Source organism: Aptenodytes patagonicus, chromosome 3 (assembly GCF_965638725.1).
Source record: "Aptenodytes patagonicus chromosome 3, bAptPat1.pri.cur, whole genome shotgun sequence".
In the NCBI taxonomy this organism is placed as follows: domain Eukaryota; kingdom Metazoa; phylum Chordata; class Aves; order Sphenisciformes; family Spheniscidae; genus Aptenodytes; species Aptenodytes patagonicus.
Genome location: NC_134951.1, coordinates 132154579 through 132279464, shown reverse-complemented (window position 1 = coordinate 132279464; position 124886 = coordinate 132154579). Strand labels below are relative to the sequence as shown.

The window sequence follows — 124886 nt, the reverse complement described above, 5'->3', positions numbered from 1 at the left end:
AAAGAAGCAACAGGGAGAGAGGAAGGGAGTCAGCAGAAAGAGGGAGAAGGAGCAGGACAGAGACCGATAAAGAAGGGTGGGGAGCAGGATGGAGATGCAGAAAAAACCAGGGATGGGCAGCATGACAGAGAGGGAGGAAACAAGCATAGGGGCAGGGAGCCAGGACAGCAAAGGATGGAGGGAAGGGGCGGGGCAAGGGGAACAACACAAAACAAACCACATAGCTACACGCTACAGGGCAGAGAGGGAAGAATTAAGAAACAGGGACAGGGAGCCAGAAAAAAAAAAAAAAAAGAGAGCTGGAGAGCAAAAGGAAGAGCAATGTGTACAGAAAGAAGAGGGGGGAAATTCTAAAATAGGGTCAGAGCCAGAGACAGTGAGATGGAGAAAGGACAAAAGCGACAGGCTACAGGGCGGAGAGGGAGGAATTAACGAATAGGGACAGAGAGCTGGCCAGAGAGAGACGGAGAAAAGCAAAAGATCGCACAGGCAACAGGGCAGAGAGGGAGGAATTAAAAAAACAGGGACAGGGAGCCAGACAGAGAGAAAGGCAGAAATAAAATGGGGAAAAGAGACGGGCCACAGGGCAGAGAGGGAGGAATTGATAAATATGGACAGGGGACCAGACAGAGCACGATCACGACTGAGAACAGAAAAAAAACAGTGGTGGGCTACAGGGAAGAGGGAGGAATTAAAGAACAGGAACCGGGAGCCAGACAGAGAGACATGGAGAAAGAAAAGAAATAAAACAGCGATGGGCTACAAGATGGATAAGGAGGAAATAAAAAACAGCAGCGGGGAGCTAGCCAAAGAGAGGTGGAGAAAGACAAACAAATAGCGTGGGGCTATGGGACAGAGAACGTGGAATTAAAACACAGAGAGGGGGAGCCGGACAGAGAGAGAGACCGAGGCAAAAGTCCAGACAGGCTACAGGGGGCAGAGGGAGGAATGAAAAACTGGGGACAGGGAGGTGGACAGAGAGAGATGGAGATCGCAGGGAATAGCGGCGGGTGCAGGAAGAAGAGGAAGGAATTAATAAATAGGGAGAGGGAGCTGGACAGAGAGGGATGGAGACATGCAAAAATAGCGGCAGGGTACAGGGCAGAGAGGAAGACTTAAAAAATGGGGGCAGCGAGACGGACCTAGAGAGATGGAGAAAAGAAAAAAGCGACACAGCAGGCAGGGAGGAATTAAAAAACAGGGACAGGAAGCAAGAAAGAGTGAGCTGGAGAAAGGCGGGGGGGAACCCAAGGGGCACTAGGACAGAGAGGGAGGAATTAGTAAGGGACGGGGACCTGGGAAAGGAAAGGCGGAGAAAGAAACAGAATCGCAACATGCTACAGGGCTGAGAAGGAAGAAACTGAGCAACAGGGACAGGGAGCTGGACAAAGAGAGACGCAGACAGACAAATAATAGCATCGGGCTACAGTGCCGAGAGGGAGAAACTGAAAAATAGAGACCACGAGCCAGAAAAAGGAGAGACACAGAAAGAACAAATCACGATAGGCTACAGGACAGAGAGGGAGGAATTAAAAAAACGGGACTGAGAGCAATCTACAGAGAGACATCGGGGAATGAAAATTAAAAGAGCGACGCATACAAGACAGAGAGGGAGGAATTAAAAACACATAGGGAGCCAGACAGAGACACACAGAGAAAGAAAAAACAGCAATGGGCTCCAAGACAGATAGGGACAAATTAAAAAATCCTGGCAGAGAGCCAGACAGGGAGAGCTGGATGAACAAATGAAATAGCAATGTGGCACAGAGCCAAGAAGGACAAAATTGAAAAACAGGGCCTGGGAGCTGGAAAGAGAAAGCCAGAGAAAGAAAAAAAATACCAATAGGCTCTAAGGCAGAGAAGGAGGAATTTTAAAAATCAGGGTCTTGAGCTGTACCGAGAGAGATGGAGAAACTAAACATGGTGATGGGTAACAGGGCAGAGAGGGAGGAATTAAAGAACAAGGACAGGGAGCTGGACAGAGAGACTGAGAAGGGGAAAAGTCCAAACAGGCTTCCAGAGAGAGAGGGAAGAATTAAAAATTAGAGACAGGGAGTTGGACAGAGAGAGACGGAGAAAGACAAAACTGTGGCGGGCTACTGGAGAAAGGAGAGTTTAAAAATGGGGACAGCAAGACAGACGGAGAAGAAGGGAGAAAGGAGACGCTCTGGGCGACACGGCAGAGAGGGAGGAATGAAGAAAGTGGGACAGGGAGCCAGACAAACTGAGACAAGGAAAGAAGACTAGAGCAACGGGCTAGGGGGCAGAGAGGGAAGACTTAGGAAAACAGGGACAGGGAATAAGACAGAGTGACACGGAGAAAGGACAAAATAGTGATGGGCGACAGGACAGAGGGAGGAATTCAAAATAAGGGGCAGGGAGCAGGATAAAGAGAGATGGAGAAAGACATAGACTCGCGACGTGCTACAGGGCCGAGAAGGAAGACCTTGAACAACAGGGACAAGGGGCCGGACACAGAGAGCCAAAGACAGCAAAAATACCGACGGGCTACAGGACAGAGAGGGAGGAACGCAAAAATAGTGGCCGGGAGCCGGACAGAGAGAGACGGAGAAGGAAAAAATAGCCATGGGCTACAGGGCAGAGAGAGAGTGAGGACCTAAAACATGGGGACAGGGAGCCGCTCAGAGCGAGATGGAGAAAGGAAGTACAGAGGAGCGCGCAAAAAAACCAAACCAAAACAAAAAATCGCATCAGCATGGGAAAGAGGAGGGGCCGGGGAAGGACTGGGATGCAGAAGAGGGGCGACAGGGTCCTGAGGGCCCAGGACTCACCGCAGCTCTCGCTCTCACCTTTGCCAGGAGAATTTGCCAGTTCAAACGCTTCTTTCTCCTGCTCTCGTACCCTCCTCTTCTATAACTCCGGTCGCGTGGCTGTCCTCCACCGAAGAGAATACGTGGGTGTCTTACAGCTCTTACGAGATGAGGCTTCCTAGACACGTAGCCTTGCGCACTACGCGCAGCAGTAGGACAGAGGGAAAGAGAGAGAAAATGATGAGCAGGGAGCAGAACAGATGGATAGGGAGAGAAACTGAATGAGAGGAATAAGGAAGAAGGGAGGGAGAGAAAAAGATAGGGAACAAGCCAGAGGGATTGAGGGAAAAGAAGAGGGAGACAGATCAGGACCAAGAGATGGAGAAAGAAAAACCAGCGCTGGGCTGCAGGGTGAGAAAAAAGGCCAGGGAGCAGGACAGAGGGGAATAACGGGGCAGCGAGCTGGGCAGGGGGATATAGCGAGACAGGCAGTGGTACGGAGATATACAGACAAAAAGTTAGGGGGAGGATGGAAGACAGAGAATAAGAGAAAAGGGACAGGGAGCGGGGCAGAGATGGAGAAGAAATGTTTGAGACAGAGAAAGAGGGACAGGTAAGACAACAGATAACGGGAGAAAAAAAGGAAAGGGAACAGCACAGAGGGTCACAGAAAAAAAGAGAGGGATGGCAGAAAGAAAAAGAAGACAAGGGAAAAGGACGGAGGAGCAGAGAGAAAAAGGTACAGGGAAAAGGGCAGAGATGGAGAAAACAAAGAAAGACTGGAGGCAGAACAAAGAGAAAGACTGACAAGGACAGGGAGCAGGACAAAGGGACGGAGGAGGGAAAAAATAGTGACGGGCAGCGAATAGGACAGAGGAAGAGAGAGAGAAAGAGCAAGAAGAGCAAGAGACGGAGAATGACAGAAGGCTGTAGAGAAAGACCAGGACACGGAAAAGGGGGCGGGGAGGGGGACACACACCGGAAGGGTAGAAAGAAAAAAAGGAGAGGGGTGGAGAGCAAGACAGTGTGATAGAGAGAGACGGAGGGAGGGGGGGGGACGCAAGGATAGAGAAAAACAGACCTACAAGGAAGAGGAAAGAACGACAGAGCGAGAAAGGGGAGGATGGGGAGCAAGAGAGAGAGAGAGAGAGAACAAAAAATGCAATGTGCAGAAGAACAGAAATACAGAGAATTCAAAAAATACTTCTAGGGAGCAGGACAGAGGGATACAGCAAGAGGAAAAAATCAACAGGGAGAAGGACGGGTAACACACAGAAGGACACACACAGGGAGCGAGAGGGAGGGGACACAGAGCAGGACAGAGGGATGAAGAGAGACAAAAAATAGGGACAGGACAAAAAGCAGAGTAACCAAGAGAGGAAAAAAAACAGAAAGGGAACTGGAGAGAGATGAGCAACGGGACAGAGAGACGGAGAAAGAAAAAACAGCGACAAGGTCAGGAACAGAGAGAGAGAGAGAGAAAGAGAGAGGCAAAGAGACGGACGGGGACCAGGACAGTGGGATATAAACAGGGAGGGACAGAGAGCGCGGGACACAGGATTGCAGAGAGAAAGGTACAGGGAAGTGGAAAGAATGCCAGAGGGAACAAGAGAGGGGTGGGGAGCAGGTGAGAGAGCTGGAGAAAGAAAAAGTCCTGCTGGGGAGCAGGACAGGAGGACAGAGCCGAAAGAGACGATGCAGACAGCAAAAACAACGACAGGCAACAGGACAGAGGGACTGACAGAGAAGTAAGGGACAGGGAGCAGGACAGAGGAGTGGGAGGAAAAAATACTGGTGAACAACAAGACAAAGGGATGCAAAGAAAAAGAAGGAGGGAAAAGGAAGGAGGGAGACAGAGGGAAAGATGGGGATAGAGCGCGGGACACGAAGAGACCAAAAGCAGGGCAAGGAACAGGACAGAGGGACTGGGGATCGGGGGCAGGGACAGATGCAGATTAAAACAAAGAGATGGAGAAGGGGGAAAGAAGAAACCGCTGAGGGGCTGCTGGACAGAGACGAAGGAAGAAAAAGCAGGGCCAGAGTAGGGAAGAGAGAAAGGAAAAAAGGGACAGCTGGCTGGACAGGGGGATATAACCAGAAACAATGAGACAGGCAGTGGGACAGAGCGATAAAGGCAGAATAACCAGGGAGAGGAAGGAGGACAGATGGACAGCGAGAGGAAAAAAGGGGCAGGGAACGGGACCGAGAGGTGGAGGAAGCAGCATTAGGGGCAGAGGGATAGAGAGAGGGAAATACAGGTTGGAGGAAGGACAGAGGGACAGAGGGAGAAAGAGAGTGACAGAACTTGGACAGAGAGCCGGAGCAAGAAAAAACAGTGACAAGAAGCAGGCCAGAGGCAGGGGGGCAGGGGGAAGGAAGGACAGGAGGAAGGAGAGAGGGATACAGAAAACAAGTGAGGGACAGAAATGGGATACAGAGAAAAACAGGGATGGGGAGCAGGACATCGGGATAGAGAGCAAGCGAGAGCAACAGGGAGAATGACAGGGAGATGGAGCCAGAGGAAAAACAGGGACCAAAAGCAGGACAGAGAAATGGAAAAGGAAAATTAGGGATGGGGAGCAGGACAGAGGAATGGAGAGACAACGAGGGACGCAAGGATAACGACAGGGAGGGAGGGAGGGAGGGAGGGAGGGGGATCTGCATAAAGGTGTATGGAGAAAGAAAGAGAAGAATGGGGAGCAGGGCAGAGAAATGAAGAAAGAAAATACAGTGATGAGGAGCAGGACAGAAGACTAGAAAGAGAAAATGATGGGCAGGGAGCAGAACAGATGGATTGGGAGAGAAATTGAATGAGAGGAATAAAGAAGCGGGAGGGAGAGAAAAAGATAGGGAACAAGCCAGAGGAACTGAGGGAAAAGAAGAGGGAGACAGATCAGGATAAAGAGACGGAGAAAGAAAAAACAGTGACGGACTGCAGGATGAGAAAAAGGGCCAGGGAGCAGGACAGAGGGGAATAACGGGGCAGTGAGCTGGGCAGGGGGATATAGCGAGACAGGCAGTGGTACGGAGATATACAGACAAAAATGTTAGAGGGAGAATGGAGGACAGAATAAAAGAAAAGGGACAGGGAGCGGGGCAGAGATGGAGAAAGAAACATTCGAGGCAGAGAAAGAGGGACAGGTAAGACAACAGATAACTGGAGAAAGAGAGAGGGAGGGAGAGGGAGGGAGAGGGAGGAAGAGGGAGGGAGAGGGAGGGAGAGGGAGGGAGAGGGAGGGAGAGGGAGGGAGAGGGAAGGAGAGGGAGGAGGGAACAGCGCAGAAGGTCACAGACAAAAAGAGAGGGATGGCAGAAAGAGAAAAAGAAGACAAGGGAAAAGGACTGAGGAGCAGAGAGAAAAAGGTACGGGGAAAAGGACAGAGATGGAGAAAACAAAGACAGGCTAGAGGCAGAACAAAAAGAAAGATTGACAAGGACAGGGAGCAGGACAAAGGGATGGAGGAGGAAAGAAAATAGTGACGGGCAGCGAATAGGACAGAGGAAGAGAGAGAGAAAGAGCAAGAAGAGCAAGAGAAGGAGAATGACAGAAGGATGTAGAGAGAAAGACCAGGACACGTAAAAGGGGTGGGGTAGGAGGACACACACCAGAAGGGTAGAAAGAAAAAACGAGAGGGGTGGAGAGCAAGACAGTGTGATAGGGAGAGACGGAGGGAGAGACGGAGGGAGAGACGGAGGGAGAGACGGAGGGAGGGGCGGGGGGGGGGGGGGATGCAAGGATACAGAAAAACAGAGGTACAGGGAAGAGGAAAGAACGATAGAGAGAAAGGGGAGGATGGGGAGCAGGAGAGAGAGACAGAGAACAAAAAATGCGATGGGCGGAAGAACAGAAATACAGAGAATTCAAAAAATACTTCTAGGGAGCAGGACAGAGGGATACAGCAAGAGGAAAAAATCAACAGGGAGAAGGACGGGTAACACACAGAAGGACACACACAGGGAGCGAGAGGGAGGGGACACAGAGCAGGACAGAGGGATGAAGAGAGACAAAAAATAGGGACAGGACAAAAAGCAGAGTAACCAAGAGAGGAAAAAAAACAGAAAGGGAACTGGAGAGAGATGAGCAACAGGACAGAGAGACGGAGAAAGAAAAAACAGCGACAAGGTCAGGAACAGAGAGAGAGAGAGAGAGAAAGAGAGAGGCAAAGAGACGGACGGGGACCAGGACAGTGGGATATAAACAGGGAGGGACAGAGAGCGCGGGACACAGGATTGCAGAGAGAAAGGTACAGGGAAGTGGAAAGAATGCCAGAGGGAACAAGAGAGGGGTGGGGAGCAGGTGAGAGAGCTGGAGAAAGAAAAAGTCCTGCTGGGGAGCAGGACAGGAGGACAGAGCCGAAAGAGACGATGCAGACAGCAAAAACAACGACAGGCAACAGGACAGAGGGACTGACAGAGAAGTAAGGGACAGGGAGCAGGACAGAGGAGTGGGAGGAAAAAATACTGGTGAACAACAAGACAAAGGGATGCAAAGAAAAAGAAGGAGGGAAAAGGAAGGAGGGAGACAGAGGGAAAGATGGGGATAGAGCGCGGGACACGAAGAGACCAAAAGCAGGGCAAGGAACAGGACAGAGGGACTGGGGATCGGGGGCAGGGACAGATGCAGATTAAAACAAAGAGATGGAGAAGGGGGAAAGAAGAAACCGCTGAGGGGCTGCTGGACAGAGACGAAGGAAGAAAAAGCAGGGCCAGAGTAGGGAAGAGAGAAAGGAAAAAAGGGACAGCTGGCTGGACAGGGGGATATAACCAGAAACAATGAGACAGGCAGTGGGACAGAGCGATAAAGGCAGAATAACCAGGGAGAGGAAGGAGGACAGATGGACAGCGAGAGGAAAAAAGGGGCAGAGAACGGGACCGAGAGGTGGAGGAAGCAGCATTAGGGGCAGAGGGATAGAGAGAGGGAAATACAGGTTGGAGGAAGGACAGAGGGACAGAGGGAGAAAGAGAGTGACAGAACTTGGACAGAGAGCCGGAGCAAGAAAAAACAGTGACAAGAAGCAGGCCAGAGGCAGGGGGGCAGGGGGAAGGAAGGACAGGAGGAAGGAGAGAGGGATACAGAAAACAAGTGAGGGACAGAAATGGGATACAGAGAAAAACAGGGATGGGGAGCAGGACATCGGGATAGAGAGCAAGCGAGAGCAACAGGGAGAATGACAGGGAGATGGAGCCAGAGGAAAAACAGGGACCAAAAGCAGGACAGAGAAATGGAAAAGGAAAATTAGGGATGGGGAGCAGGACAGAGGAATGGAGAGACAATGAGGGACGCAAGGATAACGACAGAGAGGGAGGGAGGGAGGGATGGGGATCTGCATAAAGGTGTATGGAGAAAGAAAGAGAAGAATGGGGAGCAGGGCAGAGAAATGAAGAAAGAAAATACAGTGATGAGGAGCAGGACAGAAGACTAGAAAGAGAAAAATAAGACAAGGGAGAAGACAGAGGAGCAGAGAGAGAAAGAAAGGTCGAAAGAAAAGGTCAGAGAGGTAGAGAAATCAAGAAAAATAGGGACGAGGAGCCCTGCAGAGAGAGCGAGCAAGAAAACGTCGGGTCGGTGAGAGGGACAGAGGGATAGACAGATTGCGGGGTCAGGAGAGGAAGAAGAAAGAAGGGTTAAAGACGGTAACAGGGCACAGGACACAGACAGAGAGAGAAAAAGGACAGGGACCAGGACAAAGGGAAAATTGAGAAATGAAGAAATAAAGAAATAAAAATCACAGCAGCGTGGGAAAGAGGGGGGGGCCAGGGGAGGGGCAGGGAGGGCCCGGGACTCACCGCAGCGCTCGCTCTCGGCGCTGCCAGGAGAATTTGCCAGTTCGGACGCTTCTTTCTCCTTCCCTCCTCCCTTCCTCTTCTGTAACTCTGGTCGCTTGGCTGTCCTCCACCTAAGAGAATACGTGGGTGTCTTACAGCTCTCACAAGATGAGGCTTCCTAGACATGTAGCCTCGCTCGCTCGCGCACTACGTGGCCGTACCATGCTGCTGGTGACACATACAGACCCTGCGGTGCATGTGGGCAGCCTGACCTGCTGCGGACTACAAAGCAGGATCCTTCCTCACCCGGAGAGGCAGGCTGTCTCTTGCCTGCAGCGGGAGGCAGCTGCCACCTGGATGGCCTTCAGTTTCTTCTTCTTACCTTTCTCTGGCCTCTCCAGCTTCAGCTGCGGCAGCTCCTGTCCACAGCCAGTAAGCGCTCCGCCTGTCCCTTTTCGCCCCCACGCCGCGAGGAAAGCGAGGCCGGGCAGACAACCCACGCAAGCCTGAGGCAGGTGCAGTCAACGGCATCCCCAAGGGAGAAATGGAAAACTGCGTCCTCAGCACGCCTCTGGGAGAGGGAAAGAAGAAGCAGCACCCGTTATTACCGTAGATGGCCCCTGGCCAGACCCCCTGCTTCCGCAGGGGCTTCTGGAGATGCCGCTCTTTCCTCGCGCTGGTAATGGCACCCGCGTTAAGGGAGAATCACGCACATTCGAGGGCCAGCTTGCGGCCTTCACTACAGGGCTTGGGGGCAGCCTGGGGCTATGGGACAGGCTTCAGGGGAAGTGCTGGAGCTGGGGGCAGCTACACAGAGCGAGCGGGGCCGGGGGAGGCTCAGAGGGAGCTCTGGTGAGTTGGGCAGGTGCCCTGCGCCTGGGAGGGTGTCCACCTCCTTCCCCTCTTCCCTTCTGTCAGCTCTCGGCTAAGTCCCTGGGGCTGATCTGACCCGGCTCGCCTGCAGTGGATCGGGAGCCTGCCGCAGCAGGCGGTTTGAAGCTTCCCGTCCCGCCACCCTCGGGCAGCCATCGGGCAAGAGACGCGCCGAAGGGGCTCACTCACCTCACCGGTTGCCAGCGCGCCGCCATGCTGCTGCCGGGCAGTGCGCATGCGCAGGACGCCGACGGCGCGCCGGAGGGATCAGAGCCGGCGTGCGATCGCCGGGCTGCAGTACCGCATTTCGGCCACCAGGGGCAGCAGGGAAGGCGGCGGCGGCGCTGCTGCGTACCTGGGCAGTGGCGGCGCTGCAGTACCGGGCTGCGGCCACCAGGCGGCAGCAGCAGGGAGAGCCCGCCGGGCGGCGCGTGCCCGGGGCCGGCACCGGCGCCGCAGTCCCGCGCTTTGCGCGCCGAGCGGCCGCCGACGCTGCGCACGTGGGGCGGCAGCGGCGTTTCCTTACCGGGAGGCAGCAACGAGCGCGGCGGCATCGCCTCGCGAGCACCGCAGCGTCGCATCGCCGTTACCGGCGGACGGCAACGTGGAGCGCGGTGGCGCCGCCGCCCATGCGCAGCGCCTACCCGCAGTACCGCTCCTTGGTTGTCGGGCGGCAACAGCGAACGCAGCGGGGGCGCGCACCACCGCCCATGTGCGGCACCCGTGCTGCAGTACCGCATCTTGGTCTCTGGGCGGCAGCAGCGAGAGCGCAGTTTAGCGACCCACCCACCGCGCGCCACTGCGCATGCGTAGCACCCGGGCTGCACTACCGCGCTTCGGTTGCCCGGCGGCAGCAGCCAGCGCGGCAGCGTGCTCAAGCGCACATGCGCGGCACTCGTTCTGCAGTACCGACTTTTGGTCACCAGGTGGCGGCAGCATGCCCGGCGCTCTACCTGCAGTACCACGTTCCTGTCACCGGGAGGCAGCAGCGAGCACGGGGAACGAGCCACCGCGCATGCGCGGCACCTGTGCTGCAGTACCGACCTGTGGTCGCTGGGAGGCAGTAGCGAGCGCGGCGTGACACCCCCACCGCGCATGCGCGCCGTTCTACCTGCAGTACCACGTTCCCGTCACCGGGAGGCAGCAGCGAGCACGGGAACGAGCCACCGCGCATGCGCGGCACCTGTGCTGCAGTACCGATCTGTGGTCGCTGGGAGGCAGTAGCGAGCGCGGCGTGACACCCCCACCGCGCATGCGCGCCGTTCCACCTGCAGTACCACGTTCCCGTCACCGGGAGGCAGCAGCGAGCACGGGAACGTGCCACCGCGCATGCGCGGCACCTGAGCTGCAGTACCGACCTTTGGTCGCTGGGAGGCAGTAGCGAGCGCGGCGTGACACCCCCACCGCGCACGCGCGCCGCTCCACCTGCAGTACCGGATTTTGGCCGCCCGGCGGCAGCAGCGAGCACTAGGGCATGCGCCACCCCGCATATACAGCGCCGCACCTGCAGTGCCGCAAGTTGCTCATCAGGGGGCAGCAGCGAGCACGGGGGGGGGGGTCGCGCGCCATCGGGCATGCACGATTCCCCACCTGCAGTACCGCATTATTGTCGCCCGGCGGCAGCAGCGAGCCGGGCGTCGCGGCGCTCGTTCTGCAGTACCGGCTTTTGATCGCCGGGCAGCAGGAGCGAACGCGGTGTAGCACTCAACTCCGCGTGAGCGGCGCCCCTGCTGCAGTGCTGCGTTTCGGTCGCCGGGCGGCACTGCGAGCGGGGCGGCCTCGCGACAGCGCATTCGCAGCGCTGGAGCTGAAGTACCACATTTTGGTCGCTGGGCGGCAGCAGCAAGGGCAGGGGCATGCGCTCGCGAGGCGCGGCCGCACGGCTTGTCGGGGACCGGGCGCAGCGGGAAGGCCGCAGAAAACCACACGAAACCAGCAACGAAACTACACCTCGTACCCCACCGCGGGAGCCGCGGCGGTAGCAAGGGCTACGCCGCGCCGCACGCGCCCGAGAGCCATGCGACTGCCCGGCAGCCGCGTCCGCGAAAACTACACCTCCCGGCAAGCACCGGCAGACACAGCACGGCCGCCCGGTCCCCGAGTGACGGAAGACTACACCTCCCGGCATGCTCCGGGGAACAAACATGGCCGACCGGAAGTCCGTGCCCCAGGACTACAGCTCCCGGCATGCCGCGGGAGGCAGCCGTCCCCGCTCTCTGACCCTGCGGGGACACCGTTCTCCCCCCACCGACGCACCCGGAAGCCCCGCCCAGCCCCCAGCGCAGCCCCGCGTTCCCCAGCGTGGCTCCGGACGGCCACTGCCGCCCGGCTCCGAGGCGGCGCGACCCTCCTGCCGGCCTCGCCGCCCCCCTCGCTCAGCGACCGCTCCGCTCCTCCCTTGGCTCACACCGGCCCCTCCACGGCCACCCGGGGCACGGCAGCCCCAGCACCAGCCCCACAGCCTGCAGCTACTCTGGCAACACAGCCCCTTTACAGGGAGGGGCCGTCGCCATCAGCCTCACTGCCCGCACCTGGGGCTCCTCTGGCCCAAGCCCAGAGCTGGAGCCCGGCAGGAACAGGGAGCCATCACCCAGCCCCCACCGTGCGTCACCCCCTCCCCTGGGCTCCATCACAGCCCCTTGCCCGGTGCAAAGGAAGCGCAAACGCAGCCGTGAGGGCAAAGGAGGCGGCGAGTGTTTATTCAGTCATGCACGTAACAAGTCCCGGGAGCAAGTCTGCTCCGGGGCTTGGAGCCTCCAATGCTCCCCCTGCCCCTGGGACACCTCAGCAGTCATTCCTGGAGCCGTGCTCGTCAGTCCGGCGGGGAACAGACAGTCGGTCGGTCAGCTCCTGGAGCGATGGAACGCTGGGCAGAGGCGGAGGCCACTAGAAAAGAAAAGTGGCAGCCTGTTGGACAGCGGGGGTGTAGTGAGAAAGCATGAGGCAGGGAACAGGACAGCCAAAGAAAGATAGGGACAAGGAGCCTGACAGAGATGGAGAAAGAAGCAACAGGGAGAGAGGAAGGGAGTCAGCAGAAAGAGGGAGAAGGAGCAGGACAGAGACCGATAAAGAAGGGTGGGGAGCAGGATGGAGATGCAGAAAAAACCAGGGATGGGCAGCATGACAGAGAGGGAGGAAACAAGCATAGGGGCAGGGAGCCAGGACAGCAAAGGATGGAGGGAAGGGGCGGGGCAAGGGGAACAACACAAAACAAACCACATAGCTACACGCTACAGGGCAGAGAGGGAAGAATTAAGAAACAGGGACAGGGAGCCAGAAAAAAAAAAAAAAAGAGAGCTGGAGAGCAAAAGGAAGAGCAATGTGTACAGAAAGAAGAGGGGGGAAATTCTAAAATAGGGTCAGAGCCAGAGACAGTGAGATGGAGAAAGGACAAAAGCGACAGGCTACAGGGCGGAGAGGGAGGAATTAACGAATAGGGACAGAGAGCTGGCCAGAGAGAGACGGAGAAAAGCAAAAGATCGCACAGGCAACAGGGCAGAGAGGGAGGAATTAAAAAAACAGGGACAGGGAGCCAGACAGAGAGAAAGGCAGAAATAAAATGGGGAAAAGAGACGGGCCACAGGGCAGAGAGGGAGGAATTGATAAATATGGACAGGGGACCAGACAGAGCACGATCACGACTGAGAACAGAAAAAAAACAGTGGTGGGCTACAGGGAAGAGGGAGGAATTAAAGAACAGGGACCGGGAGCCAGACAGAGAGACATGGAGAAAGAAAAGAAATAAAACAGCGATGGGCTACAAGATGGATAAGGAGGAAATAAAAAACAGCAGCGGGGAGCTAGCCAAAGAGAGGTGGAGAAAGACAAACAAATAGCGTGGGGCTATGGGACAGAGAACGTGGAATTAAAACACAGAGAGGGGGAGCCGGACAGAGAGAGAGACCGAGGCAAAAGTCCAGACAGGCTACAGGGGGCAGAGGGAGGAATGAAAAACTGGGGACAGGGAGGTGGACAGAGAGAGATGGAGATCGCAGGGAATAGCGGCGGGTGCAGGAAGAAGAGGAAGGAATTAATAAATAGGGAGAGGGAGCTGGACAGAGAGGGATGGAGACATGCAAAAATAGCGGCAGGGTACAGGGCAGAGAGGAAGACTTAAAAAATGGGGGCAGCGAGACGGACCTAGAGAGATGGAGAAAAGAAAAAAGCGACACAGCAGGCAGGGAGGAATTAAAAAACAGGGACAGGAAGCAAGAAAGAGTGAGCTGGAGAAAGGCGGGGGGGAACCCAAGGGGCACTAGGACAGAGAGGGAGGAATTAGTAAGGGACGGGGACCTGGGAAAGGAAAGGCGGAGAAAGAAACAGAATCGCAACATGCTACAGGGCTGAGAAGGAAGAAACTGAGCAACAGGGACAGGGAGCTGGACAAAGAGAGACGCAGACAGACAAATAATAGCATCGGGCTACAGTGCCGAGAGGGAGAAACTGAAAAATAGAGACCACGAGCCAGAAAAAGGAGAGACACAGAAAGAACAAATCACGATAGGCTACAGGACAGAGAGGGAGGAATTAAAAAAACGGGACTGAGAGCAATCTACAGAGAGACATCGGGGAATGAAAATTAAAAGAGCGACGCATACAAGACAGAGAGGGAGGAATTAAAAACACATAGGGAGCCAGACAGAGACACACAGAGAAAGAAAAAACAGCAATGGGCTCCAAGACAGATAGGGACAAATTAAAAAATCCTGGCAGAGAGCCAGACAGGGAGAGCTGGATGAACAAATGAAATAGCAATGTGGCACAGAGCCAAGAAGGACAAAATTGAAAAACAGGGCCTGGGAGCTGGAAAGAGAAAGCCAGAGAAAGAAAAAAAATACCAATAGGCTCTAAGGCAGAGAAGGAGGAATTTTAAAAATCAGGGTCTTGAGCTGTACCGAGAGAGATGGAGAAACTAAACATGGTGATGGGTAACAGGGCAGAGAGGGAGGAATTAAAGAACAAGGACAGGGAGCTGGACAGAGAGACTGAGAAGGGGAAAAGTCCAAACAGGCTTCCAGAGAGAGAGGGAAGAATTAAAAATTAGAGACAGGGAGTTGGACAGAGAGAGACGGAGAAAGACAAAACTGTGGCGGGCTACTGGAGAAAGGAGAGTTTAAAAATGGGGACAGCAAGACAGACGGAGAAGAAGGGAGAAAGGAGACGCTCTGGGCGACACGGCAGAGAGGGAGGAATGAAGAAAGTGGGACAGGGAGCCAGACAAACTGAGACAAGGAAAGAAGACTAGAGCAACGGGCTAGGGGGCAGAGAGGGAAGACTTAGGAAAACAGGGACAGGGAATAAGACAGAGTGACACGGAGAAAGGACAAAATAGTGATGGGCGACAGGACAGAGGGAGGAATTCAAAATAAGGGGCAGGGAGCAGGATAAAGAGAGATGGAGAAAGACATAGACTCGCGACGTGCTACAGGGCCGAGAAGGAAGACCTTGAACAACAGGGACAAGGGGCCGGACACAGAGAGCCAAAGACAGCAAAAATACCGACGGGCTACAGGACAGAGAGGGAGGAACGCAAAAATAGTGGCCGGGAGCCGGACAGAGAGAGACGGAGAAGGAAAAAATAGCCATGGGCTACAGGGCAGAGAGAGAGTGAGGACCTAAAACATGGGGACAGGGAGCCGCTCAGAGCGAGATGGAGAAAGGAAGTACAGAGGAGCGCGCAAAAAAACCAAACCAAAACAAAAAATCGCATCAGCATGGGAAAGAGGAGGGGCCGGGGAAGGACTGGGATGCAGAAGAGGGGCGACAGGGTCCTGAGGGCCCAGGACTCACCGCAGCTCTCGCTCTCACCTTTGCCAGGAGAATTTGCCAGTTCAAACGCTTCTTTCTCCTGCTCTCGTACCCTCCTCTTCTATAACTCCGGTCGCGTGGCTGTCCTCCACCGAAGAGAATACGTGGGTGTCTTACAGCTCTTACGAGATGAGGCTTCCTAGACACGTAGCCTTGCGCACTACGCGCAGCAGTAGGACAGAGGGAAAGAGAGAGAAAATGATGAGCAGGGAGCAGAACAGATGGATAGGGAGAGAAACTGAATGAGAGGAATAAGGAAGAAGGGAGGGAGAGAAAAAGATAGGGAACAAGCCAGAGGGATTGAGGGAAAAGAAGAGGGAGACAGATCAGGACCAAGAGATGGAGAAAGAAAAACCAGCGCTGGGCTGCAGGGTGAGAAAAAAGGCCAGGGAGCAGGACAGAGGGGAATAACGGGGCAGCGAGCTGGGCAGGGGGATATAGCGAGACAGGCAGTGGTACGGAGATATACAGACAAAAAGTTAGGGGGAGGATGGAAGACAGAGAATAAGAGAAAAGGGACAGGGAGCGGGGCAGAGATGGAGAAGAAATGTTTGAGACAGAGAAAGAGGGACAGGTAAGACAACAGATAACGGGAGAAAAAAAGGAAAGGGAACAGCACAGAGGGTCACAGAAAAAAAGAGAGGGATGGCAGAAAGAAAAAGAAGACAAGGGAAAAGGACGGAGGAGCAGAGAGAAAAAGGTACAGGGAAAAGGGCAGAGATGGAGAAAACAAAGAAAGACTGGAGGCAGAACAAAGAGAAAGACTGACAAGGACAGGGAGCAGGACAAAGGGACGGAGGAGGGAAAAAATAGTGACGGGCAGCGAATAGGACAGAGGAAGAGAGAGAGAAAGAGCAAGAAGAGCAAGAGACGGAGAATGACAGAAGGCTGTAGAGAAAGACCAGGACACGGAAAAGGGGGCGGGGAGGGGGACACACACCGGAAGGGTAGAAAGAAAAAAAGGAGAGGGGTGGAGAGCAAGACAGTGTGATAGAGAGAGACGGAGGGAGGGGGGGGGACGCAAGGATAGAGAAAAACAGACCTACAAGGAAGAGGAAAGAACGACAGAGCGAGAAAGGGGAGGATGGGGAGCAAGAGAGAGAGAGAGAGAGAACAAAAAATGCAATGTGCAGAAGAACAGAAATACAGAGAATTCAAAAAATACTTCTAGGGAGCAGGACAGAGGGATACAGCAAGAGGAAAAAATCAACAGGGAGAAGGACGGGTAACACACAGAAGGACACACACAGGGAGCGAGAGGGAGGGGACACAGAGCAGGACAGAGGGATGAAGAGAGACAAAAAATAGGGACAGGACAAAAAGCAGAGTAACCAAGAGAGGAAAAAAAACAGAAAGGGAACTGGAGAGAGATGAGCAACGGGACAGAGAGACGGAGAAAGAAAAAACAGCGACAAGGTCAGGAACAGAGAGAGAGAGAGAGAAAGAGAGAGGCAAAGAGACGGACGGGGACCAGGACAGTGGGATATAAACAGGGAGGGACAGAGAGCGCGGGACACAGGATTGCAGAGAGAAAGGTACAGGGAAGTGGAAAGAATGCCAGAGGGAACAAGAGAGGGGTGGGGAGCAGGTGAGAGAGCTGGAGAAAGAAAAAGTCCTGCTGGGGAGCAGGACAGGAGGACAGAGCCGAAAGAGACGATGCAGACAGCAAAAACAACGACAGGCAACAGGACAGAGGGACTGACAGAGAAGTAAGGGACAGGGAGCAGGACAGAGGAGTGGGAGGAAAAAATACTGGTGAACAACAAGACAAAGGGATGCAAAGAAAAAGAAGGAGGGAAAAGGAAGGAGGGAGACAGAGGGAAAGATGGGGATAGAGCGCGGGACACGAAGAGACCAAAAGCAGGGCAAGGAACAGGACAGAGGGACTGGGGATCGGGGGCAGGGACAGATGCAGATTAAAACAAAGAGATGGAGAAGGGGGAAAGAAGAAACCGCTGAGGGGCTGCTGGACAGAGACGAAGGAAGAAAAAGCAGGGCCAGAGTAGGGAAGAGAGAAAGGAAAAAAGGGACAGCTGGCTGGACAGGGGGATATAACCAGAAACAATGAGACAGGCAGTGGGACAGAGCGATAAAGGCAGAATAACCAGGGAGAGGAAGGAGGACAGATGGACAGCGAGAGGAAAAAAGGGGCAGGGAACGGGACCGAGAGGTGGAGGAAGCAGCATTAGGGGCAGAGGGATAGAGAGAGGGAAATACAGGTTGGAGGAAGGACAGAGGGACAGAGGGAGAAAGAGAGTGACAGAACTTGGACAGAGAGCCGGAGCAAGAAAAAACAGTGACAAGAAGCAGGCCAGAGGCAGGGGGGCAGGGGGAAGGAAGGACAGGAGGAAGGAGAGAGGGATACAGAAAACAAGTGAGGGACAGAAATGGGATACAGAGAAAAACAGGGATGGGGAGCAGGACATCGGGATAGAGAGCAAGCGAGAGCAACAGGGAGAATGACAGGGAGATGGAGCCAGAGGAAAAACAGGGACCAAAAGCAGGACAGAGAAATGGAAAAGGAAAATTAGGGATGGGGAGCAGGACAGAGGAATGGAGAGACAACGAGGGACGCAAGGATAACGACAGGGAGGGAGGGAGGGAGGGAGGGAGGGGGATCTGCATAAAGGTGTATGGAGAAAGAAAGAGAAGAATGGGGAGCAGGGCAGAGAAATGAAGAAAGAAAATACAGTGATGAGGAGCAGGACAGAAGACTAGAAAGAGAAAATGATGGGCAGGGAGCAGAACAGATGGATTGGGAGAGAAATTGAATGAGAGGAATAAAGAAGCGGGAGGGAGAGAAAAAGATAGGGAACAAGCCAGAGGAACTGAGGGAAAAGAAGAGGGAGACAGATCAGGATAAAGAGACGGAGAAAGAAAAAACAGTGACGGACTGCAGGATGAGAAAAAGGGCCAGGGAGCAGGACAGAGGGGAATAACGGGGCAGTGAGCTGGGCAGGGGGATATAGCGAGACAGGCAGTGGTACGGAGATATACAGACAAAAATGTTAGAGGGAGAATGGAGGACAGAATAAAAGAAAAGGGACAGGGAGCGGGGCAGAGATGGAGAAAGAAACATTCGAGGCAGAGAAAGAGGGACAGGTAAGACAACAGATAACTGGAGAAAGAGAGAGGGAGGGAGAGGGAGGGAGAGGGAGGAAGAGGGAGGGAGAGGGAGGGAGAGGGAGGGAGAGGGAGGGAGAGGGAGGGAGAGGGAAGGAGAGGGAGGAGGGAACAGCGCAGAAGGTCACAGACAAAAAGAGAGGGATGGCAGAAAGAGAAAAAGAAGACAAGGGAAAAGGACTGAGGAGCAGAGAGAAAAAGGTACGGGGAAAAGGACAGAGATGGAGAAAACAAAGACAGGCTAGAGGCAGAACAAAAAGAAAGATTGACAAGGACAGGGAGCAGGACAAAGGGATGGAGGAGGAAAGAAAATAGTGACGGGCAGCGAATAGGACAAAGGAAGAGAGAGAGAAAGAGCAAGAAGAGCAAGAGAAGGAGAATGACAGAAGGATGTAGAGAGAAAGACCAGGACACGTAAAAGGGGTGGGGTAGGAGGACACACACCAGAAGGGTAGAAAGAAAAAACGAGAGGGGTGGAGAGCAAGACAGTGTGATAGGGAGAGACGGAGGGAGAGACGGAGGGAGAGACGGAGGGAGGGGCGGGGGGGGGGGGGGATGCAAGGATACAGAAAAACAGAGGTACAGGGAAGAGGAAAGAACGATAGAGAGAAAGGGGAGGATGGGGAGCAGGAGAGAGAGACAGAGAACAAAAAATGCGATGGGCGGAAGAACAGAAATACAGAGAATTCAAAAAATACTTCTAGGGAGCAGGACAGAGGGATACAGCAAGAGGAAAAAATCAACAGGGAGAAGGACGGGTAACACACAGAAGGACACACACAGGGAGCGAGAGGGAGGGGACACAGAGCAGGACAGAGGGATGAAGAGAGACAAAAAATAGGGACAGGACAAAAAGCAGAGTAACCAAGAGAGGAAAAAAAACAGAAAGGGAACTGGAGAGAGATGAGCAACAGGACAGAGAGACGGAGAAAGAAAAAACAGCGACAAGGTCAGGAACAGAGAGAGAGAGAGAGAGAAAGAGAGAGGCAAAGAGACGGACGGGGACCAGGACAGTGGGATATAAACAGGGAGGGACAGAGAGCGCGGGACACAGGATTGCAGAGAGAAAGGTACAGGGAAGTGGAAAGAATGCCAGAGGGAACAAGAGAGGGGTGGGGAGCAGGTGAGAGAGCTGGAGAAAGAAAAAGTCCTGCTGGGGAGCAGGACAGGAGGACAGAGCCGAAAGAGACGATGCAGACAGCAAAAACAACGACAGGCAACAGGACAGAGGGACTGACAGAGAAGTAAGGGACAGGGAGCAGGACAGAGGAGTGGGAGGAAAAAATACTGGTGAACAACAAGACAAAGGGATGCAAAGAAAAAGAAGGAGGGAAAAGGAAGGAGGGAGACAGAGGGAAAGATGGGGATAGAGCGCGGGACACGAAGAGACCAAAAGCAGGGCAAGGAACAGGACAGAGGGACTGGGGATCGGGGGCAGGGACAGATGCAGATTAAAACAAAGAGATGGAGAAGGGGGAAAGAAGAAACCGCTGAGGGGCTGCTGGACAGAGACGAAGGAAGAAAAAGCAGGGCCAGAGTAGGGAAGAGAGAAAGGAAAAAAGGGACAGCTGGCTGGACAGGGGGATATAACCAGAAACAATGAGACAGGCAGTGGGACAGAGCGATAAAGGCAGAATAACCAGGGAGAGGAAGGAGGACAGATGGACAGCGAGAGGAAAAAAGGGGCAGAGAACGGGACCGAGAGGTGGAGGAAGCAGCATTAGGGGCAGAGGGATAGAGAGAGGGAAATACAGGTTGGAGGAAGGACAGAGGGACAGAGGGAGAAAGAGAGTGACAGAACTTGGACAGAGAGCCGGAGCAAGAAAAAACAGTGACAAGAAGCAGGCCAGAGGCAGGGGGGCAGGGGGAAGGAAGGACAGGAGGAAGGAGAGAGGGATACAGAAAACAAGTGAGGGACAGAAATGGGATACAGAGAAAAACAGGGATGGGGAGCAGGACATCGGGATAGAGAGCAAGCGAGAGCAACAGGGAGAATGACAGGGAGATGGAGCCAGAGGAAAAACAGGGACCAAAAGCAGGACAGAGAAATGGAAAAGGAAAATTAGGGATGGGGAGCAGGACAGAGGAATGGAGAGACAATGAGGGACGCAAGGATAACGACAGAGAGGGAGGGAGGGAGGGATGGGGATCTGCATAAAGGTGTATGGAGAAAGAAAGAGAAGAATGGGGAGCAGGGCAGAGAAATGAAGAAAGAAAATACAGTGATGAGGAGCAGGACAGAAGACTAGAAAGAGAAAAATAAGACAAGGGAGAAGACAGAGGAGCAGAGAGAGAAAGAAAGGTCGAAAGAAAAGGTCAGAGAGGTAGAGAAATCAAGAAAAATAGGGACGAGGAGCCCTGCAGAGAGAGCGAGCAAGAAAACGTCGGGTCGGTGAGAGGGACAGAGGGATAGACAGATTGCGGGGTCAGGAGAGGAAGAAGAAAGAAGGGTTAAAGACGGTAACAGGGCACAGGACACAGACAGAGAGAGAAAAAGGACAGGGACCAGGACAAAGGGAAAATTGAGAAATGAAGAAATAAAGAAATAAAAATCACAGCAGCGTGGGAAAGAGGGGGGGGCCAGGGGAGGGGCAGGGAGGGCCCGGGACTCACCGCAGCGCTCGCTCTCGGCGCTGCCAGGAGAATTTGCCAGTTCGGACGCTTCTTTCTCCTTCCCTCCTCCCTTCCTCTTCTGTAACTCTGGTCGCTTGGCTGTCCTCCACCTAAGAGAATACGTGGGTGTCTTACAGCTCTCACAAGATGAGGCTTCCTAGACATGTAGCCTCGCTCGCTCGCGCACTACGTGGCCGTACCATGCTGCTGGTGACACATACAGACCCTGCGGTGCATGTGGGCAGCCTGACCTGCTGCGGACTACAAAGCAGGATCCTTCCTCACCCGGAGAGGCAGGCTGTCTCTTGCCTGCAGCGGGAGGCAGCTGCCACCTGGATGGCCTTCAGTTTCTTCTTCTTACCTTTCTCTGGCCTCTCCAGCTTCAGCTGCGGCAGCTCCTGTCCACAGCCAGTAAGCGCTCCGCCTGTCCCTTTTCGCCCCCACGCCGCGAGGAAAGCGAGGCCGGGCAGACAACCCACGCAAGCCTGAGGCAGGTGCAGTCAACGGCATCCCCAAGGGAGAAATGGAAAACTGCGTCCTCAGCACGCCTCTGGGAGAGGGAAAGAAGAAGCAGCACCCGTTATTACCGTAGATGGCCCCTGGCCAGACCCCCTGCTTCCGCAGGGGCTTCTGGAGATGCCGCTCTTTCCTCGCGCTGGTAATGGCACCCGCGTTAAGGGAGAATCACGCACATTCGAGGGCCAGCTTGCGGCCTTCACTACAGGGCTTGGGGGCAGCCTGGGGCTATGGGACAGGCTTCAGGGGAAGTGCTGGAGCTGGGGGCAGCTACACAGAGCGAGCGGGGCCGGGGGAGGCTCAGAGGGAGCTCTGGTGAGTTGGGCAGGTGCCCTGCGCCTGGGAGGGTGTCCACCTCCTTCCCCTCTTCCCTTCTGTCAGCTCTCGGCTAAGTCCCTGGGGCTGATCTGACCCGGCTCGCCTGCAGTGGATCGGGAGCCTGCCGCAGCAGGCGGTTTGAAGCTTCCCGTCCCGCCACCCTCGGGCAGCCATCGGGCAAGAGACGCGCCGAAGGGGCTCACTCACCTCACCGGTTGCCAGCGCGCCGCCATGCTGCTGCCGGGCAGTGCGCATGCGCAGGACGCCGACGGCGCGCCGGAGGGATCAGAGCCGGCGTGCGATCGCCGGGCTGCAGTACCGCATTTCGGCCACCAGGGGCAGCAGGGAAGGCGGCGGCGGCGCTGCTGCGTACCTGGGCAGTGGCGGCGCTGCAGTACCGGGCTGCGGCCACCAGGCGGCAGCAGCAGGGAGAGCCCGCCGGGCGGCGCGTGCCCGGGGCCGGCACCGGCGCCGCAGTCCCGCGCTTTGCGCGCCGAGCGGCCGCCGACGCTGCGCACGTGGGGCGGCAGCGGCGTTTCCTTACCGGGAGGCAGCAACGAGCGCGGCGGCATCGCCTCGCGAGCACCGCAGCGTCGCATCGCCGTTACCGGCGGACGGCAACGTGGAGCGCGGTGGCGCCGCCGCCCATGCGCAGCGCCTACCCGCAGTACCGCTCCTTGGTTGTCGGGCGGCAACAGCGAACGCAGCGGGGGCGCGCACCACCGCCCATGTGCGGCACCCGTGCTGCAGTACCGCATCTTGGTCTCTGGGCGGCAGCAGCGAGAGCGCAGTTTAGCGACCCACCCACCGCGCGCCACTGCGCATGCGTAGCACCCGGGCTGCACTACCGCGCTTCGGTTGCCCGGCGGCAGCAGCCAGCGCGGCAGCGTGCTCAAGCGCACATGCGCGGCACTCGTTCTGCAGTACCGACTTTTGGTCACCAGGTGGCGGCAGCATGCCCGGCGCTCTACCTGCAGTACCACGTTCCTGTCACCGGGAGGCAGCAGCGAGCACGGGGAACGAGCCACCGCGCATGCGCGGCACCTGTGCTGCAGTACCGACCTGTGGTCGCTGGGAGGCAGTAGCGAGCGCGGCGTGACACCCCCACCGCGCATGCGCGCCGTTCTACCTGCAGTACCACGTTCCCGTCACCGGGAGGCAGCAGCGAGCACGGGAACGAGCCACCGCGCATGCGCGGCACCTGTGCTGCAGTACCGATCTGTGGTCGCTGGGAGGCAGTAGCGAGCGCGGCGTGACACCCCCACCGCGCATGCGCGCCGTTCCACCTGCAGTACCACGTTCCCGTCACCGGGAGGCAGCAGCGAGCACGGGAACGTGCCACCGCGCATGCGCGGCACCTGAGCTGCAGTACCGACCTTTGGTCGCTGGGAGGCAGTAGCGAGCGCGGCGTGACACCCCCACCGCGCACGCGCGCCGCTCCACCTGCAGTACCGGATTTTGGCCGCCCGGCGGCAGCAGCGAGCACTAGGGCATGCGCCACCCCGCATATACAGCGCCGCACCTGCAGTGCCGCAAGTTGCTCATCAGGGGGCAGCAGCGAGCACGGGGGGGGGGGTCGCGCGCCATCGGGCATGCACGATTCCCCACCTGCAGTACCGCATTATTGTCGCCCGGCGGCAGCAGCGAGCCGGGCGTCGCGGCGCTCGTTCTGCAGTACCGGCTTTTGATCGCCGGGCAGCAGGAGCGAACGCGGTGTAGCACTCAACTCCGCGTGAGCGGCGCCCCTGCTGCAGTGCTGCGTTTCGGTCGCCGGGCGGCACTGCGAGCGGGGCGGCCTCGCGACAGCGCATTCGCAGCGCTGGAGCTGAAGTACCACATTTTGGTCGCTGGGCGGCAGCAGCAAGGGCAGGGGCATGCGCTCGCGAGGCGCGGCCGCACGGCTTGTCGGGGACCGGGCGCAGCGGGAAGGCCGCAGAAAACCACACGAAACCAGCAACGAAACTACACCTCGTACCCCACCGCGGGAGCCGCGGCGGTAGCAAGGGCTACGCCGCGCCGCACGCGCCCGAGAGCCATGCGACTGCCCGGCAGCCGCGTCCGCGAAAACTACACCTCCCGGCAAGCACCGGCAGACACAGCACGGCCGCCCGGTCCCCGAGTGACGGAAGACTACACCTCCCGGCATGCTCCGGGGAACAAACATGGCCGACCGGAAGTCCGTGCCCCAGGACTACAGCTCCCGGCATGCCGCGGGAGGCAGCCGTCCCCGCTCTCTGACCCTGCGGGGACACCGTTCTCCCCCCACCGACGCACCCGGAAGCCCCGCCCAGCCCCCAGCGCAGCCCCGCGTTCCCCAGCGTGGCTCCGGACGGCCACTGCCGCCCGGCTCCGAGGCGGCGCGACCCTCCTGCCGGCCTCGCCGCCCCCCTCGCTCAGCGACCGCTCCGCTCCTCCCTTGGCTCACACCGGCCCCTCCACGGCCACCCGGGGCACGGCAGCCCCAGCACCAGCCCCACAGCCTGCAGCTACTCTGGCAACACAGCCCCTTTACAGGGAGGGGCCGTCGCCATCAGCCTCACTGCCCGCACCTGGGGCTCCTCTGGCCCAAGCCCAGAGCTGGAGCCCGGCAGGAACAGGGAGCCATCACCCAGCCCCCACCGTGCGTCACCCCCTCCCCTGGGCTCCATCACAGCCCCTTGCCCGGTGCAAAGGAAGCGCAAACGCAGCCGTGAGGGCAAAGGAGGCGGCGAGTGTTTATTCAGTCATGCACGTAACAAGTCCCGGGAGCAAGTCTGCTCCGGGGCTTGGAGCCTCCAATGCTCCCCCTGCCCCTGGGACACCTCAGCAGTCATTCCTGGAGCCGTGCTCGTCAGTCCGGCGGGGAACAGACAGTCGGTCGGTCAGCTCCTGGAGCGATGGAACGCTGGGCAGAGGCGGAGGCCACTAGAAAAGAAAAGTGGCAGCCTGTTGGACAGCGGGGGTGTAGTGAGAAAGCATGAGGCAGGGAACAGGACAGCCAAAGAAAGATAGGGACAAGGAGCCTGACAGAGATGGAGAAAGAAGCAACAGGGAGAGAGGAAGGGAGTCAGCAGAAAGAGGGAGAAGGAGCAGGACAGAGACCGATAAAGAAGGGTGGGGAGCAGGATGGAGATGCAGAAAAAACCAGGGATGGGCAGCATGACAGAGAGGGAGGAAACAAGCATAGGGGCAGGGAGCCAGGACAGCAAAGGATGGAGGGAAGGGGCGGGGCAAGGGGAACAACACAAAACAAACCACATAGCTACACGCTACAGGGCAGAGAGGGAAGAATTAAGAAACAGGGACAGGGAGCCAGAAAAAAAAAAAAAAAGAGAGCTGGAGAGCAAAAGGAAGAGCAATGTGTACAGAAAGAAGAGGGGGGAAATTCTAAAATAGGGTCAGAGCCAGAGACAGTGAGATGGAGAAAGGACAAAAGCGACAGGCTACAGGGCGGAGAGGGAGGAATTAACGAATAGGGACAGAGAGCTGGCCAGAGAGAGACGGAGAAAAGCAAAAGATCGCACAGGCAACAGGGCAGAGAGGGAGGAATTAAAAAAACAGGGACAGGGAGCCAGACAGAGAGAAAGGCAGAAATAAAATGGGGAAAAGAGACGGGCCACAGGGCAGAGAGGGAGGAATTGATAAATATGGACAGGGGACCAGACAGAGCACGATCACGACTGAGAACAGAAAAAAAACAGTGGTGGGCTACAGGGAAGAGGGAGGAATTAAAGAACAGGGACCGGGAGCCAGACAGAGAGACATGGAGAAAGAAAAGAAATAAAACAGCGATGGGCTACAAGATGGATAAGGAGGAAATAAAAAACAGCAGCGGGGAGCTAGCCAAAGAGAGGTGGAGAAAGACAAACAAATAGCGTGGGGCTATGGGACAGAGAACGTGGAATTAAAACACAGAGAGGGGGAGCCGGACAGAGAGAGAGACCGAGGCAAAAGTCCAGACAGGCTACAGGGGGCAGAGGGAGGAATGAAAAACTGGGGACAGGGAGGTGGACAGAGAGAGATGGAGATCGCAGGGAATAGCGGCGGGTGCAGGAAGAAGAGGAAGGAATTAATAAATAGGGAGAGGGAGCTGGACAGAGAGGGATGGAGACATGCAAAAATAGCGGCAGGGTACAGGGCAGAGAGGAAGACTTAAAAAATGGGGGCAGCGAGACGGACCTAGAGAGATGGAGAAAAGAAAAAAGCGACACAGCAGGCAGGGAGGAATTAAAAAACAGGGACAGGAAGCAAGAAAGAGTGAGCTGGAGAAAGGCGGGGGGGAACCCAAGGGGCACTAGGACAGAGAGGGAGGAATTAGTAAGGGACGGGGACCTGGGAAAGGAAAGGCGGAGAAAGAAACAGAATCGCAACATGCTACAGGGCTGAGAAGGAAGAAACTGAGCAACAGGGACAGGGAGCTGGACAAAGAGAGACGCAGACAGACAAATAATAGCATCGGGCTACAGTGCCGAGAGGGAGAAACTGAAAAATAGAGACCACGAGCCAGAAAAAGGAGAGACACAGAAAGAACAAATCACGATAGGCTACAGGACAGAGAGGGAGGAATTAAAAAAACGGGACTGAGAGCAATCTACAGAGAGACATCGGGGAATGAAAATTAAAAGAGCGACGCATACAAGACAGAGAGGGAGGAATTAAAAACACATAGGGAGCCAGACAGAGACACACAGAGAAAGAAAAAACAGCAATGGGCTCCAAGACAGATAGGGACAAATTAAAAAATCCTGGCAGAGAGCCAGACAGGGAGAGCTGGATGAACAAATGAAATAGCAATGTGGCACAGAGCCAAGAAGGACAAAATTGAAAAACAGGGCCTGGGAGCTGGAAAGAGAAAGCCAGAGAAAGAAAAAAAATACCAATAGGCTCTAAGGCAGAGAAGGAGGAATTTTAAAAATCAGGGTCTTGAGCTGTACCGAGAGAGATGGAGAAACTAAACATGGTGATGGGTAACAGGGCAGAGAGGGAGGAATTAAAGAACAAGGACAGGGAGCTGGACAGAGAGACTGAGAAGGGGAAAAGTCCAAACAGGCTTCCAGAGAGAGAGGGAAGAATTAAAAATTAGAGACAGGGAGTTGGACAGAGAGAGACGGAGAAAGACAAAACTGTGGCGGGCTACTGGAGAAAGGAGAGTTTAAAAATGGGGACAGCAAGACAGACGGAGAAGAAGGGAGAAAGGAGACGCTCTGGGCGACACGGCAGAGAGGGAGGAATGAAGAAAGTGGGACAGGGAGCCAGACAAACTGAGACAAGGAAAGAAGACTAGAGCAACGGGCTAGGGGGCAGAGAGGGAAGACTTAGGAAAACAGGGACAGGGAATAAGACAGAGTGACACGGAGAAAGGACAAAATAGTGATGGGCGACAGGACAGAGGGAGGAATTCAAAATAAGGGGCAGGGAGCAGGATAAAGAGAGATGGAGAAAGACATAGACTCGCGACGTGCTACAGGGCCGAGAAGGAAGACCTTGAACAACAGGGACAAGGGGCCGGACACAGAGAGCCAAAGACAGCAAAAATACCGACGGGCTACAGGACAGAGAGGGAGGAACGCAAAAATAGTGGCCGGGAGCCGGACAGAGAGAGACGGAGAAGGAAAAAATAGCCATGGGCTACAGGGCAGAGAGAGAGTGAGGACCTAAAACATGGGGACAGGGAGCCGCTCAGAGCGAGATGGAGAAAGGAAGTACAGAGGAGCGCGCAAAAAAACCAAACCAAAACAAAAAATCGCATCAGCATGGGAAAGAGGAGGGGCCGGGGAAGGACTGGGATGCAGAAGAGGGGCGACAGGGTCCTGAGGGCCCAGGACTCACCGCAGCTCTCGCTCTCACCTTTGCCAGGAGAATTTGCCAGTTCAAACGCTTCTTTCTCCTGCTCTCGTACCCTCCTCTTCTATAACTCCGGTCGCGTGGCTGTCCTCCACCGAAGAGAATACGTGGGTGTCTTACAGCTCTTACGAGATGAGGCTTCCTAGACACGTAGCCTTGCGCACTACGCGCAGCAGTAGGACAGAGGGAAAGAGAGAGAAAATGATGAGCAGGGAGCAGAACAGATGGATAGGGAGAGAAACTGAATGAGAGGAATAAGGAAGAAGGGAGGGAGAGAAAAAGATAGGGAACAAGCCAGAGGGATTGAGGGAAAAGAAGAGGGAGACAGATCAGGACCAAGAGATGGAGAAAGAAAAACCAGCGCTGGGCTGCAGGGTGAGAAAAAAGGCCAGGGAGCAGGACAGAGGGGAATAACGGGGCAGCGAGCTGGGCAGGGGGATATAGCGAGACAGGCAGTGGTACGGAGATATACAGACAAAAAGTTAGGGGGAGGATGGAAGACAGAGAATAAGAGAAAAGGGACAGGGAGCGGGGCAGAGATGGAGAAGAAATGTTTGAGACAGAGAAAGAGGGACAGGTAAGACAACAGATAACGGGAGAAAAAAAGGAAAGGGAACAGCACAGAGGGTCACAGAAAAAAAGAGAGGGATGGCAGAAAGAAAAAGAAGACAAGGGAAAAGGACGGAGGAGCAGAGAGAAAAAGGTACAGGGAAAAGGGCAGAGATGGAGAAAACAAAGAAAGACTGGAGGCAGAACAAAGAGAAAGACTGACAAGGACAGGGAGCAGGACAAAGGGACGGAGGAGGGAAAAAATAGTGACGGGCAGCGAATAGGACAGAGGAAGAGAGAGAGAAAGAGCAAGAAGAGCAAGAGACGGAGAATGACAGAAGGCTGTAGAGAAAGACCAGGACACGGAAAAGGGGGCGGGGAGGGGGACACACACCGGAAGGGTAGAAAGAAAAAAAGGAGAGGGGTGGAGAGCAAGACAGTGTGATAGAGAGAGACGGAGGGAGGGGGGGGGACGCAAGGATAGAGAAAAACAGACCTACAAGGAAGAGGAAAGAACGACAGAGCGAGAAAGGGGAGGATGGGGAGCAAGAGAGAGAGAGAGAGAGAACAAAAAATGCAATGTGCAGAAGAACAGAAATACAGAGAATTCAAAAAATACTTCTAGGGAGCAGGACAGAGGGATACAGCAAGAGGAAAAAATCAACAGGGAGAAGGACGGGTAACACACAGAAGGACACACACAGGGAGCGAGAGGGAGGGGACACAGAGCAGGACAGAGGGATGAAGAGAGACAAAAAATAGGGACAGGACAAAAAGCAGAGTAACCAAGAGAGGAAAAAAAACAGAAAGGGAACTGGAGAGAGATGAGCAACGGGACAGAGAGACGGAGAAAGAAAAAACAGCGACAAGGTCAGGAACAGAGAGAGAGAGAGAGAAAGAGAGAGGCAAAGAGACGGACGGGGACCAGGACAGTGGGATATAAACAGGGAGGGACAGAGAGCGCGGGACACAGGATTGCAGAGAGAAAGGTACAGGGAAGTGGAAAGAATGCCAGAGGGAACAAGAGAGGGGTGGGGAGCAGGTGAGAGAGCTGGAGAAAGAAAAAGTCCTGCTGGGGAGCAGGACAGGAGGACAGAGCCGAAAGAGACGATGCAGACAGCAAAAACAACGACAGGCAACAGGACAGAGGGACTGACAGAGAAGTAAGGGACAGGGAGCAGGACAGAGGAGTGGGAGGAAAAAATACTGGTGAACAACAAGACAAAGGGATGCAAAGAAAAAGAAGGAGGGAAAAGGAAGGAGGGAGACAGAGGGAAAGATGGGGATAGAGCGCGGGACACGAAGAGACCAAAAGCAGGGCAAGGAACAGGACAGAGGGACTGGGGATCGGGGGCAGGGACAGATGCAGATTAAAACAAAGAGATGGAGAAGGGGGAAAGAAGAAACCGCTGAGGGGCTGCTGGACAGAGACGAAGGAAGAAAAAGCAGGGCCAGAGTAGGGAAGAGAGAAAGGAAAAAAGGGACAGCTGGCTGGACAGGGGGATATAACCAGAAACAATGAGACAGGCAGTGGGACAGAGCGATAAAGGCAGAATAACCAGGGAGAGGAAGGAGGACAGATGGACAGCGAGAGGAAAAAAGGGGCAGGGAACGGGACCGAGAGGTGGAGGAAGCAGCATTAGGGGCAGAGGGATAGAGAGAGGGAAATACAGGTTGGAGGAAGGACAGAGGGACAGAGGGAGAAAGAGAGTGACAGAACTTGGACAGAGAGCCGGAGCAAGAAAAAACAGTGACAAGAAGCAGGCCAGAGGCAGGGGGGCAGGGGGAAGGAAGGACAGGAGGAAGGAGAGAGGGATACAGAAAACAAGTGAGGGACAGAAATGGGATACAGAGAAAAACAGGGATGGGGAGCAGGACATCGGGATAGAGAGCAAGCGAGAGCAACAGGGAGAATGACAGGGAGATGGAGCCAGAGGAAAAACAGGGACCAAAAGCAGGACAGAGAAATGGAAAAGGAAAATTAGGGATGGGGAGCAGGACAGAGGAATGGAGAGACAACGAGGGACGCAAGGATAACGACAGGGAGGGAGGGAGGGAGGGAGGGAGGGGGATCTGCATAAAGGTGTATGGAGAAAGAAAGAGAAGAATGGGGAGCAGGGCAGAGAAATGAAGAAAGAAAATACAGTGATGAGGAGCAGGACAGAAGACTAGAAAGAGAAAATGATGGGCAGGGAGCAGAACAGATGGATTGGGAGAGAAATTGAATGAGAGGAATAAAGAAGCGGGAGGGAGAGAAAAAGATAGGGAACAAGCCAGAGGAACTGAGGGAAAAGAAGAGGGAGACAGATCAGGATAAAGAGACGGAGAAAGAAAAAACAGTGACGGACTGCAGGATGAGAAAAAGGGCCAGGGAGCAGGACAGAGGGGAATAACGGGGCAGTGAGCTGGGCAGGGGGATATAGCGAGACAGGCAGTGGTACGGAGATATACAGACAAAAATGTTAGAGGGAGAATGGAGGACAGAATAAAAGAAAAGGGACAGGGAGCGGGGCAGAGATGGAGAAAGAAACATTCGAGGCAGAGAAAGAGGGACAGGTAAGACAACAGATAACTGGAGAAAGAGAGAGGGAGGGAGAGGGAGGGAGAGGGAGGAAGAGGGAGGGAGAGGGAGGGAGAGGGAGGGAGAGGGAGGGAGAGGGAGGGAGAGGGAAGGAGAGGGAGGAGGGAACAGCGCAGAAGGTCACAGACAAAAAGAGAGGGATGGCAGAAAGAGAAAAAGAAGACAAGGGAAAAGGACTGAGGAGCAGAGAGAAAAAGGTACGGGGAAAAGGACAGAGATGGAGAAAACAAAGACAGGCTAGAGGCAGAACAAAAAGAAAGATTGACAAGGACAGGGAGCAGGACAAAGGGATGGAGGAGGAAAGAAAATAGTGACGGGCAGCGAATAGGACAGAGGAAGAGAGAGAGAAAGAGCAAGAAGAGCAAGAGAAGGAGAATGACAGAAGGATGTAGAGAGAAAGACCAGGACACGTAAAAGGGGTGGGGTAGGAGGACACACACCAGAAGGGTAGAAAGAAAAAACGAGAGGGGTGGAGAGCAAGACAGTGTGATAGGGAGAGACGGAGGGAGAGACGGAGGGAGAGACGGAGGGAGGGGCGGGGGGGGGGGGGGATGCAAGGATACAGAAAAACAGAGGTACAGGGAAGAGGAAAGAACGATAGAGAGAAAGGGGAGGATGGGGAGCAGGAGAGAGAGACAGAGAACAAAAAATGCGATGGGCGGAAGAACAGAAATACAGAGAATTCAAAAAATACTTCTAGGGAGCAGGACAGAGGGATACAGCAAGAGGAAAAAATCAACAGGGAGAAGGACGGGTAACACACAGAAGGACACACACAGGGAGCGAGAGGGAGGGGACACAGAGCAGGACAGAGGGATGAAGAGAGACAAAAAATAGGGACAGGACAAAAAGCAGAGTAACCAAGAGAGGAAAAAAAACAGAAAGGGAACTGGAGAGAGATGAGCAACAGGACAGAGAGACGGAGAAAGAAAAAACAGCGACAAGGTCAGGAACAGAGAGAGAGAGAGAGAGAAAGAGAGAGGCAAAGAGACGGACGGGGACCAGGACAGTGGGATATAAACAGGGAGGGACAGAGAGCGCGGGACACAGGATTGCAGAGAGAAAGGTACAGGGAAGTGGAAAGAATGCCAGAGGGAACAAGAGAGGGGTGGGGAGCAGGTGAGAGAGCTGGAGAAAGAAAAAGTCCTGCTGGGGAGCAGGACAGGAGGACAGAGCCGAAAGAGACGATGCAGACAGCAAAAACAACGACAGGCAACAGGACAGAGGGACTGACAGAGAAGTAAGGGACAGGGAGCAGGACAGAGGAGTGGGAGGAAAAAATACTGGTGAACAACAAGACAAAGGGATGCAAAGAAAAAGAAGGAGGGAAAAGGAAGGAGGGAGACAGAGGGAAAGATGGGGATAGAGCGCGGGACACGAAGAGACCAAAAGCAGGGCAAGGAACAGGACAGAGGGACTGGGGATCGGGGGCAGGGACAGATGCAGATTAAAACAAAGAGATGGAGAAGGGGGAAAGAAGAAACCGCTGAGGGGCTGCTGGACAGAGACGAAGGAAGAAAAAGCAGGGCCAGAGTAGGGAAGAGAGAAAGGAAAAAAGGGACAGCTGGCTGGACAGGGGGATATAACCAGAAACAATGAGACAGGCAGTGGGACAGAGCGATAAAGGCAGAATAACCAGGGAGAGGAAGGAGGACAGATGGACAGCGAGAGGAAAAAAGGGGCAGAGAACGGGACCGAGAGGTGGAGGAAGCAGCATTAGGGGCAGAGGGATAGAGAGAGGGAAATACAGGTTGGAGGAAGGACAGAGGGACAGAGGGAGAAAGAGAGTGACAGAACTTGGACAGAGAGCCGGAGCAAGAAAAAACAGTGACAAGAAGCAGGCCAGAGGCAGGGGGGCAGGGGGAAGGAAGGACAGGAGGAAGGAGAGAGGGATACAGAAAACAAGTGAGGGACAGAAATGGGATACAGAGAAAAACAGGGATGGGGAGCAGGACATCGGGATAGAGAGCAAGCGAGAGCAACAGGGAGAATGACAGGGAGATGGAGCCAGAGGAAAAACAGGGACCAAAAGCAGGACAGAGAAATGGAAAAGGAAAATTAGGGATGGGGAGCAGGACAGAGGAATGGAGAGACAATGAGGGACGCAAGGATAACGACAGAGAGGGAGGGAGGGAGGGATGGGGATCTGCATAAAGGTGTATGGAGAAAGAAAGAGAAGAATGGGGAGCAGGGCAGAGAAATGAAGAAAGAAAATACAGTGATGAGGAGCAGGACAGAAGACTAGAAAGAGAAAAATAAGACAAGGGAGAAGACAGAGGAGCAGAGAGAGAAAGAAAGGTCGAAAGAAAAGGTCAGAGAGGTAGAGAAATCAAGAAAAATAGGGACGAGGAGCCCTGCAGAGAGAGCGAGCAAGAAAACGTCGGGTCGGTGAGAGGGACAGAGGGATAGACAGATTGCGGGGTCAGGAGAGGAAGAAGAAAGAAGGGTTAAAGACGGTAACAGGGCACAGGACACAGACAGAGAGAGAAAAAGGACAGGGACCAGGACAAAGGGAAAATTGAGAAATGAAGAAATAAAGAAATAAAAATCACAGCAGCGTGGGAAAGAGGGGGGGGCCAGGGGAGGGGCAGGGAGGGCCCGGGACTCACCGCAGCGCTCGCTCTCGGCGCTGCCAGGAGAATTTGCCAGTTCGGACGCTTCTTTCTCCTTCCCTCCTCCCTTCCTCTTCTGTAACTCTGGTCGCTTGGCTGTCCTCCACCTAAGAGAATACGTGGGTGTCTTACAGCTCTCACAAGATGAGGCTTCCTAGACATGTAGCCTCGCTCGCTCGCGCACTACGTGGCCGTACCATGCTGCTGGTGACACATACAGACCCTGCGGTGCATGTGGGCAGCCTGACCTGCTGCGGACTACAAAGCAGGATCCTTCCTCACCCGGAGAGGCAGGCTGTCTCTTGCCTGCAGCGGGAGGCAGCTGCCACCTGGATGGCCTTCAGTTTCTTCTTCTTACCTTTCTCTGGCCTCTCCAGCTTCAGCTGCGGCAGCTCCTGTCCACAGCCAGTAAGCGCTCCGCCTGTCCCTTTTCGCCCCCACGCCGCGAGGAAAGCGAGGCCGGGCAGACAACCCACGCAAGCCTGAGGCAGGTGCAGTCAACGGCATCCCCAAGGGAGAAATGGAAAACTGCGTCCTCAGCACGCCTCTGGGAGAGGGAAAGAAGAAGCAGCACCCGTTATTACCGTAGATGGCCCCTGGCCAGACCCCCTGCTTCCGCAGGGGCTTCTGGAGATGCCGCTCTTTCCTCGCGCTGGTAATGGCACCCGCGTTAAGGGAGAATCACGCACATTCGAGGGCCAGCTTGCGGCCTTCACTACAGGGCTTGGGGGCAGCCTGGGGCTATGGGACAGGCTTCAGGGGAAGTGCTGGAGCTGGGGGCAGCTACACAGAGCGAGCGGGGCCGGGGGAGGCTCAGAGGGAGCTCTGGTGAGTTGGGCAGGTGCCCTGCGCCTGGGAGGGTGTCCACCTCCTTCCCCTCTTCCCTTCTGTCAGCTCTCGGCTAAGTCCCTGGGGCTGATCTGACCCGGCTCGCCTGCAGTGGATCGGGAGCCTGCCGCAGCAGGCGGTTTGAAGCTTCCCGTCCCGCCACCCTCGGGCAGCCATCGGGCAAGAGACGCGCCGAAGGGGCTCACTCACCTCACCGGTTGCCAGCGCGCCGCCATGCTGCTGCCGGGCAGTGCGCATGCGCAGGACGCCGACGGCGCGCCGGAGGGATCAGAGCCGGCGTGCGATCGCCGGGCTGCAGTACCGCATTTCGGCCACCAGGGGCAGCAGGGAAGGCGGCGGCGGCGCTGCTGCGTACCTGGGCAGTGGCGGCGCTGCAGTACCGGGCTGCGGCCACCAGGCGGCAGCAGCAGGGAGAGCCCGCCGGGCGGCGCGTGCTCGGGGCCGGCACCGGCGCCGCAGTCCCGCGCTTTGCGCGCCGAGCGGCCGCCGACGCTGCGCACGTGGGGCGGCAGCGGCGTTTCCTTACCGGGAGGCAGCAACGAGCGCGGCGGCATCGCCTCGCGAGCACCGCAGCGTCGCATCGCCGTTACCGGCGGACGGCAACGTGGAGCGCGGTGGCGCCGCCGCCCATGCGCAGCGCCTACCCGCAGTACCGCTCCTTGGTTGTCGGGCGGCAACAGCGAACGCAGCGGGGGCGCGCACCACCGCCCATGTGCGGCACCCGTGCTGCAGTACCGCATCTTGGTCTCTGGGCGGCAGCAGCGAGAGCGCAGTTTAGCGACCCACCCACCGCGCGCCACTGCGCATGCGTAGCACCCGGGCTGCACTACCGCGCTTCGGTTGCCCGGCGGCAGCAGCCAGCGCGGCAGCGTGCTCAAGCGCACATGCGTGGCACTCGTTCTGCAGTACCGACTTTTGGTCACCAGGTGGCGGCAGCATGCCCGGCGCTCTACCTGCAGTACCACGTTCCTGTCACCGGGAGGCAGCAGCGAGCACGGGGAACGAGCCACCGCGCATGCGCGGCACCTGTGCTGCAGTACCGACCTGTGGTCGCTGGGAGGCAGTAGCGAGCGCGGCGTGACACCCCCACCGCGCATGCGCGCCGTTCCACCTGCAGTACCACGTTCCCGTCACTGGGAGGCAGCAGCGAGCACGGGAACGTGCCACCGCGCATGCGCGGCACCTGAGCTGCAGTACCGATCTGTGGTCGCTGGGAGGCAGTAGCGAGCGCGGCGTGACACCCCCACCGCGCATGCGCGCCGTTCTACCTGCAGTACCACGTTCCTGTCACCGGGAGGCAGCAGCGAGCACGGGGAACGAGCCACCGCGCATGCGCGGCACCTGTGCTGCAGTACCGACCTGTGGTCGCTGGGAGGCAGTAGCGAGCGCGGCGTGACACCCCCACCGCGCATGCGCGCCGTTCCACCTGCAGTACCACGTTCCCGTCACCGGGAGGCAGCAGCGAGCACGGGAACGTGCCACCGCGCATGCGCGGCACCTGAGCTGCAGTACCGACCTTTGGTCGCTGGGAGGCAGTAGCGAGCGCGGCGTGACACCCCCACCGCGCATGCGCGCCGTTCCACCTGCAGTACCACGTTCCCGTCACCGGGAGGCAGCAGCGAGCACGGGAACGAGCCACCGCGCATGCGCGGCACCTGAGCTGCAGTACCGACCTTTGGTCGCTGGGAGGCAGTAGCGAGCGCGGCGTGACACCCCCACCGCGCACGCGCGCCGCTCCACCTGCAGTACCGGATTTTGGCCGCCCGGCGGCAGCAGCGAGCACTAGGGCATGCGCCACCCCGCATATACAGCGCCGCACCTGCAGTGCCGCAAGTTGCTCATCAGGGGGCAGCAGCGAGCACGGGGGGGGGGTCGCGCGCCATCGGGCATGCACGATTCCCCACCTGCAGTACCGCATTATTGTCGCCCGGCGGCAGCAGCGAGCCGGGCGTCGCGGCGCTCGTTCTGCAGTACCGGCTTTTGATCGCCGGGCAGCAGGAGCGAACGCGGTGTAGCACTCAACTCCGCGTGAGCGGCGCCCCTGCTGCAGTGCTGCGTTTCGGTCGCCGGGCGGCACTGCGAGCGGGGCGGCCTCGCGACAGCGCATTCGCAGCGCTGGAGCTGAAGTACCACATTTTGGTCGCTGGGCGGCAGCAGCAAGGGCAGGGGCATGCGCTCGCGAGGCGCGGCCGCACGGCTTGTCGGGGACCGGGCGCAGCGGGAAGGCCGCAGAAAACCACACGAAACCAGCAACGAAACTACACCTCGTACCCCACCGCGGGAGCCGCGGCGGTAGCAAGGGCTACGCCGCGCCGCACGCGCCCGAGAGCCATGCGACTGCCCGGCAGCCGCGTCCGCGAAAACTACACCTCCCGGCAAGCACCGGCAGACACAGCACGGCCGCCCGGTCCCCGAGTGACGGAAGACTACACCTCCCGGCATGCTCCGGGGAACAAACATGGCCGACCGGAAGTCCGTGCCCCAGGACTACAGCTCCCGGCATGCCGCGGGAGGCAGCCGTCCCCGCTCTCTGACCCTGCGGGGACACCGTTCTCCCCCCACCGACGCACCCGGAAGCCCCGCCCAGCCCCCAGCGCAGCCCCGCGTTCCCCAGCGTGGCTCCGGACGGCCACTGCCGCCCGGCTCCGAGGCGGCGCGACCCTCCTGCCGGCCTCGCCGCCCCCCTCGCTCAGCGACCGCTCCGCTCCTCCCTTGGCTCACACCGGCCCCTCCACGGCCACCCGGGGCACGGCAGCCCCAGCACCAGCCCCACAGCCTGCAGCTACTCTGGCAACACAGCCCCTTTACAGGGAGGGGCCGTCGCCATCAGCCTCACTGCCCGCACCTGGGGCTCCTCTGGCCCAAGCCCAGAGCTGGAGCCCGGCAGGAACAGGGAGCCATCACCCAGCCCCCACCGTGCGTCACCCCCTCCCCTGGGCTCCATCACAGCCCCTCGCCCGGTGCAAAGAAAGCGCAAACGCGGCCGCGCGGGCAAAGGAGGCGGCGAGTGTTTATTCAGTCGCGCGTAACAAGTCCCGGGAGCGAGTCTGCTCCAGGGCTTGGAGCCTCCAACGCTCCCCCTGCCCCTGGGACACCTCAGCAGTCGTTCCCGGAGCCACGCTCGTCGGTCCGGCGGGGAACGGACAGGCGGTCGGACAGCTCCTGGAGCGATGGGCTGCTGGGCAGAGGTGGAAGCCGCCAAAAATAAGGAGCCAGGCACAGGACATTAGAAGAGAAAAGCAGCAGCCGGCTGGACAGCGGGGGTGTAGCGAGAAAGCACGAGGCAGGGAACGGAACAGCGAGAAAAAGACACAAAAGACACGGGCAAGAAAAAAGACAGAGGCACAGCGGGGGGTGGGGGTGGGGGGGAAGGGAGCAGGACAGATGGAGAAAGGAGCAGCAGGGACAGTAGGAGAGGCAGAAAGAGGTAGTGGGAGCAGGACAGAGAAAGAAAAGTAAGGACGGGGAGCAGGATGAAGAAAAAAACTGGGATAGGCAGCATGACAGAGGGATTAAAAAAGAATAGGGTCAGGAAGCAAGACAGGACACAATCAGAAACGATGGCACAGAGAGCAGGACAGAGCAACAGAGAATAAAAAAGGAAGAGGGAGCACGAGAGAAATGGGGGGGGGAGAAGGACAGATAAAAGGACAGAGCAACAGAGGGGAAAGAGCATCAGGGAGCGGGACACTGGGACTGAATGAGAAAAAGAGGGGCAGCGAGCAGGACAGAGTGATAAGAGACATAAGAAGGACAGAGGGATAGAGAGACAAAGAGGGAGACAAGGACAGCGAGAGATAATGTCCCGGGGGGGGGAGAAAGACAGGGGCAAGGAGCAGCAGAGGCGGATGGAGAAAGAGAGGGATGGGGAGCAGACAGAGGGTTATAAAGATAAAAGTAAGACGAGGGAGAAGGACTGAGGAGCAGAGACAGAAAGGTACAGGGAAAAGGACGGTGAGATGGAGGAAAAAATAGGGTCAAGGAGCAGGACAAAAGGACAGACAAAGGAAAAGGAGAGGAAGAAGGAAGGCAAGATAAAGATGGGGACAGGCAGTGGGACATACGGAGGCAGAAAAAGTAGGACAAAGAACGGGGGAGAGGGATTGAGTACGGCTGAGCCCGCCTGCGGTGAGGGAGGAGCGGTGTGGCCGGGCCGGCAGGGCTGCAGTGCCGGGAGGCGCTCGGAGCCTGGCTCCGGGGGGCAGGGAGAGCTTGTGCAGCGCCCAACGACAGCCCCGTGGTGAGCCCCGGGACGCGCACACACGCAGCCCCCCGAGAACCACCGCCGGCAGCAGAGGCTGAAACCTGGGTTCCTTTAGCTTTATCTTTCCGTCTAAAAAGGGCGGTCTCACGAAAACTCTCTAACAAACAGTATTTTACGAAAAAATACAGCGTTCTCTCTGCTTTAGCAGCTTGATTTGGGTTACTTTCCCTTACCCCCCGCCTGTATTTCCGCAATCCTGGCAAGAGCTACGAGAGCAGCACAGGAACTTTTTTCTTTTTCTTTTTTTTAAATCGGGCTAATCTATCTGCCAGTTTACACACAGCAGGCTTTGTGCACTCTTAGTTTTCTGGAATAACAGAAATGCCCCCCCCCCGGTAATGAATCCTCACCCCATTTGTGATGCTGCAACTCCAGCAGAGAAAGAACAATCCACTGAACGTAAGACTTGCCTGGAAGGCTGAAACTGCAAGGAAGGATGACAGCCTTTAAGATGAAAAACAAGAAAAAAAACACGGGGAAATGACAAGAAGTTAAGATATGATTTAAGCTGCTGCAGGTGGCATTTTATGATTTTTGCAGTATGTACTTTTTGTGAATTCACACACAATCCCCTAATTTAGTATTAGATTTTCTGTTAAGCCTCTTTTATTAGTACGATTTAGGGATTTAATACCTCCAGCTTTCTTTCCTTTAGCCTTTCCAGTTACTTCTCTATTTGAAAAAGAGGGAGTAATAAATAAAGAGACCACCTCAACTGTAAGCTTTTTCTTGCTTTTCAGTATTTCATAACCTCCAACACCTCACATTGGAGAAGACAGAATAGCTTATTTTTACAAATCCAAATTCCTGCCAAAGTTTTTGTATCATCTGTTTCCTGGCATTATGAGAAGTGAGAAGAGTTTTGCACAGCACAGTGAATAAAATGTTCCAATTTTCAAAAGAAACAATTGCACAAGAATAGATAGCGGAATCATCTTGAGGTGGTTTGGGCATGCATTTCCCTTTTTGCACTCTTTGCTTTCCTTCATTTCACGCCTGAAATTCTGAGTTTCTTGATACTTTGCCTCCCTGCCGCAGTCCTTCCCTCCTCTAGCAGAGCTGCCATCATATGAAAATAGTGGAATTTTCTTTAGCACTGAATGTCAGTCTTAACTTTGCAAGAAGCGGTTCAGCAGTCAAGATACCTGCCTGCTGCTTCTACTGACTGTTCAGGTCAAGCACATTAACTAGATAATAATCTTATTGCATCCTTCCTTTGCAAAGAGTTTAAAGTGGGCCGAGCAGTATGAAAAGCGGCATCATCAGAGTCTACTGATACACAAAACATTCAAGTGTGAACCATTTCTTTAAAAAAAAAAAAAAAGAAAAAACACCCCAAAAACCACAGCACACAACATCCCGAATGATAGTTCAGTATTACAATGTATTATTATGTGCAAAACTCACCATTTACAAAATGAAATACAAACACGTGTGAGGGGTTTCAGATACATGGCAAACTGACAAAAATGCTACAGATCTCTGTATGTACAATACGCATGCTGCTCATGACATTTTTGTAATAATCTGCCTTATGTTACACTGCTCACACTAGACTTGGGGAGAACCCCATGTCCCTCTAAAGAGAGTAGCCCTAATTGACTTAAGTAGGGTCCAGAGCATCACCCACGGCATCAGCTACCTTGGACAAATCTATAGAACACACACGTTTAACACCATTTTATCTTTGCATATGTAGGACTGCCTTTCACATCTCACCTGAGTAACTTAGAACCATGAAATGCTACAACACATTCTTCAGTCCAAGACACATTTTGATGTTGGTGACAGACTATACAAAATAGTTAGTGTTCTCCTTCACCTTACTGATATATTTAATCCTCTGCTAACACAAATAGTATCTGGGATAGGTGCTGTCAAATCCCTCTGCAAATGTACAATACTGCTTACATAAAAGTTCCTTACCAACCTCCTTTGCTTATTTTCGGCAAGGAGCCTGAACCAGCAGACTAACACATTTTAATCCTAAATTAGGTTCGCTGCATTCTTTCTCTGCCCCTTCTCTACATCCTTTTCTTTCAATTTCCTCTTCCAACCCCCTAGTTCTGTCTAAAACAATGCATATAAACAATAATCCAGATAACAGTACATCAAGTTCAGATAAAGGCACTGAAATTGCCAGTACCAATGTTACAATCTTCTTACAGATAACAGAAGTTTCATAAAAACTCCCCTGTAACAGGAAAAGAAGAGAAACCACAGAGACTTTTAATGCAATACTCTAAAACCAGCAAGAGATTTATTCTTGTATATTAAATGTTAAAATCACATGCATAATTATAGAATACTTTATAGTTAAAAAAATATTTAAAAAAACCAACCCTGACAGTTTACCTGCAACTGCTATAAAATTTCTATTATATATATATATATATATATAAAAAAACACGGCAATTTTCTGTAATTAAAAAAAAATTAGGAAAGGATGCAATCATCCAGGTAATTGTGAGTTAACTGATGCCCTGCATCGGACAGTCTTGTCAAACTCATGCTGGTGAAACTGAGCTCATACCAGCCAGTTTACTGAAATACTCATCTAGCGTACATATATTTAAATCAGAATGACATTTGGCTAAAGGATGAGTGTAAGAAAATAGATTTTTGCACACTACAGCGGAAGACCTGCAGAGGGCCACCGTAATATGCTTCAAAAGAGAGTCTGTGGTACAAGAAATTCAGCCTCATGGGCTGTTTATTCAAACATGCTGGTGGAATATCCCGCATAACTGGCCATATGCATGGTTTACATGGGTTTTTGTAAGCAATGCTAGAGGTGTCTACACGTGTTTTACTAGGCTTTATGGTTTAAGACCTGTTTTAGCTCCTAAGGAAGGCAGCCAGCAAAGATGTTTTCAATAGTTAACAAGGAACAGAAATTAAATGATGAGTTGCTGGTTTTAAGAAGCTGAGTCATCGTTGTTTTGAAAAATGGCACCATACGGATCACTGTTAATGCGCTTGTAGACAAAGTGAAAGACCTGGGGTTGCGGACGGCTGTGCAACTCTGCCTTAATTTTCTGAGGGTAAGTATCCTCTGTCAGCTGCTGCCAGGTGTCATCAACAAAAAGAAACAGGCTATATTCTTCTGGATTGTCCACTTTAAACTTTTCAGCACAAAGCTGACATACATCTTCGGTAGTGATATATGGTCTTACTAGTAAGGTCTTTCCTGTACATCCACTGTTAACTTCCTGGAATGCAACACGAAGGTAGTTCTGTAGAATGAGAAAACAGACATCAGAAACTCAAAAAACCAAAACTCATCCTCTGAAAACTGAAGAGTCAGCAACAAACAGCAAGCCTCTCCATGTTCTAGTTGTGAAACACACACCGGTGATTCCTGTACATTATGGCCACCTTGCGAACTGCAATGTTCACGGTAAAACTGTGGCAAGCCTGTGGTGGGCATAACAAATTCATAAGCCGACATCCTCCTTTCCTTGGCTTACATTCTAACCCTGCAATTAAGAGTGAACAGATACAGCCTTAAAGCCACATGGAAAACACCAGTGGTTTTAACGGGACTTGACGTTTGGTCTCACTAGAAAACAAAATGCTGTGAAGCAAAACAGACGTCTGAGGCAGCACACACGAGAGATGATGCTGCCAGTGCTGCCACTGCCACCCACTGCTGGGTCAATACTAGAGAACAGAAGCTTCACGCAGTATGTTAGTCAGAAGGAAAAAGAAAAAAAAAAGCCTCTGCCAGCAGCACACAAGGGTGTTGATCCACAAGTTACTGCACGATAAACTGTTTGCGCTCTCATGCTGCAGTATGCAAAAGGTAATCAATCCTCACATAGGACATTTTCATCATGTTAACCGGTGGCAATTTGGTGTCTGAGCCTGATGTAACCAAGTTTCATGTGACAGCATTTTCTTTCTTTAAATAAGGCTTAGAAGGATGCAGAAAGAAAATTTACTCTGCAACGTTAGAGTAAATCCATATGATCTTGAGGCAAAAGCTGGGTCTTTTTTCGCTGTTGAAATTGACACGTGCCCACAACTGATAACATGGATAAATTCTAAATATGCCCTACAAGGAAATGCAGTTCTACCTTTCAAAAAACATTTAAAATGTAAAATAAAAAGCACCAACTGGGGAAAAAAACCCAAAACCTTTTGGACACATGAACAAAGCAGCCTGCTGCCACGTGCTTTTTTTAAAAAGAAATTAACTGCAATTAAACTCTAAAAAGCAGTAAAATTAAAGAAGGTGGAAAAAAATGACAGGGAGAAAGACCTGTTTATTGACTGGAACAGGTTGCCCAGAGAGGTGGTAGATGCCCCATCCCTGGAAACATTCAAGGTCAGGTCGGACGGGGCTCTGAGCAACCTGATCTAGTTGAAGATGTCCCTGCCCACGGCAGGGGAGCTGGACTAGATGACCTTTAAAGGTCCCTTCCAACCCAAACTATTCTATGATTCTATGATAAATATCAAAATTATTTATGCAGTATCAGAAATTTGTGTTTAATCATCATCAAAATATGGGATTTTTTGCTTTTCCATCCTTTTGAGGGAGGGAGGATAAAGGCCTTCCAGGGCCCAAAAGCTGATAAGGCTGTGAGACTGCATCACAGAAATGCAGCGATCGCATCCTGGTTCAATGTGGGAAAGATGAGTTGAGCTAAAGTTGTGTTACACGTTGGTTGTAGGGAAGGTGCGTCATTTCAGGACTGCAGGATGTGGAGAAAGGAGATGGAAAACTGGCGTTCTGAGCAGGCCGCAAAATGCTTGAATTTGTGCCAAGCGTAGCCTGGAGGTGGTGTGATCTTACTGATTTGAGGCTCTCTTTTGAAAGAGACAACAGAAGGAGAAGCACTGGACACACACAGTGCCAGCTCTTCCCCCACCCCCCTGCATCTTCCTGCATCCAGCATGGCATCCAGCTGTACAATTAGCTTGGCTGAAGTTCATTTGCTGAGGAAGAGAAGTTGAAATGGAATACAAGATCCTGCTGAAAGAATCTTCTGTCATTTAGTCATCCAGCAGAAATACAAGGTGATGAATTTTCCTATGAAACAGTGTAGTGTTTTGCTAGAAAGAACAAAGACTCAAGCTACTTGAATCTGATACCTAACTACAGGTAAGCAGAATATAAAATGGATCCCAGTACGATGGACTAGCTTTTTGCACTGGCCATAGTTTGGAATTTCTGTTAATCAGTTCTCCTCTTCCTAAAAGAGGCAAATTGTGGAAGACTGCTTCTTTTCCCAACTCCTTCCTGTTCAGTGTTGTGCTGTAGTCGTTTGCACGGACACTGATAAAGCAGAAGGAACCTCAGCTGAAAGGTTTCATTATCTCCTGATGACCCCGCACCTTCATTTCTCAAGCTCTTAACTACAACAACTAATTGATGGTTGTCATTAGCCTCTCTGGCTGTGGTATGAACTGTAAACAAGCGAACACAAAGGAGTAAATCCTTTCTTCTCCATTCCAACATCCTCCTTGCTTCAGTCCACAAACTGATGCATCTGAACAATCAACAGCATACTATATGAAAGACATGCAGGCCTGGTTTTAAAAGATGAAGTAATCCCGACTGTTCTGTTATTCTTCAGCTGAAGTTACTGCCCTACTCTGAAAGAGCAGTAAGAAATGGAGGGGAGGGAAAAAACACAAACAAACGTGAAGACATCCATAGTATAGAACTCTACTCCTTGCTTAAACTTTAAAACTGTAGGCAAGCTTTTTTCCCACCTCTCCTCTCTATTACCGTGCTCTATGCCACCATTAGCTACTGGGGAGTTGTGCCGATTTATACCACTGGAAATCTGGATTTGTTCTTTTTAACAGTAAAGCATACAAAAAAGCTGAATCTAAGATATGATTCAGTTTGTCCTCGCTCTGCATGACTTAAATAAAAGGGAGGGTGGGAAAGTTCCACTATTTAGTGTTTTCTTTAGACCATCATAATCAAACTCTATATTAGTGCAAAGACTTCAAAACCAAGGCAAATTTGCCAGCCATATCCTCAGCACTGCATCACTCCACTTACCTTGTGGCCCCAAGGGAATCGTTATGAATCATACCTCTTAAATGGGGATTTCCAACAAAACAATCATCCCCCGTTTTTTTCTTCAGCCCTAAGCTCTACCTGAAAATCATCAACTGAAGGTATTGTCCTGTTAGTTGTCCTCCTCTTGTGCCATTGCCGGAGAGTATCTCTGGCTTCTGAACTTAGCAGTCGGGCAGCTTGTTCTTCCTGGAAGTTCTTGATCAGTGAAAGTGCTCCATAAGCGCTTGTCAAGTAATAGCCTCCTGTGAAGGACAGCAAGGGAAGAACTTCTCAGAGCGGTCACAAACACCACGCTAGTTCCGACTGGTCACAGAAGTACCAACACAATTATTTTTTTTTATATGTATATACACATACACACACACATATATAAAAGTCCGTGTACTCTATTGCCCAAATATTTATACATAAAGAAAAACAGCTCACTGGCCTGCAAAATACCGGATGGTGTGTTCTCAACTGCTAAGACACATGCAGTAGTTGCAGGTGCTCCATATTATCAAGTGGTGCAATAGTATCTAACTCTGGGTCCGCTAGTGCTGGGGATAGCTGGTTACTTAAATGACTGGTGTCACTCCTTTACTCCCGAGTGTTTTTACAAAATTGGAACATGAGTTTTCTTCTAAACAATTTTCAAACAGTGATTTGTTTTCTTCCTGAGCTTCAAGTGTGGATGAAATAAACATAGCTGTTTAAACAAAGTAAAAGACAATCTACCACTGTTCAGGAACTTAAAAGCAACCACCCTTAGTGGCAATAAAGCAACGACTGACTGTGTGATTTGTACCCTGGAAGCGTCCCAAAGAGTTTGCTTTTGTTTTTAAAAGGAGGACTGCGTTTGTCACCTTTTTAGCGTTCCCCATAATGTCCAACTAGTTCAGGAGGTGACGTGTACAGTCCTCCATACCTCACCTTTATTACATGAGTGGAGAACAAATTAAAGCCAAGACAGAGTTGCCAATGTACAAAAGAAGCTGCAGGTCACAAAGGAAAAGGAGTCTCAACAGGAGTTAACAGACCTCAACAACCAGGAGAAACAAAAGACATGCTGTCATTTATTTCTCTTGCCTTTTTTTTTTTTTTTTTTAAAAGTAAACTATTTGAGTGGGAGTGTCCAATTAAGAGGCAGCACAGACTATTCATGGAGTCATTCAAAGACGCATTCTATGCTCACAGTAGCATTTTCTGTATTACTGATAGCATCCTCTTGGCCTTTAGCTTTGCAACAAGTTTAATATGTAAAACACATGCAAGACCCATGAGACAAATCGGACAATAAATTACATTTGAACCGCACAATCCCAAAGCACTAAATGATTTTTCCTGCATAGTATAGTTCAGCTGGTACCAAAGACAGGGCCAGCCAATGGATGGACTTCTACTGCATTAAAAACAACATGACTTAATAGTCCAGTAAATGTTTCTGCCTTTCAAGCATGTTAATGATCTCCAGCTTCACATCTCAAGTATTTTCCGTGCTAAGATTCCTGAACAATGCACTAGAGGATGCTCTGTACACAAAGCAGGGAACAGACTAGTGCCAAATTGGAGGAATCCTAGCATAGTTCTCCCATGCATACCAGCATGTAAGAGGATACAGCAATTTCAGCAAGCTAAGAGATAGCAGGAATGGGAAACATACACATATACTTAAACTCACAGCTGAGCTTGGTCACAAGAACCTTTAAACTTCCTCATAAACTGGCAGATTCTGGGGCCTACCAAGGGCTTGCAGAATACCTCTTTGTTAAAAACACCACCATGAAAACAGAAAGGAGGGAGATTTCTTTCCTTGCCTCTAGCAGACGTCAGCCGTCATTCAAGAGTGCCTTAGGAAATGTATTGCTAGGGCTCATAAAAATACTTTGTGAGAAGCAAATATTGGGAAGAAGCAAAGATCATTAAGGGGGGCAATATTCTCAAAAGCACTTCCCCGGCAGAGAATTTCCCCGGAAGCTTTTACAAAGCACCTAACCCAAGTCCCATTATGTGTTTCTCAATTTAACTGAATGGTACAAGCCCTATAAATACTCTCAGGATATTTTCAGGCACAGAAGGATAAACACATTTGGCGCCTGCACAGTGAACGTGTTTGCTTGCTAAGTCATAATGCCTCCCCCCTCTTGGTTGAAAACAACGTATTCTCTCATAAGGTAGCATACATCAGTAGATTCCCAGGTCACTTAAGCCTGTACTCTGCAAGCTAACCAGCTTTCTCTTTAAGGTGGAAATAATCATGAGATACTTTTGTTAACACTACCGACATCGCTGACTTTAGGACTCCCCTTGAAAGGATTTCTACTCAAACAACGTTAACGGCAACTGTGCTATAAGGAATAATCCCCCTATCCTAGTCCTTCACTCAATTCTAATAAAAATAAATAAATAGATTACCTTCTCCATGCAGCAAAGATGGATCCAGCAATTCCATCATGTATTCAATTTCAGTATCCAGCTCCAGCATATCACACTGGGCTAGTACATATGTCAACACAGGCAAGAAGTCATCCGCTCCATACAGCCTCCCTGGGTTGAAGGGAACACAGACAGTGATAGACAAACCGCACCCTTTTACCAGTTTCAGTGTTTAAAAGGAAAGCATTATTTTGCTGCCTTCGCTGACCAGTACATTTGTATTACTCTAGAGCCTCCTGTTATCAATGTGCAGCAAAGGGATCATCTGACACTTGCTGGACAGGAGACCAACACCAGTTTCATCCCGTGCTTCTAACAAGCACAAATCTGTGCACACCTTGAGGCATGCAAGGGAATTTAAAGACTGGGCTCACCTTGGCACCAGCTCAACTGGTCAACTCACAAAAGGCTGCCATGCCGGTCTGGCCTGACCTCCACTGCACTTCTATCACTAGCTAAGAGATGATGAATAAGCGTTTTCTTTATACATGCAGAGACGACATGTGGCTGGATCCTTCCAGAAAGTAACACCAGTTTCTGAGTCTGAGTCCCAGCAGAGAAGCCTGAATATAAAAGCCTATTAGATTTGACATGAAAACTCAGCTCATTTCCTTGACAGAGCATAGTTAAAAACACCAGCGAGCAGAACCTCATATCATTCCCAACTAGCTGGTGAAGCATCATTGGCAATGGCAGCACGCAGCTAACCCACAGAGACTATGCTGTACCTAAGTCTGTCTGTGCTCCTGTTTATCAAGTTTATTGCATTTAAACTTTCTGTTTAGAAAATACTGTGTGGCCAAATCTCTGGGTCTGGCCAAACTGTGTTCATTGCAGAGCTGGTGTGATGGTCATTTAAAACCACCAAGAGCAGGAGCCAACTTAAACTTTGGTGAAACTCCAGATGACTGAAGGGCTGATATCTGAAGTTATACCAGCTAAGGCTTACCCTCCAAGTATTACGCTATTATCTGGCTGAGAGTACATGACAAAGCAGATACTCAAACAGCTGCTGGCTCAATGCCATGTTTTACAAACTCCACATGACAAAACAAGACAACCCAAGGAGCATTTGCCACATCTTATCCCAAGCCCCTCAGTGCAACAGTTAAGCGGCAGCAGCCTCTCAGTATTTTTCTTCTGCGTGTTGGAAATACCTTACTCAATGTGATAACACAGCATGGAGAAAAGAGTTTACAGCACTTCAGGCCAAGATTCCTATATGCATTTTAAAATGCAGGATTTTGCACAGAAATAATAAGCTGGGCAGGAGCTCAGACCTAAATCTTGCAAAAGTGCCTGGGGGTCTTTAACAGCCACGAGCTTTCACCATTCATCTCAAATCTCAAAAGCAAGTAGGCATCTTGATCAGCACCAGACCCAACTGCACATTCAATGCTCACTTGGAAAGAAAACTGCCAACCACCTGAAGCAGCTTATACTTGCTTAGGGAAAAAAAATCTCCCACTACCACCAGCATTGCTTCACCTTAGCTCGTGACCTACCACAGCAGTGTACGATAAGACGTCAGGCAACAGAGCTGCACCTATGGATTCATGCTGTCTAGCACAGCATTTTAATTGTGCCACTAACTACTCAGTAGGTCTTACTGATCTGTAGTTCCATTTAATTATCTGGGTTTCAAGGTCACTTTTGGACTCTTGCTACAGTGTAGAAATAGATGTTATTTCTGTTGCAAAAACACCAAAGGAAGCGTCCAAATGAGAACATTCAGAGGCACAGCAAGCCAAAAATACTGGATCAGAGGCTGCTTTGCTCCACCCATTAACACAGAGGCCTTGTAGTCATCATATTGCATTACACGCTATTGAATTACTATAGCTAAATACAGGGTGTTACCTCTATTACAATTTCCAGAAAAATATTCATTTAGAACCAGTATCACATTCAAGGCTCACAGGACAGCCTGTCCGACAGCCAACTTCAAAAGCCTACAGTTAAACAAAGCTGTTTTTTTTAAGCTTCACAACTCTGCTTCAGACTGAATTTGTTAAGATGGGCTTCCAGATGCATCAGAGATATCAGGAAAGAAGCAGAGAGGAAGAATGCCTCTCAAAAGGGCAAGGAGATGCTACAAGAGCTCCAGGAGAAGGAGACATATCTGCAGAACCAGGTGGTCTGATTTCCTCCACCAAAAGACAACCCCAGGTTTGGAATATCAGTGAACTTGAACCATGAGAAGCACCATACCTGAGTTATTCTCCATAACCGTGTAAATCAATTTGCAAACTCTCAGCAGCAGCATGACTTTCTTTTCAGGTGAATACATTTTCTGCATAGTCATGAACTTGACTTTAATCTTTTCAACGTCCACAAAGTCTGGTGTTGGAACAAACACGCCCAGTTCCTGAGGATTCCTCTGCCGCACCAACTGCAGGTTTTCCTTTAGCTGTTTCCAAGAACCATCCGCGGTATGAAACTCTTTCAACATTGCTTCAATGTGGCTCTTCAATGGCTTCAGAATGCACTTATGCATGGCCTTCTCTAGGACAACATCTGCAATGGGAAAACACAAGTCCAGCTGACTTCCTCCTCTAGAGCAGAGCCAATATTAATATAACCATTCCCAAAAGAGACACTGTAGAGCAAAACCTACTTGCTAAGGCCTGAGTTTCCAGATGTTTGTTAACAAGAAAACAAAAGGCAGAGCAGAATCTGTACTCCATTTTAATTTATGGCAATGTGGTAAATACAAAAAAAACCCCACAAAGACAGACTACAGACTGTCACACACACACACAAAAAAAAAGGCAAAAAAAAGCAAGCTGTGGCAGCTCCAGTTAACTTTTTCTTTTGTTGGCCGGAAGTCTCAGAGTTTTATTTTACTTTAAGCTCAGACTTTAACTCCCAAACTTAAAGTAAACCACAGTCAAAACTATAACTTTTGTCTGCTTTGGCATGAAAGCCCATCCTTTTTGCATAGTTTCCATCAGAAACTATAACTCAAACACGGTCTCCTAAAACTTGGCTCAACTTTATCAAGATCTTTATGAACTCGGACAGATTATGGGCTTTAAACTATAAATGAAAACCAAGCTGTGTTTGTCCAGCTTCAGATTTCATCATGCAAGCTTATATACAGCTTTGTCATCAAGTTTGAAGTTCTTTGTTTGGCAATAGTGCGCACATGGCGCAGTAACCACTAACTCAGGGTTTTTTTTATTGTTCTACTCAAGTTTTTCTTTAACGGTCATTCTCCATTTTCAAAGTATGGACCACATCAACAGAGAAAACTCTTTGCTAAACATTTCTCTGCAAACCTTTACTTTATAAGCTAATTTTCTCTCGCACTCAGCATCCCTATGGCAACATAGCTAACATTAATAATTAGCTCGCATCAATTATTTGTACCATAGTGAACTCCCACAAGCACAAAAGAAACTGGGGACCCTTCAGCCTGGCCACTGCACCAACACTCTGACGGTGGAGCAGGACCAGAGCCTAGAGTAGGCAGATGTACTAGGCGAGCACAGGGACCAAGAGCAGAAAGAGGAGAGACTGTGTCGCTGCTAGATCACGCATTTATACAAGTGGACATTCCTGCTACTAGTGGTGACTCATTAAAGTTCCATTAAACCTCATGCCCTTTCCAGGTTCTTTGCCTGTTCTTATGTGTTTTTCTTAGATCATGGTCTCTTTTCTTTTCTCCCCCTTGCTTTTTTTTTTTTTTTTTTTTTTTTTAATTGCAGGCTGTTTCTAAGGCTTGGGATTTACACCCCCCCCCCAAACAAGCACTACCTACTTCTGTTTTCTTGCTTTTGCTTTATGCTTTCATTTATTTTATCCTTGTGTTCAGTCATTTTTCCTTTCGGGTCTTCATACATCTCTTTCCCATCAAACACGCCCTTCACACACTCCTCCTCTTATGGTGCCTTTGCTTCAAATGTAGCATTTATTTTGTGTTTGTCTGGCATGCAGTTCCCAAATGTCCAACTCTATTGGGAGCTCCCATCTCCCCTGTCCCAATTCTGCTGGGGCTTCTGTAGCTTCTCTTGCTCTTTTCCCCTCCTGAGACCCTGATAGAGGCAACAAAGCCATGTCTGCTTCATTCCTGGATGCCTTAAATGCATCTGGGCTCTCTTTCACAACGGAGACTGCAAAAGCTGCTGGAAGGGAGAAAGGGTGAACTTGAGGAGCAGCATTTGCCCTCTGATTTTCCAGATTTCTCTATGGCCATCAGTAAAGGCATAACCAGTCTGACACATGTTCTCGATGGCCTGTCACACAGTGTTAAGGGTGGATCCAGCTTCCCACTGGACCAGAGCCACCAATTATACATAACAAGTGGCAACATTTCAAATGACTGATCCTTATCTATTGTACTTGGTAAAGCCACACAATCACGACTGGCAGCACTACCAAATGCAGTCAGGAGAGTAGAAGCATCGCCCTTCTTGCACAGTGACAGAAACTGCCTCTCCCTGCCGTCAAAGCCATTCTCAGGGCTCATGGGGCAGAAATGTTTTTCCACCAAGAAAAATGCACAAATCTCACACATGGATATGTTAGCTAGCTAAATTTCTAGAGGGTACACATAGTTCCTTGCTAGCTTCACTGATGATGTTTTTTTTTTTTTTTTTGACAATTCAGCTTGCTTTATTTATTTCTACTGCCCGTTCAGTTTTTTAAATAGCAAAAACTCCAGCTGCTTTGCTTGTAAGTGGATCACCTCTGCAGTTTGCATTCCAACCGCCTGGTCTTGTTTAAGTCAAAATTAAAGCAGTTGGTGCTGCCAAACATTACGTTAAGTGAGAAAACCCTCTATCCTCATGAAATTTTAACTCCCACAGGCTTCCAGTGGAAGTTCTACACATGAATAGTTAGGGTTAGCCATCCTTCACCTCAATAAAGCAGGGTCACCACCACATTTGGTCACAGGAGGCTCAATAAATTGTAAAGAATTCAGCATGGATCCTCAGAGCCCTTGATCTGATAATGAGAGAGGACCTAGCCTGGGATGGGAGATCGGAAAACTCAGTACGCTTCTGTAACTGATCCCTATAGGCTCCAGGCTGGAGCTAGTTCAGCTGCTGCCTGCAGTATCAGTATGGAGGGAGCTGCAGAAGCAGTCCTTTCCCAGAGGCTACAGGAACTGGATGCTCTCAGGAGGGAAAATTCCTCCACAGAGCCCCTGTCCTTGGTTGGGGCCAGGCTTGTTATCTGTAGACGAGAAGTGGAAGCCTTAAGTCTTCTGCCCTCAACCCTTAGTAAGTTAGTGCCACTCCCACAGCTTCCCGTACAGATGAATCGCACAGATTTTCACAGCTGTGCAAAATGGCGAGGAGGCATTCTTTCATATTTGCAATTTGTCACAGGCTCCAAAAGCAGTGCCTGGAAATTACTTTGAAATTTACTCGATCACATTCCACAATCTCTCTGGGAACTTAAATTGATTTGAAGCAGCACAGAGGAAGAGAGCAGATAGCTCACGTGGCTGCGCTCAAAGCTCCACACAGGGTCCAAGTACTTATTGCTGAAGGCTGCTCCCAATGGTTTCTGTGCTGTTAACATTCAGGTAACTAAAAATAGGATGGGATATTTAGTAAAGCATCCTTCAGTGCTGTTCAGCGACTGTATTACAGCTAATAGGAGACAAATGAAATAAAAGACATATAGCTGTCATTCCAAAGAGATACCAACTACCTCGGCTTGGTAAGGGTAGACAGAGAAACTGCCATTTTAATGCAGCATGTTTGCACAGAACTAGCCAGCAAACGAGGAAGTGACTAAGATATGACAGTTTTACAAAACAAAAAACAACAACAGCAAAACAAAACCCCCACCAACACAAAAAAAAAGCCCAAAACAACACAACCTTTTCTTCTCCCTTATAGATTCTTGGCACAGACATAAGAACCACAGAGTTCTGCCCTCAAATTAAAAAGTGGCAAATTCTAGCAAGCTGATGAAGCCAACAACATAGCAAGATTGATAAGGACTGGACTGTGGTTTTTTTTTTAACGGTCAATAGTAACACCCATATGTATCCTAATTAATATAAAACCTATTTAAATATTTATATTATTACTAAAGCCTGGAAGGACAGCATTTCTTGTGATCTGAGTCTTAGACCAATATTCAGTGTCAAAAAGACACCTATAAGCATGTTTGGGATCAGACCATCCAACTATCTACCCCTTTCTTCTGAACTGCCATTACTGGCCCCTTTCAGAGAAAGGTGTTTCTGAATATGATCCCACAAAACAATTCCCAGCCAGCAGCAGCTTTCACTGTTTAACTTCTAATGGTCACAAAAAGTATAGGAGGGTCTCCCAAGCAAACTAGCGTTGTGAATTGAGGACTGATCCTTTGCATTAACATCTCTGTATATTTCTCAGATCCAAATCGGCAACAAAAATTCCTGTTTACTTCAGCATACGCAAAGCATTTTCGGATATCCTCCCAGGATGCTTAATACTCCAAAACCAAAACAGACACTCTTCAGATGTTTTTTTTTTAATTGAATATCATTTGAGCTGAGCGCCATGTAGTGTTCCTGAAATGATACTTATAATTAGCCTCTAGCCTCAAAATGGGAACTGGAAATGCTTTGATAAATGAATTGTAAAGGCCAGCCAGCTAGTTTCGTTGTGACTTGTGGAAACACATCTGTATCCTGTGCTGACATGCTATTTTGTTTTGCTGCAAACCACACAAGTCTGCATCTAGAGAGGACAACGTGTTAGTCATCGCAAGTGTCCTTACGCAGCCTCTTTACAACCCTTGCTGTCTGAAATTGCTCTCACCTTTTCCAGGCTGTCAGTTTACCTGTTACCAACTGTTGTCACTCCACTGAGATTGCCTGTCAGTTTCCAGTCCCTGGATTTACACACAAGCCCTGTTTATCATCTACGATGGCCCAACCAATCATCAGTAAAAGAAGGGCTCAGTAAGCAATGGAGCAAGCCTGGGAACCATCACAGAAAGGCGCAGTCTTGCACTAGTAAAATTGCCTGGGAGGCTGAAAGCAGAAGGTTGCTTTGGAATGCCACGGCACGTACATGCAGGATGCCTAACAACACTGCGTTTGCTTTGTTTTGGATTTTCCTAATATCTTGCATGTTCATAGACTGGCATAACTGATACGGATCTATTTTAAGACAGCTCATGTCAGGATGGCCAAGTGTCCAGTTCTTGGTGGACGTCTACAGCGACATATGCCTAACCCATGGTGCAGACGAGGGCATCTCGGAAGAAGCAGCAAGACTTGAAAGTAAGATCTCACGCAACTCACGTTCCTTGATAATCTGCACAACCCTGAAAACAGAGATAGAACTGAGGTGGGCGACAGATAGGCAGCGGTGGCAGAAGTTGAGCAACTAGGGAAGAAAGGTCTCTAGGGTAAACCTCCCTTCGTTTTACCTACATAAAGCACACCAGTGAATCACAGAACTATCTGTGCTAGGTTTGTTTGCTTTAATCAGCTGTTGGTTAATTAAAACTCAGGCTATGGCTGTGTGGTAAACACGTCTTCACTTAAAAAAGAAGTAATAAAGGAGCAGGGGAAAAGTCACAAAGCAAATCAAAGGGATGGTCGGAAAAGGGATAACCAAATCCTCTACCTCTGCTCAGCGCTTTTACCACTGCTTCTTATTGCCCTATGCCCCCACTCCCATAGTGAAAGGGGGAGCGCTGGGGGACAGGTTGGTCAGCCTCAACTCAATATGAAAAGATACTAGGATGAACAACAGGGTAGGGGGACGGGACACCAGAACAAATGTACAAGCACCTAAGAAGTAACACAGTACTGAAAAACAGCCAACATGAGTTTTTCAAGAAGAAATGGTGGCATACCATTCTAATTCCTTTAAGAGGATAATTGGATCAGCAAAGAAGAGTGGAGGAGGGGGTGAGCTGTATCTTAACCTTTTTAAGACCCATAACCCTACTCCATGCAACTTTCCTATAAGCAAACAAGGGAAATATTTCCTTGCTGTAATTACCGTAAGGTGGGTGCATAAAACACTGCACTGAGAGCCCAGTTACCAATGGTTGACTGTCAAACAAGACAGATATTTGAAAAGAGGTACCATGGGGGTCAGCCCCGGGCTTTAGTCTATTTAGTATTTTCATAAAAAATTTGGATGCTAAAGCAGAGAGTTCACATACAAAATCCGCATATGATATCATGGTGGGGGTGGGAGAAGGGCATCACCAGTCCTTTGGAGAGCAGGTTTAAAGTTATCTTCATAAGCGGGAAGCAGGCCGAAAGCTAACATGATAAAATCTCCTAAGAACAAAAGTAAAACATTGCTTCTCAGCAAGAGAGGCAAAAAAAAAAGGCAAAAGCGCTGCTCAGAGAAGCCTCCCTCAGAGCGGCCGGCACACCGGCTCACATGGGGAATGGACTACGCTCCTCTGTACAGCCTCCAGTTCCGTCTGCCTGCAACTCCTCCATACAGACCCAAGTCCCTGTGACAAGGCATGACCTGCCACAGTAAGGGGCCAACACGTTCTCTCCAAGCCTCTTTTAACATCCAGCATTTAAAAATCTGTTACGCATTAGAAATACCAAAACAAATAATAGGCAGTATTGTTCAGGCACCTTCCCACACTATCAGTTAATACCTTATTGCCAAATTATTTAAACCAGTCATTTTTGGGGCTAGGCCCAGATTCGGGCATTGAGACTGAAGTTGTTCACGTGTCAGATCCTGCCACAAACAAAAAGTCCCCAACGTTTGCTATTCAAGCAGCTGTGGACTATCAGGGTCTCCTCTGATCAGTCCAGGTCTTTATTCTGTGGATACATATTCAGATGTGGATGACTTAAAAAAAATACTTTGCATTCATCCTTAAACAATAAAAAGCCACGTGCCTTCATCTCGATTCTGTCCCAACACTGGGAATCCCATTGTTTCAGGAAGGGTTAACGGTCTACAGTGCTAAGATTAGGAGGCACCTGTCAGGAATAATTAGAAACACTAATGCACATTCTCCCAATGATTTGGCAGAAGTTAAACAATTTGATATGCCCCGTCTGGGAAAGTTAAAAGATCTCCCATGGAAGTCTTTTGCTTGCAAGAGTCTGGGAAGTCTGTGATGCACTTCTACAAGAAAAGCTACATGATCACAAAGATCATTACACAGACACAGGAGAAAGTCCCAAACACCAAGGGCTTCACTAAGCCTGGGGGGGGGGTGCTGCTCCAGCACATACCGAAATTCAGGAGACAACAGCGGGATAAGGTGAAGTCTGGCTGCCCCAGAACGGGTGACTGGCAGCAGCAGTTCTGCTGGGTGGGAGAAGGAGGGGAGGACTGGCTCCAGCTCTTCTCCACAGAGGCAGGACTGGCCTGGGGAGCTGAGAAGCCTGAACTTTTTCTGCTACAGGCTCCCTCCCTGCCCCGCCAGCACCAGCAGCGGGGTCCAAGTCTCAGAGCGAAGCTGCTTTACACAAGTGCGCCCAGCGCCTCTTCCTGTGAGTCCCTGGCAGGGCACAGCCGCTGTGGTCCGCTCTAACTCAGCAGTCACGAGGCCTGACCAGGGAGCCTCTGAGCTGACGCTGAATCGCCACCACCGTGGGACAGTACATGACGAACAGAAAGAAGGAGCATTTTCCCAGCAGCACACATCCATCCCTAGGCTGACACGTCGAGAGAAAAAACCTGCACCGCAAAAGCGTAAACTGACAAGAGAGGATGAATGACTACTCAAAGTTAAAATTTGGGCTGCAATTCCGTACTGAAATAGTCAAGCAAAACCGCGGATAATAGGCAGGGCTACATCATAAAAAAAATCTCTATAGGGATGACTAAATCTTCCTGTCACATAGTTATCTGCTTAGATCAGCAACATCTGATGCTCCTGATCCACTGTGGTTGTTTGCAGGCTTGAGCCATAGGCAGTAGATGATTCAAAAGCAAGTTCTTCCTTTGTTTAAACTATCTCGCTTTATAAATTAATTGCATTTAATCACATGATCAAAGCCAGACTTTCTGTCGCTGAAGAAAACCAATATAGCTTAGTTATTACGTTTCATAGCTTATGCTACTCCAAACTACTGAAACATTTAAAAGCAGACAGCATTTTGCCAGTCTTCAGAGACCCACAAGCCGATTTAACCACACCCTTTACAATGAAAAGTACAAGTCAAGCCAAGCTATCACAAAATTACAAGCAAACCAGATCTGTACTTCTTTGTAAAATATCCAGTACTCTGCAGAAATCCAGGCAAAAATGCGCCTGCACCACTGCTCAATTTGCCATTTTTTTCTTCCACATAACACCCACGTAATATTCTTTATTATTCTAGTGAGAACATTACACGTCTTTGAAAGAGTCTCGATTTCTAGGACACTCTTTGTAGTGCTACATTTGCTTTAGCAGTGCTTATTACTTTTGCTTGACTTTGTGTAAATGAAGTTGAGGTTACGTGAGAACACTTCCTCTCGGTCAAGGACAGACAGAAATGTCAACATAAAACCACCCTCTAGTCCCAGAGAAAGAACTATCTGCCAATTTTGCCCCGGGCCAACTGTTGGGACACTAGGGTACAGGAGAAAAACAAGCAAATTAGGACTGAAGTGAGCTCACAAGGAAAGCATTCTGCCCTGAGGGATGTTTACCTCCTAAATGCGGCTTATAGGCTCTTTTACAAATACTGCTCAGACTGGGCAAGATAGAGGGGCAGTGAGATTTTATGCAGCAACGATTTCACTTTTGTGGATACACAAGTCTCTCTCTATTGTTAAAACATGTATTCAAACATATAGCTTATCTGCAACCATTTATAAACACATACATGTAACAGAGAGATATAGAAATCCTGAGATTAGCAGCCCCTTCTCCCTCTTGCACACATTTGTTTGTTCGTTTTTTAAAATTCTTATGTATCTTTTTATTTAGCTTCCTGTAGGGACAGTGCAGCTTTGCTAGGAGTGAATGAGAATGTTTGGAAGAATAAGATTTATTTCAAAAGTAAGTTGCCATGAAATGTCTCTCTGCTCTTAACTGTCACTGGTTTCAAATAAATTCTAGGTTTACGGCTGTAATCCATATGGTTAAAATTGGCACAGTTTTACTCCAAGCATCGAGAACTATTTCAGCCCAATTCAGGGAAAAATACACGTGTGCCAGCAAATAATGGATTCTGTATTGTTAACAGTACAGCAGCTAAAAAATAAAATACAATTAAAAAAACAGTAATAATCACAGGTAAAAAGTCCACACTGCGGCTATTTTAAGGATCTCTTTTTACAAACAACTTTGTAGCATAGTTGTTCTGAGTTGCTAGGGTGATTGGAGGCCGGGGAGGGGGGGTGTGGGGTGTGTTGTTTTGTTTTAATACTCAAATACCCAATGGCTCGAACTCTGCTAGCAAAGTCAATCCCACCTTTCCAAACTGGCACAAAGACTATCACTATAAACACAGATTACACATTTTCACCTTCCCCCAAAACACAAGACGATGTTTCTTACCTATTTGGTCCTCGGGAATCAGCGATTCGATTGGGGGATCAAGTTCTGAGCTTTGGGACAAATAGTTCTTGACTTGGGTCATGAACTGCCGAATCGTTTGCAGCATATCAGTGCTTGAAACATGGCACTCCTTGTTTTCCTGGAGAAAGCTGACATAGTCCTGCACTAGGCATCCAAAATAAGTGCGTTTGTCCTGGGACATCTCTGCAATTTTCTTAATCATCCTCTTTTCAGGGGTCATGAAGGAACTAAAAACTCCACTGACTTTCCGTAGCTGAGATTTCACAATCTTGGGGAGAACAAATGAACTGCTTCTTTTCTTCTTGGGCTTCAAAGGGGGTGCCATGCTCTCTTGGTCGCTTTCCCCCTCAAAATCCTCCAGGCTGCTGTTAGTGTCCCCTTCATAGCCAAACAGCGGCATGCTCCGATCGAAGTCCAGCGAGTCAGACGACGAGGTGGAAATGCTCATGTCACTCAGTCTCTGCCTGCCTCCATTCCACGGTATGTGTGACTCAGAGCTGGTAGCTACCGTGTTTTTGTCAGCTGCTGGAGCCAGCTCAGGCAGGGTTTCACCTGCAACTCCAGCAGCTTCGGGCACACTCACTGAGCTGCAGCCAGGTCGAATTACCGCCGAGGTCTTTGAGCTACCTTCCACCTCTGAGCAAACAGCCTGCTTCTTCAGCCGAGGAGGTGGAATAGGGGTTGGTTTATTCTGCAGCAAATCCAAGCCTCTCTCTTTCTTATGGTTGACTGTTTCTGGCATGCTCGCCTGCTTTATAGTCCTGGAAAGCTGTGGACTCGTGAGGATGCTATTAATAGAAGGAGGTGGTGGCCGGGGCGGGGGGGAGCGAGGCCTCGCTGTGCCATTCACGTCTTGAGTTCTTGGGCTCTGCCTTTTCAGACTTCCACTGACATCCTGGCTGTGCACTTTTAAGAAGAGGGGATTAATGAAACACAGTGCTCCGTTGGTCTGGCTGCACTCCAGCTCTGAAGGCGTTCTGGTTCGTATAGAATGCACTCCATTTATAAGGCAGAGCTGACGCGAGTCTTTACAAGCACTGTCCAAAGGCACAGGCCTAAGGGGAGGTGAAGGATCTGGGGGGTTGCTGTTAGCCGGGGAGCTCCAAAAGTCTGAAAATCATCATTGCGTTAACATAAGAATGCAAAAACAGCATACAGATGGCTTTCAGAACATTCAGCTCAATATCACCAGTTTCAAGTATTAAGAAATTTAGACAAGCTTTTATTAATTCAAGGGGGGGAAAAAAATTCCAAGTGAACCTCTTAAAGCACCACCAGACGTAACTGCATGCTACACCCCTGGGGCTGCTCGTACTCATTTATAAATATCATGACCAATGCGTAGCTTCAAATCAGCCCACTGAACTAAGCTTAAAAATAAACTGAGAATCAAAGAAAGGAGTGGAGACCGTAACACAGTAATTCTTACCAACTTGAGACTGAAATGAACATAAACTACTCACTAGCATCTCACTCAGGAGAAATAAGCCTAGATTCTCAGCTGGTATTAATAAGCTCACTCCATTAAAGACAACAGTTAGGCTGATTTACACCAACTGATGGCCACTCATCAAGAATTTTGGTTTGGTTTCTTTTGGTAGTGAACAAATGAAACTACACATGAAAAGACAGTTCACATTTTGCTGTGGTGGGTGCACACATAATCTTTAGCTATACAGACCAAATGCTCGCATCTCTTTAAGAGCACTGGCCTGCAGCCCTGCCTATGTAATCGTGACATGGTTTGCCTGAGGTTTTAGACACTCAGCAGCATATAAATAGACCAAATGTGCAGTCCCACACCAGCAGTGTGGAAAACCTGTGCTAAACCAGCAAGTTTCAGCTGCAGCCTCTGCACTTGTCCCAGCAAAGTGTCAGCATGTTTGTGAAACTGAGTCAACGGTAAAGCCCATCAGCTCCTGAAAGTATGAAGATTGAAACCAGACAAGCCCTTGAGGACAGCAATCGGACTGAAATAAGGGAGGAATACCAGAGGAGGGAGATTTTACTAAAATTTACCAATTGTGACATGGCCCCTTTTCCTGCAGTGTCAAGATGCCTCATTTGAGCTGTTGAGCAATGACACCTGGGCCCAATTGCATGACTGCCAAGCACTCCAAAACAGGGTCCATGCCTGACAGCTGTGTCTTGCCTACAGAACAGAAGACATGAAATGGCCCCTGGTGATAGGCCACTGCCAGAGAACATATGTAGGCACAGACGTATTTCTCTACATAGTCATGCAATGCTGCTGTTTTTTTCCTGCTCCATGACTTTACATCCTGCCTGCAGATCCCTCAGCAGACTGGCCAGCGTGACTGGCATGTGGGCTGTTGCAATCACACGTGATGTAAGCACCGCTGCAGGTGAAGCACAAGAGAGACTGAAAGAGGAAATCTGATGTTCAGCACGTGAAACCTTACAGGTTGGCAACAGCCTTAAAACCTTTACCACCAGTTCTTCCTGATGTGGTTTACTGGGCTACATGCTGTTGACCTGCCTCGTGCAGTTCTCCCTCTGAGCCTACAGCATAACAGAGCTCTGACAGGAGCTACAACTCTCCGTGTTCAGACCAGGATGTTTTGCGCCTATGTGTCGCTTAAGGAAAGCTCACACTTAACAGGAAGGGCCCTTGGGAGTTTTTAGGCATCTCTTGGGTCCACAGCGTTGAAGGGCTGACTTCCTGGTGTGCCCTTTTGCACGTGGACACCTAAAACTCCACCAAAATCTAAACTCTGTTGTTGGTTTTTGCTCACAGAAACCGTGATCTTAATGCGGTGTGTAGCAGGTAATTGATCCCAAATACACCAACCACACAGTTAGACACTGATCCATCAGTCTCCTCCTCTGATTTCAAATGTATTAGCTTAAAGAAGCAACACACACAATACAGACAGAGACTGTTCAAGAGCAAGACTAACTCTGCAGCAAGTAGGCCATGGTGCTTCCAGGTACTAAGGACAAGGACAGCGTGGTTACTCTGCAGAGCTTGCTCAACACCACCGTTATCGTCTCCTATGGAGAAACTCATCTAATGTTACTTTAAGGCTTCCAGGTGTCACTGGGAGACTGTCTTCACTACACTGTATCCCAATCAGACCTTTTTTTTTTCCCCCCCGTCCATTCAGCTAATCAACAGTTCCAAGTTTGCCTCTATTACCGTGAAAATCCATACTTTCACCTAATTACCTAGACTTGCAGGTAAGCAGTGCAGAAGTCATTTGTCTCCCTTCTAAAACAAATCCCTTAGTTGCATCACTACTGCAGCAAAACAAAATGCAAAGCAGTGCAATACTTCCCTGTGTATGGCTTTGCTGCAAAGTCCCACCAAATAGTTCTAGAGAGCCTCATGCTAACACTGATTTAGTGAGGATCTGTTTCTAAATCAAAGATGATTCAAAAATCTACCAGGACAAAGACTGCCGACAGTCAACCCTCCCTTCCTGCAAAAGGAAATGAGGCCGTTCAGCACTTCGCAGGAGTTGCTCAACAATTCATCTGGGTAGAGCCCATGTTTCAAATCCCACCAGGCTTTGCGTCTCCTGCAAGCTCAAGGTACGTTTTACAACAAACCTGTATTTGGTTGCAGCAGTCAAGTGATGCAAGGACACATCCTTGCATTTTCTTTTGTTATTTTAAAAATTTCATCCAACCAATGTGCATGGATGCATTCTATTCTGCAGATCCTATGTATACACTCCTCCTTTTATTAATATGCTACTGCATTGAGCCATTGATCTCAAAAATCACCATTCTAAGATCACACGTCAATCTGAAAGACATTTTATTAACAGTGAACCTCAGTTCCTACACTCTCCTGGCAACTCCAGCAAATTATCAAGCTAGTGCCTGCTATGTGAGCCTGCAGCCAGCATTAGCCCTTGGAGAAGAAGCTACATCAAACCTCTGTCTGGGGATTTTAAGACTTGCTTTGCCCAAGGGCTGCCCAGAAAGGGGAGAGGAGACAGAAGGAAGGAAACAGCACTAACAAAAATATCACAGAAGGCACAGAAGGAAGGAAGAGCACCAAGGTCATCATTTGACAAGTACAAGGTTTGGCCTCCCCAATAAGAGAAGCTGCTTTTCCAAATGAAATCTGTATCGTCACTGACCAATACGAACTACTTACTGATACGGACTATTTCTTCAAACTTACAGCAATGCTACAGCAAATGACGTCTATGTAGAGAGCTACTTACTCAGTCCAAGCTGAGCAATCTCTTCAAGTTCAGCTTCTGTCTTTGCTGCAGCAATAGCATGAGGCAACTTCAGGGTGAATGGAAGGACATCCCTATTGTCGAAAAGAAAAACAATTATGGTTTTCACAACAACATCCATAGTTTTAAAAGAACTTGTTTTCAACACTGGCAGTGGCTGAGCTCTAATTCTTTTCTTCTTCTTGAGCTGTGGCAGGTAGCAAGAACCTTAAACACACAGCATGCAATGCTACATTACCAACCCCAGGGCTCCTTTACATTGGAAAGTGGTGTGAAGTGCAAATGACACTCAAGTCCCAAGGACTCTCTTTAGGCTCATTTCCACAGAGCCATCCAATATTTTCTCCTATTACAGCAGCAGCTTTTACACCCGGTCTTTTACAAGCATACCAGTGAGATGCAAAAGTGTTATCTGCCCTTAACGCTTCAACAAAGCTTCTTATTTTCTGAATATGCTGTTGATTGCTCTCAAGGTTGAACTGCAGTTCTCAGAATAAAAATTTAAATGAGTACTCAGGCAGTTACCCTAAAAATTTCTAAGCTATGATGTTTCGGTGCTACTCCGTCCTAGGCTGAAAACACACTTCATTTAAGAAAGTCTTTCAATTTATTCTCATATGTGTTTTTTCTTCACTGCATACTAGAAGTTCAATGGATGTTTACAAAGGGAGGTGCATGAACAACAACATAAGCCAAATCCAGTGTAAAAAGCTTTTAGACAGATTTTAAGGGACAAAACTACTTAACCATATGTACATTGTTTGAATACTACCAACCAACACTATACCTCTTGCTCGCCCAATTGGTACTGATACACCCTCAAACAACAGTGCATGATAAACTGCAAAATCTGTAGTAGAAGTACCTATGTAATTAAGAGTAAATGAGAACAAATGGAGCACAGGAATCCTACATACAACTGGTGTCAGCATAATTTTTTTTTTTTTTTTTTAAGGCTGTGAACAAGCCAACCATCTGCGGAAACACAGACAGATAGTGGGTTTTTATCACATAAATATTCTCTATGTTGCATGTTAACTCGTTGAAAAAACAGGATCTCAGACCACTGCTCAAATTCAAATCAAGCATATGCACGAGTGATACACTAGCTAAAAAGTATTTGAAAAGACACTTTCAACATCGTTACCACAGATAATCTAGAGTCTAGAACACCATCATGGACTCAATACAAAGATAGGTAACCCTTGACTCCTCATACAAACTGACTGGGTATCTACTGCAAGAAATTCCCTCTGGTTTTAGGAAATCGTCCTGGTTTTACTGTGATGTACCAAATGGTACTCTCTCTTTCTCACAATAGCTACCCATCTGCTTCCCTAAGAAGCCTACACATTTTCCTCTTGCACCCCCTGCAATCCTAGACTGCTTCCTGAAGAGGACAATGATGCTGGGTAGATGCTGCCACTTAAGAAACAGTAGGCAAACAGAAACACTTTACGATGTTTCTCCACTAAATGGGGACATAAGCATCTGCTTCCAAAAGCATACCCACAATCAAAGAGTGAGCATCATTTACTGAAATCTCTGGACAGGTTTGCAGCTGAAGTTGTATTTATTACTGGTATCTGTGGATGGGTTTGCAGCTAAAGTTGTGCTTAAGAAGATGCACTAGGAAAGCCTTAACACCATGTCTAAGTTGTGATCGTCACTCTTTTCACTTCCTTCCCCTTCCCCAAAGGGCAACAAGGAATAGAACAATAAACAGGTGAAGAGCCTGGTTATGCAGTTTTGTATGTGCTTTCTGGATGGGAGGCCTGACTGCATCAGGATACTAAACTCACACTTGGCTGACTGAAATACCATTAAGAAAATTAAAGCCACTTTGCAGAGAGAGACTCTCAGTTACGAAACTCATGAGCAAGGCAACAAGCTACTGTGTGTTTGTGGGCTTACTTTTAGCAAATGCAAAGCAACTTGGAGCCTTCAGTGACAGAAAAGAGGTAGACTAATGCGAAGAAATCTACAGTTGCTGCATGCTCCCTGTAGGCACTTAGAGGGAATTTACCAGAGCCTGGCTAGCATGCAGAACTGAAAGGGTGATAAGGAATCTCTCATTGAACTGCTTTTAAATGCAATTTCAGCTCATTTCTCATCTCAATGCTGACCTTATTTATGGTCACAAATTACTGATGTGGTATAAATACTTCTTTCATCACATGCATGTACAGCTTGGCAAAATGGAGACCTGTAACAAAGGGGGTCTAGATGCTTCTCCACCACAAACAAGAACAGTAAGCACAGCAACCTAAGCGTATCCCTAGTGAGCATTTCCCACACCAGAAATCACCACTGTCAGCACTAACTGGCAACCTCATTGCAGCAAAAGGACCATCAAAGTTGCCTCGCCCCGCTTCTTTCAGAAAATGCGCAGATGTGCAGTTTGGCCGTGTCCTGTCTGTGGATGAATGTAAGGCTTGAGCATTAGTCTGGAAGTTTTCACCAGTAAACTAAAGTCAAATTGAAAACAACTTAAAAAATAAAAAACACCAGCTATTTTTTCTCTGCATACGACCTGGAAAACAAGTTGGGCAGCCATAAACTGGAAAGCTGATGAGGCCATTTACTTGTTCACAATTTACACATCTCTCAGTTGTCATATTCTACAGTGACATTTTTCCATTATGCTCCTAAAATGCTTTTTACTAGCAATTCTAAGAAGTGGACATTGCAAGATAGTTTATGGTGCTTATTAAATGAGTTACAGAGCAGTTAAGAAAGCACTACAGGATATTAGCTAAAGTAAAGTTCAACTTAGCAACACCTCACAGTTGGGTGGGTAACATAACACCAGCCTTCCAGCAATCAGTACCAAATAAGACACAGAGACTTGCTTCCAATTCCCATCTCTTATTTCTCCCATTACCTTCTAAGACTATCCAGGAATGTCTGTAGATTGGCAACACAATCATAAATATTGGTAACACAATCATAAATATCATGCTAAACCAAGTCCTTGAGACTTTTTTTCAAGACAGTCTAGCAAATGCAACTCAGAACATAACACCATCTTACCTGCTAATACAGTAGAAAGCAATAAGCCTGAATAAATCAGCAAAACTTATTCCAGACCCCTCCAAGGAAAACGCTGCAAAGAAAGTTACAAGAGGGAAAGAATCACACATCTATCCTCCATTGCCTAGAAAAGCTTAATAAAATGCATCTCAGATTTTTGCATAAAATTAGTAAGTTTGCACCATCAAAATAGCTACTGTTTGGTGAAAACCGTGTGAAGGAGTACGTGTCTCTGCTAAAGGCATTTTCAAGAATATAGCGATAGTCTTGGTGGTGGCTTTGTTTTTGTATTCCAAACATATGGTCTAATTCCTGGGAAACAGATCAAGCATGATTAGAATAGCACAACATTTCGCTAATAGACAATAAATCAGTAACTGAGGCTTTGTTTGCCCTGTGTACTAATATACCTAATTTTAAATCTCTTGTTTCCTCCTCTTGCATTCCATCCTACTCACTTGACTACTCCCCAGATGTATTAGCACCTAACGGGAGATGATAAATTTTCATTCACTTCAAAAAAACCATTTAACCTGAAAACCCTTTAAAAAAAACCTCAGACAATTCTGCTTCATGCCATTGCCTTGCACAATGAGGGAGAAAGACGCAAGCAATGCCTTTAATTTTTTCCCACTCCATACCATTGTTTCTTATTGATATAAATACTTGTTCACAGTAATAATGACATAGAAGTGTGTTGTGGTTTAACCTCAGCTGGCAACTGAGCACCACTCAGCCACTTGCTCACTCCCCCCCACTCCCGCTGGGATGGGGGAGAGAATCAGAAGAGTAAAAGTGAGAAAACTTGTGGGTTGAGATAAGAACAGTTTAATAATTGAAATAAAATAATAATAATAGTAATAAGAATATACAAAGCAAGTGATGCACGATGCAGTTGTTCACCACTTGCCAACCGATGCCCAGCCAGCCCCCAAGCAGCGGCCCCCCCAGCCAGCTTTGCCCCAGTTTATGTACTGAGCATGACGTCACATGGTATGGAATGTCCCTTTGGCCAGTTGGGGTCAGCTGTCCTGGCTGTGCCCCCTCCCAGCTTCTTGTGCACCTGTCCTGGTTTCAGCAGGGATAGAGTTAATTTCCTTCCTAGTAGCTGGTACAGCGCTGTGTTTTGGATTTAGGGTGAGAACAATGCTGATAACACACCGATGTTTTAGTTGTTGCTAGGTAGTGCTTACGCTAGTCAAGGACTTTTTAGTTTCCCATGCTCTACCGACTGAGAAGGCTGGAGGTGCACAAGAGGCTGGGAGGGGGCACAGCCAAACTGGCCAAAGAAACATTCCATACCATGTGACGTCATGCTCAGTACATAAATTGGGGAAAGCTGGCCGGGGGGGCCGCTGCTCAGGGACTGGCTGGGCATCGGTCGGCGGTGAGCAACTGCACTGTGCATCACTTGCTTTGTGTATTATTATTGCTATTATTATTTTATTTCAATTATTAAACTGTTTTCATCTCAACCCACAAGTTTTTCCCACTTTCACTCTTCCAATTCTCTCCCCCATCCCACGGGGGCGGGGGGAAGGAGCGAGCAAGCGGCTGTGTGGTGCTCAGTTGCCGACTGAGGTTAAACCACAGCAGCACCTCCAGCCTTCTCAGTCAGTAGAGCATGGGAAACTGAAAAGTCCTTGACTAGCGTAAGCACTACTTGGCAACAACTAAAACATCGGTGTGTTATCAACATTGTTCTCACCCTAAATCCAAAACACAGCGCTGTACCAGCTACTAGCAAGAAAATTAACTCTGTCCCAGCCGAAACCAGGACAAAGCGATTGCCACCTCACTTACATTAAGCTCTCTCTGATTTCAGTGGCAAGTCTCACCCAATGACTACAAAGATCAAACAGAAGAAGCTCCTAGAGTGGAAACGATCTAGATCTTTCACCTCTGGACATGACAGACCAGAACAACAGAAGGAAGAGCCTTTGTGAAATATAATAGTAGCGTAAGACAGGTTCCTGAAGTACACGAACGCCGGTCTCTTGCAGCCTCAGACAACTTCTACAAAAGGGTGAATGTGAAGTCTGTGATTGCTTCAGCCCATCCCTGAGTTAGAAAAGCCAGCTCTCTGGCTGTTGTGGCGTGCACACTGTCACTGTTTCACTGGCAGAGGAATGCTTTTGAAATTCATCTCCCAAGGAAAGTACTTCCACTGCTGCAGACATCTGGGCTGAAACAAGGCAGACTCCCGGGCTTGGTGGAGAAAGCGAAAAGCCACGCAGCAGCTTTAGATACCTCAGCAATGCCTCTCTCAGTGAGTAGTGAAGGTGTAATTTTGTCAGTACTCCATGCTGTAAGGCCAGCTCCCACACGCAAGGTTCCAGTGCTACTGACTATAAAGTCTGCACGTGAATGAGAGGAAAACTTAAGTCAGGTACTGATCTTTTATCCAACCTTTACACTGAAGGACAGGTCAACCTGGTCATTCATGTGCGTGGAAAAAGGGATTTCTTTAAGAGAGACACTAACAATACGGATACTAAGTACGCAGGTGATCTGGGGGCGGGCTAAGAGAAGATGGCTGTTCAGATCCCTGACTACAATTAAAACCTCAGCTATGACTGGTGAGTAAAAACATCAGTAGATACTTCCCCCTTGTGGTAAAATTTTATTCACGAAAGACAATATATTATTATTTTATTTTCTAGATGGGAGAGAGGGAATTCATTAGTATAACAAGCCTACAAACACAGCCTTAGATCACGCAAATTAAATACATCTGTACTACTGCCAGTCAAGCAGCTTTCCACAAATATTAATTCACTTATGAGAGAGAGATTACTTCGTGGCTGAAAAAAAACAAAACGGAGAAAAAAAACCCCTATCATTGATAGCTGTCTCTTCTCTTTGCCATGCCTTGTTTGTAACTGGAACCAAAACCAGACACATAGAATTAACTTTTTGTTGCTGGGGGTAGGGAAGGGAGAGGTAAAAAAGAAACTCAGCTAAAACTATCTCAGTTTACTAACAGAAATAGAAGTTAACTACAGACCCTCTGCTTCAGGGAAGTTTAACTGAAATTGCTGCCGATTTTCTCCAGTTTTCACTTTCTTGTTAAAATGAACCATTTGCTCCACTTGCAGTTTCTGCACCGCATACGCTCACCAGCTGCAGCTTCCTTTTTCATTCCTATATCTCAAACACTCTTCACACCCTCCCTCTAAAGAGATGAGGGCAGTATTGTTTTGAAACTGACTGGAACTCTAACATTTGGTCATTTCTATTAGAAAACAGGGAACAAATATGGTTGGAATTAAAAAAGAAAAATCATTGATCTCGTATCAGAAACAGTTCCAAAGGGTTAAAATCCAGCTAGTTATTAAATTAAAAAAAACCCCACCAAAACCAAAAACCAAACCAAAAACAACACACACCCAAATTTGTAGACAGAGAGAACTCATGACAGAGTTGCATCCAAGGAACAGTCCCCTGAGTACAAGGAAATGCAAGGACATTTCATTGAGAGCAGACAGGTAGACTCTGTGTCTTCAGAAGAGGATAACTACCCATAATAATCAATGAATCCTGGATTCAGCAAGGTACATAAAAGAAATATTCCAGCTGCATCCGTCTTCCCTTCTCCAGGATATGCTTGACCCACTCACAGAGCCCTCTGCGGAGAGCACTGTAGGCAGCCTGTGACAATATTTGCATGACTTTGGGTATCTTCTGCTGTGTTTCACCAATGCAGAGTGCTCCTGGCTCATACAGAGTGACAAATAGCTGAAAAGTATGTAACTCACAACTTACTGTATGTACTTTCTTTTATTGCAAATTCTTTTAGGCAGGACCCACAGTCACTGGGCAGACGCAGAGAGATGACTTTCTTCTGCAATCTTGCAGATTTCCTAACCAGAAATATCTGTTGTGGAAAAGGCAAAAGGACACGGTTTTAGCTTCATCGCAGTGCCTTAATAGAGACAGATTATAGACACAAGGAACCAGAACAACCTCATGATCTCTGATCTATATGAAACATCTCGGAATTTTACTTGGTCATTACTATATCAGGTCCAACAGCTTAGTGTAAAATGGCAGCAAAACATTTAGAAAAGCGTCTTATCCTTGTATAACACAGACACATGACACCAAGTCCATTATGCCCTTCTCCGAGCTCTCCAGTTCAATACACAGCAAATCCCAAGTCTTGAGTCAAGCTGCAGAGTCTGGAGGAGACCGATGGTGGAGTGTTCCTGTGTCCCACCAGCCCATTCATGCAATCCTTCTGCACCAGGAGGGAGGCAGCATTAGAAACATGCCATCAGCCTCATCCAAGATGACAGGGCCTGGTTTCCATCACAGCAACTTTAATGCAGGCACCAGTGAAGGATAAAATGCTGTAATTTCCCATTTTTCTATTGTTTTCTCATTATGGGGGAAATACATCTGTCACATACAACCCTGGTTAGCAAGGTCCAGCTTTGGAGCTGTAATTGCAGCAGTCTAGTTCTCAGCTCCCGAGGACCCCAAACTAGTCCCCCAACATATCAGCCCAGGTAATGGGTCACACTCCAACTGGTCCAGCTGCCAAGCGTTCAGGAAGCCCTCACTTGGATTATCCAAAGCACAGAACAAATGGGGGTGGGGTGTTGGTTGGTTGGTTTTTTTGTTTGGGTTGGCAGGGTGTGTGTGTGTTTTGTTTTGGGGTTTTTTTTGTGGGCTTTTTTTTTGTTGTTGTGGTTTTTTGGTTGGGGGGGTGGGGTGGGAGGTGGTTTGTTTGTTTTTACCACTAACACTTGCACCATATAAATTGAAATGCAACATCTTACCCCAGGAGGCTGGGCCTGCAGAATTTCCATGGCTTCAGCATCATTCAGACCAAGCTGCAGCCACACAGGGTGAGTATGGAGGAGCTTGTCCAATATGCTTAGCTTGTTGGATAGGCTGTCATATCCAGAGTCCCGGGGGCAGCTTTTTACATCATTTTTCTCAGGAGAGACATTATCCATGTCCTTTACTAGACTGTGAAAAATTTTTTAAAAATTAAATTAGACATGCCGATCTCCTATAAACAATCACTCAGTTCAGCAAACAGAGTTATCACAAAGCTAATGGCACTGCTGGTAGCCTGGACTGGCCTTTCTCCTACTGAGAATTCCTGTAAGTATACACAAAAATTCTCTTATCCATAAGATTTCTTTCTTTCACTCGTCCTCAGTTTAACAGCTAGCTTTAAGATAAGCCCTAGCATTCTTGTATTAGCTTGTTAAAATTCGGCAATCACTTCAGATACAGGTGTATATGCATACGTGATTGATTGAACATTTCACCTCATTTCTTTGTTATGTTCACATTTGGAAAAAACTTCTCTTCAAAGCTATTTATACAATTCAGATATTTTTATTCCCAGATAGATTGCAAAAGCTGCAACCCACAGAAGTCTTCCTCTGTCCTGCCTGCCAAAAAATCTGTTACTCTGACAATGGAGCAACCCACTACCTGTTGGCGATCACTGCACCAAGCACAAGCACTTTCTCTGTTTGCTTGTAGGGATTATTTTCACAACAGAAGCCCACAAACTAGCATCACTTCATCTTATTCCCAGACTGTCTGCTCCACCAGCCCTGTCAGCTTCACAGCTGTGTATCCATCTTTGTTCCCCTCTGCTAATGAGCGGTCAGAGACCTCAGTCAGGAGAAAAGAAAAAGGAGACAGAAAAGAAAAAAAAAAAAGGAAAAAAAAAAGGTTAAATTCCCCAAATAACCCTCCCTAAGGCACAACTTCATTAAGAAATTGTCCTAAGTGGTAGTAATTTTTTTATGGTCCATGCTCTAAATTCTCTAAATATTTACATTTTGACATGAAAGGTCCTTACCTCACATTTAGTACTACACTTCCCAGGATCAGAAGCAAGTGAGGAATCGTATATTTATGCTCCTAATTCCTTTGGCTCTGGATCAACTCTTACGTGAGGAATAAAGGCTAAGCTAAGCGTGAATGTGGCAAATTAATGTAAGGTTAAAATTTATTTGAGGCAGGGCAGCTAAAGTTACTGCTAAATTCAGTAGTGAAGTACAGTTCTTGGAGGCTACAGATACTCATTATGATTAAAAATCCAAATAAACAGAATATTTTGAGACCTGCTTTTGTTACGCAAAGCTTCACCATCATTCATATAATCCAGAACACCCAGTATGATTGCACATGTTGCTGGTTCAAATTCCTCATTTTTGAGCTAGAAGTACATCCTGCGATTCTTCCAGTGCTAGAAATCACTACAGAACAGTTACTCTGGTAACAGCTTCCTTATGACAGTATTTTAGCATAGACAAAAAACACCCTGTAAGCTCAAGATCTGAATCACTAAGATGTCAGGCACAGAGGCTGCATTCTCCCTACAGACCTTTTCTGATGCCAGAAGAGGTCCTGAGCGGCAGAGGGCAACACAGCTGCATTTCCCCACTGCAAACTGTCTCACAGCTCTACAGAACTTTGTGTTTTGGACAGGCAGTAAGCATCATTAACAGCATTTACCACCTTCATTATGCCAGCTACTGTACCCAGAGCAAATGGGTAGAGACTTCACAAGCACAGGAGCACCGAATACTTACAAACAAACAAAAATCCACACACACCCCCTCCAAACGCAACCCCAAAACAAAACCCACCAACCAAACAACAAAAAAACCCAAACAACCAAACTGCTCTTTTTCTAGCTTTGGTCAGCAACTTGCAGCATCTCTGGACAGGGCTAGAAACGAAAGTAAGTGGGGTAAAGAACTTTCACTACATGATCAGATAAGAACAGGCACAATCATTCAGACTTTTCATTACCTGATCAATTATCACTACTGGATCACCTGTGTGCCTCTCCCTTCCTTTTGTCCTCTTTCTCCATTTACTTATTTATGATGTAACGCATTTTAGATTTGCAAGGCATCTAAAATGCAGATGATCTTCCCTCCCCGAGTGTCAAAAGCTGCTAGTAACTGCCAGTATGCCTTCAAGGGGCACAAAATACACAGAAACATGTTGTGTGCAGAAGGGAAGTAGTGTTTACATCAGTTATGACAGGGCTCTGAAACAACAGGAATCCTGGGTTCCCCTTTCAACCATGGTCCCAGCAGAACCTACTGTCATAATGTATGAATCTCCACAAAAGTCAAATCATGAATCACAAAAGCGTTTTCATGAGCTGTACCTCCAGTAAATATTGCTCAGAAACTTTTCACTCACCTTCAGAACCAGTTAGCAACGTTACAAACCAAAGACAGCTATAGCAAAGTGCAAGTTATACACTGACACTGGCTGTGGGCTTAACTAGATATAACTTATATCCATTCCTTGGTCAAGAGGTGGAAACTAAACATGTTGCAGAGGGAACATGTCTGAGAGGGAAAATTTGTTTGCCTACAAAAGAAAGTTACATCACATGCACAGATGCATGACTGGTATCAGCTATAAGGACTGGCACTGCTTGCTACCACGAAACAACCTAAAGCTAGTAAGAGTTTGCACGTGTACGTAGGGTCACAGCGTTCCTCTTCGGTATGGCTGGATTAATGTTGTCAAACACACCCAAGCCGTTATAAATCGGAAGATTAATTTGAATAGGGAGCTGTCAGATTTTTGGAACCTCCAAGTACTTATAGGCACAATCCTTCCCACGTGCTGAGATTGAGGAGGAACGCAACATGTGAGCCCACACCTTACTGACCTAGATGCACACACACCTCCTCGTTGCAGCTGCTTCTGCCCCCTCGAGAAATAAGCCAAAGGTTATGAGTATCCTGATCATGACAAGACTTTCTGCCACTCCTAAACACGACCCATTCAAATGACCCAGATGCACCGCAGCTGGATCAGTACTGGTATGTTATTGCAATCTGCAGGAAGGTAAACTAGGAACAAACAACACACAAAAAAAAATTTCCCATCCAAATAATAAAGAAAGTGACAGAGAGAAAGATCAGACCTGGTGAACTACTGGCAAGAGCATAGCTTGGAAAAACCACATCTGGCAAACCACATACAACCTACGAGAAGCCACTTCTCAAGGTCCAGGAGGTAAACGCAGTCAAAAGTCCATTGGTCTGTTCTGACAGCCTATTTGCGATGGTCTAGCACTACTGAGCATCATAATCTGAGTTTGGTTTTTATTCTTAAAGTTATTTTAATTAATGATCTGGGCACTAAACATACAGTCAAACCCTGACACATGGGAGTTCTTGAAATTTGTCACAGTTAAGACTGTAAAATTATTTGGGACTGGGATGTGCGTGTAACTTCTTTGGAAACAATAGCATGAAAAGAACCACCATTTGAATTCCTCACGATCACCTGATGAATTCAAGTGTACAGAATAAGAAGCGCCAAACATGAGGCTCAAGGGGTTCGAGATAACAACAGGTTTGATTGGAACGTGCTAGATCAAATTTATAGCTGTTATTGCTGTTTAGCTATTAATTGGCAGGCTCCTGTGCTTGCCATGGGGCTTGCTTGCCTTACTGTGTATTAGAGTCTAATGCTCGTTAGTGGCTGCTTTTTGGTTTCGCTGCTTACTCTACTGCTTATCTTATTCTGCTGTGCCTGAGAACATTTTGGTAACAGCAATGGCCATACGCCTGGGCTGGCAGATGGACAGGGCATCGCTGCTGTTTCTGTGCTTCTGTACTGAACAGGCTGAAACTCCAGTGTGAACTCGAGGCGAAGAGACTCTGACCTGTGGATGAGTCCACACAGGAGCAGGACACCCCAAAGCATCTGTGGCCATGAATAAGTCCACATCAGAGCAGGTACATCTCAAAGCATCTGTGGCCGCGGTGATGTCTGTGCCGCAGCAGGTATACCTCTTGAAGGGATCGTGGCCCAAGGGTAAGTCCATGCTGGAGAATGTACACCTTGAAGCACCTGTGGCTGCGGATAAGTCCATGCTGCAGCAGGTATACCTTGAAGCATCAGTGGCTGTGCATGAGGTCATGCTGGAGCACCTCAAAGCGTGTGGCCAAGGATAAGCCCACAACAGAGCAAGTACACCCCTGGAAGGACTGCAGCCATGGGTAAGGCCATGTTGGAACAGGTTTACTTCTGAAGGGACTGGGGCTGTGGGTAAGGCCACGCTGGAGCAGGTATATCTCTGAAGGCATTGTGGCCCACGAGAAGGCCACGCTGGAACAGGTGCACCTCAAAGCAGCCGTGGCTGTGGATAAGTCTATACCGCAGCAGGTATACCCCTGGAGAGACTGTAGCTCATAGATAAGGCTCCACTTAGAGCAGGTACAACTCTAAGGGACTGCAGTCTGTGGATAAGTCCAAGCCAGAGCAGGGGCAAGGGGAGGAGTTCATTGCAATGTTAAACCTGATGGTCTGGTCCAAGGGGACCAGGGGTGGAGATTGTAATGGAAATACTTTTAAATTGTTCTAACACAGGATTTGAGTTGCACGTTATGGGAATTACTATAGCAGGAACCGCCTGAAGCAATGGAGGACAAGCCTTACAAGAAGCAGTGCAAGTGCAGCAGTGGCTCGACCTGAGCTCGCTTTGGTGCCCAGTAACTCCACGCAACACACCACCCCTCCTGTCCTGAGTGACCACCACAACAGATAGGGCCCAAAGTCATGGACTAAGTGAACTCAGTGGACATTTTGTGGACATTTTAAATACATTTTACAGGGGTGGCCCATAGATGGAGGGAGTGATATCTGTGTGTTATATCAAAGGATGGGAAAGGGGGGTGATGGTTAATGAGGTTGTATTGGATAGTGTGCTACGTGAGCATGACATAAATGGTATGGAATACGGAGTGCAGAATGTGCTGGTTTTGGCTGGGATAGAGTTAATTTTCTTCATAGTAGCTAGTATGGGGCTATGTTTTGGATTTGTGCTGAAAACAGTGTTGATAACGCAGGGATGCTTTAGTTACTGCTGAGCAGTGCTGACACAGAGTCAAGGCCTTTTCTGCTTCTCACCCCACCCCACCAGCGAGGAGGCTGGGGGTGCACAAGAAGTTGGGAGGGGACACAGCCGGGACAGCTGACCCCAGCTGACCAAAGGGATATTCCATACCATATGATGTCATGCTCAGCATGTAAAGCTGGGGGAAGAAGGAGGAAGGGGGGGATGTTCAGAGTGATGGCGTTTGCCTTCCCAAGTCACCGTTATGCGTGATGGAGCCCTGCTTTCCTGGAGATGGCTGAACACCTGCCTGCCGATGGGAAGTAGTGAATGAATTCCTTGTTTTGCTTTGCTTGCGTGCGCGGCTTTTGCTTTACCTATTAAACTGTCTTTATCTCAACCCACGAGTTTTCTCACTTTTACCCTTCTGATTGTCTCCCCCATCCCACTGGGGGGGAGTGAGCGAGCAGCTGGGTGGTGCTTAGTTGCTGGCTATGGTTAAACCACGACATTGCTGTAACCTAAACGCTAGCAAAATATGTTGTATATTATGCAACAATTAAATTTCTCTCCTGGTTTTACTTTTGGGGGTTTGGGGTTTTTTTGTTTGTTTTGGTTTGTGGTTTTTTGATTTTTTTTTTTTTTTTTTTTACAGTGACTCCCAATAAAAGACAATCTGACTAGGTCACATTAAACTCAAAATCGAAACACAAATCAACTCCACGGATGGTCTACTTTAATGCAGGGGTACTACACTGGTTCCTATCCAGTGGGAGAGGAGTTTCAACACAATCCACAATGAATTAAAGAAAATACATGATTCACTCAAGTTTCCTTAGATTTGAGAAAACCCATAAGCGTGCGGGAAGTAAACAGAGGTAACTGCCAAGATAAACAATGCCGTGCTGCATCCTGATTAGACTTAGCTCACAGTAAAAAGGACAAGATACAGGTTGAAGCTTGTAACCAGGATGATCCTCTCTCTCAAACCCACAGGGCTATAACATACACCTTGATCACGTATCTACAAAGCAAATGCTCCTGCCCTCCCACTTGCTACAGCAATTTTCTTTTGGTCTCTCAAATCCTACCTATGCCTCTTGCTCTTAGCTTGTAAAACCTAAACTTCTAAACACTTCTCTCATTTTTTTGTGGGACTTGGGACAACAAGCCGATCTGCTCTCTGAAACTACTGCCAACCTCCCCAGCCTCCTGCATTGACAAACACTGGCCTGAGGAACGGACTTTTCTCTTTGTGATTATGAACACAGTGAAGGTGCATCCAGCTTGCGTGCACATCCTACCAGGATAACCAACGCTGTTCCATGGATTGCATGTTGAATTAAACAAAGCCAGCTGCTGTAGAATTTACACACACACACACACCCCCTCTCTGTGGAAGAACTTACCCACCCTTCTGAGGGCATGAGAGGAGCTGTAGGAAGGACCTAGGTGACCATCGGCATTTGAGGGATTCAGTCTGCTCCCACACTATGGAGAAGGCTGGTTATCAGCCCAAATGAAAGAGCAACCCTGGGTTTAGCCTATCATCCCAGATGTGCTCACTAGCCAGGAGGAGGGTCATAGTGAGAGACCAGGTTTGATACTATAATGAAGATAAGGACTCTAACTTGCACGTGAATGTGTCCACATTTCTTCACTCCATTTTTTGCCTGGATTGGCCTCTGTTTTTAGAGTGCTTGCACACCAGGGTCACGTTACCCGGGGGGGGGGGGGGGAGGGGGGAGGTCTGCTCTTTGCCCATGGCAGTAGGATGCTCAGCATCTCCCCAGTGATGCAAATTAACAAGCTTTGCTGCCAACTCTTTGCCACAGTGCAAAAGGTTTGTGAAACACAGCTCTGTGTCCAGATTCATTGTTCTCCCACTCCGCTGTTGCTCAGCAGCGAGGAATATTCCTCTTGTTTCTTTCACAGTCACAAGGGCAAAGAGAACAGCAGCAGGCAGGTAAAGTGAATCTTTCTAAAATTGCAGATGAGCGTGTGTGAACCTTGCTCCAGTCCCTCCAAAGGCTCCCCAGTTAACCCAGTTTGACTCCCCACTGCAAAAGTGCCTGAATTTCTGTAAATCCTGCAACCTAGCAGGCCTTAATCACACCAGCCTAGCCTATGCAGTCATATCGAGCATCAGCTGGGAGAGGGCGTAAAGCCTCTGTGAGCATTACCTCCACTCCTCAGCAGCTGGACTGTCACTTTCTTCTCCATCCCATTACAGCTGAAGGGACAGGACAAAGCTGCTGGGGAAAAGGTGGTTGGATATTTGCCTACCTGTCAACAATAACAGAAGCAATTCACCGTGCAAGACATAGAAGACGACTCTACTTAATAACTGCTGTGGAAAAATGTAGAAGACGCAGGTGTGAGGGCTGTCCAGTGCAAACCACGAGGGAGGGAGCAAAGTTCTGCCCTCATTTCTGTCATGGTAACAGAGCAGGAAGGGAATAAGCTGCAGCAGCTGCCACCACCAGCAAAGCAAATGATCCCTGAATCATTTCACAGGCACCAAATGCTCCAGGAAGACTGGGACTTTACAGCCTTTCCTACAGAGGGACAGCAGCAAGCTTTTTCCCCTCACGGTCATTCACAAAGACAACAGACATGCAGGGGTCCTAGCACCCTCGAGGGAGGCTGAGCGCCTCCTAAAAGACCATCTGGATGCCACCAGCCATGTCACGTGTGCTCCCCCATCCTACATGGACCCGGGCTGCCGTTGCATGCAGAAGCTCTCTAGTTACCCTTTCAAAGGTCACCAGTACAGCACAGGTCAGAAGTTTATCCCATTTATGCCCTTTTCTGACAACTCCACTCATTTGCATTACTGAGATGTGTCTGCGCTGGGAAAAAGTCCAGGTGTCAAACACCATGGAATACTGAAACGGATGACATGAGTGTCCCATTTAAACCACATTTTTACAACCCTCTTTTTTGCCTGGCTTTTACATGCTTACAAGCCAAAGTTGTAGGCCCAGTTACTTGAATCTTTCTCAATGTTACTTGGGACAGAGATGTAAAAAAAGGGAGACAAGTCCAAAATATAACTGGGGGGAGGAGTATAAATCTGAAAGTCACACAACCACAAAAAACCCCCAACCAACCAACCAAAACCCACACACTACAACACTAAAGTTGCAGACACGCAATTTCATGTACTTTTTTCTGAATACCGTTGAGAGCTCTTGCAACCTCTCCCTTTCTAGAACTGTTCTGGGTGCATGTGGAGATATGCTAAGGTGAAAAATGAGCAAGGAAAAGAGACATTCCTTTTAGCTCAAATTTCTCTAGATACACATCCAAATGCCACATCAAGATACCAACTTCTGAACAGAAGAACACAATAATAAAAGCAACCTACGTTAATTACAAAGTTTTAAATTAGCTACAAAGAAAAAAGTTATGATAGTAAACACATCCTTGTGGGGAGTCTAGTTTAAGTAAGAACTCTGGAAAACCTTAGGTGAAAATACTGTAATCTTGCTCTGTAGTTCTATATAAACAAAAGATACCAGTGTACAACTAATTACATGATTTATACCAACTTTGATACAACTTGTTCCTTTCATAGAAGCATGCAGTTCAGAATTATGTAGTCATACAAAAATTGACCTTCACTCATTTATTCAGATTTCATATTTTACATTTATCATCTTAAAAGCGACAGAAAAGAAATATTTTTTTTTTTTACTGGATGGCTATTATTTCAATATGAAATTTAATTCAGTTAAGTAGTCATGAAAATTGCATTATCAACTTTTGTATGTTAGCTTTACTCTCATATTTTAATCAAAATATATTTTGCACTCAAAGTTAACAAATTCAGTTTAAAAAACCCATTAAAAAGAAATCAGTAAAAAAATCCCCTGGATCTGTAACAGAGAGATTTAATTGACTGTTTCCAGCTAAGTGTTTCCACCAAGATTTTAGAACTAGTAGATCTTAGTCTTTCATGCATATGGTGTATTCAAAGATACAAGAACCCTTTTCTTAACTGAAAATTAGCTAATGATCATTGAAATTAATTAGCTGAATCCACCAAAATGGAGAAAGTATCCTTTCCGCCCCCATAAAAGAACTGTGCTTTCAAAAGCTTTAAAACTTGAATAATGTGTAACCAGAAGTATAGCCAAGGACTTTAATTAGTTCAGCTGTCTTACGTTCTTTACCACTTGGGCAACAAAGGTGCTGCTCATGTTTTATTTAAATAGTTTAAATATATATTGTAGTAAGTTTTAGCACATTTCAAAAGTATTTCTAGAAAGAAAAAAAGCTAAAAGCATGGATGTATTTCTAAATAACAAACTATTATCCACTTGATTAACTCACTGCCTTGAAGAACAAAGCCCACCAGCTCCAGAGCTGGCCCAGACTGTGCAGTCAGAACAGAACGCCTGCATTGGTTGCTTTCCTTCTGCAACAAATATTTCAACGATAAGGACAAAAACGTGTTCTCTTGTTAACACAATGATTAAAATATTGAATATCCTCCAGATGTCAATTAACAGACATTACCAATCAAACACAACAGCCATAGCAAAGCCAAAATGCTGGGGTCTCACTATGCCCACTTAAAGGTACAAGTATAACATTGCAAATTTCCACAGTCCACACCTACATGGCATGACCTATTTTAAAAAGCCAGAACTTTTATCTGCACTGTAATACGCATCTCAAATCATTTTAAGGTTAAGAAAATGCCCCCTATCTACTCTAGGGTTTTTTTTTAAGTGTGTAAGATACTCACATATAAATGAACTTAAACACATAACCCACAAAAGCATCAGCTCATAATAGTCAATATTTTACTTCCTAACCTGAGAACATAAATAAATCATGTTATTTTATGTTGAATCTTCACAGAGCCACTTGAAGCAATGGACATTTTTAGTCTTTACAGCGTGAAAGCAAAGCTCATTGCCATAGACAATGGGAATAACATTAGTAGTTTCCTGCTTTAGACATTCATCAAGGTTTGTAACAAGGAAGTAGAAGTGAAGTTCAGTTGCTTTTAGAATATATTAAGGCAAATACACAGAACAACTGAATCTCTGGGCACTCCTCCTGCACAAAGGCAAATTCCTTGAATCAAGAACAAGATTATCTACACCCCCTACGTTGCTAGGATGAAAAGTGCTAGGACATAAGCCACCCAAGAAGAGAGCACAATGAAAATATTCCTGTCATGGTACACCTCCAGGAACTATGAAAATAAACGTTTTAATCACCTTCGCAAATCAGCAGATTCATCTTCCACTGTGAGATCTGTCTGTACCATCTCCTGTTTCAGTTCTCCGATTTCTGAGGCAATTGTGTCAATGAGCTAGAAAGGGACAAAAATAGTATGACGTCAAGTGAGTGGAAGAGGCGTGGTAAAGAAGCACGGGCAAGTTTAGTCACCAGAGATTACTCTTTTTTTTTTTTTTTTTTTTTAAAAATCGCATCCTATTTGAACTTCCCCTTGCAAAGGAAAAAGTAAGGGTTGAGGCCACTTATAATTGTTCTCGGAGGAAGAATAATTCCTGTTTTGTGCCAGTACAAAACCTTCCAGGTTGGCTAGCTTTTTTATTTAAATATATTAAACCTACAGCCTCAACATATTATACAGCAGCTTAAAAGAACTAAGTGATTTGATCCTTTGTGGCATTTACTTTCTCAAACAAAAAGAAAAAATATAATTAGAAGAGTTTCATCTGCAAGAGTTATTTCAGAAAGGACACTAAGGCCAGCATTACAATGTTGTGGTGGATGAAAAGTAACAAAGCAAGGAAACGGGCGGCTGCTTTTCACATTAGGTCTTGGACTGCACTTGAACAGAGCAACTCAATTAAAAGAGAGATGCCTTGTAACACTTCAGCTCAGGTGGAACACAGTCTTAATTTTGGACACAAGGGCAAGAACTCATTTTAAAATGGGCGAGATTAGCACTAGGGCTGTATCCTGAGAAACACAGCATTTGCTAGCCAGATGTCTGGGAAACGTTTTGTTGAGCAGAAACCAACTATGAAGTTTGCAAGGCGCACTGTCTTGGACATTCTTTGCAGCAACTGCATCAAGTTTGCTTGACACACCACACCATAACAGTATATAAACCCTGGCAGTGTTCCCCCTCTACTGCCTGTAGTGAAACCTAGTGAAAAACTTTGCAGTGATGCCATCTCCTCTACCACCACCCCCGCACCTCAGAGCAAACAAACAAAAACCCTGGCAGACTAAGTAAAAACAGCTTTCCAGTCCAGTCTTCACAGTCGCCCACAAGACACGACCCTGAGTCCCACTAGTGTTAAGTAGCTCAGTACAGCAGCATTTTCAGAAGATTGCAGGCAACATTTTCCTACTGTTTTATTGGAAGTTTTCCTCTACCTCAGAAACTCACACCCTCCTTTGCTGTGCAGCATTATTCTGATCAAGTCAAAAAAAGTTTCAGTCTCCGCTTACAACAGGCCAACTCCATTAAGCATACATTAAGTGAGAATGAATTACCACACACTACATCCATACCGTAGGCTTCTTTCTGTCAAGGTCGGAGCTCCCAGCCATACTGTACCACTGGCATTACAGTTTACAAAGATCTTCCACCGGCTGACTCTCAAACACCCCCTGAATCACCGCGGCAAGATGTGAGCAATGCCTTCCTGACCATGAGAAAGAGCAGCAGGAGGAACCCAAGTCGTACTGACGGAGCAGCCTCGCACCTCACTGCAGCACTCAGCACCCCTACGAAACAGCACCTCCAAAAAAGAGCCGCCGAGTGCCCTCCTAGGCACAGGTAAAATCATTCCTCCTTTTGCATAAGGGATGAATCCAGCCCCCACATTGGCTTTACACAGTGAAAAATACACATCATTGCTGTCGGATGAGCCTCACTAGAAAGCCATTGCATCATCATGCACGTCTGACAGTGGTTATGGGCAGCAGCATCACCTTAGAGGGAAGCTTTGACCTGGGTGCTCAGAGAGCAGTACCAGGCTCTAGCCAGTACACAACTGACTGCATCTTGCAGATCACACTGCTTTGTTTTCTCTCTTTTAAAGCCTCTACCGCCTTAGCATCATCATCCTTAATACATTTATTCTTGTAATCCTCTGAAATGCAATATAGCTGCAATTCTCACCGACCTGATGGAGGGGGAGTTTCATGCTATGGTGTGCTGCCCCCAAACGGCAAGGTTCCACTTATTCCCTCGGGCTGGCTTGGCTGTTCATCCAGCCCTGTTAGCTGGTTCAGCTTGCTAAAAAGTTGGAAGACTTTTTCACTTTGTCTTTTGGTTAGATTTCTGCTGGCTTAATGACCTGAACCTAATCTCTGACGGGGTCAGACAAACTCCAGAGCAGACACCAGGAAACAGAGGACAGCACCAGGCTGCCCCTTTCAGGAAGGGCACTAGATCCTATCAGCCCAATGTGAAATCATGCCCTGTTGCTCAGCCACCCCAGCAAATAGCCCAGGGTTTTGGGCTGTTCATGCTGACCTTGGAACAGAGAACCTATGCCCTGGTTTAGGCACCCCAAGCTAGCCAATAACTGGATCAGCCACCCTAAACTCCGCAATCTGACCAGGACACCTCTGGAATTCAGCCCACTCAGGTCTTCCAGCTGTCTACATAGTAGCAGGAAATATGCTTTTGGGCTGACACTTGCTAATGAAAACAGTAACTACCAGCATCTACAGGGAATAAAAAGCTGCACACCCCTATCACGCACTGTATTTGGTGTGGGTGTGTGCACGTGACGGTCTAAGAAACAACTCCCAGGATATTTAATCAAAAATTTTTCTGTTTAAAGTAACACCTGAAATTATGATAAGCCATGCCAAGATTTCAAGTCAACCATTAAAAGAACGGAATTCAAATAAATTTTTTCATCACGTGGATTGCTGTTCAGGTTTTAAAGAAAAAGAAAGCAATTGATCTATGGAAAGTCTCTGGCTACAAACCTAAACTACAGCTGATGTACTTAACCAATTTTTTTAACAGCAATCCTTCTGTACAGTAATCCTTCTGCACCTGTAAAGTAGAGAGATCCACTAATGCAGTTCAATAGCCAATTAATTCCACACAGAGAAGCTGACTACAAGTGTAAAAAGACAGAAAAATTGCAGTTGTCTTCCAAGCTAAGCAGTAGAAGGGGAAGGATCAGCTCTACTAGGCCTAAATCTCTGATGAGCAATCCATTACAGTCTCTAGCTACAATAATCACTCTTAAGCTATTCAATTAGTTTCAAGCACGAATGTGCCTTCTTAAAGTTAGTTCTGAATAACTAATGGCATTCTAAAATACTGACACAATGGATTTCTTGTTATTTGTATCCAGATGTGTGAAACACAAGTTAAAAAACCCTAATAAATATATGTTCAGAAAGAAATACACAGTTTGCCATTTTTAAATAAGGAGCGTGACAAGTATAGAGAAAAAATGGAGCACACCTTTGGTGAAAAAAATCCATTCCAGATTTAATTATAGCCTATCAATTACTTAAATCAGGATTTCCTCTTCCTGGATTAACATCACATTTCATAACTGATGGTGCTTCACAGTGGAACATACAGCCAAGGGGCTTGCTTTATTATAAAGAGAAGTTCCAATGCCAAAACAGAAGCAAAAAATATTAATTTTTAAGTACCTGCTGAATTTCCCCAGTCTTCATTCATTATTATGTTTGCTAAGTGCAATGAGGTAGTCGAACACAACCATACAAGTTGTTACTGCTAAATAAGATACATACTGCTGATGCAAGTCTTACTATGTCTCTACCGCTTTTGCAGCCTTCTTATCCCTTCCAGTTCTGCTGAAGCTTTTCATTTTGGTTCCTTAAAACAGCTCATAATTGCTCAGCACAGTCTTCTGTTCGCTTTTTTTACTCCCTTATCCTTCACACCTTTACCTACATCTTGGCATACATCTTACCACTTCCCTGCCCTATATTTTCTGTCCTCCATTCAAGAGCAACATGTTTCAACTTAGCCCCTTTTTCAAGTACGCAAACATGACTTGCAAATTTTAATTTACTTCAGTACCGGGAAATGGAACTTTTAGATTAAGAAGTAGATGGACTTAATTTAAGGCAGTATCATTCTCTTCCCAGCCTCACTGGGCACTACGTTTCCACCTTTCATATTAGCCTCCAAACAGTAGGTTTCTTGGATGAAATCCTCCCAGTCTCTCTGGCAACTGAATGAGTAAAATGGAATTCATTCTCTGTCTGCTGTGAAGTTTCTAGTATTTTCAGATCTCCTAACCTCCCAACTGCTCCAACAAGGTAGCATGCAGCCCTTCCTTGCTGCAGCAACTCTCTGCCACTGTTAAAACCTTTCCGAAGTTGCACCTGAACACAACTGAGAGTTGAATTATTGCTTGAACTGACCAGATTACAGCCTTTTCTCTTTTCCCACCAGATAGCCACAAAGGCTCTGACACTGTCTGTGGAGTCATGAACGCAGACACATCAGGAACAGAACTGCCTTATGTGCTTCATCCTGCAGTAACAGCTAAAAAATTAACTTTTCTAATGGATGAAGCAAGGCTCAGTTTTTAGTTTTAAATCACAGCATTTCCCAAAGATGCTTCCTATTCACTGTGAGAGCGTGAAGTTTTTCAAGCACCAAGTAGTCATGAATATGAGCAATTTAGCCAGCTGTAAATATATTAGAGCTTCCTGTCACGGCTTGCCTGGAGCCATCTCAGAAGGAAGGCACCACTAGTCAGCTACCAGCATGCAACATGAGTCAGCACCTGGAGTATCATTATAGATGGCAATTGATTCACAATGATCTGCAACTATATTTGACCATTTAAAATATGAACTCATGATGGAAATCACTACGTGAAGCTCAACATGTTATTAAACACTATTCAAGGATTTAATCTGTTAATGAAACAGACGTACTGTAGATAAGAGCTCTGCCGCATGCGATATTGAATACGGTCAGCAGAGCAGCCTTTTCATTGAATTAGCAATGTAACTCTACTCCAGCGCTACATGCACTAGTTGCCCCATCTGATCACCTGTTGCAGGGCCTGACAGGGGGATCAGAAAGGGCCCAGGGAGAGCGCGAAACCAGAGGAATTACCCCCACCCCCAGCTCCTTCCATTGCACAGAGCATGCTAAAACCTAAGGAAAAAAAAAAAAAAAAATCACACAAGCATCTTAAAGCCAGTCAATCTCAGAATAATCAAGCTGAAATTGACCATCTATTCGTTTTTCAAGGGATTATCGTCAAACCACCCAAAGGGATTATGTCAGCTCTGCCTGGCAACAGATGTGTCTCTTTCAACAGCCTTCCTTCAAATGTCAGCTGTTTGCTTAAGATTCAAGCAGAGCAGGAGACAGACTGCTCGGCAATCCCCTGGCTTCTTCAAAGAAATCAACCATCCATACAGAGAAGCTGATCAGGAATAAGGGGAGGGCGAGTCAATGCTCCACCCAACTCTCAAAGTCTACCCGACATTTACTTTCCCTGGACCTGCACTTGAGGAAAGGCAGGGAGCTGAGATGCCTCAGGAACAGTCCCAGGTAGCAGTCTGCAGGCTGGCCATGGGAAGTCAGCCTGATGCTGACTGCACACCCCACCACAGCAGCTGCAGCTAGTGGATTTGTGCGTTAACAACTTGTAGAAGCTGTAAAGAAGGCAAGGGGGAGATTTTGGCAGCTGGTTGGAGGTATGGGGGCACCAGCTATCACAAGAAGCAGCATGGGAAGCATGTGCATCTGCTTCAAAGCTAGAAAGGGGAAACGGTAAGCAAAGTGGAGCAACCCTCTGTTACATTAGCAGCTGCTTTTGAATCATAAGCTGCCAGCACCACAGCCCAGACTTCTTTCCCTGCAAAACTTCCTATACTGGTAACTGCACAAAAGCTAAGCTGCTATTCCCCATGAACCAGCTGCTAGACATGACAATGAATCAGCTCTGCTTTAAGTAGCTCCTCTGCATGGGCAACATCACCTTAGTCTTTGCACCCACAAGATCAACTGTAGCCATAAAGAACCACAGTAGTAAGTGTGCCCTGTTCTCTGACACATCTAGAGAGATTAAATGGCTCACAGGCCAACAGTTTGCACAACAAAAAGTTTTTCAGCATCTTTCCCTAAAAAGTATACCATATGAGGAGCCCTCCACAGAAGCATCCATGGGCTTTCAGCCATCGCCTCAACACCTGCCTTGCTGTGTTGCTATCTGGCTGTTAACTGACTTAACTGTGTTAACTGGCTTCAACCAGAGTTGGGGGGGGGGCGGGAAATCACGAAACACCTCCCTCCCAGAAAATAAAATCTCTAGGCACTACAGCAAAGAATTCTAATCCAACTTGTACTAACAGCACGATAACATGCTCAAAAATTCAAGCTGACGCTCCACACTTCACACTACCATTTCATATATCAGTTTGACCCTGGAAGATGGATCTACAATGCAAAGGAATTTAAACACTGTATAACCTTCCTACACGGCAGTTCCTTGGTTAGTTCTTTTGTTTACTTATACCTAAAAGCTAACCATGGCAGCATGTTTTCTCATGCTTTCCAGTATCCAATTTATCTTTGGAAGTTATTTGTAGTTATTTTTGTATGGCTGCCACGTTCAGCCTCTTTAACACAACTGCCTTTTACACCTTTGTCTGGGAAAGGTACTTGCTTATGTAAGATTAAAGTTCTTGAAAACAAATATTTTAAAACAGGCTTTAACTTATAAATGCTTTAAATCAGAATAGCATAAGGCAAGCACTGCAGAACAGTTTTATCTTGAAGATGTTGTAATCTTAATGCTTTTTAATTTGTATGTCTGCCTTGAAGAGAACTTGTAAGAAACTGGTCCTTCCTGAGAGGAATTTTTCTTGTTTAGTGATTTTTTTTTTCTTTTTCTAAAGAGTACTTAAACAAAATGGCACGTTTCAAGCAGTCTTATGCTCACATTCTGTTCTACAGGCCAAATTTCTTGGGTATGCTACATATCCTCCATGACACAAGGCAGTCTTTCCTTAGTCTATGAAAAGTCAGTACATCCTGGACAAGGAAACTAGGTCAAGTGCTGAGCATCAAACCTGAATATGACCTACAAAGTCCCCCAGAACGGGACACACTCCACAATCGAACTGTGACTCATCAGCTACCAGCATTTATCTTTAGAAAAGCCTGCTTGAAAGGAAGTCTTCTGTACATTTGCTTTCAAACTACGCCTCTACTAGGATGGATCACATGTAGAAAGTGTATTCAGTAAGTGTTTCTGTCAGTTGTGAACTAAATTACTCACAAATAATTCTTGACATTATTCTAGTAGTGCTAAGTCTCTATCTTACCGAGTACTGACAAAGAAACTTGTCATTACTAAAACATTTATCTTTAGGAATAAAAACCTCTTTTTTTTCCTTCAATAAACTGCCAACGTTTTCTGCAAATGGCAGCTAATTTTCCTTAAATTCTTTTTCATGTTAAAGAAAGTTACCCTTCTCCTGATTTAAAAAGAAAAAAAAGTCTTTTGGAGTTGCATCATTTGGGTATTATTGCAATTAACTGACACATACTGTTACAACAGCACCTGACAAATTATTTTCTATCAAATAACATGAGGTGTACTCATGATTTTATGACATCATTTCTGAAGTATTTAGGATCAATGAAACTTCTGGTTATTATACAGCGTATGTGATGCTTGCATGATTAGCATTATACAAGATGAGCTGCTAATAATATGTTTCTACAAAGTGCAGGAAGGATCCTGGGTGTGTACCATTATTAGATCCAACCCTGAGAAAACAAGCAGCAGCAGAAGGCTGCCTTCTTCTTAGCAGAAGGCTCAGAACATTTGCATTCTTCAAACAGATTTCTCTAGTCACGAAGAGCGCGATTCCCATTTTGCTGAAAATAATGGGAAAACTCACCCATTGGTTTCAACAGACTTGAAATCAAGACTATAAAAGGCAGTTTCCAAAGCGGAATACAATTGAAGTGGTCGGATGTATTTGCCAGAGGCCCCTGTTAGTGTAAAACAACATACACGAGCCCCAAAACTTAAAAAGTAATCTGAAGAAATCTGTCACAGATTATTTGGGACTATGAAACAGATATTACCCTGCTATACTACAGAAAGAAGAGGTTTACATGAAAAGAAATGTGTTTGAAAGTATGACATCTTCTCAGGTGGTGAATTATTTAACAGTAAAAAAAACCCAAATCAAAAGGAGACCTTATATAACATGATAAATAGCCTTTTCTGTGACTAATGTTTTTCCTTTGGAATTTATTTCTGATAAAGCACTGTTCTGTAAGTTAAAAAGAAACTACAATACAACCACTGTAAACCCAAATAATAATTGTGACTCAGACTGCATAAATTCACACAGCAGCCCAGTACAGTATTCCCTAACTAAACCTATCCTAAACATTAGATTGCCACAAATACCCATGTACTATAACTGTTTACATTCTTAAAATCCATGAACTAAATAATGAAATGCAAACATCTTAAACCACAACGTTTCCTTTCATAATGTATCACACTATGCTTATTGTCAACTGATTCTTCATTCAACAAGACCGATCTCAGCTTTTAGAAGCTGGCAGGGGTGACAACGTAATTCCTACATACAGATCACAAACATAACTCATCGCAGCTCCCCAGCACTCTCTCACCGGAGCACATACATTCCATTTTTATGTTTTACATCTTTCAGGATGTCATATAAGCAGCAAAAATCAGAGCAAGTGTGTTCACAAGAAGCAACACGCTCCCAAGGAGCTACAGTCACCTTTCTGAAGCTGCTCTGTCTACACATGCATCACTGCTGTGTGTCAGGGAAAGCACATGCCCAGGACCAGACACAGACTGGTGCCTCTCTCAGAAGCCCAGCATAGCTACAGGTCGTCTTATTCATTCAGCTCATGAAGGGTTTCCCAGTCCCAAGAGGACAAGTGGCTTTGACTTGATGTCTGTTTCAGGACATTTTTAGAAAAATCATTCATCCATCACCGCATGGCAACTGAATTCCTATTTTTTGTGTTGAAACATAAATAAGCTTGTACAGAGAATTAATGAAACTGCCATCTTTCTGAGAGCGCATTGAAAGAGTCAGCCAAGGTGACCACTGCAGAATGTTTCCAAGCCCTGAGATTTACAACAGCAAAAGAGGAAAAGGTAAGATCAGTGCTTCTAATCTGGCAAGGGAACACGGGCTGAAGTTAGCAAGGATCAGTATCAGACTGGACAAATGAGCCTCAGCACTTACCACCCCCCCTTCCTGCCAGCATCTCATTTTTCATTCTTTCTGGAGACCTGCATCCTCTTTGGCATCACATCTTTTCCTTCCTGTTTTGATAAGCAGAGCGTAGCAACCCTCAAAGAGCACCCTGTGTGACAAGGTGGCAAAGCGCCAGAGACAAGCCAAACCGGGAATGCTATTTCTGGACTTTTCCAAATGTCTGAATACAATTAAATATTTTGATACGTGGCTGCAATTTCTGGTTATTTTGCACAGTGAGCTATGAATTCCCAAGACCACTAACATTATTCAGTGTCTTATTCATCAGTAAGCAATGAAGTTTTAGCTGATGTTTGATTATGGAACAGAAAAGCTTTAGTGGTGTAAAACCTCTGATGCCAGTTCAATAAAGACTGGAACATTTTGATGAGAAGGAAGATGGTTCAGTAAAAAGGATGTTTGTCAGAGACACATATTCAGTTCCTTGCTTTACCAGACTCCCTCTGTAACCATTGGCAAGCTATTCAGTCCCAGAATTACCCAAGCCTAACTCCATCTTTGCTTCATTTTTACTACTTGCTGGCTCTGAGCCTTCATCAACTGCAAGGTACAAAGACTCCAGAGAATTTAGCCTATAAAACTGTAGACATTCGCTCTTTGTCAAAATGAGGACAATACTGTTTTCCTGGTTTAATAACAAACAGTCGAAAGAATGAACGTGAAAAAACTAAGAGATGGTTAGAAGCTACAGCAATAGGAACTATTTAAGAACCAGAAATAAAAGTAAAGTTGGAATTTCCCACTAGTATTTGTCAATGAATTTTCTCGTAAATGCTGCTCAGAACGGTAAGATACTCTTTATGAGGATTTAAGTGCCCTGAGAAACTGCATGCCAGCATGCTAAAGGATTCTTGGGCAACTGTAAAGTAACAAGCGCAACACAAGAGCCATATGCAGAAGTATACTACATAGTCTGTGCATCTGGGAGAGCATTCTGAAGTACAGGTCAGCATGGGTAAAAGGCTATATCTTAATTACTGGGTCTCCTAAACACAGACAGACAAGGCAAATTAAAATAATGTAAACTGAAAAAATCTGATGTGCCAAGTGTTTTCTTTGCTCGCCCGTCCAGCTGCAGCAAATGTAACTTCTTGCCACAATTTTACAAATGTGGAGGAATACAAGAAGGAGAAGGTAATTTCACTGTACACACAAGCGCACACACACAGAACACTGGGTACACTACACACAGGCTGGATACACTGACTACCTGCAGTTTCCAATTCGACACCAGAGGTTCAGAACAGTGGTCCAACAGTGCAACTTCCCGGGGATGGTGAGAGGTCTGAAAAGGTAGCTTTGAGGCATCTTTTATTCCCACTATTCTTCAGGCCATTCCCCTGCCAGGCTGTCCTTAGTTAGTTTCTTAATTGACAATGCTTCTTACGGCCTTAAGAGTCTAGTGTCTTGAAATTGCTCAGGCATACTGCATTCCTAATCATTTTGAGTAACTACAACCATGATATCATGAACAGGAGGTGCACAAAATAGCTATCCTAGCATTTATTTTCCACACAAGAATTACTTACACAAGGAGATACCAAAGGACTGCAGAAAGTTACACAGGCACTTGCTTACAGTCCCACTGACATCATGACTCCTTCAGCACATGTGTAAGTGACAACCTAGAAATATTCCTCATAAGTGAGACAGTTTCTTGCTATGATTTGAAAATATGACCATTCACCCTATACGTCTGTGGACTGCCATCAAACAAGGTCGATGCTTGCATTTACGAGATACGAGACATAACAAAAGTGTGTTGCAAAACTGAGAAGCAGTTCCTGTCCCCAGAAGACCCTGTTTATTGCTGACCACGTGAAGCTCTGGGCAAACCAAAGAGGAAAACACACTGTCCCTGCAGCACTGGTCAATTGTTTTCTAAAGATTAGCCTGGTAAGATTGCCTTAAGAAAACATGCAACACATGAAACAAACACTTCAATGTATATGCGTGTCACTACAACAGTACTATGAAGCTGGTCCTACACGCTGCATTGGTGGTCATTATAGCTCTCCGTGTACTAAAGGCACCAGCCACCACTTGCGTGGTTCTCCTTTGCCTGTAGCCTATCATGAGTGTATTTATCATCTGCTAGAACACCCACCCCCACCCCTTATCCCCCCAAGCATTAGGGTCAGACTCAGGCAGCAGAAGAACGACATTTCTGTCCCAGAGGAACAGAGGGAATGGAAACAGCAACACCTGAAATGCGTGGCATGGGTCCCCCGAGGAGAGCGCAGTGTGCTAGGAGCAGCGGAGGAGGCAGGAGCTAGGAACAGTCAGTAAAGTGGCAGCTGCTTGCCACTAGTCAGAGCTTTGGCTCGTCAATCACATTTGCTGCAGTACTAGAAAAAGAAAAGTAGTATGCTTTTTCTTAATGTAAGCTGAGATGGCAGCAAGTATTAGCATCTTTCACTGGAAGAAGCTACAGCAGGCGATGAATATTCTCGGGGAAGGGAAGCGATCAAGGTAAGTTAATTCAGTGCTCAGAAGCACCTGTAAATTTTGATTGCTCCTTAGAGCAAAGCCTTGCCCAGCAAGACAGCCACTGTGACCCTAGCGTTACACAAACAGCAAAATTCTAGCGCAGAACAGACAAATTCAACTCTGTTGTATCTAACCCTGATCCCAAGCTGGTCTATATGACACTTCACTCTCTTCCTCACATCAGAAAAATACACATATCTTCCTGGCCAGCGGTAGGACACCACAGTTTCATAGGTCAGCGTACTTTCAATACGTTGGCACTGCCTGGAGACTATTCTCCCTGTCCTGCTCCCTAGAAGTACATGGTGTTCACAGCTGTACTCACACAGTGCACACGAAGGCTTTGTTAACTACATTTCAGATCAACTAATCCTTTTTTCCAGAACAAAATGTTAACTACAGCCGTCTCTACAATTAACTTCAGCACTGCCTCCAGACCTCCTCCACTATACATAAATAAAACAGTTAATGGGATTCAGTCATCTTCTGAAAACCATACTGATAACTCCTACTGCACCTCTGCTTTTTGTGATGCCAACCTGAAAGATGACAGTTCTCCAAAGTCTCTCCGCTGCATAAAGTCTCTCTCTGTCGTATAAAAAGACCAAAACATTCCCACATTCCCCAAGAAAACAGTAAGCTCACTGCAGCCCCGAAAGCCCTCCAACTGATCCCCCAAAGCCTTAACAAACCTCACATAGAACAGGAGGCAGAAGAGAGGACACAGTGACCCATGCTTACTTTTGCAGTGTGATTGTTCACGCCTAAGCTAAGCTACTACTGCTGAGCAAATCTGGGGGCCAATCATGCAAGTTAACTCTGCAGGAAATACTGGGGAAAAAACAAAATTAAGTCATCAAGTTTAATCCTTGACAGAAGTTCCCAGAGACAGAGCAGAAGTGAAGATGATCACAGAAGATGCACAAAACCTAATGACGGCAGGCAGCCAATCTGAAGTACATCCTTTCTCATGCAATTCTCAAGGTTCCATTTTCCAGCTGCAATGAGATTACCGGGACAAAAATCAGATATTGACGTGCAGGGAAAAATGCATTTCTAAAGAGTTCCAGGGAGCATTTGAAGGTGCTTCAACTGAGGGCTCTACCTCCCTGCAGCTCTGAGCACCACCTCAAGTCTGGAGAGGCCTCCGCCCATGCCTGTACTCCCAGGTGTTTCCCAGGGGCATTAGGAGCACCCTAATTGTTGCACCCTGCCTTCCTGGCCCCTTTCATACATTGCCATGCATTAGATCTGTTCCGTGATGGAATGGGATTGGAGGGAGGCAGAAGGGCTCTCACCCTAAACATATTTCTCACTGGAACATGCTGTATTACGTGTGCTGTAAGCCACGTGACATCTCAAAACAGCCCCCAGAACACAGAAACACTAAATGGAATTATTTCTGTTTTCTCTCTATAAGCACGTCCATGCCAGAACAGAACTATTAGCTCTCAGTGCCCGTATCATCAGGAAGCTGGGCTGAGTATCTTATAGGAGGAAGCATTAGACTCCTTTAAAGTATGTAGGCACCCAAAGACAGAGACATCTGCCTTGCTGGATTTTTGAGAGTATGGTGTGAGCTCAGCACCAGCTTCTTGTTAATTTCAAACAAGATGCACTTAGGCTTTAAAAAAAAAAAACAACCAAACAAAACCCACAAGAAAACCAAACCCACCAAAACTCAAAAAGGACTGAAATATACATTGAGAATACAAATGTTGTTTTTTTGTGAGTGTTCAGATTACACACAAACAAGGAGCCCGCACCAATTTTTCTTAAAATAGTCAAGGAAATGAAACCCATTTTCAATCCAATAATGGAAATCATAAACCTGTACCACAGCTTTAAGCTACACAAATCCAGTTTATTAAAGCTCTAGTAATTTTATGCCTATGCATAATAAAGCTTATGTTCTCAGCATTAGCAGCAAAGAAAGCCACAAGCTGTTTTACACTGAATATTCTATTCAGTGTACAGAAGAACAATACACACATGAAATATCTGGATGGTAATCTAACCACAAATACTACCTGTAAAAAGAGATGCTCAATGAAATGCTTCCTATTTTACAGAAAAAGCTTGCTACGTATCACAGACTATACTGCACATCCCGCAGCACTCGTCTCACATAAAATCATGTGCTTTATGTTCTGTATAAATATCCCATTTACCTTAAAGAAACTTCCTCTTTTGTCCAGACAACAGGCTTTCATTGTCAAAGACGACATCTTCCCTGGGAAGACTCCACTGTATGCCTTCAACTCCTAAAAGTAGAAACATTTTTTTAATGGTTAGTCCAGGCTGTAGGAAATTCCTTTCTAAGCCACAGAAACAGTCACGACAAGCCTTCTGCCAAAACCCTTTCCGTCAACAACATGGTGCCATTTATTTCCTACCCGAGTCCTTACATATCCCTTTAGTCTATTATTTTTCCATAAATTGTTTCAAAAAGACAGTGCTACTCAGAGTGCCATGTTTCTCCCTTCTCTTCACTGCTGATCTGAGTAGATTTTAATGTGCTCATTAAAAAAGAATGCTAAAACATAATGATTGCTTTGTTTGTTTGCTTGAGCTCAGCGTGTAGTACAAATAGAACAAAATGTTAGATGTCACTACAATCCGCTCTCAAGTATTACAGTATTAATGCAACTGACCGGGAGGGGGTGGGGAATCAAAAGTAACCCACGAGGGAGAAAACATATTACCATGAATGTAAAAAACAACAAAAAAGGCAACCCACACACACACAGAACAAACCCCAAACACCCCCAAAAAATCCTGCTTGAAGTTCCTAAAATGCAATTAAGTCTTCTGAAAGTCATGTCCAAGTGAGAAACTGAAGATGCAGTTAGGAAGAAGCTGCATTTTCCACTATCAGGTAAACAGAATGAATGCTTTCACACCCAGAAGAATACAATAACGCATAGCTAGAACATGAGCACATAATGAGAAATATCATGGGGGTGATCTCCAGCTGATTAGTAGAGCTCCTCTCAAGTCACAACCAATTCACACCAGTAATTTGGAAACAAACTTCTGAACTAAACAGGAGCCAAGTTCCATGACTAAAAAGTCCTTCTAGGATTTTTAACAGCGAGTTTATAATTGCATTTAAATATCCTAACTCTTCTCCTCGCTCACACATTTACTGACCACATGGTAGGTAGTTATGTTGGAAGTTCCAGGCACCTAAATGGCAAATATTGCAGGTGCAAAACATTATAGAGTAAGATAGCAGCAGGCTTTTGATTTGATACAAGCAGAAATTAAAACATAAATGGCAGGGAGCAGCAGTGAAAAACAAGTTTAGCGGCATGGCTGCAGATGGAGTTTGAGCAAAACAAAGCAGCTGGGACAGAAAATACAGAGTTAAAAAAAAAACCAACAAGCTTGACACATCCCCCCCTCCCCCGCACACACACACACTTCCGCTTCCCTCTAACGCCTTATCAGAGGGCATCGACAAGGGTAAGACAGACCAAGGAGGAGCCTAAAAGAAAAAAGGGTTAAATGAAAAGCCCTGGCAAGCACAAGTACTGGAAAAGGGTGACAAGTAGACACACGAAAAAAGAAACATTTTCTCTTGGTTTTAACATGTAGCAGGAAGCTTCAAATTGTTCACCCTGTTTGCAGAGGTCATACCACAAGAGCGCTAGAAAAGGTTACATTTTTCCACTTAGATTCTGGTTAAAAAGCAGCCGTGCCGGGAAGCTCAGGAACCAGCCTGTTTTCCAGGGAGAGTTTGCAGACTTTAGAGGTTGAAAGAAAAATCCCGAATTCTGCATTCTTGCGAAAGCCAAACACTAGAGGATGACCAAGAGAAGACAAAAAACAGCAATGGGGAAAAAAAACTAAAAAAAACCCCCACCAAACAACCAAACTTTCTTTGTAAATCAGCATATTTAAAGGAATACATTCCTGATGAGGCTCTAAAGCATTGTGATCGACATTACTTTACTTAAAGTCTGTCTAAATAACTTGATTGCACCAATCCATAAGAGATTGAAGTCCAGTGGAGAGGGTGGGTTTACAGGTGCTATTAAATCAGCTGAGCTCTGTGTCCTCATTTGCCACATGCACAAGGGTACAGAACAGTTGTTCTACTCTGGGGAGCATCAGACATTTTAAAGACCTTTGGTATTTGATATTGGCTATTCTAAACAATTTAAAGGTTGCCATATAACAAGAGTTTTTTAGTTATAAAAGGCTTTTATTTCAATGAATTCTGAAAAGGGAATTTGCAGCTGAAAGACTTAAGGTGGAGGGAGACCCAAGAAATCCAAAAAGGAATTAGAATAAAAATTCAATTGTCCAAGCTGATGCTATCCTCTTAATGACAACAGCAAATTCAATTCCACAGGAAAAAGCCCAGAGATTTTAAAAGAGTTACATCAGAGATTTATGAGCAAGATCATACAGTTGTATTTGCATCTCTAGTCTCTCAGTCTTTAATCATTCCATTTGCAAACAATGACCCCCCTTCACAGGAAATCTAATGTTTAATTTTTTTTTTTTTTATTTTAACCATGAGGATGTCTGCATGCAATCCTATTACCAAAATAAGACCATGCCAAGATTTTTACATCCATCTTATTTCAAAAGAGAAGTTTATAAGTTTCCACGCTCAAACATACAGAAGAATGCAAACATACAAATACGCAGTTTGCCCTTCAAAGAGCAGTATGACTCTAAGTCAGAAGAAAGCCTCAGACAAGACCACTGCTTATTTTGCTTATAAGAGGTTCTGAAGCTCTAAACTTTTCCATGGCTGCTATTAGCCTCAGCTGAGCTGAAGCCCTTGCTCTTTCTCAGCTCTTTACATAGCCAGAGAATCAATCCACGCTACCCCTTGCGGTTACAGTGTAATTTCAAACTGACTTAGGGTAACCTAAATACTGTTCTATGTTTGAGTGGTTTTTAGTATTTCTGATTAAAATCACCACAGTGAGAAACACTGTTGGTTTTTTTGCGTGGTGGGGTTTTTTGTGCATGTGCTTTTTTTAGGCCACCCAATATGCAAATAGACACTAAGACCCACTGGTAAAATGGAGGGCCGGGGGTGGGTGCAACACTCCAAAAACTGAGGGTGGGCCCCTACCTGTCTCCCACCTCAGAGTTCAGAGGTACCTCTACACAGCGCACAGAAACAACTGCAGAAAACCAAACCTACCGTTGGGAGGTTTCATTACTCTACACAGCTGTCCACATCCGATGCTTATTCAGATCCAAAACAGGCTGAAAAACCACCGCTCTGAAGTTGTCTTTGTTGAGTTTGGACAGTATGAGGCTGTCAGAAAGGAAAAATCTGCCTTCTTTGATTGGGAAGCCGGGTGGAGAAAGACGGCAAAGCATGTTGTATTCCCTACATACCGGAGACAAGCATTTTCTCCTTCCTCTGTATTTTAAGGACTGAGGCAGAGAGTCTAGATAGATGTGCTTAGACATTGCCTGGGTGACCGCTCAGAAACCCATCTGAAAATGTCATCAAGCTGCAGGAGCCAATTCACTGCGTAATTCACGTGACCTTTTGTCTAGCCATCTGGAAGGTAGCCTTTTCTGTGTTTAAGCGGTCAGTATTTTACCTACTTAGCAGTCTCCACAGCTCTTAGCTCTCAGAGGGTAGCAGGTGCTAGACTACTGCCTGCTGCTCTGATGTTTGGGTGGCTCCCTTACAGCAGCGCAAGTCTCTCCTGTAAGCAGCGCTGTCTTCCCACATCTCTTCAAATCCAGGACAAAGCTCACATGTGCAAAGGACAAGACAGGGCAGGGAAAAGGAATGATTTGTCTGCTTGGCAAGTTTCTCTGAAATGCAATGCTACTCCATGGATACTGACACCCATGCAAGCTGTACATTTCAAAGAAACTGGTGCTTTTCATCATCTTTCTTCCATTCATTTCTGGTTTTCATTTACACAGGAATGCCAGAGCACCATTCAGGCACTTGGACTTAACAGAGACTTCTGACTTCTTGTCAAAACAGCTCCTACGTTCCTCCCTTTCCTGCAATTTTATTTGGTATTTTATATGTTCTTATACCTAACTGTAGTAGTGCCGATCACTGTCTTCCTAGACTTTTCAGGATCCTTCCCTTTAATCCTCTCATTCCAATCATGCTTTTACAAGGCAAAACATCCCATTTTCTTTAGCTAAAAGTCCCAGCAAAGATGAGACAGTCTGCGTTCCTCCCCTGCCACAGCGATCTGGGGAACTTAAGTCCCTGCCTACAATCCTTCTTACCCCACCTCCGCTCGGTTTCCTAAGGAATTGAGGCTATACGACTGCACCAGCTTTCTGTTCCTTAGTTCCCAACTATGATTTTTTGATCTCTTGGCCAACCTAACAAGATCCGACTGAAGAAAAAAAGTCTCTGTTTACAAATGCTGACAAAAGGATAGAGGGAAGTGACTCCGTTAATGCTATCACTGAAGGAAGAGGAGAGATCCGCAGCCTTCCTTTTGCTGGCCGACCAACAGAATCAGAACCCACTTTTTTGTGTTTTAAGCCTAAATTATCCCACTGAAGGAACTGGCTGTCCTCTTTCATTCTCAATCGGTAAAGGCCACACAACCACTGAGCACAGACACTCACAGAAACTACTTTAGGCAAACAAAAAAGGGTTTTACTATTCTGCAGCCAAGGAAGAACAGGAGAAAACCTCAAGTCCAGACCTTAGGTATAAACTTACATAGTGCAGTATATAAGGGGTGCGGTAGAGGAGCTGAAATACAATCCCTACTGTCTCATAACAGAAATGCATGGAAGCTAGGTAGAGCCTATGTACTTGAAAACCTATAGTGAATTAGCATCATATTAAAATCAAATTATAATATCAATTTATAAATATATAGTGTTAAAAAAATACAATTCAGTGAACACATTTTCTGGTGGGTTAAACTGCAAACCAGAAACAGGAAGGATAAATACATTTTACTTCTTTTAAAAATGTGAAAAAAAATACTTCCAAAATGCAATCCTACACTTGAGAATATGCTAAGAAATATACAGAGAACTTCAGATTTTCAGCAAATTCAAGCATCCTCATGCATTGCATTTTCCTGTTCTCCTAGCACATTTGCACTACCCCATGGAGAGAGTTGCGTTCACCTCTAACCTACAAAGCTCTGGTTTGTCTAGTTGCTCTGACCTTATCTGATTCTTGGCAAAATTAAACTTTTCCTTTTGAAAGTATTTCCTCTGAGAAGTTAACTGAAAGCCTACTTCCAGGGCCACATAGACACAACCGAGCACAGTATCACTTTGAAAATCTATCAAATAAGAGCCTCAGTCTGAAAACTATCATTGGTGCCAGGATTTTGCAGACCTCTCAACTCAAATGTTGCATTGTGTTAGCACAGCTGTATCCACAAGTAAAAAGCAAGGGGATTATGCAAAAAGGATTCTAACTTCTATCATTCTTCTGGCTGCAGAAAGGGTTTATGGTCTTTTTTTTTTTTTCTTCAAATAATCCAAGAGCACATTACTTGTAGAAAACAAATAATGCATACAGCAAAAACGACAAGTCACTCTTTACACTGCGTCATATTTCTGTATTTTGTCATTTTAATTAAAACGTTTGAAAAAGCTTGGAAATAAACATTCCCTGATCAACCTCCTTTTTCTTCAAGCGCTGTTTTTACTTTTCTCTCTGCTACCTGAACATAATGAGTTTGTGTGAGCTACTCCCCTGAAGAAAGCCTGGTTGCCACCAGTATGCTGTCAGTGAGCAACAGTATTTCTGCCCATAATGAGCTGAAAAATCTTACAAAGATAGACACCCACTACACATGTAGGCAGAAGGGCCATGAATGACTGCTTGCAATCCTTTTCAAGAAACAATATTCTTTTGAAAAAACTAAAAAGGAAGCGGAAATATGCAACACAAATTTTCAGAAACAATGAGCAGATCACAGGTGAACTGTGCTTACTACTCCCCCAATGTGCCTCTTAACGCATTTTGCAAAATTTGAAATGCGACGCCACTGAATTTACTGCCAGTTACACACCCCACTAATTCCTCCAAGAAAATTATTACTCTTCCCATAAAGAAGAAAAGAAGATACAAGGTAGTTAAAGGCAACCAGCAGAATTAAATGACATGCAAATATTCTGATCAGTGAAATAAGGTTCAGTTACATCCCAACTGCTGACATACCATTTTATGCTTCTACTTTTTTCAGTTGCTACATTTGTCACATCAGGCACTGTCACTCTTAAGCCTCGTTTCTTGGTACAGGTAGAACAAGGCACTGCATATAGCAATAGCTGTTCCTCTCAGGCCATTACAGCAACAAGCAGTCTCATCAGGGTCCTCCCTCTGTAGGGCTGCCTTGCCTTTTGCTCCGTTTTGTTCAAACTCCGTACCAGGACGGTCACTCAGACAGCCTGAGTATTAAACAGGAGTTACAGAAAAGCAGCCAAGTCATGGACTTCACTATAGGGCTATCTTTCAAACAAATCCTTGTCTCTCATTTCACTCACAATGCTAATCCGAGACATGAATTTCCGTGGGTTGGGAGAGAACAGGACAAGTACAATCACTGAGGATCACTACAGTGACATCTGGTTCTGGACATCACCTGTGCAGAAACCTGTTGGAGGCTGGGAGAGTAGGTATCCACACAGGGTCACTGCCCTATGGCTTGCAATAGGGTTAAGAGGCAAGCGCCACGCAGGCCTGCTCTGCTCAGCGAAGGGGCTGCCTGGAGGAAGCCCCAGCTCTGGGCTCCAGCAGCCCCCCGGAAGGCAGAGAGCACGGCAAAATGGTTGATGCGAGAGAGGAACGGTCGAGCCTCGAGACCTGGCCAAGGGATCCAGATACTTTGCAAATCAGAGGCTTCCCCTGAGCCAAGACACAAAGTAGGTGCCCTTCGCCCCTTTCCTACTGACGCCTTTTCAAGGCAGGCAGGCAGGAGATCCAGCTCCTAGAGCACAGCCTGCACCGTTCAGCATCCCTGTCCCTGGGACCTACCTTGCACGCCTGCAGCTGGGGCAGCTTAAGAAGGCCACTGAACACTTGCCCACTCCTGCGCTGGCAGCCCCAGCCATCTGGGCCTTCCTGAACTTCTCGCAGGCCTGCACAGAAGAGGCCAGAGCCTGGCCAGCAGCGCAACCCCAGAGCCTGCAGCAGTCTCTGATCTCCTCAAGCAGATGAGGTTTTGGGGCTCTCAGCACCAGTGCCCGCCTCCCCTGGGGACAGCCAGAACCTAGCCAGGGCCCAACACAGCCTTGGCTCATGTGAGTGCGAGGGGAAGGTGTGGTGCAGTTGTGAATTCGGAGGCAGAAGTGATGCCTTACGAACTGGCAAATGAGTTTGAGGAGCAAGGTGTAAGCATCTGGAGGTGCACTGAAGAGTTTGCAGGGTTGTAACCTCATACCCTCCTTGTAACCAGGAGGATAATGGGCTAGATGGACCCGCACTCGAACGCGGTACAGCTGCTCTTTTCCTAGTAGTCCTCTTTCCTAAAACAAACAGCTGGCAAACTGCCCTCCCCCCCACCCCACGCCATTCATAGCTGTGACTTAAAGAGAGTGATGTTCTCCTAGATACCAAACTGTATCATGCAAAGGTTACTCTTCAGCTCCCAACATTGTCAGCTTGCTTATTTATTACAGCTCACAGCTGTTTTCAGTTTCCTTGGCTGATCATTTCTGACACCTGTATCTGCATCCTGATGCTCCTCATCCTGGTTAACATAACAATACCATTAAAATCACAGCCATCTTTCCAAGGACTCCTTCACCTCACTATGCGTTAAGCCATAAAATATCAGCAACTGCTTAAGAAACTACTACCTGGACAGGCTCAGATCTTCAGGGGCTGTGAACCAGTCCATGCATCAGGCTTTGTGTATCTATCTGACTTAATCTAAAGCAGGAGCAGCACAGCCAAACTTATACATTGATCTTTCTACATCTGGTTGCAGCTAATCATCACTCCTGCCTCAACCAGCCTTTTCCCTGCAGGCTTATTTTTCCCCCTTGAGTGCAGATCCTACTCACTGGCAGCCTTTTAAGAGACTAAAGGATAAAGAGGAATTACTTTGAACTTGTTTCAGCATGGCACTCTCAGGAGAGGTTTTCAGTCCCATTAGATTTTGGATAGATCTGCTGTCTCACTTGCAGCTGTCTACCCACTTCTTTTATCTATGCTGAAGACATAAATACAGAAATGAAAGCATCTGAAAATCCCATCTGAAAAGCGCGCAAGAGTTGGCCTGACTCTGCTCCCACTGATGTGAACAGGCATTGTATCACTCTTTCCAACAGGAGCGCGCAGTTAGACAAACACTGAGAGCCTTGGAAAATCCAATCCTTAAGCTTTGCTGAACACGGCACGCTACCAAGAGGATTATGTTTGCTGCTAGTGCTGTGTCTCTGCACCCCTTCCAAACAGTTTCTTCTTCCTCTCTTCCACTAAACAACCTCTTCGTGCTTGCTCCCATGGCATACTTTCCACATTACCGAAAAGGAATAAAAACCCAAGTCATTTCCTTTGGCACAGCATCACAGTATCGTGAAGGATACTACCACATCTCTTATAAGAGAATGATTGTACATTGATACATTCATGTCTTGTTTTGCCTCTAGACATGTCAGAGAAATACATTTATAAGATTGGCTTTGATTTGGATAACCTTTCAAAAGGTTCATATTCTTCCCAAATTCCCTGGCCTGGATATCTCACAAAATGAGAATTTCTTGCAGTATTTCAGTAATTTCCATTTGTTATTCCTGCCAAAACCAGTGAATAATAAAGTGAAAACATTCAGAAATATGTTTTCAAACCTCTTAAAAAGCGTTTAAAATTGAGCTGCAGTTCCTGGAAGAAGCAAGAAAAGGTAATCGCTTGAATTACCACATAGCTTCAAGGTCTGGAGAAGCTTCAGAATTCATAATGAAGCATTAAGTCAAATGCAGAGAGAGATGGGTTACAGCACCTGCATCTAGATGTAGATGCACAAGATAACCACCTGCTGGGCTTGACTGTGCATTATTTTAGGCACCTGGGAAAAGCACCTCTGTCTCCTGTACCACGAATCCCAGAGAAGGATGAGGGTTTCAGTGTTCGTGTCATAACTCCTACCTTCTTGCCTGACAGAGGCACCGAGCAAAGCTCTGACCATACCACTGCGGAGATAACATTCCTCCATGCAGCAAGGGGGAAGCAGAGACCTGACCTACTGCTGGTTCAATAGCTTAAACACTTCCATCTACTCAAATATTTCCATGATCTACAGTTAAGTGATTAGATATGCTTATTCTGGTATTAGATAGCTGCACCTAGTACAGCACATTTTTCTGCTATTTACTTTTTTGCACCTAACAATTACTGATATACACCATAATTTCTATTTCGTAGTGTTTGAAAAAAAAAAAATACAGGCATGCTGACTCTACTGAAAGCCAGGTAAGGACACTGCAGCATGCTTTTGAAAATCAGCACCTGAAGTATACTCCATTGTTTATTAAACACACGCACAGTATCTGTAGATATGCAAAACTTCAGAAGACGGGGAGACAATAAGTAAGATTTTCCTGGTAAAATAAACAATCTGATGGAGGGAAAGGGATACCTTCACCTACATTTTTAAGGACTTGCCAAAACGTACACCAACATTCTTAAAACTACTATGTGGTATTTATCTGTTCTCCATATCTGTAAATTTTTAGGCCTACTTCATGATCAATATTCTCCATTATCACCATTCTGTGAATCTGTAATATACAGGAGAAGAAATCCTGCAACACCATAATATAGCAGATTGTCCTGGTTTCAGCAGGGATAGAGTTAATTTCCTTCCTAGTAGCTGGTACAGTGCTGTGTTTTGGATTTAGGGTGAGAACAATGTTGATAACACACGGATGTTTTAGTTGTTGCTAGGTAGTGCTTACGCTAGTCAAGGACTTCTCAGCTTCCCATGCTCTACCGACTTGAGAAGGCTGGAGGGGCACAAGAAGCTGGGAGGGGACACAGCCAGGACAGCTGACCCCAACTGGCCAAAGGGATATCCCACACCATATGGCGTCATGCTCAGCATGTAAAGCTGGGGGAAGGAGGAGGAAGGGGGGGATGTTCGGAGTGATGGCGTTTGTCTTCCCAAGTCACTGTTACACATGACGGAGCCCTGCTTTCCTGGAGATGGCTGAACACCTGCCTGCCCATGGGAAGTAGTGATTGAATTCCTTGTGTTGCTTTGCTTGCGTGCGCGGCTTTTGCTTTACCTATTAAACTGTCTTTATCTCAACCCACGAGTTTTCTCACTTTTACCCTTCCGATTCTCTCCCCCATCCCACCGTGGGGGAGTGAGCGAGCGGTTGCGTGGTGCTCAGTTGCCAACTGAGGTTAAACCATGACACAGATCAAACTTGAACTTACAACCATACTACGACAAGAGGGTTCTTGCATACAAGGTATCTTTACCTAACGGTCAAGGTATACATGTTTGAAGCAATGAGAAATTCAGTACTAGACATGGAAAGATGCCTTGTAGTTTACCATTTATTTGCAAGGGTCTTTCCTCTGATGGATTAATCCCATACATGCTCTACTTTTCCTTGTTTGCAGAGTTTTATATTGCACCAGTAGGCAATAACAAGGACTACCTTCATTTCAGAGCGGGTCAATCTCTCTTGGGTGCCACTCAGTCAGCGGAGAAAGGGTAACTCTGGAGAGGAGGACACAGAACAGAGGTCCCCTAAACCTGCCTCTCCCCTCCCTGGCTACAGGGAGGGCCTAGGGACAGAAGCTGCCCTAGCTGAAGTTAACCTTTGCCAGTTCTTTCATTAAACCACAAAGATGCTCTTTAGAAAGATTTGCAGGTACGTGTCAAACCTTTTCAAATTCAACAGAATAAGACAGGCCAGCCACACGTAAAAGCCAGGATGATGTGGCTGATGCTCTGTGCTTATGATAACTGCTTTTAAACCAAATTTGACTTCTGGTACCTTAAATTCACCGGGCAACTTGAAACCTTGCAAAACATATCTGAAATGTCACAGTGTTCACCTGCCTCAAGAAAAAAACCCAACACACTCCTTTTACGTTTGACATCAATAATTCACACACAAAATGTTTTTTTCTTTAGATAATTTCAATCTCAAACTCCCTGCATGCTGCTGAAGTATCGCAGAGACTCAAGAACAACAGCCAGGAATTAATTTTATCTATTTTCTTAGTCTGATAACAGAAGCATAACTTCTCTGCACAGTCAAGCACACTACAGCATTCCGCACTCGCACAACCTCCTCCCAGGTCCATCAAGTGCTAATACATACTTTCAGTGTACGGTACCAGAGGCAGTGAAACAGGCATCCCAGACTATGTGTACTGTCCTATAACATTACCCAGGTTAGCATAAGCAGTAAAGATCGCATTTCTAGCGCTCATCATCGGGTCCAAAGTGTTTTATAAACACCAGATGGCTAAATTTCCGCAGCGTGCATGACTCCCATTTTAAAACTTTTCTCCAGTGTGGCAGAGTATTATGTACATCAAAGCTCTCGCTCATTTTGCTCAGTGTTTCAGAAATACCAAGCACTAAGTTTCAGCTGATTTCCAGTAAAAGCAATTCCCTTTTCAGAGATAGGGCAAAACAAATTGCTTTTGAAAAATTCTTCTTCATATAATTCATTGAAAAGGATTCCATTTGTTTACCCAAAGCAGCACACAGAAGCGGGGGGGGGGGGGGGGGGGGCATGCAGGGGTGTGGGGTAGAGGGCAGACAAAACTAAAAGTAAAAATTAGCCATGGATTGCAAGAAAGAAAGGACCTTAAGAGAACTGCAAAAGCTGCATATTTTTTTCAATTAACAGATAACCCTAAATATCTTTTAGGCTCTTCACTATTAAGAAAAAATAATAAAAACAAATGTTAAATAGCTTGTACGCCACTGAACAATGATAAAACATAGCTTCTTTCAATTATAATGCAATAGCACTTTCTAGTTGTGTTTGTTGCATCACTGATCTGCTTAATAGACACCTGGGCCACTTCTCCATTTAGCCCTTAGTGTTACTTAGGAAGAATTTCACCCTTTTTTCTTTATTCAAGCTATTATTAGCATATTACATGAAATAGTAATTTTGTGGGCCATATAAACTCAGGCTGTACACCAAAAACTACATTCACAATATCAAGGAGCTGCACAATAACACATCCCAAGACACACAACCCACAGGATACTATAGCTGTGCAAGCCTGTACTCAGCATTAGTGTCCTCACAGTCCTCACTTATGTGATTACATATTAGCCAGCAGGTTAAGTTACCTTAACAATATAAAAAAGATATACCAAAAAGTAGCACCAGCGCAAAAGTGACTGCCTTCACTGCTTGCAGCAGTGCAGAAAGCCACCATCACATTCTATAGCACCAGCTAGTGTTGATGCTCACACTGCCAGCACCCCAGGTTGGCTTGCTTTGCAAATCCTGCTGATACCTCATCCTCCAGCCACTTTTAAAAGAATTAGTCCAACAGCAAGGGGAGCATTTGAATCACTTTGCTGATTACCTGCGTATCTAGAATGAGACAAATCTAAACAGTGTGACATCATCTTTAAAAGAGAAAGATGTTTTTGTGATTTCAGGAAGCATATGTGCCCTCTTTGACCCCGTGCACAGTTCCATTAAGATAAAAAGTCCCAGTAGTTAATGCACTCTCAAGATTTAAGAAACCGGTCTCAGATTCGGTGAGAACTTTGATATATAACTAGTCGTCGTTTCCCATGAAAATTGGGAACAGTACTGCCCTACCTCACAGGTTTTTTTCAAGGAGTAAACCACTTAGCACCGAGTTTCAGATACTGTAATGACGGGGGTCACGTATGATAACCCTTTACTGTCATCAGTGCATACACAGAGGAAAGAAAGGTATGATCAGAAGAGTGGGACATATCACAAAGAGACAGGAAGAGACCACGTAAAAGAAGAATGACTACCAGAAGTGCGAAAGTTCATGTGAAGGAAGCTCACTTCCACTGAGACACACACACACTACCCCCAAACTACAAAGAAGCACTACACCAATTTGGCTCATTTCAATTAAATTTTCTTTGTTCCGTAACGCTTTGCTAGGAGAGATCTTATTGCCGTCTAGAACTACCTAATGGGAGGGTGTAGAGAAGAGAGCCAAACTCTTCTCAAAAGCGCGTTACTAGAAGGACAAGAGACAAAGGGCAGAGTGGAACACAGGAGCTTTCAACTCAACATAAGAAAAAAAGATTTTCACCACAAGGGCGCTCAAACACTGGAACAGGGATCCAGAGAGGCTGAGATGTCTTCACCTTTGGAGATACTGAAAAGTCAGTGGGCCGGTCCCAAGCGCCCTGATCTGACTGGAAGAAGGGCTGGACTAGCTGACCCCTGGAGGCCCCTTCCAACCTCTGTTTTTTGCCAAGACTTCACAAAGGTGTGTGTATTATCATTCACCACTGGAGTATTTTCTTGGAATTTCTATTTAATACACAACAAATAATAAAATCAAGTATAAGACTTCATGTTGCAGATGGCTTCACTTTTTTTTTTTTGCTTTTTTGTTTGTTTTGAAAGAACAAGTTATCAGAGGAAAAGCATTGTTTTTTCTTCCTCAGTTTCTCACAGGGGTGGGAATCCCCCCACCCCTCCAAAACCCATTTTTACTTTTCATCACACAAGAATTACTACATTTGCATAACCCAATAGAAAGCACGAAATCAAAAAGCGTATCAGCTTAAATAATTAATAAGACTTTTAGCTTTGTATTTATTAGCAAGTGTTACACACCTGAGTATACAAACACACAGGCTGAGTGAAAAAACACCTCCAGGTGCAGAAAGCTCTAAACTCTGAGCAAACAATTTAACATACTATCTGAGCTATGTATCAGCAGGAGCAAGAAAAGTTTGGATGTCCATTTTCTATAGGGACAACTTGACTAAACAAACCACAACTATTATTTATCTACCCCTGGAAAATGTGTACAAAAAATTGGCAGCTCACCTAGTGAGTGATATGTGAACATTTATCTAACATTAAATAAATGGAAAAAAATTAGAGCAATTGAACTTCATTTTTCCTTCCTGAAATAAGTAGACTATGCGTTAATCTGCTGAAATTCTTCTATCTTGAAAGGATCAATTTTCAACATGCCTGTTTAAGAATGCAAAGCTTCCTACATGCTGAATTACACCAGGTCAGCAGCAAGTGACTAACTTGAGTGGACTCAAGCTATGCAGTTGTGGATTTGCTTTTTGTTCAAGATCAATTGTATTTGCATGTCATTAGCTACATTTCCACTATTGCTTTCTGACCAAGAGGTTAATATAGTCAAACAGCCTATATGAGGAAAATCACATGCAAGTTTTGTGGTTGCGCTGTTCATTATAAACACCTGCACATCATAGACACATAGACATTACAGACAGTTTGCTTCTTTATTCACTCAGCACTCACTACTTATTTTTGCAGAACTGACTGCTTTAAGCACCACCTTTTGTAGCACACTTTCAAAATGGTTACCGACTCTTCTTGTAGAATCAGTGCACAAACACAGCAAACCATGAAGTTGAGTACCAAGTAGGATTTCTCAATGAACAAAAGAAAATACTTTCACTAGAAAAACTTTAAAAGAACAGTGCTTATGTCTTGATCTATTTCTTTTGTTTTGTGCACAGAAAAGACTGCAAGAAAATCTTTCACTTAATTAAACCAAACTCATTGCTCTCCATACAAAGACCTCTCATGTAAACATACCAGACAGCAAAACACTTATGCCTATACCAGAGAGAGTTTTCACTGACCTAGCCTAGTTAGGATCCACTAGCCACAAACAGAGAAACTACTCAATGTAGAAAGCTTGCATCATTGTTTGTCTTGGCTTTAGAGAGACAGACTGGTGAACTGGGTTTGCCCCACTGGAGACTTCACACCTTCTGCGCTACAACACAGTGCTGCTAACCTGTATTATATAGAGGGAAAGCTACCATCAAGCTCGGAATGTGTAATCTGTTCCTGAACCACACTTTGACTATACAGAGTGGGGGAAAAAAAACCAGACTGAGCCATGTCTGTGAGTCAGTTCACTGTCGTACAAGTGTGCCAACACAGCAAGCAGAATAATCACCAAAGCACAGCATTCTCATTGTCCTTTCAGCTATGCCATATACATATCATAGGAGATGAAATGCCTAGACTTATTTTTTAATGTTACTAGGAGTTTAAAAAAAAAAAAAAACAACCACACACAAGATCCCATGGAGAAAACAAAATTAATTTGAACAGTCTTTATTTCTTGCCTGTTTGAGGATCTGGTTGGGGGTGGGAGGGAGGCATAAATAGGGCAATCTAACAGTTCTTCAGATCAAAGTCTGCAGATAGCATAATACAAGGTATTGCCCCCACCTGACCTATTTGGAAAAATTAGGAAGGAAGTTTAAATCCTAAAAATAGTTTGAGGCACCTGTACATTTCCCATAAGGATCAAGACCGTAAGACTGGTTATAAAGAGGGATTGTTTTATGAGAAAATTCACCCACAACTTTGACCAACTATGCTCTGAAATATTAATTTTTTTTTTTTTCCTCATATAACCAAACTTCTTATTTGGGGACCTCGGGAATTCATTTGGGAGATGCTTTCTTTGAGGGACAAGGGAGTTTCAGATACTCAAATATTTAGAATCTACAATTTAGTTTCTAAATATACTTTCACCAAATAATTGCGAGAAGCCAAACATGATATACTATTCTGATAAACACCGTTTATTGTTTCTTCTTCCATCCTACTTCTTTATGGAAAAAAAAATTAAATAGTGAAAACAAAAAGGTTATGACACACATCAGTGAAACCCAGAAAATTCAAAGCTGAAGGCTGTTGAAATATCTATCCCAAGTTAATTCCACTCCTTTTTTTTTTTAATATATACACCATGGGACTGACAACGTTAGCCTCAACCAAGCTTCCTGCCTTGGGTCTCAATCTGTGTAACTTCCAAGTCACATAAACACAGGTCATCCTTCCTTCCTCATGTTGCTCTTCTTGATCCTCCTTCAGAAGACAATTGTTCCCTCTGACCTATCCCTACAACTCTTCCCTCCGATAACCATCTCTGGTACCTCCATCATCTTAATGCTCCTCCTTCTGTCACTCCTGACTTGCAAGTCCTCAACAATGCAAAGGTTACTGCTGCTTTCCTGACCCTCTTCCCTTTTTCCATCACGTTGTCCATCGCTAGCTCTCCTCTCTCACTCTGCTTATCCTGAGCAGCCCCAGACTCTCCCTACCCCAGCCCCTACACCCAACTTGCCCTCGCTCTTGCAGCTGAACCCCTGGGGATGAAACCCCATGACTTTGCCAGCTTTCTTCCCTGTACCTGTAAGTTTTCCATCCACCAACCCAATTCTCTTCACATTTTGCAGTTTTCACTATTTTCTTCTTCCTGCTAAAGCTCTTCTCCTTTTCTACCTTGTTCTCCCTAGCCATCTGCATAAGAATCCTGGAAAGACAGATGTATTTCACATTATACGACATCTCCAAGATCTGGCATTTTACACAGGTTTGAGCAGCCTTCTCTTCCTTCCCCCTTCTCCCAACATCGCATTTGTATTTGAGAAGGTGATCCAAGATCATCACCCCGATAACTCACCTATCTGCTTCTTTCCTCAAGTCCCTCAAGACCAGGACATATACACTCCCATATATAAACAGGGAGGTATTGATGCTACAGCCACCAACTGGCTCTTACAGTAAAGAGAAAGGCTTAAAGCCTCTCCCAGGCTGTCTTCATCCAGACAAGGAAGAAAGAAGGTCCTCCCCCTCCCTAGATTTTGCGATAAGCGCTTTTCCCTTCTCTGTTCAACCTATTTTTCATCCCCCAATGGTACAGGGAATATCATCATCGACAAACTTTTCTTCCTCAGCAGCATCAGCAGTCACATCAAGACCCATTTGATTACTCCTAAAAGTTTCTCTTTCCTCACTGGATTTATGAGTTCATAGAAGCTACTAGCAGGGGAACTCCTGAAGAAGGAAGCGTGGGTGTTTAATTCTCCACTATTGGTTTGCTTGTGTAAACAATTTGTTTTCTCTCCCCTGGGACAAAGTGTTTCAAAATAAGCGTTTTAGAAGAAAATAAGCCTCATTTATTGAAATGGTGAAACTGGGTCAAAGTACTGACAACAGCAGACCATTCTGAAGTAAAACACATTGATGACTCCACATGTTTACTGTATCAGGGGGTTACATTATGTACATAGGTCAGAAAGAGCTTGTTAGTGTCACTTTTTTTCCTTTCTGATCCGAATCAAACACGATCAAACCCAGAAAGTGAGGCAGCAGTCAGATGACAAGATATTTTCTAGGTTTAGTTCTTGCTGACACACTGGTACCAGAAGATTCCCATGACTGCTAGCAACAAACATTGGCAATCATTGTGTATGGGGAGCTGGGACTAAGCATACTGGGATACAGGTTTACTTGGTCCTTTTACAAATTAAATTGTTTAACAGCTAGCAAATTTCATCATTCTCTTTCTGCAGATAATAAAGAGAAAGCTGCTAATAGGTGAAAATAGTTCTTCTCTACCTATCACAGTTTCAAGACTTAACATGGCATTATTTTATTGCTTCTGTATCTGGTGCCAGTTATTTTTATACAGTTTCTTTGTACAAATTCAGCAACATGAAAAAGCCTTCAAAGTCTATCAACCACTCTTAAAACAAACGCCAGCAAGTTCATTTCTCTCTATTCTTCTGTACTTCAGCTATGATGTATCCCCTGCACAAACACAAACCCATGTCTCTGGGGAGTCACAAATCTCTCGAGTGAGTAACTTGACCTGCTGTGACTGAGCTAGGGGAACTCAATCCACCCCTAAAACTCATTATTTCTTTCCCATTCTGCCTTCCTCCCAGAACCACAGCACCAAAAGGCAAATCAAGGAGGAAATAAGCATCTTTCTTTCACAGTTCATGGACCATAACCTCACGTGGGCAGGATCGCTGTCCTGTGTCTCCTCCTACTTGCAAAGTCCTACCCCAACCCCTACTGGAGAAGGTTAACATGAACAATGCCCACCAAGGAGCTGGTATCAGCTTCCTCCTCAAGACAGAAATCAAGCATGCTCCATTCTTTCCCCCAAAGCCTGCACACAGGACAACCGGAGCTGCCCAGAAAGACCCTGCTGAGGCCAATGCTCCCCGCCCCCCAAGTAATTAGCTGGCATTTGATGCTGAGTACCCCCTGACAACCAGGAAAGCATAAGCCTAGAGGGACTGCTGGTCCACCCTTCCCATCCCCCTCCTTCACCAGCCCGGAGGGGCTGTTACAATCAGCTGGGCTTCCTCATGTCGCTACAGGGTTCAAGCAGGAGCAAAGCCCTTTCTCTTGCCTTTACAGCCCAAAGCAATAGCAGAAGCAGCTGCTGTCAGCTGCCAGTCTGACTGCATTCAGCTCATGTTTCCCACATTTATTCTTAGCTCGAAGGGCTAGAACCAATTTTTTCTCCCTTCTCCCCTTCAGGTAAAACTTATATTCTGCAGAATATAACTGCATTGATCCCTCTCGTCCACGGAATCTATTGTTTGGCAAGGCATAGTGGAAAGAGACCCAGACTGTAATCCAGCTTTAAAGACATCTAAATCACTTTTCACTCTGCAATTCCATTTCTCCTTCCATGCTTTGCCCATCCTGCTAGTGACATGTTAGTCTAAGCTTTCTACCATTGCTTCTTTGTACTGCACCAAACACTGACTACTCCGTGCTACCAGCACTGCAGAATTCAGCAGCAATGGCTACTTGTTTGAAGCCTGTATGTTCAGTGAACTTTTGACAACTTCTGCTCATTAATCTCTTGATCAGAAATGCATTCCAAGCCCACAAGCACCTTCAAATAGCTGCCGTGCTTCTTAGCAGCTTGCCACAAAAAAGCATCTCTCTCCAATCTCCTCAAATGTGTAAATTCACACAGAAATATACCTGTCCTTGCACTCACACATTTCACACCTACAGACAAATTACACTGACACCACCATACCATATTCAGGCCTAGAACAGTAACAGTTTAATTTGCCATTTCATGACCACCAAGGCTGGAACTTAAGAGGCTGCCCCTGGGAATGGTAACTTAGCCACTTTCCAACAACCCAAGACATTTATGTGCAGCCTTGGGAGGTCTGGCATTTAAATGATGATCATCTTGCACGCAATTCAGAATTAGCCTACATATTCACAACGCAGACCCAAGGACTCAACACACTAGAGTGGCACTGACTCCAGTGCAGGTACTTTGCTGAACTGGATCTGAAAGAGGAAGGTCTAAGGCCTTGCTGGGGTTAATGACTGTTTGAAAGGCAGGGAAGAGATGCGAGCCTAGAAATGAGTTTAAGTAGCCAAGCAAATAACCATATTGCCTTCAATTAAAAGCTGGCAAGCTTGAGACAAAAAGCTTTCAACTGACAACCAGCTCTCCATGCTAGCCACCAGACAGTGGCTGAATAAAAGCAAGGGATTCCATAAAATGCTGAAAGAGTCACCCTACAGGCATCATACACAATGAACTCTGCCAAAACTTTATATGAGCCATCTTTCTTTGGAGATTGTACATACAGACTAAATAGGGCTTTACAGATGTCAGGGATAGTGCATACAACCTGTAAGCTGCTACACTTGGCGTTTTATTTTTGTCAGGACCTTTACCATAGTTCCAAGAGTTAAATGCGATCTGTTGGCCTATGCTGCATTAGCACTCATTTATCAAAGCATGTCAATTCGTAAAAGCACAAACAGAGGAAAACTGATGGACCATCCATAGCTAAAATCATAAATATATAAAGCATAAACACCTCACGGAATGGAAAGCTTACTGAGCATGAGCTGAACCCATGATCTACCTTTCTTAAATTCATTGTCCTTCTAATGCACCAGATTCCTGTAAAATGTTAAATGAAGATTTCTGCTAGCAAAATAAAGGCTATCTTCCCATTCTGTTGGGCCCAAAGGGGCCACCTCGACACAAAGGAAAACACTTGTAACCAGTGTTACAAGCCTGTCCCTGCCTGGAAAGTAAACGTCCTCACAGACAGAACTGCGCAGGGAACACGACGTCCACTTGCGCATGGGAACTAGAAGGCCCAACAAAATAAAACCTGAAGGAGTCTTCCCATCACAACTGACACTGCCTCCTAGCAGGAGTTTTAACTACACTGATAAACATGTGCCTTTGCTTGTGAGGGAAAAGGTGGTATGAAACAATGCGTTGGTATTAAGACTACTTTCTTCAATTCACTACTTTCAAGTTAGTGTCTCCATCCAGCAATCCTCAGTTAAAAGTACTACTCAGCCTATCCTAAGGCCCAAGACTTTTCCTTAGTTTTACATTCCGTACTCCAGTGGTGTGACCCCGTTCAGGTCAGGAACATTATTATTAGATGGTCAAAATCAGAACTAATAATGTTCTAGCCATTACTAGAACATTATTAGTAACTATTGAAAGACAGCTATCACCTACTGTCTGTTCTTAAACATGCAAAACAACTTTAAGTGTTAAGCAAAACACAGAACATTATAAAAGCAATGCACAGAGCATCAGTGAAATTGACACAATATTATATATTCCTTGGCCTGAAATAAACCTTAAATAAAAGGTTGAATTTAGACATAGCTCTCAGGCTGTGATACTAAAAAAAAAATGCCTCCAGCTCACTGTGGAGTAGTAAAAGGCAATAGTTCTCAAGTCTAAACTATGGCATGGCAAATACAAGACTACCAGCAGTAAAGGGAGGTGCCCGGTACGTCTGCCAAAAGGGTGTGCACATGCTAGCGTACTATCTTTAGCAAGGAACAAGACATGCAAGATAGAGCTAAAACACTTCTCTGGCTTCCAGAGCTGTTGTTAACCATATGGGAAATACACTATAAGTGATAGCTAACATATGCCCCGTCATTCATGAAATACCAAGGGATGAAATAATGTTTTTCATATAAACATCAAAAAATGAATCCGCACTATAACAAACCAAATATTTATCTTGGCAGATCATACCTTCTAGAAAAAAATTGCAATAAAGTTAAATATTTTAAGGGACATACTGTAAAACAAATGCTGAGAATATCTTTGCAGGGAATTCTTGCCAAAATGGATGAGCTGTGCATTTATCAGTGTAACAAACATGAATTAAGAATTTTTATGGAACCACTAAACAGAAAATTTGAATTAACCAAAGGAAAGCTAGCTGCTCACTTGATGGTGAATCTTCATTTTTCCTCTGATCAAATAAGCCAAAAATTCCAAGCACCACCGTTTGCAAAGAAGTATATACTACATAAAATGAAGACCACCGATACAACTTAGAATTGAGGCTTTCTGCATAACTCCTCATGACAAGCTGGTAAGATTCATAGAATCATAGAATAGTTTGGGTTGGAAGGGACCTCTAAAGGTCATCTAGTCCAACCCCCCCGCCGTGGGCAGGGACATCTTCAACTAGATCAGGTTGCTCAGAGCCCCGTCCAACCTGACCTGGAATGTTTCCAGGGATGGGGCATCCACCACCTCTCTGGGCAACCTGTCCCAGTTTTTCACCACCCTCAGCGTAAAAAATGTCTTCCTTATCTCTAGTCTAATTCTACCCCCCTTTAGTTTAAAGCCATTCCCCCTTGTCCTGTCGCAACAGGCCCTGCTAAAAAGTTTGCCACCATCTTTTTTATAAGCCCCCTTTAAGTACCGATAGGCTGCAATAAGGTCATTGATGCTGTGCAATAACTTTTGTTCATTGTTTTTATTGTATTAAAAGTTCCTGGATTCTATCCCACTTCAAAGTAGAGCCACCGTTTATTTCTCACATGGCAGGGCAGGCAGGGATGGCACCTTTCTGGGACATGGGAGAGGGGTTAGTAGACTCTTGACCCACATTTGTAACTGACTTAACAGAACAGTTTTACAAGTCCTACGTTTAACTAGTGGAAAAGTTTACTCACAGCTCAAAGAATTTTCTAAAATTTCATTTATTTTAAAGCAGTTTATGAAGACTTCAGCAGCAACTCCCAGGTCTAACACACGTTCGGAGAAACACTTCAGGATATGAGTTTTACTGCAGCTACTATTTAAGTCAATCAAGTTCAAACTACTAGCAGTAAAAGTCACAGGACTAAAATTCACATTTTCTACTCACACCTCCCAAAAATTGAACTCTTGTCAACTTCCAAAACAACCATCATTTTAAACAGCTGTCTCTAGACAGATGCTAGTAAAGCCTATGTACAAAGTCGGGGTTATACTGTGGCACACGGGCAGATACAATTTAAATAATCTAGAGCACCCTGAAGGTTCCCGGACAGGCAAACCAAACAGGTGTGGCCCTTAGCAAACACACTGCAAGAACCCTGGCTTCCCTCTCCCAAGCTATTCAAAGTGTTCAAATTATGATTTTTGATATTGCATTAACTACCGTGAACATTGTGAAGAAATTATTTTTTAAATCCCCACCTGTAGCTAAAATAGCTTATTACGACAATTTACTGAGTGTTGGCATCTCAGTTGCCAATATCTAACTGTTTTCCTAAGAAATTACAGTCTCGGCAAGTCATGCATCATAAAGCATGCCAAGGCCCCAGCTGGCAAAAGGACGCGTGTTTATTTTTGTGAAAGTTATGGTTTTGTTTTGTGGTTGTATTTAAAAAAAAAAAGAGAAATTCAGTTTAAAAAGCTTAAATTCTTTGCAAAAAGTGGTGAGCAGTTTCCCACACAAGCAGATCCAAAACTGGCAGCAGGCATACCCAGACCTCAGTCTGGGCCTTATTTAATTCCTAAGCTAAAGCTCACTTACAGAATCAGCATGATGCTTGAGTAAAAGGCAGCACTTTGCCACATTGGCCCAGGGGCACAGGTTGAGCTGGAAAACAACAGCTGGCAATTCTGTCTATTGCTCCACACAGGAAAAACCACCCCCTGCCAGAGCATTTGGCTTTTGCCTTAAGCACCTGACCAGGCATCTGCAGGGCAGAAGATAAAAGAGGGTACTCTTCTATGGTAAATAATATTTCTCCATGCACTGACTCAATGTGCTGCTCTGATCACTCATTCAGACCTGCCTTCTGCCATCCTCACATGCTCCACAGCTCTGAGTCTTCATCTGAACCAGTAAGCTCAGTGAGGAACACAGTCAAGTTAGTCAAGCAAATATTTCCATCGCTTTCCACACATTCATTCTCAAATGTATTTAAATACACATTTTGGCATACACTCAAAAAGTATCATCCATTAAGAGAAACTATTAAGCAAAAGAGTAAGAGGAAGACAAGGCTACGGATCTGTGGACAAGTTAAGAAGGGGAATGTCAGCATATGTAACACCCACCAAGTGTGAAAGGAAAACCAGTAAGACTTTGGGTTATTTTCATGTTGAAAGTATGTTTCACCAAAGTCAGGGTCAAAAAGCCCTGGAGTTAATTACTGGAAAGCATGGATTTGTATTCAGCAAATATAAAGTAGAAGCCAAAGACATCATTTTTGATACAAAAAAAGTAAGAGAACCATTTAAAAGTCCAAAAAGTTCTTGTTTTTTCTTTTCCTTTACAAGCCACTTGTGAGATCATGTTTAGAGCACTGTGTTTAGTCCTGGGCATTTGGCCAGATGACATTCACATCCTGGAACTGGTGGAGTGAGGAGCAAGAATAGCTTTTTTTTTTTTTTGAGGAAAGCCCCTCAGAATAAAGTTGTTTCTGCCTCTGAGCCTGTATACATGAGATTGGGGGAGACAATTGTTAGCGTCCCTCATCAGAGTCAATTTTCAGTGCTCCACTGGTTGTAATGGAGCAACAGTAATTTGCAGCTAAGGATTTGTCCCTTAGTTTTTAAATACCTTACAAAATGATTCAGTGCTTTCAGACTTTTCAGAACTCAGGAAGACAACACCTGCTTAAGTGCAAAGCAGGGCTTTTACTCTTCAGAGACCAGTCACAGGTAAGACATCTTCCAAGAACTTTCATTTACAAGGCTATCTTGGAAACCCTTTTCCAAGACTGGGAGGAAAAATGCACTTCCTTTGTCTCATCCTACCCTCGTTATACATCTTCACAGACCAGAATCCTCCATGGTGCAGCATCAACAACAGTCTTTTCACACAACATCCAACACAAATGGGTTCACTAATTCCAAATCATATATGATAATTACATATCACAAAATACTGTTATTCCTGCCAGAGGACTGGTAGGACTCCAATAACTTCCTTTTGCTACTTTCACTGTAGCATGGCGAGATCTTCATACTCCTCTCCCATATTCACACTGATGGTAGAACCCCTACCAGCTTCAAAGAGAACAGTATAGCATTAATGCTCAGTAATTTTCAACTGAGCTAATTGTTTAGAACAGCATTTCCAAAAGTGAACAGAATGAACCTACCGAGAGAATGTGACTGCAGCTCCACAATTTCTTTTCCTTCATGTGTAATTTCTCTCTGCTGATCTCAAGGCAGAAAACCAAAACCACCAAAAATCCACACCTGCTTTATCAGAGAGCTTCTTTTCAAAGCATTACAGTAGACAGATGACCATTTTCAAATAATTGCAAATCAAACTAACTTACACTAAATAGCAGACAAAAAAAGAATCCTCCAACTTCTCCTAGGCACACAACGAATGGATATACTATCAGTCTTGCAATTACAAGACAATCAATTTTAGTCACTTTTCTTAGAGAACACATTTAAATCTTTCTGCAAACTATCAATAAATGATATGCAAGAAAAAAACAAAATGGACAGAAATATGGCTTTAGCCATCCTGCAAAACTTTCAATTTTATTTAAAGGAGTTAAGCATGGGCTTTACATACATAGGCTCATAAAAACTACAAAAGGCAACAGAAAGTTACAAGGATAAAACCAAGCTCTTGAGCCTCATTCAGCATTCACAACTAATAGCATAAATTCAGGAGCAACTCCCTGGAAGTTAACAGAGTGAGTATAAAACTTACTGTCAAGAGAGGAGAACTAGGCCTGCCCTCCTTCGACTGAAGGATGATCCTCACAAACACTGGACTTTCCAAGCACTAGAGATCCTGGGAATGCTATGCTACATCATTCTGCTTTTTGTTTTGCCTGAAGACTTTAGGCAACAACACTTGGCTGGAAAAAGGCAGTTACTAACACTTCTGTGCTGAGACTCCTGCCTTGCTTCCTCTGCCTCCTCGGGCACCAGGTGTGGGTTTTGGAGTAACCACCTACCCACCACTGAGCCAAACTGCTCCTCTCTCAGCCACCAGCCCCTTCATCAACCTCCTCCTCCTCACCCAGCTCCCACCCAGGGGTTCTTCTCAGCCATAACACCCTACAAACGGAAAAGGCAGACCAGCCCTGCTTCCACAAGAAGGGCGTCAAAGGGGAGGTGGGGCCAGCGCTGCTGGAGCAATGGGGCCAGCCATGCCTGCCCATGCCACAGGGACTGCTGGGGGTACAGGCCACCGCCACAGAGGGGGAGGCCCTCACCTCCACCACCACCAGCCGGCCCCACAGCTGCAAGCCCACTGCTGCTCAGCTGGGCAGGCCAGAGGAGCACACCCATCAGGACAACATTTGCTGCTTAATGAGTCAACCCTTATCCTCTCTGACAGAGTGCTGCAGGCCACAGGGTAGCATCTCACAGAGTGTCCTGTGCTGCATGAATGCCTCCCTGTTACTGTATTCTCACAGGGCAGCTCCACGTGCACCACCTGCTCACAGACCAGCAGCACACATTTTACTCGTGCTTTTCACAAGGGCTGCCATGACTGGGTCAAGCAGTGCAGCGCCCGGATGAGGAAAGAACTTGTGCTTCCACACTGCACGAACCTTTATCACCATCTTGCCAACCACATCATCAGCTGGGAGAGCAGGTACTTTTCAGGGCAGGAGGTCCAGTGTGGAGGCAGCCATGGGCTGAGACTTGCCATGATGCCTGGTAGGTCCTTCATCACCTCTCATTTCTGCGGCAGCATTGCGGAACAAGAAGGCAGAGGAAAGACTGTACATTTGTCGTGGTCTATCTACAAGAGGCCCTCTAAGCCAGATTAAAGTAGGCTGGGTTATAGACTAGAACATCTCCCCTGCCAGGTAAGTATCACATGGGGCCCAGACCAAAAGCAGGATCAGACCACATAAGCACTTCAGACTCTACAGCCAAGAATGCAAAGCAGTAGCAGCTGCCCTTCCACAAACAACCCGTGTTGCGGCTCACAGCAGCCGAGAGACAAAAAAATTCCATGTCCCTGCCAGCCCTTTCTCCTTGTTCTGCTCAAACTGCAAATACTCAGACTCCTGAACAGGTATGGTAGGCTGAACCAGTGTGCCTTAGGATTGGGTAACCACAGGTGGTAGAATATCAGATAAAACTAATGACCATAAGTAGTCCTACTCTAGGTCACAAGCACCGTAAATGTTAAGAAGTGGACACAACATCCTTTCCAGCTCTCAGTAATGTGCTCCATAAGAAAATATGGGATAACTGTATTGCATTAAGTGTCTGGCTATAGCATTTTATGTGTCAGGAATAATTTACTTTCAGTGTTCTAAACTAAGACATACATTGGAAATTAGAGCCTCGTATCCATCCAATTCCTACTACATCACCTCTGTGTTTTGTTACACAATGACTCATTTTAACACAGGGTGCCAAATATTTAGTTACAGTTCCAACCCCTCTCCTGATACACACTACCAATTGAATGATAAGCGACTTGAACAAAACAAACAGTTTAACTAGCAACGCTTGACTCTGCTTAGCATTCTCCCCAAGCAACTCTTAAGTAAGGAATTTTAGAGGTTTTTTGTGAGACACATCTTGATAAATCTCCAATTACAGATCAGAGGTATGCAAACCTCTTGTTTTTGAGATCTGTATGGTATGCCAAGTATTTAGAGCCACAGGCAAGTCCTACACAACCACGGAGCCTGCAATAGGCATGACCACAGAACCAGTTTTCTGTATGTTGCTCCACTCTGTGCTTGGAGCTGCTACATCTGGAAGGTAAGATGACGATTTTGCTGTTGAGCCCCTTTCAGCTCCTGATCCAGAGCCCCTCAGTGATCCTACAGGGCTAATAAGCTGTGACTGCGGTTTGGTAACGTGTGTTAAGAAAAGGACTGAGACCATAACTGCTTCATATAGTACTCTATCAATTCCCTCCTGCTGACGGGAGACAAATTACATTACTTATCACTACAATGTGACAGCTACATTATTCTAGTAGATAACAGAAGCTCTTTAAGTGCTATATTGACAGCACTGTTCTGCCTTTTTTTTTTTTTTAAAGCAGTAGCTCCCTTGTGAAAAATTCAGTCACCATACTATTCATTCAGTGCCTTAGTAACTACTACGTTTGATCTATCTTTAGAAACAATCCAAAAATGCCCCCAAGCCTTAAGTACAAGAGTAGTCATCTTCTACATTAGACATACTTGAGATCAACAGGAGCAAGCTTTCCTGGTCCCGTTAGCCACGCACCAAAACCCTCACACAGCTGATCACACGCTATATGCTTCAGTGAGCTAGGGAGGGGGACACTGGTGCAGTTTCACAGAGACCATGACCACACCTCCCAGTGGGGCCTCAGAGCTGGAGCAAGGGACACCGAGTTGGCTGGGAGTGCAACTGGGTGATAGAGCAATCTGCCAAAGTCAGCCACAAGAGCTCCCCGACACACTTTATCCAGCCATGCCAGGAGCACAGGCTGCCAGCAGACCCCTGGCCACCACTGCCTCATACCACTCATGTGGCATAGCCCTGACACAAGAGAATTTGAACTTCTGGAGAAAAAAAAAAAACAAACCAAACACAACACAGTTGGGCCACCCGTGCTCTGAATAGCAGAGATTATGCATTCCCGGGTTTGTGCCTTGTTCAGCACAAAAGTTTCTCAAGCCACCAGAAGTGTTTCAAGCAATCTCAAAATCCTGAAGCTTAACAGGATCAATTTCTCAGCACAGACTAATATTTATGCTAGCTGTCCTTTTAAAGCCTTAGCCAGAGAGGAAACCTACATTACAGCTATGGCACAACTGAGTCTTGACAGACTGACCTACCAGGGATACCTTACCCTGGAAGCCCATTTCCAACAGTACTGTCTGATCCCAAACCTGGTGAGGGGCAAAACCAAACAAAAATCCAAACATTTACAAGTTTACCAAATATAAACAGACTGAAACCTACAGAAATCCCTTGAGGAGAAAAGTCAGCCTCAAAACCCATTTGGTGAGTGCATTCCTAGCAACATACAGGAATCTTGCTCCACACAGCTGTTCCATCACCATTTTCAGAAGAGTCATTATTGCTGATATTCTTGGTAATTATTACTTAGTTTATGTTTTTAATTAACACAAAGAATGAGGCAGTGGATTGAATACAAATCCTCTCAATGAAATTAAATGCATCCTAGGATTACATATGGTAAAACACAGGGGACCGTTCCATATAAATGTCTTCAGAACCACAGCACAATTTTCTTGCATAGCTGTGTGATTAACAGACAACTCTATTTACCATAGTCTTCCTGCTCATCTAATCAAATATTCAGGTCCCGAGTAAGCTATTAACAATTAAATATTTTTAGAGCTAAACAGATCTAAAAATAATGAGACTTAACATAGATCTGGCCTGAGGAAAGGTAAGAGCTTGGTTCCACGGCTATACTGGCATATTTTATCCCAGCAAAACACAGAATTACTCACAAAGTCAGCACAGACATAGCTGAATTGAAGATGGAGTTGCTGCGGAGTGATAGAGTCTAGGACTCTGAGTACCTGCCCTTCTAAGTACTGCCTCATCAGCCTTCTAGCCTACACCTGGGCAAACATGCACTTCTGCAAATACAATTAACTCCAGTCACTTGACAAGCCCCTCAGCTGTTCCGCACAAGCTGTGTTCTAATGGGGAAAGAGCACTCCCACAACCACTGTCCTGTTCACCCCCAGGAGCTTTGCCTGCACAGAAATACCAGGTGGAAATCATGTTTTGCTCAATCCTCATCAACACAGCTGCGCTGGCAAATGCACATAAAGATGTTCCTTACTTAAAAGGGCTTAAAAGTTACACTTTAGGAAATAAGCAAATAAAACAAATAAGAGCTGAGTAACTTGGAACATCTTCTGCTTTTCTACATCCATCAAATCAGACCTCTGTGATTTAAAATAAACTTTTAGCATAATATTTATAAGGAAATATTTAAGAGGAGGAACTGGCAAGACATACATTGTATCCCCATCTTTTGGGCCCCAGGACCCCCTATTCCAATCAGAAAAGGGATGCAGATGCCCAGGCTGAGAACTCTTCTTTCAGCCTGGCTAAACTACTGTTTACAGAGCGTACTGCTGTACTGCCCGCAGGCCCTAAGCGGGGTTAGCACCTCACTGCAAACACTAGCACGAAGCTTCTCCTTCCAAGTCTGTATGACCTAGTTACACAGAAGGGAAGAGCAGCAGGAGGGCGGCTAGCTGGTCGGCGCAGCTGGAAGCACGCGGCGAGGGTCCCCAGCCAGACAGGCAGCAGGGTCCCCAGCCAGCGGCCCCGAGCCCCTACGCAGAGGCCTGGCGCCGAGCGGCGGAGCACCAGCCCGGGGTGAGCGGGCCCTGAAGCACGTACCCCGGGAACTGCCGCGGGGAGACGGGCCCGACCCGGCCTTCCCTTGGCCGCGGCCACCGCAGGAGGAGGAGGCAGCCCAGCTGGGGAAGGGGGCGAGGAAGAGAGCACCGGCTGCAGCCTGGCTCCTCACCTGCGTCCCGGCGGGGCAGAGGGCGATGCTTCCCAGCACCCCGCGGCACCGGCGGCGGCCGCCGGGGCTCAGCTCAGCCCGCGCCCGGCACCGCCGCGGCCCCGGCCCGGCCCGCCCGCTCCCGCGGCGCGCTTTCGGGGAAGCGGTTTCAAACGGTCGCTGCAGTCCCGTCCCCGCGAGCCCCCTCCGCCCGGCGCCAGCGCCGCGCGGGGCGCGTCCCCGCTCGTACCCCGCAGCGCCGCGCCGCCCCGCCCGGGGCCCGCCCGCGCACGCCCCTCCCCCCCCGCCGGGCCGCGATCCCCGCAGCCGCCCGACTCCCGCGCCTCACCCGCCCCTTACCTCGCGCCGCCGGCCAGCGACGGGCAGCGCTGGCGGCAGCCGCCCCCGGCCAGCCGGGCCGAGGCACAGGGAAGGGCCGCGGCGTTGCGCCCGCCGCTCCGCTTGGCTCGGGCCGCCCCTCTCTTCACCCCGGAGCCGGCTCCCCCCTGGGGCCAGGCGCCTGCGCCATGCGCCTGCCAGCGCCTGCTGTCGGTGCCTGCCTCCCCCTCCGCTCCCGGCCCTCCCTTTACAGCCGCCGGGCCCAGGGCGCTCCGCACGGCCGGCCTGGCGACGCGATCCTCAGCCGGGCCGGGCCGGGCCGGGCCGGCCCGCGGGGGGCCGGGAGGCGGTGCTGCAGGGCGCGGGGGGGGGGCGGGGGCTGCAGCGGGGCAGAAGGGAGCTTCCCGGCGCCGCTCGCCCCTACCTCCGGCCACTGCTCCCTCCTGGCCGCCCACCGGGGGCGGCGGGAAGAGCCGGTAAGGGCATCGGGGACACCCTGAGGATGGAGAGCCAGGGTGGGCTCCAGAGGCGCTCTCGGGCACGGCCGCGCCTCGGCCGCTCCTCTGACCGACCGGGCTTAAAACCGCGCAGGACGCTGGGCACTGCTGCTCCGCGGA

General features: G+C 47.1%; 1 protein-coding gene across 9 annotated transcripts; it reads right to left on the bottom strand.

The window, feature by feature from the left end:
- Positions 1-39830: 39830 nt before the first annotated feature.
- RIN2 (Ras and Rab interactor 2) lies at positions 39831-124342 on the bottom strand. Of its 9 annotated transcripts, none has more exons than XM_076335270.1 (12): positions 124291-124342; positions 94408-94500; positions 80725-80819; positions 70422-70614; positions 69403-69514; positions 65638-65710; positions 62587-62678; positions 58367-59497; positions 49136-49441; positions 46904-47035; positions 44588-44751; positions 39831-41702 (listed from the first exon to the last, which is right to left on the bottom strand). In XM_076335270.1, exons 2-12 carry the CDS (start codon positions 94462-94464, stop codon positions 41385-41387), a joined length of 2673 nt encoding a protein of 890 aa, XP_076191385.1. In that variant the 5' UTR covers positions 94465-94500; positions 124291-124342; the 3' UTR covers positions 39831-41384. The 9 variants fall into 9 exon arrangements, with proteins under 9 accessions (XP_076191385.1, XP_076191392.1, XP_076191386.1 ...); XM_076335277.1 differs by having other exon boundaries at positions 58367-59293; XM_076335271.1 differs by lacking the exon at positions 124291-124342 and adding an exon at positions 123952-124012.
- Positions 124343-124886: the final 544 nt, after the last annotated feature.

Coding starts and splice junctions, on each gene's coding strand:
- RIN2 (XM_076335270.1), bottom strand. CDS start 94,464: ATGTCGTCTTTGACAATGAAAGCCTGTTGTCTGGACAAAAGAGGAAGT. Junction 47,036..49,135: donor GGTTATGGAGAATAACTCAG/GTATGGTGCTTC, acceptor CCTTCAACCCAG/GGAGGCTGTATGGAGCGGAT. Junction 44,752..46,903: donor ATCTTTGCTGCATGGAGAAG/GTAATCTATTTA, acceptor TGTCCTTCACAG/GAGGCTATTACTTGACAAGC.